The following is a 144179-nucleotide window of genomic DNA, read 5'->3' as shown; positions in this document are numbered from 1 at the left end:
CCATTGTAAGTGCATTTGGCAGTGGATGGAGTCAGCATGGGCACTCTTAACTGGTCTGCGGCCACACAGCTCCATACACAGCAAGCTGTGATACGCTGTGTTCTGACATCTTTCTATCATAGCCAGCATTAATGTTTTCAGCAATTTGTGCTACAGTAGCTCTTCTACTGTATGGGCTTGGACCAAACAGGTTAGCCTTTGCTCCCCATGTGCATCAGTGAGCCTTGGGTGTCCATGCCCCTGTTGTTGGTTCACCGGTTATCTTTCCTTGGATCACTTTTGATAGGCACTAACCACTGCATCCCAGGAACAACCAGAAAGCCCTGCTGTTTTAGAGATGCTTTGACCCAGCCATCTAGCCATCACAATGTGGCTCTTGTCAAAGTCTCTCAATTCCTTACACTTGCCAGTTTTTCCTGTTTCCAACACATCAACTTCAAGAACTGACTGTTCACTTGTTAGTGTTGCAGTCAAGGCCTCTTAAACCGAGACCAAGTCATAACTAAGACCAAAGTGTATTGAGACCAAGACAAGATGAGGGGTTAAACCAAGACCGAGTCAAGACCAGGACCAGTGTGTGTGAAGGGGGGCTGGGAGGGGTGACGGCCATTAACAGGAAGAAAAATTTCAAATTAGCAGTGAATCATGTTATTGGTCACATTTTTACATCCAATCACAGTAACAGTGTTAACAAATAAATTAGACAGTACACAGGCAATTTAGTGAAATCCCCGTAGTTGTGGTCTGGATTGGTCTTGAAATAAAATCGCAAGTCCTGTAAGTCTGAGACCGGGACAAGACCAAGTAAAAATCAGTCAATTCCAAGACAAGACCTTCAAAAAGTGGTCTTGAGACTGGTTTCAATTACCACACTAACTTGCTGCCTAATATATCTCAGCCATTTGCAGGTGCCATTGTAACAAGATAATCAATGTTTTTCTCTTCACCTGGTTTTAATGTTATGGCTGATTGGTGTATAGTGTATCTTGACACTGTGATAGAGATATGACACAATAATGACATCTGTACTAGTTAGTAGGACTGAGTGATGGGAGGATGTAATCAGATATCAGTGATAACTAACTTTTACTAATCCTTGATAGATGGTGGTGATATCTATCATTTGGTGAAAGAAAATATAACACAATCTTTTGATCATTTGTGAAATAAGATAATAAGAAGATATCATCCAAAATAATGTTTACATTTTACTCTACAAATTAGAAGATTAACAGCAGTTCACCAAACATTTAGAATTAAGAATATAGAGATTGGGGTAGTCTACAAATGCAATTAACAAAGGCATTCATGAAGTGATGACATAAAAGAAAAAAGTGCATATTATAAAAGCATGATAATATAAATATAATTAAACAAAAATTAGTTAGCTATATACTCCTGTGTCTCCTTTCTTCGTTTCTACTCTGTATTCAGCCCAGGGATTTCCATGAACCTTGAGCATTCCCATGTGGTTAGGGCGATGATGTGAACTTCTGAGGGCGTATTCACACCTACGTTGTTTGGTCCGGACCAAATGAACCAAATTTCCCTTGGTCCGGACCTTTTGGGTTGGTCTGAATACAAACCACCGAACTCTGGTCCGGACCAAACAAGCGGACCGAGACCGAGCTGCAAGGTCGGACTCGGTCCGGACCAAAGGAACCCTGGTGCGGACCTTTTGGAGGTGTGAAAGCAGACCGGACCTAATCTGACAGTTTTGCTTTTTTGTACCTCGGGAGCTTCCGTCGTTTGTCGAGCATTATGGGAAACAGAGTCTTTACACTCCACCGCAAAGCGCAAACACTGTTTCGGTTGTCAAGGGAACCTTACAACAGTTGTTCAGTCATTCAGGCTAGACTACAGAGTACAAAAAATGAGTAGGGGGCAAACGTGGGCCGAGGAAGAAACGCGTACCCTTGTGGATATATGGGCAGATGTCCACATATCTGAGCTTTTGGAGAGAACACACAAAAATGCCGACGTGTTTGCTGTATTCAGTGAGAAAATGAAGGAGAAGGGGTTCACGCGCTCCCCAGAACAATGTCGGCTAAAAGTGAAGAAACTCCGTCAGACCTACATTAAAATCAGGGACATTCTTTCAAAAAGTGGCGGTACTAGCGACTTGCGTGAAGAGCCAGAACTGTCACAACATGATGTGCGCTCATCAGCGCTATCCTCCGTGACTACTTTTGAACTTAACGCTTTGTGCGCGTGTCGTCTCTGACCAATAGCTGAACGACCTCAGGGCGCGTGGCTTTGTTGACAGATTTTGGTCCGCTTACTAAAATGTACAGTGTGAAAGCGAACCGCACCAAAATGAAAAAATAAAAAAACATTTGGTTCGGACCAAAGCAAGTGAACTATCGAACTATCCTGGTCTGAATACACCCTGAGTTTACAAAGGTCAAAGAAGCATATAAATACTGTTTTATATTTGGGAACAACTTTAACATTTTTAGGGGATGAGGAAAGAAGGGCAGGAAAAAATAAGAAACCACCATAATCGGTGAGAAACAAGCTGCCATGATAACTGTGATGTAAACAGTCTTATTCATGGTTTTCCAAATAGATTAGGATATCGTTAGAATTATTTTTAGATAATGCTTAGAAGGAAATATGGCTGTAGCAGTCTAAGGCTCTTGGGAGATGGGAGACAGGCTTGTCAACTCAAGGTGCATTTTATTTTTCTTTACTTTCACTTTGCAGTGATTTCAATGAATGCACAATGCATGCACGCACGCGCGCACACACACACACACACACACACACACACTGAGTTCGATCCTCAGTTTGGGTGGAGCGATGTTCTATCTCTGTCTATCTGGGTTTCCTCCGGGTTTTCCCATTCCTTTCCATCTCTCAAAAACATGTTGCTTTGCAACACTTATAATTACGCCTAGGTCTGAATGAGTGTGTGAATGTGTGTGCATGATGCCCTGCAATGGACTGGAATTCCATCCAGGGTATATTTCCTTCTTATGCCCAGGTTGGAGTCTGGATCCAGGATAAAGCGAACTGAAGATGGAATGAATGAATAAACAAATAATCTTGGTCAGCCATTTTTAAGCAGTAACTTTTTTAAGCGTTAATGCCACATATCTAACTAGCTTAAAGTGCATATCATGGGTAAATTCAGGAGCAAGATCAATGTAATTCTCCTATTTTATATTAAACTTTGGTCAAATATCTGTCACATTTTGCATTTTGTGCAATTTTTTTTACCTTGCGCAGTACCAAAAAAATTCAGTTGAAACCAAGCCATTTGAGGCGAATTGGTCCGCCTCTGAAAAAACTTGGCATTTGGATTTCCTGGGAAACATTGATTTTCGTGACGTCACGTGCGGGACGCCTCCCTCTGAATCCTACGTCAGCGCTAGTTTGTTTATGAGAAAACGACCTGGTGGTTTTCTGCAAATTTGTTCAATGTTATCGTGTAATTATTAAAATGGTTAACAGATGTATCGTAGGAGGGTGTAGCAACACCAATCTTGGTGGGATTAGTACTCATCGTTTCCCACATTGTGCTCAGGTGACAATTCCATATTTCAATACAAAATCGCTAGCTGCTAAACTTGGTGTACACAGGCTGTGCACTGAAACCGTGCAAGCTCGCGCAGCCTGCTGGCGCTTCTGCAGGTGACGTCATGAATCTGGCTCCAGACTCCCTTGGGATTTTTCCAGATGTGTTTTGTTATTTTATTTTTTTTCTGATGTAGACAGATGGCCTTGTGTAAAATTACCCTTCTGGATGAGTGTGTAAAGGGACATACTATTCATATTAAAAAAAACTAATTTGGTCCAGGATATGCACTTTAATAAATCATTCATTCATGATGACTTGAGTGTTTTAGGGTTTTAGTTTGGTTAATCTAAATGAAGTGACATTTATTGTACAGTATGTGTAAGATGGCTTTAGCTAATGCCAATTTAGCTTGATATCAAACATGGACATCATTACAATTACAGATAATTTTATTAACACATTACTGGATTTCAACTTATGACATCAAAATATGCACAATAAATTTCAGTACAGTGGGGCAAAAAAGTATTGTGTCAGCCACCAATTGTGCAAGTTCTCCCACTTAAAAAGATGAGAGAGGCCTGTAATTTTCATCATAGGTACACTTCAACTATGAGAAACAGAATGGGGGGAAAGAATCCAGGAAATCACATTGTAGGATTTTTAATGAATTAATTGGTAAATTCCTCGGGAAAATAAGTATTTGGTCACCTACAAACAAGCAAGATTTCTGGCTCTCACAGACCTGTAACAACTTCTTTAAGAGGCTCCTCTGTCCTCCACTCGTTACCTGTATTAATGGCACCTGTTTGAACTTGTTATTAGTATAAAAGACACCTGTCCACAACCTCAAACAGTCACACTCCAAACTCCACTATGGCCAAGACCAAAGCACCAGAAACAAAATTGTAGACCTGCACCAGGCTGGGAAGACTGAATCTGCAATAGGTAAGCAGCTTGGTGTGAAGAAATCAACTGTGGGAGCAATTATTAGAAAATGGAAGACATACAAGACCACTGATGATCTCCCTCAATCTGGGGCTCCATGCAAGATCTCACCCCGTGGGGTCAAAATGATCACAAGAACGGTGAGCAAAAATCCCAGAACCACACGGGGGGACCTAGTGAATGACCTGCAGAGAGCTGGGACCAAGTAACAAAGGTTACCATCAGTAACGTACTACGCCGCCAGGGACTCAAATCCTGCAGTGCCAGACGTGTCCCCCTGCTTAAGCCAGTACATGTCCAGGCCCATCTGAAGTTTGCTAGAGAGCATTTGGATGATCCAGAAGAGGACTGGGAGAATGTCATATGGTCAGATGAAACCAAAATAGAACTTTTTGGTAAAATCTCAACTTATCGTGTTTGGAGGAGAAAGAATGCTGAGTTGCATCCAAAGAACACCATACCTATTGTGAAGCATGGGGGTGGAAACATCATGCTTTGGGGCTGTTTTTCTGCAAAGGGACCAGGACAACTGATCCGTGTAAAGGAAAGAATGAATGGGGCCATGTATCGTGAGATTTTGAGTGAAAACCTCCTTCTATCAGCAAGGGCACTGAAGATGAAATGTGGCTGGGTCTTTCAGCATGACAATGATCCCAAACACACCGCCCGGGCAATGTAGGACTGGCTTCGTAAGAAGCATTTCAAGGTCCTGGAGTGGCCTAGCCAGTCTCCAGATCTCAACCCCATAGAAAATCTTTGGAGGGAGTTGAAAGTCCATGTTGCCCAGCGACAACCCCAAAACATCACTGCTCTAGAGGAGCTCTGCATGGAGGAATGGGCCAAAATACCAGCAAGTGTGTGTGAAAACCTTGTGAAGACTTTTACAGAAAACGTTTGACCTCTGTCATTGCCAACAAAGGGTATATAACAAAGTATTGAGATGAACTTGTTATTGACCAAATACTTATTTTCCACCATAATTTGTAAATAAATTCTTTAAAAATCAGACAATGTGATTTTCTGGATATTTTTTCTCATTCTGTCTCTCATAGTTGAGGTATACCTATGATAAATTACAGGCCTCTCTCATCTTTTTAAGTGGGAGAACTTGCACAATTGGTGACTGACTAAATACTTTTTTGCCCCACTGTATTTAAAATTGTACAGACCTGATGTCACTAATAAAATATAAACCATCAAGCAAACACTTATGGCTTGGTAGTGAGGCTCAGACTTGTGTGGCTCTGCCTTAATTTAATCTTTGATGTCTTCTCCAATAATTTGTAGAAGTTAGTTGAGTTACACAACATACATTTTGGGGTTTTTTTTTTTCTGATCGTTCAGAAATTTGCTTAAACATTTTGATGCACACCTTTCTGATGATGATCACACATTTCATGACTAATAATTATGAACCAGACAATCAGTGTTAATTGGATCATCTTCCCCTTCCACAGATCCCTCTGCTGCAGAAGATGACCAATGCTCAAGCCTGAGATGTGATTAAGTTAGATTCCTCTTCCTCCCAATATGTTTTATGCACTCACTATGAATGCCTTTGGAACACAAAGTTAAAATAGCGAAGTTCAGATCAATGATTTGTGATACCTCTGGTGCCTTAATGTTTTATAGGACCAGAATACTTGCATGTACTGCTGCTCCTCATTTCCTGTTCATCTTTATATGTTGTTATTTATTCGTGACTGACTGGGTACATTTTGAAAAATCCTGACCTACAGATTTTTCATTGTAGCATTGTATTTTATATGCATGTGAACACATTTCATCAGTTATTTAATTTATTTATTTCATGTATAGATTTAGCTGCCTGTAGTGCAGCTGCTTATGTTATAAAGCTTACAATTATTCAGGAAATGCTGAAATTGCCACTTGCATTAAAGTCTACAGAGTACTATTTTAAGGCAGTCAAATCTCTGGTCTTACAGGTAACTGTTGTACTCTTAGATGCAATCAACCAAGTGCTACTTCTTTGTACTGCTCTCTTTCAGACTATACCATTTAGCTGGATAATTATCTCGATACGTACTCACAAGTTGATGTCGGATATTCCTGCATGGGATATTATCTCCTTGTTAATGTTTAAAGTAGTTTGACTTCAGTGAATTACATTTTAACTGTGATGTGTTTAGGGATAAATGCATGGTTTTGGAGAACAGCCACTCGTGAGTTTATTTTGTAGCTTTAGAAGGCAAACAGCCAGGGGCATGGTTTGTTTTGGATCTGGAGGTTTTCTGTATTTTGAAATGCTCTGGTCAGGGATTTTGAAGGATTGCAGAGTCTAATGTTGCTGGTCTGATTCTCACTCACAGGATGCCCATCTGTCAATCGGCGAAATATGTGACCTGTCAAATTGTTAGCACAACTATATTTACATGAAGCAGAGCAAATTGTTTATTTTTAAATCCAAAATATAGTATAGGTTCCAAATATAGCGCCTGAGCAGTTAAGGGTGAAGGACCTCTCTGGGAGCACTACTATTTGAACAAATACCCTCCCCTGTTACAACTGCAGAACCTTATTCACAGAGCTGCCACTATAATTTCTTTTTAGATTAATTTTTGTTCTACACGAACGTCCTGTGTCACATTTATATGTATGTCATAAACATTTCTACATGGTATATATGTGATCTGTCACTTTTCTTCTTTAGAATGAGATGTGTATTGTGCCACGCTCAGTTGTGCTGTGAGCGGAAGCAAGTTATAACCTTGTTTTATTTTTCTTATAAACTAATATTGACTATAGACAATGAAGCCAAGAAATCGGTCATTTGTTCTTTATGATTCATTTATTTGAGACTGAAAACCAAACACACTCGCACCCAGACAGTATACACTAATGGCAAACAATCATTGCTTTTTTTTTTTTTGACAGAACATTTGCTTAAACATAATAAGATGAGATGATATTTGCTTAAACAAGTTTTTTTAAAAAAAAAAAGTTCATGTTTAAGCCTGCTCTTGAATTAAAGTGAAAATATTCTGCAGCCAGTCTGCGTACAGTACATTTCAAAACTGGTTTAGATCAATACTGCCTTTATATTGAACTTTGATCTCGACTTTAAAGTCAGGCGCGTTAAAGCCATAGCATTATGGATCCATACAATATTTGAGATGATGTCATTTGTATGGCATTTTCTTCTGAAATGTATTGTTATGCTTTCAAAACTAGGAAGTTTCTTCAAACCTAAAACTCCAATGTCAATGTTGTATGTGTCATATATTAAACCTTATCTTAAAATGTAACATTTTTACTAACGTTTAACTGCGCATGGTTCTTTTGCATGTGTGTTTAAATAAAATAAATGTTATGTGCTCAGATTTCGGTCTTTATGAATTCAGTGGAACATGAGTAACAGGAACAGCAAAAAATCTTCATGCCTAAATTAGGAAAATAATGTAATCTGTCAACAGGAAGCTTCCGATTTTAGAAACTGGAGAGAAGCAAACGAAACAGGTCCTTCTTTTTAAGGAGTTTAAACTGGAATATAATTACCTTTTTAGAGTAAAGCTTTAAATGTAACAGCATGCACCTATCTAGGTAAAAGGTACACACACTAGGCTATACACTGGCCAAAAGTATGTGGACACCCCTCTGAATTATTGAGTTCATTTCTACCAGGTGCATAAAATCAAGTCAAGTTTATTTGTATAGTGCTTTTAACAATAAACATTGTCGCAAAGCAGCTACACAGAATTTGAACGACTTAAAACATGAGCTAATTTTATCCCTAATCTATCCCCAATGAGCAAGGTGGCAAGGAAAAACTCCCTCAGACAACATGAGGAAGAAACCTCGAGAGGAACCAGACTCAAAAGGGAACCCATCCTCATTTGGGCAACAACATGACTATAACATTAACAAAACTGACTTCATGTTAAAACTGTTAATGTTATACTCTTCACTGATGGAAACTTGAGTGCAAAACTGTTCATGACTACTGCAGTCCTAAAATTAGCAAGTCAGCTGCAGTCCTCAGCCATAAAAGCATTACTGTAAGAGTCCAGAGCGTCTTCCAAGTCAGTGACTCAAGAAAATCAAGTACATTGCATTATTTTGCAGGATGCCTTTAGATCCTTCCTTTGCTACAAGTCAGTTTGTGAAATTTCTGCCTTGCGAGATCTGCCCCAGCCAACTTTAAGTGCTATTAGTGTGGAAATGGAAATGTTTAAGACCAACAACAGCTTGGCCACAACATGGTAAACCAAGCAAACTTGCAGAGCAGGGCTGCTGAGTGCTGAAGCGTGTAGCCGTGGGAAAAAACGCCTATCGTCTGTTACATCATTCACTAAAGAGTTGCAAACTGCCTCTGGATGCAACATCAGCAGAAGAACTTTATGAAATGGGTTTCCATGGCCGAGCAGTTGCATGCAAGTCTAAGATCACTATGCACAATGCCAAGCATTGGCTGGAGTGGTGTTAAAGCACACTGCCACTGGACTCTGGAGTGATGAATCACAATTCACTATCTTGCAGTTTGATCTGGGTTTGGTGGATTCCAGGTGAACACCACCTACCAGAATGCATAGTGCCAACAGTAAATTTGGTGGAGGAGGGATGATGGTCTTGGGCTGTTTTCAGGGCTTGGGCTAGGCCCCTTAGTTCCAGTGAAGGTTAATGTTAATGCTGCAACATACAAAGACATTTTAAACAACTGTGTGCTTCCAACTTTGCGGCAAAAGTTTGTGTAAGGCTTTTTTTTCCAACATGACCATGCCTCTGTTCACAAAACAAGGTCCATAAAGATGGCTAGCATTCTTGTGGGTTAGGGAATGAGGGAGCAGGAGACAGGTTTTACAATTCAAGGTGCATTTTTACTTTTCGTTGCTTTCACTTTTCGGTGACTAATTCCCACACGTATGCATGCACACTCACAAACAAACACGGCGCTGGGTAGCTCAGCGCTCTCTCTCTCTCTCTCTCTGACTACTGGCTTTGCTCTGCAAGAAGAAGCCAAGAAACCTTTATTTGTCACAAGTACACTCAAGCACAGACTTAATCACACAGTGAAATTTCTCCTCTGCATTTAACCCATCTGAAGCAGTGAGCACACACATACCCAGAGCAGTGGGCAGCTATGCAACAGCGCCCAGGGAGCAGTTGGGGGTTAGGTGCCTTTGTTACCCTCCCCAGGAGTGGTCGACCAACAAAGATCACTCCAAGAGCAAGGTGTGTAATAGACGGCAATGTCACAAAGGACCCCAGGGTAACTTCTAGCAACTGAAGGCCTCTCTCACATTGGCTAATGTTCATGAGTCCACCATCAGGAGAACACTGAACAACAATGGTATGCATGGCAGGGTTGCAAGGAGAAAGCCACTGGTCTCCAAAAAGAACATTCCTGCTCGTCTGCAGTTTGCTAAAGATCATGTGGACAAGCCAGAAGGCTATTGGAAAAATGTTTTGTGGACGGATGAGACCCAAATAGAACGTTTTGGTTTAAATGAGAAGTGTTATGTTTGGAGAAAGGAAAACGCTGCATTCCAGCATAAGAACCTTATCCCATCTGTGAAACATGGTGGTAGTAGTATCATGGTTTGGGCCTGTTTTGCTGCATCTGGGCCAGGACGGCTTGCCATCATTGATGGAACAATGAATTCTGAATTATACCAGCGAATTCTAAAGGAAAATGTCAGGACATCTGTCCATGAACTGAATCTCAAGAGAAGGTGGGTCATGCAGCAAGACAACGACCCTAAGCACACAAGTTGTTCTACCAAAGAATGGTTAAAGAAGAATAAAGTTAATGTTCTGGAATGGCCAAGTCAAAGTCCTGACCTTAATCCAATCGAAATGTTGTGGAAGGACCTGAAGTGAGCAGTTCATATGAGGAAACCCACCAACATCCCAGAGTTGAAGCTGTTCTGTATGGAGGAATGGGCTAAAATTCCTCCAAGCCGGTGTGCAGGACTGATCAACAGTTACCGCAAACGTTTAGTTGCGGTTATTGCTGCACAAGGGGGTCACACCAGATACTGAAAGCAAAGGTTCACATTCTTTTGCCACTCACAGATATGGAATATTGGATCATTTTCCTCACTAAATAAATGACCAAGTATAATATTTTTGTCTTATTTGTTTAACTGGGTTCTCTTTATCTACTTTTAGGACTTGTGTGAAAATCTGATGTTGTTTTAGGTCATATTTAGTCAAGTCAACTATTGTCAAATATGCTATACATGCTCGACATACAGCACAGATGAAATTTCAGTCCTCTCTGACCCACGGTGCAGACAGACAATGCAATAAATAAAAATAGAATAATTGAAAAAAAACAAACAAGCAAACAATATAAACAGTATAAACACTCTAGATAAGAACTAGACAGACTAAACACTCAGACAATATAAACAGTGTAAACACTAGATAAGAACTAGACAGACTAAACACTCAAACAATATAAACAGTATAAACACTAGATAAGAACTAGACGTAGACTAAACACTCATCTATACATACATACATACATATATATATATATATATATATATATATATATATACGTAAATTGGTGCAAATAAACAAATAGTCAAGGGCACTTGAGGTATAGCAGGTAAACATGAAATAAGCAGTATAAACAAACTAGCAGCTGTTAAGGTGAGGTAGTGCGGAATAGTGCAAATGAGCGAGGTAAAGTGAGATGTGCGGTCCCTGAGTTCAGTGTGTTAATGAACGATGAGATGTATGTATGTGTGTGTGTGTGTTTGGGGGAGGGAAACTGTGAGGATGACATGTCAGATGCTGAAGGGGGGGGCAGGGGTGTGTGCGAGCAGAATCTGTGGCAGGGGGCAGAAGGGGGAGAGTGGCAGAACAGGGAGGGAGTTGAGCCTCCTGACTGCCTGGTGAAAGAAACTGTTCTTGAGCCTGCTGGTTTTGGTCCGGAGACTCCGCAGTCTCCTCCCCGATGGCAGCAGGCTGAAGAGGCTGTGAGATGGGTGGGTGGGGTCACCTGCAATCCTGATGGCTTTGCTATAAATATTCATTAGAGAAGGGAGAGAGACACCAATGATCCTCTCAGCTGCTCTCACGATGCGCTGCAGAGTCGCGCAGCAGGACATGGTGCAGGTGCCGTACCACACAGTGATGCAGATGGTCAGAATGTTCTCGATGGTGCCTCTGTAGAATGTGTGCATGATGGGGGCTGGGGGTCTTGCTCTCCTCAGTTTGCGGAGGAAGTACAGACACTGTTGGGCTTTTTTGGCCAGTGATGCGGTGTTGTTGCTCCAGGACAGGTCTTCAGAGATATGTACACCCAGAAACTTGGTGCTGCTCACCCTCTCCACTGCAGCACCGTCGATAGTTAGTGGAGCATGCTGGGTGTGCTCTCTCCTGAAGTCCACAACAATCTCCTTCGTCTTCTCCACGTTCAGACGGAGATTGTTGTCCTTGCACCACATGGCCAAGCGGCTCACCTCACTCCTGTAGATTGTCTCATCACCATTGTTGATGAGACCCACCACAGTCGTGTCATCTGCAAACTTAATGAAGAGATTAGAGTTGGATATTGGTGTGCAGTCGTGGGTCAGCAGAGTGAAGAGGAGGGGGCTTAGCGCACATCCTTGGGGGGCCCCCGTGTTCAATGTAATGGTGCTGGAGGAGTTGCTGCCAACCCATACAGTCTGTGGTCTCCCCGTCAGGAAGTCCAGCAGCCAGTTGCACAGGAAGGTGTTGAGTCCCAGCTGGTCCAGTTTATGAATGAGCTGCTGAGGAATGATTGTGTTGAATGCTGAGCTAAAGTCTATGAACAGCATTCTGATGTACAAGTCTTTTGTCTCCAGGTGGGTGAGGGCTGAGTGGAGGGCAGTGGAGATGGCGTCATTGGTTGAACGGTTGGACTGATATGCAAACGGGAAAGGGTCCAGGGCAGGGGGGAGGGCAGACTTGATATGCCGCATGACTAGCCACTCGAAGCACTTCAGGCAGATGGGAGTGAGTGTGACAGGGCGGTAGTCATTGAAGCAGGAGGGAGACCGCTTCTTTGGGACCGGGATGATGGTGGTGGTTTTGAGGCATGTGGGGACAACAGCCTGGCTCAACGAGATGTTGAAGATGTCTGTAAAGACATCTGTGAGCTCCTCGGCACAGTCTCTCAGGACACAACCAGGAATGTTATCAGGACCTGGGGCTTTTCGTGCATTTGTCGTCCTGAGAGCTCTCCTCACGCTCTCTGGGGACAGCGTCAACACCTGGTCGCCGGGAGGTGGTGGGGTCTTCTGTGCCATGGTGCTGTTGTCTGCCTCAAAGCAAGCGAAGAAGTCGTTCAACTGATTTAGCAGAGACGTGGAGTTGTCACAGGTCTGCGGCGAGGGCTTGTCTGTGATGGTCTGAATCCCCCGCCACAGGTTCCTGGTGTCTCTGCTGTCGTTGAAATGGTCAGCAATGTACCTGGAATACTGTCTCTTGGCCACCCTGATGCCTCGTGACAGATTGGCCCTAGCTGTCCTCAGGCCCACCTCATCCCCAGCTCTGAAGGCGGCGTTCCGAGCCCACAGGAGCCTGTGGACTTCCCCTGTCAGCCATGGCTTCTGATTGGCCCAAATGGAGATGGTTCTGGTGACCGTAACGTCGTCCATGCACTTCCTCATGTAGGCAGTGACGGTCTCCGTGTACTCCTGGAGATCTGTGATGTTGCTGTAAGTGGCCGCCTGTCTGAACATGCTCCAGTCAGTGGTGGAAAAACAGTCCTGGAGTGCCTCTGAGGACCCCTCTGGCCACACACGTATCTGTTTTGTAGCTGGTTTGGTGACTTTAACCAGCGGCCTGTATGCTGGCATTAGCATAACAGTGGAGTGATCTGAGGCCCCAAGGTGGGGGAGGGGGAGGGCTTTTTAGGCGTCTTTATGCATGGTGTAAACATTGTCCAGAGTATTGTTTCCACATGTGGGAAAGTTGATATGACCATAGAGTTTTGGAAACATGCTCTTGGGGTTTGCATGATTGAAATCCCCAGCCAGGATGAGGAAAGCATCTGGGTGGACTGTCTGCTGCTCACTGATGTGCTGATAGAGTTCATTCAGTGCTTCACTCCTGTTGTTATTGGAGCCGGGAGGGATGTATATTGCTACCAGCAATATGGCTGTAAATTCCCTCAGCAGGTAGAATGGCCGGCACTTAATAATTATAAACTCCACCATGGTGAGCAGTGTTTGCAGACCACAACAGCATCATGGCACCAGGCATCACTGATGTAAACACAGAGTCCTCCACCACGAGTCTTCCTCCCCTCGACTAGCGCTCTGTCTGACCGGTAGCATGTTAGCCAGGCTAGCTGAAGGGCATAGTCCAGGATGCTGTCGTTAAGCCATGTTTCCACAAACACAAGGACATAGCACTCACTCACAGACTTAAAAGATGAGTGGAGCAGGCGGACATAATCCAGCTTGTTGTCCAGCGAGCGTACGTTGGCCAGAGTGATGGTAGGGCTAGCCGGCCGGTGAGGGCTAGCCGCTAGCCTAGCTCGGATACCTCCACGCTTGCCTCTCTTCTGCTTCCGCATGTTCCGCCTGTGGCGCTTCCACTGTGGGCTGGATGCGGGAGTGGGAGTCGGTGATTGAGCAGGCCTCCGGAGCAAACTGTAGTCGCATAGCACTTCCGCATCCGCTGGATTTATATCCGTGAATATAGTTCTGCAGATGTCGAGCAGAAACTCACGGGAGTATGTGCGCCTTGAGACTGATGGACGCGACAAAGACGAACAGATACACACTGTTTTAAAACACAAAAAACACGAAAACACCATTCTGTCGGGACAGAGAGGAGCCGCTGCGTGTGTGCGCGCTGCCATATTTATGCAGAAATATAGAAAATTCTAAAGCATTCCCAAACTTTCAAGCACTACTGTGTGTTTGTGTGTGATTTTATATATATATATATATATATATATATATATATATATATATATATATATATAGTGCCTTGAAAAAGTATTCATACCCCTTGAACTTTTTCACATTTTTCCACCTTACAACCACGAACTTAAAAGTTTTTTTATTGAGATTTTATGTGATAGACCAACACAGAGTAGCACGTAATTGTGAAGTGAAATGAAAATGATAAATGGTCTTCAAAATTTTAAACAAATAAAAATCTGAAAAATGTGATGTGCATTAGTATTCAGCCCCCCTGCATCAATACTTTGTAGAGCCACCTTTTGCTGCAATTACAGCTGCAAGTCTTTTGCGGTATGTCTCTACCAGCTTTGCACATCTAGACACTGAAATTTTTGCCCATTCTTCTTTGCAAAATAGCTCAAGCTCAGCCAGACTGGATGGAGAGCGTCTGTGAACAGCAATTTTCAAGTCTTGCCACAGATGCTCAATGGGATTTAGGTCTGGACTTTGACTGGGCCATTCTAACACATGAATATTCTTTGATCTAAACCAGGGGTTATCAAACTACGGCCCGTGGGCCGACTCTGGACCGCCACCCCCCTTTGACCGGCCCCCCAGCCCCTCTGCCCCCCACCACTTGAACCGGCCCTATGAGGCAATCCCCAAAAGTGGTCATAGCCTATTTTTTTAAATTGCTTTTTGGCAAATAACAACATGCCTGCATCTTGTATTTTGTTGATTTTATCAATTAAAATTGATATTTAGTTATAAAATGAACTATTCATATTTTCTGAATTTTCGTCATATGCTCGCGATCAAGCAGTGACAGGCAGCGCACGCGCAGAGAACTGTCAGTGTTCAGGACAGCAAAATGGCTAGCGGTCAGCGAAAAGCTGACAGAGTGCAGAGTTTTTAAAGAACAGTGGACCACCGATTATTTTTTCGTTCAGTGTAAGGACCGTGCAGTTTGTCTTGTATGTAAAGAAAGTGTGTCGGTTTTCAAAGAATATAATCTGCGTCGTCACTACGAAACCCGCTACAAAGAGTATGCTAGTTTGCGAGGGCAAACAAGAGAAGACATGATTCGGAGGATGAAATGCGGACTGGCTGCACAACAGAATGTATTCCTTCGCCAAACCCAGATCAACCAGGCTGCTGTCCGAGCTAGCTATAAGTAGGGGTGTCACGATTCACTCACTCTTCGATTCGATACGATTATCGATTATTAGTACTCGATTCGATTCTTTTCGATTCGATTCACTTTAAGTTGATAAACAAGTAAGAATGATGTACTTTGACTAGTTTCACTTTAATTTGAAAACTGTTACACAAAGGTAAAATTTTCAGTCAACAGTCAACATTAACTCAAAATAAACAAAGAAGTTTACACTTTGTAAACCAGATATTCACTGTCACAGATTCACTGCAAAAGTACAAACCATCTGGAAGGATCATGTTCCTAGCCACTTACAAGGAAGACTTAAAGTCAAAATAGTGAAATACACATTGTTTAGGATAACATCATAAGGTTTTGGCTATCAGCCTAGAATGAGCCTACCTGGCTAGTGGCTACTAATGTCAAACACTAACAGTCAACATTAACTTGCATGTAATATCAGTATAACATGATTTGCAAGTAGCAGTTTCCTTTGACTCACCCCTGAATCCAAAGTATTCCCAAACTTTAGATTTTAAATTAGCCGGGGCATTTCGAAGCGGAGCTTCGTCCGCCATTTTGTTGTCAAGGGACACGAAGTTGAAACTACGTTTTCGTACTTTATTTAAAATGTGTATTGGCTTATGTTTGAAGTGAATTAATTACCAGCGTGTCAAATAGTTAATTATAATTGTTTTGGAGTGAGAGACTTATCGCCAACATTCCAAATATTACGAAATGTCTAAATACGAAACTAGAAAATGTATGTAGCTTTACACGAGTCGGCAAAGTAAAATTAACAGTGATTGGTCAATAGGGGAACGAGCAATCCAATCAGCTTGTATGTAACAGTACGTTGAAGGAAATAATGCTGCTTGTTTACTTTAGCGGCCGATGCTTATTAGAACGATGTCTTGTAATTTAAATGAAATAAATTAGAAAAGCTGTGAAGTAAGTAATTCATGAATCAAATCGAAATTGAAGTATGACGAATCGAAATCGAATCGTACTGCTACCGATTCGATTTTCGATGAACCGAACCGAATCGTGACACCCCTGGCTATAAGGTAGCTCACCTACTAGCTACCCATGGAAAGCTGTTTACTGATGGGGACTTTGTTAAAGTATGCATGCTTGCTGTGGCCGAGGAGGTGTGTCCCGACAAGAAGGATGCGCTCAACGCGGTGAATCTCTCTGCACCTGCTATGACCAGGCGAACCGAAGATTTGGGGGATAACGTGTATGACCAGCTGAATGAGAAAGTGTCAGAATTTGAGTTTTTTGCTTTGGCCATGGGTGAGAGCAATGACGTGCAGGACACAGCACAACTGCTGTGATCTATTGATCTATTGCTCATATTATTATAATTTCACTGTTTTTTTTTAAATGTATTTATTTTATAGGCCTATTTATTTGACCTTTATTAAGTGCTGCACACAATTATTATTAATATTATTAATAATATCAACAGGCCTACCTACAATTTATAATTTTCCACTCACCTTTGCCAGTGTCAATCACCTCAACTAGGCAGATGTTTCTTACCTTGACAGCTTTGATGTTATTTTTATTAGAAAATAAATAAATGGAATATCTGTGGTATTTCAAATTAAAACAAAGTGTGAAGACTCGATTACTACTTTTGCAAACCACTAGTAAAGATAAACAAATATGTGCCAAGAATCAAGTGTTGATATAGTAGTGTGGACATACAGTGGGGCAAAAAAGCATTTAGTCAGCCACCAATTGTGCAAGTTCTCCCACTTAAAAAGATGAGAGAGGCCTGTAATTTTCATCATAGGTACACTTCAACTATGAGAGACAGAATGGGGGGAAAGAATCCAGGAAATCACATTGTAGGATTTTTCATGAATTAATTGGTAAATTCCTCGGTAAAATAAGTATTTGGTCACCTACAAACAAGCAAGATTTCTGGCTCTCACAGACCTGTAACTTCTTCTTTAAGAGACTCCTCTGTCCTCCACTCGTTACCTGTATTAATGGCACCTGTTTGAACTCGTTATCAGTATAAAAGACACCTGTCCACAACCTCAAACAGTCACACTCCAAACTCCACTATGGCCAAGACCAAAGAGCTGTCAAAGGACACCAAAAACAAAATTGTAGACCTGCACCAGGCTGGGAAGACTGAATCTGCAATAGGTAAGCAGCTTGGTGTGAAGAAATCAACTGTGGGAGCAATTATTAGAAAATGGAAGACATACAAGACCACTGATAATCTCCCTCGATCTGGGGCTCCACGCAAGATCTCACCCTGTGGGGTCAAAATGATCACAAGAACGGTGAGCAAAAATCCCATAACCACATGGGGGGACTTAGTGAATGACCTGTAGAGAGCTGGGACCAAAGTAACAAAGGTTACCATCAGTAACACGCTATGCCGCCAGGGACTCAAATCCTGCAGTGCCAGACGTGTCCCCCTGCTTAAGCCAGTACATGTCCAGGCCCGTCTGAAGTTTGCTAGAGAGCATTTGGATGATCCAGAAGAGGATTGGGAGAATGTCATATGGTCAGATGAAACCAAAATAGAACTTTTTGGTAAAAACTCAACTTGTCATGTTTGGAGGAGAAAGAATGCTGAGTTGCATCCAAAGAACACCATACCTACTGTGAAGCATGGGGGTGGAAACATCATGCTTTGGGGCTGTTTTTCTGCAAAGGGACCAGGACGACTGATCAGTGTAAAGGAAAGAATGAATGGGGCCATGTATCGTGAGATTTTGAGTGAAAACCTCCTTCCATCAGCAAGAGCATTGAAGATGAAATGTGGCTGGGTCTTTCAGCATGACAATGATCCCAAACACACCGCCCGGGCAACAAAGGAGTGGCTTCGTTAGAAGCATTTCAAGGTCCTGGAGTGGCCTAGCCAGTCTCCAGATCTCAACCCCATAGAAAATCTTTGGAGGGAGTTGAAAGTCCGTGTTGCCCAGCGACAGCTCCAAAACATCACTGCTCTAGAGGAGATCTGCATGGAGGAATGGGCCAAAATACCAGCAACAGTGTGTGAAAACCTTGTGAAGACTTACAGAAAATGTTTGACCTCTGTCATTGCCAACAAAGGGCATATAACAAAGTATTGAGATGGACTTTTGTTATTGACCAAATACTTATTTTCCACCATAATTTGCAAATAAATTATTTAAAAATCAGACAATGTGATTTTCTGGATTTTTTTTCTCATTTTGTCTCTCATAGTTGAGGTATACCTATGATGAAAATTACAGGCCTCTCTCATCTTATTAAGTAGGAGAACTTGCACAATTGGTGACTGACTAAATACTTTTTTTGCCCCACTATAGTAGTGTGGATATAATAGTGGGGATGGCTGTGCCAGGCTAGTAATCTCTACTACACAATGAGGCCTGCTGGTGGTCATATTTGTCTGGGTCATACAATTCTATGTTATATAGCTGACCCGACCTCGGCCCCCCATCACAGTCAGGAACGACAATGTGGCCCCCAGAGAAAAAAAAGTTTGGTGACCCCTGATCTAAACCATTCCATTGTAGCTCTGGCTGTATGTTTAGGGTCATTGTCTTGCTGGAAGGTGAATCTCCTTCCCAGTCTCAAGTCTTTTGCAGCCTCCAACAGGTTTTCTTCCAGGATTGCCCTGTATTTAGCTCCATCCATCTTCCCATCAACTCTGACCAGCTTCCCTGTCCCTGCTGAAGAAAAGCATCCCCATAGCATGATGCTGCCACCACCATGCTTCACAGTGGGCATGGTGTGTACAGGGTGATGAGCAGTGTTAATTTTTCGCCACACATAGCGCTTTGCATTTAGGCCAAAAAGTTCAACTTTGGTCTCATCTGACCAAAGCACCTTCTTCCACATGTTTGCTGTGTCCCCTGCATGGCTTCTGGCAAACTGCAAACGGGACTTCTTATGCCTGTCTTTCAACAATGGCTTTCTTCTTGCCACTCTTCCAAAAAGGCTAGATTTGTGGAGTGTACGACTTATAGTTGTCCTGTGCACAGATTCTCCCACCTGAGCTGTGGATTTCTGCAGCTCCTCCAGAGTGATCATGGGCCTCTTGGCTGCTTCTCTGACCAGTGCTCTCCTTGCTCGCTCTGTCAGTTTAGGTGGATGGCCATGTCTTGGTAGGTTTGCAGTTGTGCCATACTTTTTCCATTTTTGAATGATGGATTGAACAGTGCTTCTTGAGATGTTCAGAGCTTGGGATTTTTTTTTTATAACCTAACCCTGCTTTAAACTTCTCCAGAACTTTATCCCTGACCTGTCTGGTGAGTTCTTTGGTCTTCATGATGCTGTTTGTTTTTCAGTGTTCTCTAACAAACCACTGAGGCCTTCACAGAACAAGTGTATTTATGCTGAGAGTAAATTACACACAGTAGGACTCTATTAACTAATTAAATGACTTCTGAAGGCAATTGATTGCACTGGATTGTATTTAGCGGTATCAGAGTACAGGGGTCTGAATACTAATGCACATCACATTTTTCAGATTTTTATTTGCTTAAAATTTTGAAGACCATTTATCATTTTCGTTTCACTTCACAATTATGTGCTACTCTGTGTTGGTCTATCATATAAAATCTCAATAAAAAAACTTAAGTTCATGGCTGTAAGGTGGAAAAATGTGAAAAAGTTCAAGGGGTATGAGTACTTTTTCAAGGCACTGTATATACACACACACACACACACACACACACACACACACAGGGGGCTGCAAAAGTAGGTATACAGTAAGGATTATTCCAGTATTACCAGTATTATAATAGTGGTATTAGGTTTCATTTAATACTAACGTTTTGTGTGAACGTTTTGTTTCATTACTGTATATGTACTTTTGCAGCCGTGTGTGTGTGTGTGTGTCACGCTTATCCAGATGTTCTAGGGCAATATGGAGAAGTGAGACTGCATCAGAGATATCTACACTCACTGGCCACTTTAAGAGGAACTTGTTGTTGATTCGAAGATCCCTGTTCTTGGCTGCAGGAGTGGAACCCATTCAGTGTAAACTCTAGAGACTGTTGTGTGTGTAAACCCCAGGAGATCAGCAGTTTCTGAAGCACTCAAACCAACACCCATGCCACAGTGGAAGTCACAGAGATTACAATTTTTCCCATTCTGATGTGTGAAGTGAATAATAACTGAGGCTCTTGATTTGTATCTGCATGATCTTATGCATTGTGCTGCTGTCAAGGGATTGACTGATTAGAGAACTGCAGAAAACTGCCCATGGATGGGTGTTCCTAATAAAGTGGCCGGTGAGTGTCTTTTGTCTCTAAGCAAATGGAGAGTCTCAAAAGATTCTGGAATTTTACTGCACAGATATAACTTTACCAACTGTTCTAGACACTTCATAACCACTGAAGGAAAAGCTGTTGGTGCCATTGAGTCATTTAAAGTAATTTAAACTAGATCAAGAAGAATTTTGAGACAAAGGGAGAATTAAATATTTGGAGATTTTAGTGGTGTTTTTTAAGTCAAAATTGTGGAACCACATAATTTCCTGAAAATCTGCTTTTATCTCCTGAACTGCAGCAAAAAAGTTTCCTGGGTGTGTCCGTCACACTGAAACTATTTTAAGACAATCTTGTTTCATGCAACCATGTGAACTTCTGATTATCCTCTTTGCTTAACCCTTTTGGGCTCCATTATGGTCATTTCCTGTTTATTTTTGCAATCAGGACTCTCTTGGATGTGGGTATGATACTGTGTCACTGCGGTATCACTGTTCTGCAGTGTTTTATCTTGGTGCTCGATGCCCTTAATTGTGTATGTCAAGAAGAAACCTTTATTTGTCACATGCACACTTCAAGCACAGTGAAATTCATCCTCTGCATTTAACCCATCTGAAGCAGTGAACACATGCGCACACACTCAGAGCAGTGGGCAGCCACACCAAAGAGCCCGGGGAGCAGTCAGGGGTCAGGTACCTTGCTCAAGGGCACCTCAGCCCAAGGCCGCCCCATGTCAACCTAACTGCATGTCTTTGGATTGCGGGGGAAACCAGAGCACCCGGAGGAAACCCACGCAGACACGGGGAGAACATGCAAACTCTACACAGAAAGGCCCTCACCGGCCGCTGGGTTTGAACCCAGAACCTTCTTGCTGTGAGGCGACCTTGCTAACCACTACACCACCATGCCGCCCTTTGTCATGTGGAACTGCATCACCGTACTGTGAGCAGTGCACACACTTGAGAACTGGAGAGTGTATTAAGAAATTCCAGGTTTAACCCATGACAATGTGTAATTACTTCAAGTTGAATAGCTTATAGGTACATCAAGCAGGGTGTCTACAGGTTTGTCCAAGTTAAATTTAAGACTTTTTAAGACTTTTTAAGACCATGTTCCAAAAAAAATTAAGACCAAATCTAAAGTCACGCAAAAACGTACTCTTTTGAAAAAAAAATAAAAACTATATAATTTAATGTAACTTATTGTTCTTGTAAACATTCACCAGAAAACACTATTCTAGTAGAAGTACTTCATTTCTTTTCCTTGACAGGCATTCACACACTCAGAACACAATATAAGGATAGGATAAACTTGTAACTATGTGACAATCAGAATGCAGTCACAATGATTGAATCCAAGGCCATTCTTAAAAAAAATCTGTTTCCTGTCCACCGGGTGAGCAAAAAAAATTTTCAGTCGGGAGGGAGGGATTTTTTTTTTTAATGGATGGATAAGAAAATCGCAATGCTGTGTTTGCTTTTTCTTTCAGTACTTTTTTATTACAAAAGCAGACACATTTAATAATATGACAGTTTAATCAACTGAAACTTGTACAAAAACTTTAAGTTAGCATTTTAAATGCTGACTGCAACATTTGCAAAACTTTTACAAAGGTACTTAAAATGTCCAACACATGGGCTTTTTGTAGTTCTAAATCGAGCGTTAGGCCTAGTTCGGATGAAATTACACTATTAAAATGATCACTGAATGATTTGTTTTTCTGAATTTTTACTATTTTGTTGTTCGCTAGAATACGATTTTGCGATTTCACACTTAAGCAAATGTTTGAAAACTCCAGATCTCCTTCCTTCATGGCGGCTGCCATTTTTTTGTGCCGCACAGCGCATGCGCAGAGCTGATTCGACAGGGCTTTCCACAAGCGCCGGCTGCCGGCCATACAGCCGACTACACAATTAAGTCCAGCCGGCTACTTTAATGACTATTATTTTTGTAGCCCACAGGCTCTAAATATTAATTTTCGATTTTAATAAAATTAAATGTTTATCTAACGGACTGAAAATAATGTCAAACTGAACCGCACTCATTTAAGTTGCGATTCGCGCTGTTTGTACCGATAATAACCACAAATTCTCCGCCGACTTCGTTGATCAAGGGAGAGTAACTCATCCGTGGCCCCGACATGCGGTGTGCGCGCGCGCACTCGGCGGAGGCAGTAGTGTGTCGGGGCCGTCGGAGGCGACATCAAAGGGAACAGAAGCAGAGATAACGCTTATTTTGTCTCTGGTAAACCAGTCTTCTCTCGTTCAATTACGTGCTGGCATCAAAAGACACCGTTGGTTGTAAATGAAACCAAACTGAGTCGTTGGAGTGTATTTGCATACACAAATGGAGAAATGTTCGCTGAGTATTTAATTGTGTAGCCACCACTGCAGACCGTTGTTGTTGTTAATTCATAGCATGCTCAGCTGCGTGAATGTGTCATGCACCGAAAATAAGAGATTTACAAGCCAAGAACGCCTCGTGATGCAATACGCAAGAAAAGAAAGAAGATTTACTGCCATTTTACTTTGTATTTGTGTAAAGTGAATAAATAAATGGTCTGTGGAAAATACATTTAATCCTGGGAACTGCGTGCACAGGAGTTTATTATTAGTGATGCAGTGCTATGCATTGCAAACTATTGACTCCCATATAGGGAGCAAAGCACAGCAAACTCTTGTTCTTCCGTTTTTCATCTTCTGTACAAATTTCGATTTCGAATAGGAATAACCCAATAACCGTACATCGCACACAGACAAACAATACATCAAAACGTGCGGCTCGATCGGACTTGCTATGCTATTACTTTGTTCAGCATGCTACGATTTTTTTCGCGACGTAGTCGCAAAAAAATCTCATCTCATTATCTCTAGCCGCTTTATCCTTCTACAGGGTCGCAGGCAAGCTGGAGCCTATCCCAGCTGACTACGGGCGAAAGGCGGGGTACACCCTGGACAAGTCGCCAGGTCATCACAGGGCTGACACATAGACACAGACAACCATTCATACTCACATTCACACCTACGGTCAATTTAGAGTCACCGGTTAACCTAACCTGCATGTCTTTGGACTGTGGGGGAAACCGGAGCACCCGGAGGAAACCCACGCGGACACGGGGAGAACATGCAAACTCCGCACAGAAAGGCCCTCGCCGGCCACGGGGCTCGAACCCAGGACCTTCTTGCTGTGAGGCGACAGCGCTAACCGCTACACCACCGTGCCGCCTCGCGAAAAAATATCACACAAAATTTCCCATTCATTTTCTATGGAATTAATTGAAAAAATCGCACATTTTCAATGTTTTTCAAACATCCGCTGCTCTGGCATGCTTTCACCTAGAGACATGATTCAAACTTTAAAATGGAGACAATATTCTCCTGTGTGGATCTGGCATTCAACTTTTTTCCTAGGTTCTATACTTTTTGATCAGTCACAGATCAAACACCATGATCAAATCTGGAGAAATTCAGACTTTATAATGGGTGTCTATTGCGTTACACACCAGTGGCACTCAGGAGTTTAGAGTGTAGGCAGCCTGAAAAAAAAAAAGCTCTAACTTTCTCATTTAAACTGTGTTTTCAGCCACAATTTTCATTCTACACACAATTTTCTCAAAAGTAGTAGCCACACTTGCCTTGATTCACACAATGTGTCTACCTGAACAATAGGATTTACAGTTTTTGAATGAGAAGCCTGAACGTAAGGAGAGGACAGCCGCGCTCTCCCATAGACTCCCATTATAAACGTGGCAGCGCTTTTACTGCAAAATCAGAAATGTCACTTGTTTTTAACTCGCTCTAGTGTCCACATTTTTTACACTAGGGACAAAAAACTTACATCAATGTGTTTATGTGAGCCTTGTAGTGCTCAATGTGCAAGAATTTTGTGAATAGCTCCTTTCGTTTCCGTGTAAATCAGCGTTGTTCGAGGAGAGGGAACTCTGAGAAAAAGCGCTCTTTGCTTGTCATATTGTGTCTCTTCCCTGCACCTGCACCGTTACCAAGGCGACGAGCTCCACTCAGGGAGCAGAGAGGGGAGGGGCTCCACTCAGGGAGCAGAGAGGGGAGGGGCTGCTCTGTCTGTCAAGCACGCGTGTGTCTAGCAACCGGTGGATTCGGAGCCTGCGCGGTATAATTGTGAGCATCAAAAACGATTAAACTTTTTCCCCATCCAAAGAGTACCACATTTTAACGATATGACTGAGTAAAATCTCCATAAATTTAAGATTGAAAATTTAAGACCACGGGGTTTGAAATTTAAGACTTTTTAAGACTTTTTAATGGCCTTATTTTAGGAAAATTAAATTTAAGACTTTTTAAGGACCCGCGGCCACCCTGATCAAGGTACAAACAAGGTACAAACAAGATGGTGCCAGTGTGTCTGTCGGCTTGCCGTCTGCTCCGTGAGCTCCTACCTGTCCGCATTGTTTGTCTCTCCCTGCTAATTTTTCTGCTGCTCTGGAAACACTCCACTGCTCTTCATGTTTATGATCGCCAGTCTCTACTGTACATCAAGGACTGCTTTGATCACTACATAAGTCGCGGACCTGCTACCGACTCCCGGCATCATCCTACGTTTCTCCACCTGCCTGCAGAATGCATTCGCTGGCTCTCCTGCTGCAATGCTCGCCGCAAGCCACGTTGGAGGCAGCGGGATAAGTGCGGAGGTTTCCGAGTGAAGGTCAGGGGATGGGCTCGCGCTATCTCAAAGCAATGGCCAGGCCCTCGCTGCTGTCGCCTACCCCATGAAGGACGAGAAGATCTCTTCCTGGTGCAGAGATCCTGGGATTTGAATTACTCCTGCCACATCCCTATAATCCCACGACTATCCTTGGAACCTGCCATTTCCAACCGGCCAAGACTTCGCATCTGCAGCGGTGGGGTAAACCCCGGGAACATTCAGCTGCTGGAATACTCACACTGCTCGCAGGCAGTGACATACACCAAGGCTAAAGCGGCACTGGTCAACAGCAGATCAGTGTTGAACAAGACCTTCATATTCAATGACTTCTTCTCCCGTCATGAATTGGATTTGTTATTTCTGACTGAGACTTGGATTTCTGCCGGAATTGGCGAGTCTTCTGCCTTCGGCGAACTGTGCCCTACGAACTGCTCGTTCATCAGCACTCCAAGGCACGTTGGACGAGGTGGTGGAGTGGCTTTTGTTTTCAATAACGCTTTAAAAATCCAGAGGCTTTCCTTGAGCACATATTCCACTTTTGAACTGCAATGTGTGACTGTGGAGTCTAAACAAAGCCCGCTGTTGTATGCACTAATTTATAGACCCCCCCAAACCAGATAATGACTTTATTTCAGAATTTCCATTTTTTCTATCTCAGACGGTCTCTACATATGACCGTTTACTGCTGGTGGGCGATTTCAATATTCACATCTGCTGTCTAGATAAACCCATGGTTAAAGAGTTCTGCAATGTATTGGATGCATTTGGTTTCACTCAACATATAGACCAAGCCACTCACATACTGGGCCATACTCTTGATTTAGTTTTATCCTACGGCTTCTCTATGGACAATGCCACTTTCTGTGATCATAAGCCTATATTTTTTAACATCAGCATTCCAAACCCTGTGCAGACAGCCAAAGCCCCTGGACAGTTTTCCCGTCGCCTGAACCCTGAGACTACTGCTCAGTTTGTAGAGCATTTTTTAAGTAAGGATGTTTTTTCAACCATGTCCACAGCAGTAGCCGCCTCATGCAGTCCTGATGACTTGGTTACTTTATTCAACTCTTCCTGCTTGGGGATTCTTGATGTAGTGGCTCCGCTCCGTTACAAACGTTCTAATTTTAAATCCAAGGTGTGACTGGATGAAGACACTCGCTCACTCAGGCAGGCCTGCCGCAGAGCTGAACGGAGATGGAAGAAAGATCGCCTCACTGTCTCCTTTGAAATTTTTAAGTCTACCCTGTCATCTTTCCAGTCAGCCGCCAAAGCAGCTAGAGCCAAACATTTTTCAGATATAATTAACCAGCATTCCAATAGACCCAAAATTCTTTTTAACACTAAACTCCATCATAAACCCACCTCTCTCACCAGCTCCTATCACAACTTCGCATACTTGTGAGGAATTCTTGAATTTCTTCACTAACAAAATTGAGAATATCAGAGCTACTTTTCCACCCCCAGCTCTAACTTCCTCACATACACCCCCACCTTTCCGCTCAACAGCTACTCTCTCTCACTTTGACCGTTTATCCTTGACTGCCCTAAATTACATTGTCAGGCATATGAAAACCACCTCCTCTCCTGGTGATGATGTCCCCACTCTCATTTTAAAGGAAGCTCTTGATGTTCTAGGCCCTTCCCTACAACTGATTATCAATGCCTGTCTGACATCAGGTGCTGTCCCAGCCTGCTTTAAGCATGTAGTCGTCCAGCCACTGCTTAAAAAACACAACCTGGACCCCAAATGTCTAAACAACTATAGGCCTATTTCTAAGCTGCCCTTTATTTCCAAGGTTCTGGAAAAAGCTGTTCTTGCCCAACTGGCCCCCTACCTGTCCCAAAACACAGTCCTAGAGCCTTTTCAATCTGGTTCTAGACCTTTCCATAGCACTGAGACTGCACTGCTGAAGGTTACAAATGACCTACTTCTCACTCTGGACTCGGGTGAGAATGCAGTTTTGGTTCTGTTGGATCTCAGTGCGGCCTTCGACACAGTGGACCACAACATCCTCCTTAACCACCTCGAGGGGCGGGTGGGCATCAGTGGCACAGCACTACTCTGGTTTAAATCATATCTACTACACAGAACTTTCTCAGTCTCTATCGACCACTCTTCCTCTCCCTCAGCCCCGGTCTCACATGGTGTCCCACAAGGTTCCATTTTGGGCCCAGTGCTCTTCTGTTTATGCATGCTCCCCCTGGGTGACATAATTCGCCAACACAATGTTTCATTTCATTTTTATGCAGATGACACTCAGTTATACATACCATTAACATCAAAGGATTCCACCCAGTGTTTGTTGGACTGCCTGGATGCCATTAAGTGTTGGATGATCAAGAACTTTCTCCAACTCAACGATTCTAAGACTGAGGTTATCATTTTTGGTTCCCCCAAATCAATCCCCTCTGTGACTTCTAGTTTATCTACCCTCTCACCTTTTGTGAAACCATATGCCAAAAGCCTCGGGGTCATCTTCAACTCCGAAATTTGTTTTAAGAGACAGATAAACTCAGTCATTAAAAACAGCTACCACCAACTCAGAGTCATTACCCGCCTTAAGCCCTCCCTATCATTCCAGGATTTAGAAACCATTATACATGCCTTTGTAACATCTCGTCTCGACTACTGTAATGCCCTATATTTTGGCCTCCCCCAGTCCCAGATAGCACGCTTACAGCTGGTGCAGAATGCTGCTGCTAGACTTTTAACTGGTACTAGGAAGCATGATCACATCACCCCTGTCCTCTCCTCTCTGCACTGGCTCCCCATATGTTTTAGAATCCAATTCAAAATACCTCTTTTAGTTTTTAAGTTTTTACATGGTCAGGCCCCTTCCTACATTTCAGACATGCTGCGACACCACTCTGCACCCAGGTCTCTCAGATCCACTAACCAAGGCCTCCTCCATGTTCCCCGGTCCCGTCTCATACATAAAGGTGACCGAGCCTTTGCAGTGGCAGCCCCACGTCTTTGGAATGGTCTGCCTCCAGACATCAGACTCGCTCCCACTATCACTACTTTTAAATTTAGACTGAAAACACACTTTTACACCTTAGCCTTTGCTTCTTAGTTCTTAGCTTTCTTCTCTCCCTTAAGCCACTGCCCTTTAACACCTTTTATGTATCTAAATTGCTTTTTAACACTTTTTATGTATCTTAATTATTTTATGCTTCATCTTCTTTTACTATGTGTTGGTCAATGCTGTCAGTGTTTTGCCACTGTACACTGTGCCCAGTTGTCTTTGTCTATTGGAATGCTGCTAAAATGTTTTCTTACCATATGTTACTAATATGCTTTATTGCTTTTATTTTCTTTTTATTGTTTTAGCCAGACACTGTACAGCACTTTGGTCAGTTTGCACTGTTTTTAAATGTGCTTTATAAATAAAATTTACTTACTTACTTACTTACTATAAAGCTCACTGGAGGGAGGTCTGACATTGTGCCACATTAAAGCATTTAATATAACCATCTAAATCTGCAGTACCTTGTTTTATTTTAACATTTATAATGAGGGTTGGCTTTATATATACTATAATTGGTAGTTGTGAGTGTAATAATCATCTCATTTCTACTAAATCAAGGCTACTGCCATGATTTAGCTCACTGATTTTCAGTCCTTCTCCAATCCCCCCCCCCCCCCCCCCCCCCCATGTTTTACATCTTTCCCTGCTCTACCTACCTGACTGAATTCACTGGCACTTTTGTTTAGCTGAGCACACCTACTGCACAAAGTGAATGGAATAATGATGAAGAACCTCAGAATTCTTCAACATAACCTCAAACCAAACTTGAAACTTGGACACAATTGGGTGTTCCAGCAGGACAGTGACCCCAAACACACATCAAAGCTGGTTGTGAAATGGATAAAACAGGCTAATATTGAACTTAAAACAGGTCCTGACCTCAACCCTATCGAAAATATGTGGACTGTGCTTAAGTCGCGGTCCGTGCTAAGAAACACACAAATATTGAACTCTACCAATTCTGCTGAGAAGCACTCAAATATCCAACCAGAAGTCTCCCAGAAGCTTGTTGATGTCTCCCAAAATCATATGGTTCAGGGGGAAACTTGCTAAGGGACATTTTACCAAATGTTAGGTGTGCTGTATATATATTTCTGACCCTGTATGCATAATTTTGACTGTGTTGATTTCAGAAAATCAAAAATAAATTAAAACTTGTGCACTGCATTGTTTTTTTTCTATTAAAGATGTATGTTGTACAATCATTCTGCCACAGAAAGAGAACAGTTCAAAGCCCAATGAACGCCCAATATTGCCATGACATTCATGTCCATGAATACAGATCATACAACTGCATCCATAGGGCCAGATCAATACTACTGCATTGCCTTCACATATGTCATTAGCTCTGATGTGAGTAACTAGCTTTGAAACTCTATACTTGTTTAAGAAGGCTGCCGTTTCTATACTTTGTGACAAAGTCCATTGTTAAATGTGCTATACAAAGCAAATTGGGCTGAATTGAAACTCTCAGATTACCAGCTATGTCTTGTGCCCTGTCTCCTGGTATACAGCTGACTAATGCTACAGGTGCTAACATTGCCCCTGGCTTGCTCATTAGAGAGTCAAATCCACTTCCAAACACGTATATTTCTAAAAGTGCCGTACAAAGACAGTTGAACTGAATTAACCTCTCAGGCCTCTAAACCAGGGCTGGGCAATTAATTTTCCCAAGGGGCCACATGAGAAACTTGGACTGTCGTGGAGGGCCGAACCAACAGTCTGAACTTAACTCTGCTCAAGTTAACTTTGTTAAAACAACAGTAAATTGTCTGGTTTTGATTTGGTTATGAAAATGTAGAGCAGGCCAAATATTATATCATTATTTCATTATATTTTTAACATTCTTTTAACATTACAACACTGAAAATGTGCATGATTTCTGCAGTATTTCAAAGAGCAGCATTTAATCAACTGTAAACAAGTTGTGTTATTTCTATTTGGTTGTTGTCCAGTTACCACATTTACTGTTTTTCAGTTATTTATTTCTTGTTCAGTGAGAGAAATCTGGTCTCTCTTGGGCTTGAACAAGTCCACTGAAGTCAGGTTGAATGTCTGAGCTGGATATGCGTAGTGTAGCTACCAGGTGATCATCAGTGAGAGAGGCTCTGTGTCTGGGTTTGTTAAATTTCATCACTGAGAATGTTTGTTCACATATGTAGGTAGATCCAAAGAGAACCAACATCTTCTGAGCATGCTTTCTCAAGTGTAAATGCTCTCCTCTTTGAGAGAAGAATAAAGATCCACGAGTGAAACTAACTTAAAATGCTCTGACAGTAGGGTGTCAGGCTGGAGGTCAACAAGTTGAACATCACTGGGTGCATTATCCACCCTGCAAATGAAGGGAGAAGAAATCATGTTCATTTCACTCTCAACTGTTCTGAAGTCTTCAAACCGCCTTGAAAACTCACAGTGCAGTGCCCTGAACATGGACAAGTGCCTGTGGAGGTGATCAGCTGATGGTGTGGCCTCTTTCAGTGGGTGAGAATGTTGCCCCCCAGTTGGCTTGTAAGCAACTGTGACTTGGTCATGAAAGCCTTCACCAGGCTGTACATTTCATGTGTAGATAGGTCTTTGCCTTGCAGTTTGGTATTTAGTTCATTCATTAATGCAGTCACATCAACAGCTAATGTAAAATCTGCCACCCAGTCTGCATCTGAGAGCTCTGGGATGTTCTTGCCTTTCTCTTCACAAAACTCATGAATCTCTATTTTCAGGTCCCAGACTCTTTTCAGTACTTTGCCCAGGCTGAGCCATCTCACAGCTGTGTGGTAGCCAATGTCACCATGTTCAGTCTCACGCTCCTCCAAAAGTGCAACAAACTGTCTTTGATTCAATGCTCTTGCTGTGATGAAGTTAACCATTTTAGTTATAACATCAGTAACATGGTTAAGTTTCAGCACTGACTTACACAGCACCTCCTGATGAATAATGCAATGCAAAAATACCAATTTCTGTTCTGGATTAATTTCAGTCACTTTATCTTGCACCCGCTTCAAAAGTCCGACATTTTTTCCCGTCAGATTTGGATAACCATCAGCTGTAACACCTACCAGTTTATCCCACTTCAGTCCCAGCTTGTCCAAGGATGTGGTTATCTCTCTAAACAGATCACTCCCCATTGTTGTCCCTTTCATTGACCGTATTGCTGCCAGCTCCCCCATAATCTCAAAGTCTCTCGTTATCCCATGTACAAAGATGAGTAACTGAGCTGTGTCGTGGACATCATAGCTCTTATCCAAAGCCATCCAAAGGAGAAAGGGTCAAAATTGTCCGCTTTATTTTGCAGCAGAAGTTCCAGATTTCCTGCAATGTCTGTTATCTTTCTCGTTACAGTTTAGAGGGCCACGTTCTCCAATGCCTCTCTTTTCTCAGGGCATATTAGTGATGCAGAGTCCAACAAACACTCTTAAACTCGCCGTCAGAGAATGGCTTACTGTTCTTGGCAATTTTGTGGGATCTCACATCTGGTCCTGACTGCTCCATCCCTGGATGTGTAAAGCTTGGTAAAAAGACCTTGTTGGTTTTGCAGTTTAGCAAGCATAGTATCAGATGTCTGTGCCTGCACCACATCACTCAAGTTCTTGTATTTCTCAGCGTATTTAATCTTGTAGTGGCGATTCAAACTAATCTTTAAACACTGTGATCTGTACTCCACAAACTAAGTGTACAGCTTTACCTTTGACTTCAGTAAATAAATACTTAGAAGTCCAAGCCTTGTTAAAAACTCTACATTCTGCATCAGTCTTTGTTTTTAATGTTAGCTGACATTTTTGAGGGCGAGCAGCTAACTAACCTCTCACATAAACAGTAACAAGGACAATGCATACACATGCACATGAATGTGCAAACGTATGTAAATAAAAAACAGTAGCCTTCAAAATAAAGGCATTGCAGCATTATATGGTGTGCATGACGTAGACTTGTGTTTAATTTGTAATTTCACGTTGACCTCAGGCGGGTCGCCTCACAGCAAGAAGGTCCTGGGTTCGAGCCCCGGGGCCGGCGAGGGCCTTTCTGTGCGGAGTTTGCATGTTCTCCCCGTGTCCGCGTGGGTTTCCTCCGGGTGCTCCGGTTTCCCCCACAGTCCAAAGACATGCAGGTTAGGTTAACTGGTGACTCTAAATTGACCGTAGGTGTGAATGTGAGTGTGAATGGTTGTCTGTGTCTATGTGTCAGCCCTGTGATGACCTGGCGACTTGTCCAGGGTGTACCCCGCCTTTCGCCCGTAGTCAGCTGGGATAGGCTCCAGCTTGCCTGCGACCCTGTAGAAGGATAAAGCGGCTAGAGATAATGTGATGTGTGTGATGTGATGTGACCTCAGGCGGGCTACTCAGGGACAGACAAAGGGCCGGATGTGGCCCTGAAGCCATACGATGCCTAGGTCTGCTCTAAACCAACTAAGTATATGCAAAATTACCATATTTAAGCTGTTATTGAATTGCAATTAGCATAAAATTAGTTTCTTAAGGTTAGATTACATTGCAAAAAAAGGTTACACTGCATCACAAAGCTGAAAGCACAACCTTGTTAATGACTGCTGTATTATTACAATTTCCCTTCACTAGAAGTAAGAGGCCCAAACCTGCTCCAGGATGATAATGCCCCTGTGCACAAAGTGAGGTCTATGAAGACTTGGTTTGCCAAGGTTAGTGTGGAAGAACTCAGTTGGCCTGCACAGAGCCATGATCTCAAACTGTTATGGGAGGTGAGATGTGGTGAGTAGGATCCAAGAGCAGAACACAGACAGATTGATGAGCTACATTACAAATGCTACACACACACACACACACACACACACACACACACACACACACACACACACACACACCCTGGACAAGTCACCAGATCATCTCAGAGCTGACACATAGAGACAAACAACCATTCAGACTCACATCTACAGTAAATTTAGAGCCACCAATTAGCCTAACCTGCAAGTCTTTGGCCTGTGGGGGAAACCGGAGCACCCAGAGGAAACCCACACAGACATGGGGAGAACATGCAAACTCCACACAGAAAGGCCCCCGTTGGCCACCGGGCTCGAATCCAGAACCTTCTTGTTGTGAGGCAACAAGGCCCTTAATGCTACCTGCCTACTTCCTAAATGAGAGACAGGAAAAACAAGAGTCATGCCAGCTCAGACGTCACCTGGTTTAACAAGGCCTGTGTCAGGTGTTGAGGAACCAGGGCAACCTGATGAGAAATGGGTTACTGGAACAAGAGCAAGACACTCATAAACAAGAGCTGAGAACACTGGACTATTGGAATGCTACTATGCAAGTAACTCCAGAGAGAGGGGTTACATACAAAGGATGTGGGACCAATGGATGCTTCTATACCCAACCTCTACATTAACACTAACTAGTAACTCATTGTTCCAATATCCACAAACAGCAACTGCTTTCACAACTAGAGATTGATAAGCTACATTACAAATGCTATGGGAAGGAGGAGCCAGGATGCCATCTCTACACTTTGAGACTGGGAACCCCCCAGCAACATACCCTTGCGAGCAAGAGCTTCATGCATGAGCAGCTGACCTGAAATTAAAGACGCTGAACACATTGAACCACCATGCCCAACAACCACAACTGTGTGAAGTACCTCCTGAAAATCTCCTAGAAGAAGTGAATGCAGCAGTATGAATGATCCCTACTACAACCATCACTGAGACCAACATCACAGCAACAGTGATGCTTGGCTATAAGATGTACACTAACCATAAGGTGCAATATCCACCATAGAAGAGAAGGTCAAGGCAACCCAGAGAGAAGTAAGCCAGCTATCAGAACTCCAGAAAGGTATGGCAAGGAAAGGGCTACCTAAAAAATACACCAAGCTGTCCATACCTGAGGCCCTAGAGATTGCCAAACAAAGACTCACAGCCCTGGCTACCTGTCTAAGGAGGTACACAAGCAAAGCTGAAGCCAGGAGAATAAATAGGTGTACACCCAGTGGCAGGGTAATAACATCATGGTTCCAGATCCACCAAGACTGTTGACTGAACAATACTGGAGAGGGATATGGGAGAAGGAAAAATCACATAATGACAGCGTTCAGTGGTTAATAGACCTGAGAGCCAAATACAACAATCTCCCTGAACAAGACCCAAGCACTGTGGCAGACATCCAAGTAAGAGTCTTGAAAAAGAAGAACTGGACAGCACCAGGCCCAGATATGGTTCACACCTACTGGCTAAAGAAGCAAACCTCACTACATGAGCGCCCGATAACCTGCTTCTGCGCAACATGGAAGCTCCTATCAGGCATCATAGTGAATAAGATCAGTAGGTACATGACTCAATACATGAGCGAGGCCCAGAAAAGAATTGGTCGAAACACCAGAGGAACAAAACATCAACTACTGGTACAGTAGCTTGAGACTGCAGAACCAGACATACCAATCTGTGCACCAACTAGAAAAATGCCTATGACTCAGTGCCCTACACATGGATCCTGAAATGCTTGAAACTGTACAACATCAACCGGACTCTCAGAAACTTCATCAAAAACTCAATGAAGCTGTGAAAAACAACCCTAGTTCTAGAGGCCAACTTCAAGCCCACAGCACAGGTCACCATCAAATGCAGCATATACCAAGGAGATGCCTGGTCCCTGCTGCTGTTCTGCATAGGACTGAACCCCCTCAGCCAGATCATCACCAAGAGTGGCTATGAATACAGACTGTGAAATGGAGCAACCATCAGCCACCATCATGCATGCCATCAAGCTGTATGCCAGGTCTGAGTGAAACATTGACTCACTGATCCACACCACCAGGATCTATGTCAGTGACATCGGAATGTTATTCGGACTAGATAAGTGTGCCTGGATGGTAACAAGGAGAGGAAAAGCAGTCAGAACTGAGAGGGTGGTGCTACCAGATAGCATAATAAGAGTTGTGGAACACAGCTACAAGTACAGTGGTGCTTGAAAGTTTGTGAACCCTTTAGAATTTTCTATATTTCTGCATAAATATGACCTAAAACATCATCAGATTTTCACACAAGTCCTAAAGGTAGATAAAGAGAACCCAGTTAAACAAATGAGACATGTCATATTATACTTGGTCATTTATTTATTGAGGAAAATGATCCAATATTACATAATCTGTGAGTGGCAAAAGTATGTGAACCTCTAGGATTAGCAGTTAATTTGAAGGTGAAATTAGAGTCAGGTGTTTTCAATCAATGGGATGACAATCAGGTGTGAGTGAGCACCCTGTTTTATTTAAAGAACAAGGATCTATCAAAGTCTGATCTTCACAACACATGTTTGTGGAAGTGTATCATGGCACGAACAAAGGAGATTTCTGAGGACCTCAGAAAAAGTGTTGCTGATGCTCATCAGGCTGGAAAAGGTTACAAAACCATCTCTAAAGAGTTTGGACTCCACCAATCCACAGACAGACAGACTGTGTACAAATGGAGGAAACTCAAGACCATTGTTACCCTCCCCAGGAGTGGGTGACCAACAAAGATCACTCCAAGAGCAAGGCGTGTAATAGTCGGTGAGGTCACAAAAGACCCCAGGGTAACTTCTAAGCAACTGAAGGCCTCTCTCAGATTGGCTAATGTTAATGTTCATGAGTACACCATCAGGAAAACACTGAACAACAATGGTGTGCATGGCAGGGCTGCAAGGAGAAAGCCACTGCTCTCCAAAAAGAACATTGCTGCTTGTCTACAGTCTGCTAAAGATCATGTGGACAAGCCAGAAGGCTATTGGACAAATGTTTTGTGGACGGATGAGACCAAAATAGAACTTTTTGGTTTAAATGAGAAGCGTTATGTTTGGAGAAAGGAAAACACTGCATTCCAGCATAAGAACCTTATCCCATCTGTGAAACATGGTGGTGGTAGTATCATGGTTTGGGCCTGTTTTGCTGCATCTGGGCCAGGATGGCTTGCCATCATTGATGGAACAATGAATTCTGAATTATACCAGCGAATTATAAAGGAAAATGCCAGGACATCTGTCCATGAACTGAATCTCAAGAGAAGGTGGGTCATGCAGCAAGACAACAGCCCTAAGCACACAAGTCATTCTACCAAAGAATGGTTAAAGAAGAATAAAGTTAATGTTTTGGAATGGCCAAGTCAAAGTCCTGACCTTAATCCAATCGAAATGTTGTGGAAGGACCTGGAGTGAGCAGTTCATGTGAGGAAACCCACCAACGTCCCAGAGTTGAAGCTGTTCTGTACAGAGGAATGGGCTAAAATTCCTCCAAGCCGGTGTGCAGGACTGATCAACAGTTACCGGAAACGTTTAGTTGCAGTTATCGCTGCACAAGGGGGTCACACCAGATACTGAAAGCAAAGGTTCACATACTTTTGCCACTCACAGATATGTAATATTGGATCATTTTCTTCAATAAATAAATGACCAAGTATAATATTTTTGTCTCATTTGTTTAACTGGGTTCTCTTTCTCTACTTTTAGGACTTGTGTGAAAATCCGATGATGTTTTAGGTCATATTTATACAGAAATATAGAAAATTCTAAAGGGTTCACAAACTTTCAAGCACCACTATACTTTGGAATCCCACAGGCTATTGGCAACCATAAAGAGGCTGCTAGGAAAGCAGCAACAGCCAAATACCTACAGAGGGTAAGGCAAGTCCTGAGAATTCAGCTGAATGGGAAGAACAAGGTCCGGGCCATCAATGCCTACACCCTGCCGGTCATTAGATACCCTGCTGGCATAATAATCTAGCTGAAGGAGGAGATAGAGTCAACTGACATCAGGACAAGAAAACTCCTGACAATGCATGGAGGGTTTTACCCCAAGTCCAACATCCTGAGGCTGTACGCTAAGAGAAATGAAGGAGGCCAAGGGCTATTGACTGGAAGATGGCACAGAGGCACTAATTGTAGCTGTGCAGAAATAGGCCCTAAGCACAAGATTGATAGAGGCCAAGGTCTACCACATGGGGCAGAACCCCAGGTGCAGACTGTGCAAAGATGCCCCTGAGACAATCCAGCACATAACAGCAGGATGTAAGATGCTAGCAGGAAGAGCGTACATGGAATGCCATAAACAAATGGCTGGCATAGTGTACAGAAACATCTGTGCTGAGTATGGACTGGAAGTCCCAAGGTCAAAGTGGGACACACCTCCAAAGGTGGTTGAGAATGATCAAACGAAGATCCTGCGGGACTTCCAGATACAGATGGACAAACTGGTAATGGCTAACCAACTGGACATGGTAGTGGTGGACAAATGGGAGAACAAGGCTGTAGTGATAGATGTGGCAATGCCAAGTGACAATAACATCAGAGAAAAGGAACTTGAGAAGCTCAAGAAGTATCAAGGGCTGAAAAAGGGCTAGAAAAGATGTGGAAGATGAAGACAACAGTGGTCCCTGTGGTGATAGGAGTCCTCGGTGCAGTGACCCCCAAACTGGGAGAGTGGCTCCAACAGATCCCAGGAACAACATCTGAGATCTCTGTCCAGAAAAGCACAGTCCTAGGAACAGCTAAGACACTGCATAGGACCCTCAAACTCCCAGGCCTCTGGTAGAGGACCCAAGCTTGAGAGAAAAAAGACTGCCCAAAGGAGGGGTGAGTGGAGATTTTTTAAATTTAAATTTTATTTTATATAGACCACTTCAAATTTTCTTAAATCAGCATCTCTATGTATTGCAGCTATTTCATTCCAGTGTCTGTGCTAGAATTCCAACACAAGCATACCTCATTTTACTTAATGAGGTACTGATTAGGTGATCACCTGAACCAAATCTTATTTAATGATGAAAAGTATAAAAAACACTGCTCTGGTCATCACTATCCTCTTGCAATAGGACCAGTTTGGATGGCAAAAACAGTGCTAGTAGTACCTTAAAATTAATTAGAATACAAAAATATCTATTCATCATGCCAAAAGCGTTAAATAGCATAGTTTTGAGTGAGAAAAAGAAGGGTTCAATTCTGGCTTTACTGGCAGAGGAATACAGTAAGCATCAGTGCTTCCATCCTCAAAATTTCAAAGATGGCAGTTCATAAGAACAAGGTCAAGCAGCAGACATTGGGGACAACAAACTTCTAGACTGGTAGAGGGTGACAACAACTCTCCACTGACCAGGATGATCGTCAACTCTGTTGAATGTCACTCAACAACTGTAGGATGACATCAAGAATAGCAAATGGCAGCTGGGGTTAAGTGCACGCCAAGGACGGTTTGAAACAGGCTCCTCCAGGTGGGGTTGAAGTTATGCAAAGTTAGAAAAAAGCCCTTCATCAATGAGAAGCAAAGACGAGCCAGGTTGAGGTTTGCTAAAGACCATAAGGATTGGATGGTAGAGGACTGGAGTAAGGTCAATGTAGAAACTGCCCGAATGTGGGTGGAGCACAGAATTACTGCAGGCTGTTATTTGCTTCAAGTTGACTTTATTTGGCTTTTCAGCGCAACTCTTTTCGTTTGGGGACATACACAGACACTCATACACACACAGACACCGTGTTCTGGTCCACGATCTCCCCTCCTCTATTCCTCTCACTCCTTTTATAGGGCACCATCACTGTAAGAGACACACAAACACATGTTAACTGACAACAGGTGTAGCGATACAACCACTCACCTTCCCCGACTCTGCCCTCCATTCACAGACTGATACTCAGCCACGCCCCCGCTGCCACAGTCATCTTGTCTAATGAGTCCAATTTTCAGCTTTTCCCATCACCTGGACATCTAATGGTTAGACGGAAACCTGGGGAGGCCTACAAGCCACAGTGTCCTGGACCTATTGTGAAATTTGGTGTAATATCAGTGATGATCTGGGGGTGCTTTAGCAAGGCTGGAATGGTGCAGATTTTTGTTTGTGAAGGACACATGGATCAAGCCACGTACAAGGATATCCTAGAAGAAAACTCGCTTCCTTCTGCTTTGCCAATGTTCCCTAACTCTGATGATTGTGTTTTCCAGTAGGACAATACTCCATGCCACACAGCCAGGTCAATCAAGGTGTGGATGGAGGATCAAGACCCACTGTACCCACAGAATCAAGACCCTGTCATGGCCAGCCCAATCACCACATCTGAACCCCATTGAAAGCCTCTGGAACATGGTCAAGAGGAAGATGGGTGGTCATAAGACATCAAACAAAGCTGAGATTATTGGAATTTTGTGCCAGGAGTGGCATAAAGTCATCCAAGAGCAATGTTAAAGACTGGTAGAGAGCATGCCAAGAAGCATGAAAGCTGTGATTAAATGTTAGGGTTATTCCACCAGATATTGATTTCTGAACTTGTCCTAAGTTCAAACATTAGGATTGTGTTGTTTAAAATTGAATATGATCTTGCTTTCTATGCATTATTCAAGGTCTGAAAACACCTCATCTTTTTTGTTATTTTGACCAGTTGTCACTTTCTTCAATTAAATGCTCTCAGTGACAATATTTTTATGTGGAATTTGGGGGAAGTGTCAGTGGTTTACGGAATAAAACAAAAATGCCCATGTTCTTTAAACACATCCCTGTAAATAGTAAGACCAGAGAAACTGATAATTTTGCAGTGTTCTCTTAACTTTTTCCAGAGCTGTATATATTCAGGACGGTATGGAAAATGCAAATAAAAAAAGAGAGCAGTGATTTCTACATTTACTTTGACTTGTATTTCATTGCAGACAGTATGAACACAAAATAATTCATGTTTTGTCTGGTCAATTTCATTAGACATTTAGATAGATTTGCTAACTTTGATGTCAAAATGTTGTCACAGGTAGCTAATTTACACTGCACAAATACGGGGGGAGTTTTTCAGTCCTGTTGCTCAGCTTGCAAGCTGGAAATTTAACTTGTAGTTCTCATCTCATTCTCATTATCTCTAGCCGCTTTATCCTGTTCTACAGGGTCGCAGGCAAGCTGGAGCCTATCTCAGCTGACTACGAGCGAAAGGCGGGGTACACCCTGGACAAGTCGCCAGGTCATCACAGGGCTTTAACTTGTAGTTGTGTGCCTTTTTTGTATTTAGTTTATACTTGGTATTATTAAAGAGCTTGGCTAGAACTATAAGTTTTCCTAATTATTCACCATCATGAGGTGGGAATGTTTATTTTCTTCTTGCGAACTTTGCTGTATAGCTAACTAAGATGTATCTCTTTTAGATATGGGTAGCTTAATCCAGTTATTTCCCATGATGGCCATGCTTTGTGTAAAAGTATGGTTAAAAAAAGTGGCTGTTGCATTATCTGTCTCAATGTTAAAATTTTATTAATGTATTATGCAGCAAATGGACCAGTCTGAAGATGATCCTTGCCCAGTGATTCCTGAGTCTTTGGATGATCAGATCTACATTGATCCAAAATACAAAGTTTTGGAATAAGTGAAATGTAGACGGTGTGGTTATGTGTCATGTTGTTGAATGAAATTGGAAAAAGAACTGTTTTGTCCTACGTTTGACATTTCTTTTATTACTGCTGAAATTCTATGAAATTCTATTCTATGGATTTCTATTGTTATACTCTGCAGTTTGATTTATGTGAATCTTATTGTTAATACTTCATGATAATAAATGTCTTAAGGTCATAAGTACTCTGTTATTGTCATTAACTAATTTTGTGTCAAATAACACTTTTGTGTAGGGTTTTAGGTATGTTTTTAACACAATGTGTATAGCCAAGGACAGCACATAATGTTATATTATGTTATCCAGCATGTATTACACTTGTTTACATATCTTTATGTTAATCTTCCTGACACAGTGTGTTAAGATGAATGTGTCAGAATTACCACAAGTGTTGTCCCAAAACTCACCCACTGATGTGTCAGAATTTAATACAGTTTGTCTCAGTTTTAACACATACTTTCAAGAGTGTGATCAGATGAGACCAAAATTCTTTGTCTGTGAAAGTCATCAGCATAACCGGTGGCACGGTGGTGTAGTGGTTATCACTGTCGCCTCACAGCAAGAAGGTTCTTGGTTTGAACCTCGTGGCCAACAGGGGCCTTTCTGTGTGGAGTTTGCATGTTCTCCCTGTGTCTGTGGGTTTCCTCTGGGTGCTCTGATTTCCCCCACAGTTCAAAGACATGCAGATTTAGTACAATGGGGCCACTGTAATTGGCACAAGCTGTAGTGGTTTCCCAGCCATAATATGTGTGTGTGTGTGTGTGTGTGTATATATATATATATAAAATCTTGCTATGGCAAAGCTAGTCCAATAAATAAATCAGAAATAAAGATTTCACACAAGAAAAAGCCAATCTCCTGGAAAGTCCAGTGGTGAATTTCTGATGTTTTGGGCTTTGCTCTTAGGGGTTAATTCTTACAGATTAACAAAACACAAAAATAAACTCCTTTATACTGACAGATAATATCCATACAAGACACATTTGAGTGGTCACTTGTTCATATTTGTAGCTGTATACTGTGTACAGGGCGGCACGGTGGTGTAGTGGTTAGCGCTGTCACCTCACAGCAAGAAGGTCCGGGTTTGAGCCCTGTGGCCGGCGAGGGCCTTTCTGTGTGGAGTTTGCATGTTCTCCCCGTGTCCGCGTGGGTTTCCTCCGGGTGCTCCGGTTTCCCCCACAGTCCAAAGACATGCAGGTTAGGTTAACTGGTGACTCTAAATTGACCGTAGGTGTGAATGTGAGTGTGAATGGTTGTCTGTGTCTATGTGTCAGCCCTGTGATGACCTGGCGACTTGTCCAGGGTGTACCCCGCCTTTCGCCCGTAGTCAGCTGGGATAGGCTCCAGCTTGCCTGCGACCCTGTAGAAGGATAAAGCGGCTAGAGATAATGAGATGAGATGAGATACTGTGTACAGATTTTATTTTAAAAGCAAAACAATGTCTTTGGGCGCTGACATCTTACTGTCTCCAAGATTCAAATATTGCGCTCTAAGTACAAATTACGTGGGAGAATCTAAGATTGTGACATCACTTACACGCTACATGACTTACCGAGGCTGAGATCTAGTGGATACATTGCTTTTAAATTGTTGTAAACGACTCTGAAGATGCCCGGGTGTCAAGCGTTTGGGTGTAAAACTAAGTCTGCTCATTGCAGCAGTGAACACACACACACACACACACACACACACACACACACACACACACACACACACACACACACACACAAGTAAACAGTGAGCACACTCAGCCTTTAGGAACATTTGCTGCCTATAAACTCCATCGCCAGCTACTCAGTGTTTTTGTTATTTTTTTTCTTTATATCTTTAGGTGACATGCTTTTGTTTGTTTTTATTCATTGAGAAAAGTGATCTTTTCAGATAGCAAGAATCATGTTGCTATGACAATAGGATTGTTTACAAGTATGTGTGTCAATACTGCGTATGTGTTATCTAGCCAAGTGAGATTCAGACTTCATAACAGTGAAGTCTGCATTTTGTTGCCAGTAAAAATCAGATGGTTACAGAACATTTCTGATTAGATTTTTAGAATTAGAAACCTTTGTCACATATACATTACAGCAAAGTGAAGTTCATCCTCTGCATTCAGGCTAGTGTTGTCGGATATTGAGAATATCCGACAAAAATTTCAAACTACTAATTTAAGGTCAGACAATGTAGGTGACCCTGTAGTTAACAATATAACTGCATCAGATCATCAATAAGAATGTTTTACTCCCCTAAAAGAAACTGAATTACTTTCATTAATCTCGGCATCAAAAGCCTCAACTTGTGTACTAGATCCCTTACCTACACGTTTATTCAAACAGATAACACCTGAAGTAATTGAACCGCTTCTAAAAATAATACACTGTAAAAAAAATCCCATTGTTTTTACGGAAAAAAACTGGCAGCTGGAGTCACCAGAAAAAATCCGTAAAATATACAGCAAAACGGTAATTGCTTTTACAGCACAGCATGTACATTTTACAGTTTAAAGTAGCAAATATAACAGAAGTCCAGTGTTTTATATGCTGGATTTAACTGTAAAATGTACAAGCTGTACCGTAAAAGCAATTACCGTTTTGCTGTATATTTTACGGATTTTTTCTGGTGACTCCAGCTGCCAGTTTTTTTCCGTAAGAACAACGGGATTTTTGTATGCTGGTTTCAATGATCTACTATACAGATATTTTTTGGGGGGGGCTTTTTTCACCTTTATTGAATAGGACAGTGTAGAGACAGGAAATGAGCTAGAGAGAGACTGGGAAATGACCTTGGGTCAGAATCGAACCCGGGTCCCCAGATTCACGGTATGGCGCCTTAGTCGACTGAGCCACGACAGTGGCCGTTTTTGTATTTTTTTTAACATGGCAATTATGTAATTTTAACCATCACATTCTGTTTTAGTATTACAGTTTGTCTGTGTTTAAACTACAACAATTTGTAAATTCTACAAAAAAATATGATCAATTCAACATATTCTTACTGTTAAATTAACAGTGGTATTTGGTGAGGAGTTTTACAGTATATTGATGTAAATTACACACTGCTTCATTGTTTTTGTATTTACAGTTTTTTTATGTCATGATTTTACATAAATTCCCTGTTAATTCTACGGACATTTTTTACAGTGTACATTCTTCTCTTAGGATTGGCTATGTACCCAAATCCTTTAAACTAGCAGTTATCAAACCCCTGATTAAAAAACCTGACCTTGATCCCTGTCAGCTGTCCAATTATCGGCCAATATCAAATCTCCCCTTTATCTCCAAGATCCTTGAAAAAACTGTGGCACAGCAGTTATGCTCATATTTACATAGGAATAACATCCATGAAATGTATCAGTCAGGATTTAGACCTCATCATAGCACAGAGACCGCTCTGGTTAAAGTAGTAAACGACCTACTGTTGGCGTCTGATCAGGGCTGTGTCTCACTGCTTGTGTTGCTTGACCTTAGTGCAGCATTTGATACCATTGATCATTCCATTCTTCTGGATAGACTAGAAAATGTTGTGGGAGTTGAGGGAACGGCCCTCTCCCGGCTCAGCTCTTATTTAACTGATTGCTATCAGTATGTTGATGTAAATGATGATATTTCTAGACGTAGTGAGGTTAAGTTTGGTGTTCCACAAGGTTCTGTCTTGGGTCCACTGCTTTTTTCTTTATATATGTTACCTCTGGGTGATATTATTCGTAAACATTGTATTAGTTTCCACTGTCATGCTGATGACACACAGTTGTATGTTTCTGCAAAACCTGATGAGAGACACCAACTTAATAGAATTGAGGAATGTATGAAGGACATTAGACACTGGATGCTTATTAACTTCCTTCTGCTTAACTCTGACAAGACTGAAGTACTTGTACTCGGACCACATGCAGGTAGAAGTAAGTTTTCTGATTACACAGTGACTCTGGATGACCTTTCGGTTTCTTCACGTGCAGCAATAAAAGACCTCGGAGTGATTATTGACCCCAGTATTTAATTTGAAACTCACATTGATAACATTACCCGGATAGCTTTCTTTCATCTCAGAAATATTGCTAAGATAAGAAATTTAATGTCACTACATGACATGGAAAAACTAGTTCATGCTTTCGTTACCTCCAGGTTGGAGTATTGTAATGCCTTACTGTCTGGATGTTCCAATAAGTGCATAAACAAGCTCCAGTTAGTTCAAAATGCAGCAGCAAGAGTCCTTACTAGAACTAGAAAATATGACCACATCACCCCTGTCTTATCCACACTGCATTGGCTCCAAATCAAATTTCGTATTGATTATAAAATACTACTATTGACCTTTAAAGCACTGAATGGTCTCGCATCACAGCACCTGAGTGAATTTCTGCTCCTCTACGACCCGCCACGCCTACTTGTAGGTCAAAAGGTGCAGGCTATCTGCTGGTACCTTGTATAGTGAAGGCTACATTGGGGGCAGAGCCTTTTCTTACAAAGCCCCAAAGTTATGGAACAGCCTTCCAAGTAGTGTTCGGGAATCAGACACAGTCTCAGCGTTTAAGTCTAGGCTGAAAACATATCTGTTTCGTCAAGACTTTTGTTGATCTACCAGATCGCAGCAGCAAAATTTACTGGTAAAACCTGTTGTTAAAACAAAGTGTGGTGAAGCAGCTTTTAGCCACTATGCAGTACAGCTATGGAACCAACTGCCAGAGGACATTAAAAATGGTCCTGCTGTTGGCAGCTTCAAATCTAGATTAAAGACCAAGCTGTTTTCAGATGCTTTCTGCTAACTGATAAATATCATCATCTTTACATGTTTTAAACTTTACTTAACTTTTATTCTATTTTATTCTGCTGTTTTTTACTGAACTTTTACTTCATTTTATTATTTTATTTCTACTATTGTTTAATTCTTATTTTTTCTCTCTTCTTCCCCCTTTATTTTATGTAATTTTATTTTCTATTGTTTACTCTTATGCCTTTACCTCTGTAAAGCACATTGAACTGCCACTGTGTATGAAATGCGCTATATAAATAAACTTGCCTTGCCTTGCATTTTGTTAATGGTGTTTATGAGGTAAAGGTGTAGATCTCGAGGGTCCTCAGACATAGAGTGTTTTATTAAACTGGGATGTATGGATGCTGTCAGTTCCCACTTGCTTGCTCACTCGAGTTTGTTGACGGTGTAGTGGCTGCTGCTTTATGTCCCGGGGGTCCCTCATGCCTGTGTTACCTTCTGGCTCTCCCCTTTTAGTTATGCTGTCATAGTTAGTTGCCAGAGTCCCTGCTTGTACTCAGTGCAATATGTATACTGTTCCTACTTATTCAGGTGACATTGGGCATATCTAACAACCTGTGTTCCCCCCCCCCCCCCCCCCCCCAAATCTGTCCCTTTGAGTTACATGTCGGTCCTGGGATCGAGATGCTGGTCTCTTCTGCTCCTCGGACCTGCCTGATCCATCCTGGTGCCCTGTGTCTGGTTGGAGTCTCATTGCATTGCTCCTGTGGAGGGCGGCCCCATGTGGACAGTTGGGGGTCGTGCCTGGAGGACGCTCTGGACTCTTGCAGTGGTGCTTTTGTGGCTGGGGACTGCAGTTGACTTGCTGACTTTAGGACTGCAGTTGACTTGCTGACTTTGGGATCGCGGTTGTCGTGAACGGTTTTGTGCTCAGGTTTCCATCGATGGGGGGTTTATAGCATCAACAAAGCTGACTTTATGTTAGGACTGTTAATGTTATAGTCATGTTGTCTGTTGTTGCCCAAATGAGGATGGGTTCACTTTTGAGTCTGGTTCCTCTCGAGGTTTCTTCCTCATGTCGTCTGAGGGAGTTTTTCCTTGCCACCGTTGCCACAGGCATGCTCATTCCCCAATGATTAGGGATAAAATTAGCTCATATTTTAAGTCATTCAAATTCTGTAAAGCTGCTTTGCGACAATGTTTATTGTTAAAAGCGCTATACAAATAAACTTGACTTGACTTGTAGTTAAGACCACCTAAACCGAGACCAAGTCATGACTGAGACCAGAGTGTATCAAGACTGAGACAAGACCAAGACTTTGAGGGGTTGAGACCAAGTCAAGACCAAGACCAAGGCAGAGCGAGACTGAGTCAAGACTAGGACCAGGTCAGTGGGTGTGAACTGGGGCAGAGAGGGGTCATGGCTGTTAACAGTAATGAAAATTTCAAATTAGCAATGAGTCACATTATTGGTTGCATTTGAAGTAGGAAATTTTACATCCAATCACAGTAACGATGTTAACAAGTAAATCAGACAATGCACAGACAATTCAGTGAAATCCCCACAGTTGTGGTCTTGACCGGTTTTGAAATAGAATCCCGAGTCCTCTATGTCTGAGTCCGAGACAAGACCGAGTAAAAATGCGGTCGATTCCAAGACGAGACCGAGACCTTCAAAAAGTTGTCTTGAGACTGGTCTCAAGTATGACAACACAAATTCAAGCCATCTGAAGTAGTGAAAACACACACAGAGAGAAAGAGAGACAGACAGAGTGAGAGCAGTGGTGCCTGGGGATGTTTAAAGAATTAGCAGCCTTTATTCGATGGCTCTGTGCGGCTACAATTATCAACAATCCATAATTATCGACACCTTTTCAGATTTACCAATAAAAAACAATTTTACAAAGGTGAGTTTCAGTTACAACAGTTATTACTGGTTAATTAATCAACCGGAAGACCCCCCCTCACCCTCTGATCTTGTTGTCTGATGACGCAGCTCATTACCTGAGATGGAATTTTTTTTAGCATGATCAGCAATTTGAGGAAAACCCTGATGTTATCATCACAGGTAAACATGGTGGAAAGATCATGGACATGTTTTTACTGATCAAATTCACTGATATTTCATGATCTCCTCGTCAAAACCTACTTTATTTCTCACACTTTCATTTGACAGTCGCCATTTTGTATCTAAACGTGCGTTTGAGAAGTCACATGCGGTGTTGATAATAGTGATCACTTTCACCGGTGTCCACCATTATCGACACCCTGTGGAATTAAGTGACATTTACAACTATTATGGATTGATCTTTGTGTAACATTGTTGAAGTAGATGAAGTACTTTAAAAAAATAAGTATTTATAATTTTTTTTCTAATTCATAACTTATAGAGTATTTGGAATCCTATTGCAATAAATTAGACCAGAATTAAATTCCTAGCATATAAAATATTACATGCTTGAAATATTCAGATTTTTTATGTTTTTTTTTTTGCAGTTTGTTGTAAATATCTTATCTCATTATCTGTAGCCGCTTTATCCTGTTCTACAGGGTCGCAGGCAAGCTGGAGCCTATCCCAGCTGGCTACGGGCGAAAGGCGGGGTACACCCTGGACAAGTCACCAGGTCATCACAGGGCTGACACATAGACACAGACAACCATTCACACTCACACCTACAGTCAATTTAGAGTCACCAGTTAACCTAACCTGCATGTCTTTGGATTGTGGGGGAAACCGGAGCACCCGGAGGAAACCCACGGGGACACGGGGAGAACATGCAAACTCCACACAGAAAGGCCCTCGCCGGCCACGGGGCTCGAACCCGGACCTTCTTGCTGTGAGGCGACAGCGCTAACCACTACACCACCGTAAAACAAATTTTCAATAAAAACTATGTTTGTTAACTTAATACCACATACTCATCTCATCTCATTATCTCTAGCCGCTTTATCCTGTTCTACAGGATCACAGGCAAGCTGGAGCCTATCCCAGCTGACTACGGGCGAAAGGCGGGGTACACCCTGGACAAGTCGTCAGGTCATCACAGGGCTGGCACATAGACACAGACAACCACTCACACTCACGGTCAATTTAGAGTCACCAGTTAACCTAACCTGCATGTCTTTGGACTGTGGGGGAAACCGGAGCACCCAGAGGAAACCCACGCGGACACGGGGAGAACATGCAAACTCCAGACAGAAAGGCCCTCGCTGGCCACGGGGCTCGAACCCAGACCTTCTTGCTGTGAGGCGACAGTGCTAACCACTACACCACCGTAAAACAAATTTTCAATAAAAACTATGTTTGTTAACTTAATACCACATACTGATTTAAAAAAATAATAATAATCATCTGGGCTGACACATAGACAACCATTCACACTCAATTTAGAGTCACCAGTTAACCTAACCTGTATGTCTTTGGACTGTGGGGGAAACCGGAGCACCCGGAGGAAACCCACATGGACACGGGGAGAACATGCAAACTCCGCACAGAAAGGCCCTCGCTGGCCACGGGGCTCGAACCCGGACCTTCTTGCTGTGAGGCGACAGCGCTAACCACTACACCACCGTAAAACAAATTTTCAATAAAAACTATGTTTGTTAACTTAATACCACATACTGATTTAAAAAAATAATAATAATCATCTGGGCTGACACATAGACACAGACAACCATTCACACTCAATTTAGAGTCACCAGTTAACCTAACCTGCATGTCTTTGGACTGTGGGGGAAACCGGAGCACCCGGAGGAAACCCACGCGGACACGGGGAGAACATGCAAACTCCGCACAGAAAAGCCCTCGCCGGCCACAGGGCTTGAACCCGGACCTTCTTGCTGTGAGGCGACAGCGCTAACCACTACACCACCGTAAAACAAATTTTCAATAAAAACTATGTTTGTTAACTTAATACCACATACTCATCTCATCTCATTATCTCTAGCCGCTTTATCCTGTTCTACAGGATCGCAGGCAAGCTGGAGCCTATCCCAGCTGACTACGGGCGAAAGGCGGGGTACACCCTGGACAAGTCGCCAGGTCATCACAGGGCTGACACATAGACAACCACTCACACTCACATTCACACCTACGGTCAATTTAGAGTCACCGGTTAACCTAACCTGCATGTCTTTGGACTGTGGGGGAAACCGGAGCACCCGGAGGAAACCCATGCGGACACGGGGAGAACATGCAAACTCCAGACAGAAAGGCCCTCGCTGGCCACGGGGCTCGAACCCGGACCTTCTTGCTGTGAGGTGACAGCGCTAACCATTACACCACCGTAAAACAAATTTTCAATAAAAACTATGTTTGTTAACTTAATACCACATACTGATTAAAAAAAAATCATCTGGGTGTCGATAACTGTGGACAAAGGTGTTGACAATTGTGGAACAGTGTCACGTGACCTGATACACTAAAGTAATCAGGAATCAACTCATTTTTTTCCAGTGGAAGTTTGAGTAATTATTCATGCACAGTTTACGTACTGAAAGTCTTTTCTGTTTTTGCAACGGCCAAAAGATGGTTAAGGTGTCGATAACTGTAGCCGCCGCTCTAGCCTATAAAACGTTGTGTGTATTCATGTTCGTTTATTTTCATTCATAAATCTTGAATGCAAACAGTTAAAAGGATTAATAGTTACTTTCACTCCTGAGGTCTTGAGAAAAAGTGTTTAAAAGCGAGTAAACACCCCCTGATACACTGTGTCAAAGTAGAAGCCGCCATGGGTTACCATGGTTACCAGTGGAGTCGCACAATTTTGACACACTATTTAGGAGGGCAGATGCGGTTTGGGACGGAGCCATCGCGAATAAGGGAAGGTCCTGGTTCACTCGCCGGACCAAAACCAGTTCCCAGCATCAAGAGGATACTGGTTAATGTCTCCGCGTGATGAGATAATGAAGAGCAAACAGACGTCAGCGTTTCGGAGGGGATGATTTATCTAGTGCCTGGGTGTTTTGTCTCATAGCGCGTCTGCAGAGGATTTTCGGTGTGATGCTCTTTTTAAACCCGGAGGCGAGCTGCACGTTTCTCACGCTGTTCCTTGGCCGGTCGGTCGGAGGCTTTTCTTCTTCATCATCATCATCATCATCATCATCATCACCACCTTCACCTCTGCTTTCATGTGCGTGTGACCCCTGCAACACCCCACTCAGCACAGTGGGCACAGGTCCTCTTTAAGGTCTTTACACACACACACACACACACACACACACACACACACACACACACACACTCTTTACTGCTTTAATTCACACATCTTCAGTCTCCATGTCATTCTCTCACTAACCTAAACCCAAAGAAGAAGCTCGTCTAGTTCGAAGATGCGTCTCATCAGGACAAAATGGTAAGAAATTCTGAACAATTCATCACCTAGATTAAAACCATTAACTATGGCAATAACACCACAATAATAACAACTGCTTAACTGCAGACACAAAGTTCAGATTGCGTCTTCTTTTAAAGCATCTTTAGTGTGCAATTCGTCTGTTCCACTTCGTTCAAGATCCAGTTCAGGTTGCTGTTGCCTTTTATGATGAGAAGATGGAAGGTGTTGCTGGTGCTGAACATGCTCATAGTAGCAGGCTTCTACACTTTTTGGAGCAAGTGTGACATACAGCCGAAGAAATCCCTTCATGGTTACACTCGTCTCAATGGATCTTTGTCAGAACCAAGCGTCAGTCAGGAAGTTCTGCTGAAGAGGCTTGGCTCGTTGGAAGATGTGGTCTACAGACAGTTAAATGGTAATTGTGTGTGTCTGTCTCTGTCTCTCGTTGTTAGAAAATTGAGCTCTTTCAATCTTTTCAATGTTCGACAGGTTTGTCCAGATCTCTTGGGCTCATTGAGGGCTTCAGAGGACACAGCAAAGGTGGGCTTCCGGTCACACTGACTCTTCAGGAGGAAAAGCAAGCCAGCTACCTGCAGGAGAAGTACGGCTACAATGCATTCCTGAGTGACAGGATTTCTCTGGATAGGTCCATCCCAGACTATCGGCCCAGCAAGTAAGCAAGCTCGAGCTGTGTGTACTGGTGTAAGATTTATTCAGAGAGCTGACTAGACACAATTAAAATTGGTTTGTCATTCATGCCGCTTGTGATTTACAGTGACGTCCGTGGTGCAAATTACAATGCCTATTTCCATAAATGCTACTCATATACTGTACTGTAAACATTATTGCCATAATTTCAGCAAATCTGAGTATATTGTGCCTTAACTGGACTTAATTAGCCATTGTAAGTGACATAATCATGATTTCTTTAGTATGACTGAATTGTAACTTAAAGTGTATTGTACACATATACATCAATTTTTTTTAATTAAGTGTCATTTTATTAACTACAGGACAAACAGTGGATAGGCGTATAAACATGTTTCTGTTCTGAAAGGCACAATGCCTTCGCACTCCTCAGATACTTTTGGGCATTTTCTGATATATTTTGCAGATATCTTGTGCAGCATCGCTGACTTATCTTTCTGAGCCTCATAGCCAGGCTGAGAGAGGAAGTGCAAATCTCAAAACATAGTCAGCCATGCCCACTGACACCACGGTCCAAAACAAGCGCCTTCTGCGCTGACACTATAAATAGATTTCACATCACTCCCACAAGTTCTGAGACTGAAAGTGTGCGAACCAAAACTGTTGGAGAAAAACTGCAGGAGTATGCTTTTATAATCTATCTATCTATCTATCTATCTATAATATGAGACACGAGTATTTTACTGGGACATCATACACCACTTGTATCTTTCATCCGAGCTCCATCTGGGACGTGGAGACCCAAAACTCATCTCATCTCATTATCTCTAGCCGCTTTATCCTTCTACAGGGTCGCAGGCAAGCTGGAGCCTATCCCAGCTGACTACGGGCGAAAGGCGGGGTACACCCTGGACAAGTCGCCAGGTCATCACAGGGCTGACACATAGACACAGACAACCATTCACACTCACATTCACACCTACGGTCAATTTAGAGTCACCAGTTAACCTAACCTGCATGTCTTTGGACTGTGGGGGAAACCGGAGCACCCGGAGGAAACCCACGCGGACACGGGGAGAACATGCAAACTCCGCACAGAAAGGCCCTCGCCGGCCACGGGGCTCGAACCCAGGACCTTCTTGCTGTGAGGCGACAGCACTAACCACTACACCACCGTGCCGCCCGAGACCCAAAACTGTGACATAAATCTCTATATGTCACTCGTGAGGATACAAATTAATTGTTTTGATAAATTTGGGGACTTTTTGTTTGTGAATGTATCTATATGATAGAAAGAGAATCAAACGTTTCCTTGAAGATATTTAGGTTATCGTCTCGTGTTGAAAAAGATATCGCTCATCTGTGATGCATGGTGAATGGATATACTGTATCACAAGTGAGTGAAGCAGACAAGTGATAGCTTTTTCAACACGAGAAGATAAACTTCATATCTTCATGTCAGCGTGTAATGTTCTTTATATTATATGGACATATATTCACAAAAAAATACACAAAACAATTTTAATTTTGAACCGGTTTGCCAGGTTGACAGTGTGCATCTAGTGAGCAGGAAAACATTGGGAGTGATGTAATCGGAGTGAAATATTGGGAATTATTATACATACGGGCCACTTTTTCAATGGAATAAAAACGTGTTCTATTCCCTTCTAGCAGGTTTCATTAATTTGGTTTGATAGCATGCAATATTGTTAGCATATCGCTTATCCTACGTGTATTACCTCACTCTACCCAATGGAGAATGAGTGTTGAATATGGTTTATGATATTGTGTGGTTGTCAAGACAACATGACGTCACACGTCGGTGACATAAAACTTCTGTGCTAGCAAGCGATTGTGACAATCTGTAAACAAACATGGCCACCAGGTTTGCTTTGTTAAATACGGAAGAATTTGAGAGAATTTTGAAAGAGAAAGACGTGTTGAACACCTGAAAGGAATGTGTATGTATAATAATAATAATAATAATATCGTCTTGCTTTTTTCATGGTCTAGCAGATATATTCCGTTCAGCTACTCGTCTATGACACGTTCAGTATCCTGCTAGCTGAATGGAATATATCTGATAGACCACTCAACACCAGTCAATATTATATAATATATATGAGAGAGTGAGTTACAATACAAATTAATGGCAATCGGAATACAGTTACATTCATGGATTACTTGAAAGAACTGATTTCTTAGTGTTAGGTTTTGATCTGTCTGTAGTGAAGGAGGTTGAATTGATAAAGTGTGATGTAGGACTGTAGACTTCTGCCGCCTGAGAGATTCTGCCTCGATCCGGGCGCAAACAGTCACTGACACAAACGCAGCTGCTCAGAGATGTTTCTCAGTTTATTGTAGGACAAACGTGAGCATATATCCACATTCAGGAGTGTTTTGTAGCTGTGTGACTGGATGATGATGATGATGATTTAATTGATGAAGCTAAGTTATCTATGTATAATGTAAATGGGTGATGAAGCATTACATCACTGGTTTAGACTACACTACTGTATGAAAGAAGAGCGACATTATGCACCATTGCATTACCCGTCAGGATCATAGTCTTAGGAAAAGAAGAAAGACATTACTGATCAACATGACCTTCATTAAGCAGAGAGCAGAATGTGTGAGTGAAGATAAAGCTTACGGATGTAACTAACCAAAACAAGCAGCAGTCAGAACAGCCTGTTCCAGTTTCAAGAACAAGTCAAACAAATACCTTTATCACTCAGTTCACATATTCATTCACTCTCAGATTAAATTACGGAAATTCAATGCATTTCCCAGAAGCCTTTGACTGAAAAAAAAATTGCAACATGCCTTCATATTACACCATTACACCTGCCCACCCACCACGAAACGAGCTAATGGAGCTGACCCACAGTCAGGACAGAAATGTGTTTCTGTCAGGGAAATTCAAACACTATTTCACTTTTAAAGGAGGAAAAGGAGAAAGCAGCATCACTGTGCAGTGCAACCAAGTTGCTTTCAATGTCAGAATACTCCACTTCTAACCTAAAGAAGCTTCTCAAAGTAAGGTGTGGGATTTATTTAACTATTTATTTACTTACTTATTTGTCTGGTTAAAGCTGTTTGCTAACTTACTGGGTAGCTTGACTATCCTAACTAGCTATCGATTAGATAGCCACCCAATTCGCCAAATTAACAACTAACTATCTGGAAATTTGCATTTGCAAACCACTTGACATGTTCTCCATCCTAGCTAGTGGTAGCTATGTCACTCGGTACAGCATTGCAGCTTTGAGACTAAAGTTATACCAGGCCTCCGAAGTGAGCCATCCATCCATTATCTGTAGCCGCTTATCCTGTGCAGGGTCGCAGGCAAGCTGGAGCCTATCCCAGCTATGGGTGAGAGAGGGTGTCCTGGACAAGTCACCAGACCATCACAGGGCTGATACACAGAGACAAACAACCATTCACATTCACACCTATTCACATTCATGGTCAATTTAGAGCCACCAATTAGCCTAACCTGCATGTCTTTGGACTGTGGGGGAAACCAGAGCACCCAGAGGAAACCCACACAGACACAGGGAGAACATGCAAACTCCACACAGAAAGGCCCCTGTTGGCCACTGGGCTCCAACCTAGAACCTTCTTGCTGTGAGGTGACAGTGCTAACCACTACACCTCTGTACTGCCCTCCTGAGCGAGCTGCAAAATGATATCCAAACCAGCTGACCCGCCAAGACATGAAAAACTTGAAAAATCTAAAGAGTAATGTCTCTGATCTGTCAGGATTTATCAAAGCTTAAACTTGCCGATAAGTCAGCCCTGTCAAGAACTGCCTTCAACCGGCGATTCTGCCACCTGTAAACACTCCATCTGAAGTAATTAACACTGGACAGGTCTTTCAATGACTGCTGTTAGCATATAACAAATTATACATGAAAAATGAACCATGTCTTTATGATTTTCTCCAGATCCAGGACTAATTTCAGAGTGATAAGGGGCAAAAAAGCAATGATTTGCTATATAAATATATGAGCCCGCAACTATAATCGGGGAAACATGGGATAGGGGAGACTTGGGACAGTTTGTATTCCCCTAAATTAATTTCAACCAATCAGGCTTTAGATTACATCAGAAGTTAGATGTTGTCCCTGAGAGTAACCAACTTCCTTTGAAGCGGTAAGGTCTGTGCAGTTCATTTTAATTAACTAAAACTTGCATTTTCTACATTGCAGTCCACCTCCATTCTATGTTTGAAAGTATGCTGGTGAATTGGGGATTTGTTAGGAATTTTATGCTGCGTTCATGTGCTATGGGAAGATGATATTTTCCAGTTGGGAAGTGGTATTTACCAGTGTGTTGTGTTCACATGCTTTTGTTGTTGTTGACAAAGGATGCGGACTGCTAGTTAGCAATAGTTAGCTATCATTAGCAATAGCGTCTGCTCTGGATAGGTAAAAACAAACCATAACAACACATTTTTAAAGGAAACGGATTTCTAACGTATTATATTACACTTGTTAATGACGCAACATTGCATAGACACCAAAAACTACCCACTAGTACTCGTAAAAAAAAAAAACTTTAGTAGCGTACACTGCTTACCATTCAAGTGTCTTGTACCGCTCGCCGCCATGTTGAAAAGGTTAAAGTTCATCTCATCTTGGCAACTCGCGTATCAAAAATTTCTACAAGTTGCCCAGTGGAAAATACCACAAGAGGGGGCGTTCATGTGTGCTTTCCATGTCGGCGTTTGGTATTTACCATAATTCCCATAGCACATGAACGCACCAAAAGTCTGTAGCCTAGAGTTACCATATATAGTATTGTTTATTAAACTTAAATTCTGAGTAAAACCATTTAAGAAAATTTTTTTTTTCCCAAAGTGGCCAGATGGGGAGGGTTGGGACAGTTCATCAGGTTACAGGTTTTTTTTTTCCTTATGGTTTACAAATATAAAATTGTTAAAAATGTGGGAGTGTACCTGCATGAGGATTCATCTTTTTTTCTGATAGACTCTAGTGTCGGCCTATAACAGCCTTATGTCTGTTATGATCTACGACTAATGTGTGCTTTATCAAGTGTCAAGGTCGTTGCCCCGTCAAAATAAACACTGCTTGGTACTCTCAGGCACTAAACATGTGCAGTTGTGAAATGTCAGTGGATACGTGATTCACTTGCAAGTTTTGATGGCAATAAAAATAAGCTGAAATGCTTGGAAGTTGCATATTTCAATGCCATTTTTAAAAATGGAAAAAAAATTACCATGTGGCCTCAGCCTCCAGCATCACTTTAGAAATGGACTAGCATTTGGAAGTTGGAAACTTGAGACCGATGTATCTATCGCGAGCTTATTCATGTGCAGTGCTGCTCCAAAAACTGTTTACATTGGCGAGCAAAACAGTTTCAGAATATGGTTGACGAGGCAGAGCTTCCACTGTGCGCTGAACAGGACACATCTGTGTGATAGGCCGACTTATTATATTTTACATTTTCATCATTTTAAATCAAGAAAACGGACTGGTTTTCTTTCTCTTGTGCCGCTTTCAAGATTCGCTGAAACACAAAATGTACTTCAGAAAACTCAGTGATAATTAAAGGTTTACACTGAGTACAAAACCAGTATATTTTCATGTCGTTGCAGTTCTGGCAATAAAGAAAGGGCCAAGGAAAAATTGGGCCTTCTTTCTCATGCTGGTGTTTTTTTTTTTTTTAATCAGACAAAACATCAAATGGCTTTTGTGAACCTATTCGAGTAGTATCTGCTCTTCTACAGCAAGTGTTTATAGATTCAGGGCTACAACAGAATAGTCGAGCAAGCAGGACCTTGGGAATGCCACTTATTGTTATTTGAAAGTAATCCAAAGTATTTAGAATACGTTACTCACATTTGAGTAATCTTAAATTAAAATTAAAATTTAAATCTAAATGTATTATAAATTATATTTTATGACATATATTCTGTGGTGGGATACATTTTAAAAGTAACCCTCCCAACACACACGTGCGTGTGCGTGTGTGTGTGCGCTTGTGCTTATACATGCATGCATATCGCGGCTGCGTAAAGATATGAAGTTTCTCTTTGAGTGGTGAATGGATATATCACAAGTAAGTGAAGCAGATGAGTGAGATCTTTTTAAATATGAGAAGATAAACTTCATGTTTTCATGTCACCGTGTAATGTTCTTTTATATTATATGGAGACATCTCATCTCATCTCATTATCTCTAGCCGCTTTATCCTTCTACAGGGTCGCAGGCAAGCTGGAGCCTATCCCAGCTGACTACGGGCGAAAGGCGGGGTACACCCTGGACAAGTCGCCAGGTCATCACAGGGCTGACACACAGACAACCATTCACACTCACATTCACACCTACGGTCAATTTAGAGTCACCAGTTAACCTAACCTGCATGTCTTTGGACTGTGGGGGAAACCGGAGCACCCGGAGGAAACCCACGCGGACACGGGGAGAACATGCAAACTCCACACATATTCTTCATGCATAGTTACAAGAGAAAAACAGACCAATGGACATAAAAAAACTGGAAAAGAAACATGTTGGAGATGTGAAACTAATGCACTAGCGAGTGACTGTGACAATTTGTAAACAAACATGGCTGTGAGGTTTGCTTCATTAAAAATGGAAGATTTGGAGAGAATTTTGGCTGCCAGGTTGCTTCATTGTGTATAGTTGTCAATGTCAATTTTAAAAGTAACTCAGTAAATTAGACTGGGAAATGAATTCTAAAGTCTGAGTGAAAAATACCGTAGCGAGTATGCGTGGAAGAAGAGTCTGGAGACAGAAATCTTAGTTTCTCGGTCGTTAGCCTGTGCTACTTGCTCTTGATAACACTGGCTTGACTGATTTTATTAGCAGTCGCTAACACTACCGATGAATGCTACACCGGCTGGAAGGTGACCTCACTGCTGCGCTGACAGTGCTAACTTGCGGGTAAGCTTGCGTTGGTCTTCGAGAAGGCTGATATGAAGAGTGTGTATGCATGTACAACCCCGATTCCAAAAAAGTTGGGACAAAGTACAAATTGTAAATAAAAAAGGAATGCAATGATGTGGAAGTTTCAAAATTCCATATTTTATTCAGAATAGAACATAGATGACATATCAAATGTTTAAACTGAGAAAATGTATCATTTAAAGAGAAAAATTAGGTGATTTTAAATTTCATGACAACAACACATCTCAAAAAAGTTGGGACAAGGCCATGTTTACCACTGTGAGACATCCCCCTTTTCTTTTTACAACAGTCTGTAAACGTCTGGGGACTGAGGAGACAAGTTGCTCAAGTTTAGGGATAGGAATGTTAACCCATTCTTGTCTAATGTAGGATTCTAGTTGCTCAACTGTCTTAGGTCTTTTTTGTCGTATCTTCCGTTTTATGATGCGCCAAATGTTTTCTATGGGTGAAAGATCTAGACTGCAGGCTGGCCAGTTCAGTACCCGGACCCTTCTTCTACGCAGCCATGATGCTGTAATTGATGCAGTATGTGGTTTGGCATTATCATGTTGGAAAATGCAAGGTCTTCCCTGAAAGAGACGTCGTCTGGATGGGAGCATATGTTGCTCTAGAACCTGGATATACCTTTCAGCATTGATGGTGTCTTTCCAGATGTGTAAGCTGCCCATGCCACATGCACTAATGCAACCCCATACCATCAGAGATGCAGGCTTCTGAACTGAGCACTGATAACAACTTGGGTCGTCCTTCTCCTCTTTAGTCCGAATGACACGGCGTCCCTGATTTCCATAAAGAACTTCAAATTTTGATTCGTCTGACCACAGAACAGTTTTCCACTTTGCCACAGTCCATTTTAAATGAGCCTTGACCCAGAGAAGACGTCTGCGCTTCTGGATCATGTTTAGATACGGCTTCTTCTTTGAACTATAGAGTTTTAGCTGGCAACGGCGGATGGCACGGTGAATTGTGTTCACAGATAATGTTCTCTGGAAATATTCCTGAGCCCATTTTGTGATTTCCAATACAGAAGCATGCCTGTATGTGATGCAGTGCCGTCTAAGGGCCCGAAGATCATGGGCATCCAGTATGGTTTTCCGGCCTTGACCCTTACGCACAGAGATTCTTCCAGATTCTCTGAATCTTTTGATGATATTATGCACTGTAGATGATATGTTCAAACTCTTTGCAATCTTACACTGTCGAACTCCTTTCTGATATTGCTCTACTATTTGTCGGCACAGAATTAGGGGGATTGGTGATCCTCTTCCCATCTTTACTTCTGAGAGCCGCTGGCACTCCAAAATGCTCTTTTTATACCCAGTCATGTTAATGACCTATTGCCAGTTGACCTAATGAGTTGCAATTTGGTCCTCCAGCTGTTCCTTTTTGGTACCTTTAACTGTTCCAGCCTCTTATTGCCCCGTCCCAACTTTTTTGAGATGTGTTGCTGTCATGAAATTTCAAATGAGCCAATATTTGGCATGAAATTTCAAAATGTCTCACTTTCGACATTTGATATGTTGTCTATGTTCTATTGTGAATACAATATCAGTTTTTGAGATTTGTAAATTATTGCATTCCGTTTTTATTTACAATTTGTACTTTGTCCCAACTTTTTTGGAATCGGGGTTGTATGTATTATAATAATAATACTGGCTGGCTCTTTTTCAGGGTATATCAGATATATTCCATTCAGCTAGCGTGATAAGCCAATGTGTGACTTTCTTTCACAAGCAAAAAGTATCCAAATTTATCAAAACAATTCACTGAGTGAGGATATTGAAAAATGTTACTCAATGTCCTGCATGTAATTTGTATGAAAAATACAAGTGGTTTATTTTCTCAGTAAAACACTCGTTTCCATATAATATATTAAAAAAAAAAAAAAAATATATATATATATATATATATATATATATATATATATATAAGTGGAAAGAGTCGTGGCCCCCCGAGTGCAGCGAGGTGCAAACATGCCACCATAGGAGGCATGTAAGCTAGGGAGGTCGGGGCATGCTCCCCCGGAAAATGTAGAAATATAAGGGTTCATTTCGTGGCTTCTGAGCTGATTTTTACCAGTTCGACATGTGGGGGAAAAGGCTATATTTTTCTTATAATTTTACTGAATTACCACCTTAAAAACAGAAAAAAACCTCCATACAATACTTTCTTGCATCTCGCAAGCAGTGTACTGTTCCAAAGGAGACCTACTGTTATTTCACATCAAAGTGAATAGTGATGCAACATGGCACGAGTTGTTCAAAATACTGATCATTAAACTTTGCCAATAGTGCGGGTGACTAAATACCTCCATACTCATGACTGAAATGAACAATGAACATTGATAAAACATTGATTTTTCACTGACAATCCACTTTGCGAATGATTAACCTGGAATAGAATATGGAGGAGTGTCAGTGACATCACAGATTTTTGTTTATCATGCAGCGTCCACCATACTGCCGGGTAAACAAAGAAATAGCCGCGGCAGTTAATAATGAAAATCGAGAAGACCGCAGTCAGTACAATCTCTCTGAAACGATTAAAATTTTATTTTATACTAGCAGATCACATTACATCCATAAGCTGAAACATGCAGCATCACAGATCCATTTACCCACAAATGTATTTTCCCATCTCATTATCTCTAGCCGCTTTATCCTTCTACAGGGTTGCAGGCAAGCTGGAGCCTATCCCAGCTGACTACGGGCGAAAGGCGGGGTACACCCTGGACAAGTCGCCAGGTCATCACAGGGCTGACACATAGACACAGACAACCATTCACACTCACATTCACACCTACGGTCAATTTAGAGTCACCAGTTAACCTAACCTGCATGTCTTTGGACTGTGGGGGAAACCGGAGCACCCGGAGGAAACCCACGCGGACACGGGGAGAACATGCAAACTCCACACAGAAAGGCCCTCGCCGGCCACGGGGCTCGAACCCGGACCTTCTTGCTGTGAGGCGACAGCGCTAACCACTACACCACCGTGCCGCCCTCAAATGCATTTTAATTAATTAATTAATTAATTAATTAATTAATTCTGCACACTGCTCTCTCTCCCTCTGTGTGTGTGTGCACGTTCACTGGTACAGAGGGGTAAAATGCAGAAGAGGAATTTTGCTGTGCTTGAGTTTACATTAGCCAAAAATAAAAATAAACAAAGGCTTATTCTTCTTAATTTACCCACAAATGTATTTATTCCACTTGAAAAGTGTTCAGGAAATCAGCTACCGGATTTGGGACACTACGACATCCTGAACTATTTAGTATTTGGGACTTCTAAATACACCAGAGATGTTGAAGGCAAACAAAAGTACAAATGCCTACCGATATTTCGATCCAGGCTTTGTGCCGGAATGTTATGGGGAACTCCTGATAAAGAAAAATACCTTATGATGACAGAGGTAAGCTCAAATGTGGATTTATAACTGCAATAAACAAGCCAGATCCTCAAGCTTGCATATTTTATGGTGTTTAGCCTCGTTTACATTATCAGTACATAACAAACATGCTGCTAGTCTCACCAAGCATCAGGTCTAATAAAATATCGTGTCCAAAGCCCATATCCAGATATCTGCAGTTACGATAGCATCACCTAAAAGCGACCACAATGCTGTGACCTTTTCGTTCTGTTCACTTTTGCTTTGTTTGTTAAGCAACATAATCTAACAGATTTGCCAAGGCAATTGGGGGGAAAAATCAAGTAGGAGCCCTGCGTCCTGGGACACATTAAAATTCTGAGCATGTGTTATTTGGCATTTTTGTGTGTAAAAATGCATGATTTCTGTGTTAACGCAATCCCTGGTAGATGATGATATGTTCAAACTCTTTGCAATTTTACACTGTCGAACTCCTTTCTGATATTGCTCCACTATTTGTTGGCACAGAATAAGGGGGATTGGTGATCCTCTTCCCATCTTTACTTCTGAGAGCCGCTGCCACTCCAAGATGCTCTTTTTATACCCAGTCATGTTAATGACCTATTGCCAATTGACCTAATGAGTTGCAATTTGGTCCTCCAGCTGTTCCTTTTTTGTACCTTTAACTTTTCCAGCCTCTTATTGCCCCTGTCCCAACTTTTTTGAGATGTGTTGCTGTCATGAAATTTCAAATGAGCCAATATTTGGCATGAAATTTCAAAATGTCTCACTTTCGACATTTGATATGTTGTCTATGTTCTATTGTGAATACAATATCAGTTTTTGAGATTTGTAAATTATTGCATTCCGTTTTTATTTACAATTTGTACTTTGTCCCAACTTTTTTGGAATCGGGGTTGTATAAAAACCCATAGCACTGTATCAAGGGAGATGTGATATTTATTCATGTGTGTGATAATGACTTTTGTTTGTTTGTTTGTGTTTTAATTTCTCAAGGTGCAAAAGCATATTTTATCCCAAAGACCTGCCCCAGATATCCCTGATCTTCATCTTTGTGAATGAGGCGCTGTCAGTGATCCTGCGATCTGTGCACTCGGCTATCAATCACACTCCACCTCATCTACTGAAGGAGATCATCCTAGTAGATGATAACAGCGATGATGGTGAGAAACAAAAATATATATCATTAGTATCTCCAGGTACCTACTATGTTGATGATGAAGAGCTACCAGCAAGGCTTAGGGGTAATTCTGCCCCAAATCACCAGATTTAGAAAAATGTTCGACACTGACCATTTCAGATTTGCTTCATACTTTCTGGAAATATTGTCAGTGTGCCCAATAAATAGTGTACAAAATTTTAGGCTTGTACCTTCATTAGTTTCTGAGATATAGGGGCTTTAAAAAAGGGGCGTGGCCCCAATTTCACTGTTGAAACGTGTGCTACAGAAAACGGACCTAACTTTCATAAGTCATTACTTTTAAACTATTCATGCAAGATACTTGAAATTTTCAAGGATTGTTCTTCACTGCCAGACACCTTTTAAATACTAAAATAGAAAGTTCACAGTTCAATATTTGCCAAGTTATGGCTTACTGAAAATCTTAAAAAAAATGTGCTTTGGAGCAACTTTGATGCCCCATATCTCCACATTAAAGCACACCAGATCTTTCAAATTTTCTTATTTATTACTCATGTTATAGTACTCTTTAGGCAACTAGGTATGTGTTCAAAAGAAATCAAACTTTCTGATTTATTAGGCTTTAAAAAACAACAACATTTTGCACCTATAATTCAAATGCAGATTACAAATGTATGTGTCTACCATAAAAACAATTATACCACTGGAAAGAGCTTGTTTTGATTAGCAAATGCACAAAATATGAAGTTGGTACCCTAAACCAAACTATAAATATTAAGGTATCAAGTATGGCATGTTTTATGATAGACGGAAATGCTGTTTTAAGGCATATTACAATACAATTACAAACCTACAGTGTAGGAAAAATAACAACCTTAAAAATACTTTATTTGAAGAGCTTAAACAGTGTATTGATTTGTTTTTACACATCAGATGGAAGTTTATACTGCCTGCCAGTTGATATAAGTGGGGCATCAATGATTTTCATGACATGCACCAGAGGGACCTAACAGTTATCCTCTCTCCTGGGCCAGCTGTAAGTCTGAGAGGGACCATGAGGATGCATAAATGTTACTTGTACATCTTGTTCCTCCTCTGATAATGCACGAATGTTGCCTATCCACCACTGTCTGTCATACAAACATACAACATATTTACCAGGAATTGTATCTGCCAGAGAGACTGCTGATTTAACAGGGGTTTTATGCATTACTTGTGGCCAATTCCCACTCATATCCACAATGAAGCTAGGACCACCTGACACCCTGCTGACCTGCAGCTGGTTGGACATGATTGGAATGAATGAGTGGTTGTCTCCTGTTCCAGGAATAGTAGCTGACCTTGAAAATCTTGTCTCCAATGCTTTTCCACTCTCCATAAGTTCCCCTGTACCAACCCAGATGAAATGGATGTTCTTGATATGTTTTTCTGCCCACAAAAACAGATCAGATGGGGTTAGTATGTGATCACTCATGACTGCCTGTAAGCTAGCTCGAGCTGCTGACCGCTTTACAGTGCCTCCAATACCATCACAGGGTGATTTACCATGAGAAGTGGCAAAGAAATGCCATTCTGCCAAAAGTCCAAAATCGTCTGCATGCTTTATTAGATTTGTGAAATTTTTATAGTTTTTGTATTGGGCTGCTGATCCATCACTGAAGTAAATGACCTTTTTCAGCTGGGGATGCAAATGGCATACATATGGTAAAACCTTTTTTAAGAATGCATGCACGGCCACTATATCATGCTTAAGGCAGTTACTTGTTATGCAGATAGAGATGCATTTCGTTAACTTTGTACCATCTTCATTCTTTGCTCTAATGTACACTGCAAATGGATGAAGAGTGCATTGGCTGTTGTCCCAGTGGGATCCCTGGGCAGAGTCCTGTACACAGAATGAATGTTTTTTGGCAAAATCCAAAAGCATAATATATTCATCCGCTGACAGATTTTCCTTCAAATTCTTCAAATATCCACTCTGGTGTTTGGCAATAAAATTATGTTTTGCTAGTTTGTCTGTTAGTAGATTATATGCCTTAAAACAGCATTTCCGTCAAACCTGCCGTATTTGATACCTTAATATTTATAGTTTGATTTTCAGCAAGCCATAACTTGGCAAATATTGAACTGTAAACTTTCTATTTTAGTATTTAAAGGCATCTGGCATTGAAGAACAATCCTTGAAAATTTCATGTACAGTGGTGCTTGAAAGTTTGTGAACCCTTTAGAATTTTCTATATTTCTGCATAAATATGACCTAAAACATCATCAGATTTTCACACAAGTCCTAAAAGTAGATAAAGAGAACCCAGTTAAACAAATGAGACAAAAATATTATACTTGGTCATTTATTTATTGAGGAAAATGATCCAATATTACATATCTGTGGGTGGCAAAAGTATGTGAACCTCTAGGATTAGCAGTTAATTTGAAGGTGAAATTAGAGTCAGGTGTTTTCAATCAATAGGATGACAATCAGGTGTGAGTGGGCACCCTGTTTTATTTAAAGAACAGGGATCTATCAAAATCTGATCTTCACAACACATGTTTGTGGAAGTGTATCATGGCACGAACAAAGGAGATTTCTGAGGATCTCAGAAAAAGCGTTGTTGATGCTCATCAGACTGGAAAAGGTTACAAAACCATCTCTAAAGAGTTTGGACTCCACCAGTCCACAGTCAGACAGATTGTGTACAAATGGAGGAAATTCAAGACCCCTGTTACCCTCCCCAGGAGTGGTCGACCAACAAAGATCACTCCAAGAGCAAGGCGTGTAATAGTCGGCGAGGTCACAAAGGACCCCAGGGCAACTTCTAAGCAACTGAAGGCCTCTCTCATATTGGCTAATGTTAATGTTCATGAGTCCACCATCAGGAGAACACTGAACAACAATGGTGTGGATGGCAGGGTTGCAAGGAGAAAGCCGCTGCTCTCCAAAAAGAACATTGCTGCTCGTCTGCAGTTTGCTAAAGATCACATGGACAAGCCAGAAGGCTACTGGAAAAATGTTTTGTGGACGGATGAGACCAAAATAGAACTTTTTGGTTTAAATGAGAAGTGTTATGTTTGGAGAAAGGAAAACACTGCATTCCAGCATATGAACCTTATCCCATCTGTGAAACATGGTGGTGGTAGTATCACAGTGTGGGCCTGTTTTGTTGCATCTGGGCCAGGATGGCTTGCTGTCACTGATGGAACAATGAATTCTGAATTATACCAGCGAATTCTAAAGGAAAATGTCAGGACATCTGTCCATGAACTGAATCTCAAGAGAAGGTGGGTCATGCAGCAAGACAACGACCCGAAGCACACAAGTCGTTCTACCAAAGAATGGTTAAAGAAGAATAAAGTGAATGTTTTTGAATGGCCAAGTCAAAGTCCTGACCTTAATCCAATCGAAATTTTGTTGAAGGACCTGAAGCGAGCAGTTCATGTGAAGAAACCCACCAACATCCCAGAGTTGAAGCTGTTCTGTACGGAGGAATGTGCTAAAATTCCTCCAAGCCGGTGTGCAGGACTGATCAACAGTTACCGGAAACGTTTAGTTGCAGTTATTGCTGCACAAGGGGGTCACACCAGATACTGAAAGCAAAGGTTCACATACTTTTGCCACTCACAGATATGTAATATTGGATCATTTTCCTCAATAAATAAATGACCAAGTATAATATTTTTGTCTCATTTGTTTAACTGGGTTCTCTTTATCTACTTTTAGGACTTGTGTGAAAATCTGATGATGTTTTAGGTCATATTTATGCAGAAATATAGAAAATTCTAAAGGGTTCACAAACTTTCAAGCACCACTGTATCTTGCATGAATAGTTTAAAAGTAATGACTTATGGAAGTTAGGTCCGTTTTCTGTAGCACACGTTTCAACAGTGAAATTGGGGCCAGGCCCCTTTTTTAAAGCCCCTATATCTCAGAAACTAATGAAGGTACAAGCCTAAAATTTTGTACACTATTTATTGGGCACACTGACAATATTTCCAGAAAGTATGAAGCAAATCTGAGATGGTCAGTGGCAAGGCCTCTGGTGATTTCACATGGATTGACCCTTAGTAGTAAATATGGGTGTGTGGTTATACTGGGATAACCATATACAGTAGTGTGCAAAAGTCTTCAGCACATGCAAAGGAATGATGTAAAGCCAAGATGCGTTGAAAATAATGTAATTAAAATTTCTATGTAAAAATACTATAAAGAGCAATGAATAGTAATAAACTGAAAAACAAACTCAATATTTTTACCTACAGCAACTTTTTTGGAGGCGGTTATGTTTTTGCTTCCGTTTGTTTGTTTGTGTTCCAAACGTAACACAAAAAGTAATGAATGGATTTTGATGGAATTTTGAGGAAAGGTGGGCCATGTTAAAGCAATACTTTTTGCTTAAAAAACATCAGTAGTGAAGTTTTATAAAGGTAATTTTTTTTGATTGATTTGCTTTATTCTGAAAAGTAAAGAAGATATAAAAATAAAAAAACAAAAATAAAAATAAAAAAATGCAATCATCAAAACATCGTCATAAACAAACAGAATAGCGTACCCACAAGGCAATAACATAATAATGTTTGGAAAGGATTAGGAAGAAGGAAATAACTTATCAAATCCTAACCCTCTATACCACTGCTAATCAAACGTCACTTTCCACCATAATAAACTATATATACAAAAGAAAACAAAATCAGCAAAAAAGAAAACATACCAAGACATACCAACATGGTATAATATCGACCAAATCAAATCATATATACAGATACTTATGTTATGCATATATATACACATACAATACATATATACAGTACATACATATACACATACCTATAACTATACACATCCATATGTACACAGACACCCATATCATAATTATGTATATTATGCTTATATATTATATACAATTATGCGCATATATACACACAAAAATACTCACATTTTATATAATATATGTATCCATATGTACCCATACCCACATATATACACTTTTATATTATCAATAGAATGTTATTGTAGGGCGGCACGGTGGTGTAGTGGTTAGCGCTGTCGCCTCACAGCAAGAAGGTCCGGGTTCAAGCCCCGTGGCCGGCGAGGGCCTTTCTGTGCGGAGTTTGCATGTTCTCCCCGTGTCCGCGTGGGTTTCCTCCGGGTGCTCCGGTTTCCCCCACAGTCCAAAGGCATGCAGGTTAGGTTAACTGGTGACTCTAAATTGACCGTAGGTGTGAATGTGAGTGTGAATGGTTGTCTGTGTCTATGTGTCAGCCCTGCGATGACCTGGCGACTTGTCCAGGGTGTACCCCGCCTTTCGCCTGTAGTCAGCTGGGATAGGCTCCAGCTTGCTTGCGACCCTGTAGAAGGATAAAGCAGCTAGAGATAATGAGATGAATGAATGAATGAATGAATGAAATGTTATTGTAATTCCTCCTCCCTATACCTCATAAAGATCTGTTCCTTATACCTTTTTTGAACTGGTTTATAGTTGTGCATTTCATGAGCTCCACATTCAAACTGTTCCATAGCTTTACTCCACAAATAGAAATACTGAACATTTTTAACGTTGTCCTAGCACTGCGAATTTTAAATTTCAATTTCCCCCTAAAATTATATCCCTGCTCTCTGTCCGAGAACATTGTTTGGATATTCCTTGGTACTTTATAATTCCTTACTTTGTACATTATTAAGGCAGTTTTATATTCTATAATATCCCTGAATTTTAAACATTTTGAATTTAAGAATAGTGAATTAGTATGATCTCAGTAACCAGCACTATGAATTATTCTTATAGCTCTTTTTTGAAGTATAGTTATTGCATGAAGTGAACATTTATACGTATTTCCCCACACCACTGAGCAGTAATTTAAGTACGGTAAAACCAGGGAACAGTAAAGAATGCGGAGTGAATTATAGTCCAGGACGTGCTTAGCTTTACTCAACACAGATATGCTTCTTGATAGTTTAATTAATATGTATTTTATATGTGATTTCCAATTAATTCTATCATCTATTATTACCCCAAGAAATTTATTATTAGAAACTTTCAATATCAACACCATCTACCTGTACATTTATTGCCCTATTTATTTTATAATTATTAAATAACATGAATTTTTTTAGACAGATTTAATGATAATTTATTTCGATCAAACCAACTTTTTAACCTGTACAATTCTGAAGAGATTATGTTTTCTAACTCATGTAAATTTGTTCCAGAACAAAACATATTTATGTCATCTGCAAATAATACCATCTTAAATATCTTTGATACATTGCACATATCATTTATATAAAGAATAAACAGTTTAGGACCCAATACTGACCCCTGAGGGACCCCACAATCAATATTCAAACGAGTTGAGACAGAGTCACTCAACTTCACAAATTGTGTCCTGTGGCTCAAATAACTTCTTATCCAATTTAATACAACTCTCTTTATCCCATATTGTTCCATCTTATTAATTAATATATCATGATTAATAGTATCAAAAGCTTTTTGAAGATCAATAAATATCCCAGCGACATATTTCTTATCATCTATAGAGTTACTGATTTCTTCAATTGATTCCATTAGTGCCATCTCTTTTGATCTATTTGCTCTAAATCCATATTGACTATCACTGAGTAGTTTGTATTTTTCAATGAATTTATCTAATCTGTTATTGAATAGTTTTTCAAGAATTTTGGAGAATTGAGGAAGTAAAGAAACAGGTCTGTAATTTGTGAAGTTGTGTTTGTCCCCAGCTTTATACAATGGAATTACTTTTGCTATTTTCATATTGCTTGGAAATGTACCGGTTTGAAATGACAAGTTACAGATGTACAGTATGTTAATGGTTTAGAAATCCCCCCAATAATAGTTTCATATCAATATCATTACAATCTGTGGATATTTTATTACTACATTTATTAACTATATCAATAATTTCCTTCTCATCTACTGGTGTAAGAAACATAGAACAAGAATTCCTCTTGTATATTGTATATTATCTATACAATCATCATTTGTTACCGGATCAGAGATATTTTGAGCTAATCTTGGTCCAACATTTAACAAAAAATTATTAAAACTATTAGCAACTACATCCATGTTATAATTTTCGATACCTTTGTCACCCAACTTCACAAATTGTATTTAGGGTATTGTGTTTGTCCAGAGCCATCTTTAATAATACTATTTAATATATTCCATATTCCTTTAATATTATTTTTGCTATTATATATTAATTTACCATAATAATCCTTCCTACATCTCCTTATGATACTCGTTAACTTATTTTTATATTTTTTATATTTATTTTCTGCCTCTTTGGTTCTTAATTTAATAAATTCTCTATATAGAGTGTTTTTCTTCTTACAGGCATTTTGTAATCCCTTAGTAATCCAAGGTTGGTCATTATAGTTATGTTTTGTACTATATTGCTTCAGTGGGCAATTTTTATCATATAATAATTTGAATATACGGTACTTAAAAAGTTATCAAATGCTCTTTCAATGCTATTCTCTATATAAACTGATTCCCAGTCTTGTATTCATAAATCATTATTTAATGCAAACATGGTTTCCTCAGTCCTAACTCTTCCATACTTAAGTTTATGGTCTATCACATTTCTCTTATGATTACAGTCATAAATTGTAAAAACTGGTAGATGATCACTAATATCATTGATTAATATTCCACTTATAATATTATTTCTGGTAAGCTTTACTGAGAATCTTGCAGGATCTGCCACAGAACTTCTGGAGAAAAAGCACTTGCTTTTTTGCATGAAAAACCCTTCGTTGTGTGTGTGTGTGTGTGTGTGTGTGTGTGTGTGTGTGTGTGTGTGCGCGCGCGTGTGTGTGTGTGAGGTTTTTTTTTTTTTGTCTAAAAAAAAATTGGTCTGTTCTGCGATATGTTCCTTTCTTTTCTGGCACAATTTTTTCTGCAATGTTTTTAATTTTTTGTTGGAAAAGTAATGCTTGAAAATTTTATTTTTTTCAAACTCAATAAAATATAGGGTGCCTAAGACTTTTTTGCAGCAAGGCTACTGTCTATGATATGAAACAAATCTGAAAGTTATCTGTTAATGTTCTGCTAAATTGGTGAAGATTGTGACATCATAAAATATTGTTTTCTGAAGATTTCTTCTCCTACATTTGTCATATCCTCCAACAACTTATAATTAATTCTATAAATCCTGTTCAGTGTAGTGTGGTTAAGGAGGAATGTAGGAAACGTCCTAAAAATAAAAGCTTAACCTTGTCTGGGGTGTTCTGTACAGTAAGTGGAATCAATACCACCAAGCACCAAGGAATTTTCATATTGGTGCCATGTATTTAAATAATATTGGCTGACATTTTTCGTGGTATATCAGATGTATTCCATTCAGCTAGTATGATATTGGACGAATCGAAGACAAGTAGCTGAATGGTACATATACCACGAAATACCACAAAAAAAAGTCAGGCATTTGTTGTTGTTATTATTATTATTATTATTATTATTATACATTCCTTTAGGGTGTTCACCATGTCTTTCTCTTTCAAAATTCTCTCAACAGCTTTCGTATTTAGTGTAGCAAACCTGGCGGCCATATTTTTAACAAATTGTCAGTCTCTCGCTAGCATGGAAGTTTTACATCTCCAATGTGTGACATGTTGTCTTGACAACCATACAATATCGTAAACCATATTCAACGCTCATTCTCCATTGGTTAGAGTGACACATAGGATAAGCGATATGCTAACAATATTGCATGTTATCAAACCAAATGAATGAAACCCTCTAGAAGGGAATAGAACGCATGTTTTTATTCCATGGAAAAAGTGTCCTATATGGATAATAATTTTATATATTACTTGCTACAGTTATGTAAATGACTTCTCAAATTGGTTGACTAGGTCTGGAACTTTGAACCAGGCACAGTGAAAAATTAACTGTGCAGTAGGGTTGCCTTTCAGGACCTTGTTTTTAACATTTGTGCTATAATTCAGATTTAACCACTTTTACAAGACCAGATCTAAGTGTAATCAGTTTCAGTGACCGAGTCCACCAGCCCATTTTTGACTTGGAATATCATCCCTGATAAACTAGGGCAAGTGTTCAGTGTTCCTTGCTCATGCTGTGAATAACGATGCTGGTGTCTGATCCATCATACTATGAATGCTAGTCCTTCTTCAAGAGACAGTTCTATTTCCAGAACACTGTAGGCATAAACCCGTGGCAGAGGGCCAGCAATCCATTAAAGTGAGGTGTAGAGATTCTTTTTGTTGAAATGATGAGGTAGGCAATAACCCAAACCTCACTGCCCTTATTATTCTTGTGATACATGATATCTAGCACTCTGTTTGTAGATGACAATGCAAAGTGTTTATTTATTTATTTATTTTTAATTCAGTGAGAGAGGTGCACATACTTCAGGCACCCACCAAAGGAAGAGACAAGCATAGCGCAAGAAAGATGGGGTGGGTTTCCTGAAAGTCTCCTAAGACTAAGAGTATCTTTAATTACCTTTTAAGATCCACTGTTAAACTAACATGGTTTTCCCGAACAACATCATAGCCAAAGTAGTACTTTAGTTCAGTCTTAACTTACAGTGGACCTGGATCACTCTTTCATAACAAAGAGTGACTCACTCACAGCTGAATACACAGAATGTTCATGCACCTCCGAGGGACTCTCACAGTCCATGGGCAGAGACTGGTGCTGAATCTGCTGCTGGTGTTCAATTATTTTACTCGTACATTGCACGTACATGGAGTTAATTATTAAATAAATGTATGCAAAACATTGTATGCCATCCTCCACAGGAGCGATGTGATGAGACTCCAGCCAGACGTAGGGCATCAGGATGGATCAGGCAGGTCCGAGGAGCAGAAAAGGTCAGCATCTTACTGGTGTCTCAGGATTGACATGTAATTTAGAGGGACAGATATAGTGAAGGGGGAGGTGAGGGGGGGAAAAGAGAGAGAGAGAGAGAGAGAGAGAGAGAGAATGCAGGCTGTTAGGTATGACCAATGTCACCTAAAGAGTAAGAACAGGATACATTTTGCGCTGAGCAAGCAGGGACTCTTGGCAAGACTGCATAACTAAAAGGGGAGTGCCAGAAGGTAACACCAGCATGAGGGTGCCCTGGGACATAAAGCAGCCAGCCACAACACCGTCAACAAACCTGAGTGGGGGGGTGACACCATCCATACATCCCAGTTTGCCAAAACATTATGCCTGAGGACCCTCCAGATCTACTCCTTCACCTCATAAAAACTATTAACAAAAGGCTCGACTAAGCAGATATGTTTTCAGCCTAGACTTAAATGCTGAGACTGTGTCTGAGTCCCGAGCACTACTCGGAAGTCTGTTCCATAACTGTGGGGCTTTGTAAGAAAAGGCTCTGCCCCCTGATGTAGCCTTCATATTTTATATGAGGTACCAGCAGATAGCCTACACCTTTTGATCTAAGTAGGTGTGGTGAGTCATAAAGGACCAGAAGTTCACTCAGGTACTGTGGCGTGAGACCATTCCGTGCTTTAAAGGTTAATAGTAGTATTTTATAAACAATATGAAATTTGATTGGGAGCCAATGCAGTGTGGATAAGATAGGGTCATACCTTCTAGTTCTAGTAAGGACTCTTGCTGCTGCATTTTGGACTAACTGGAGCTTGTTTATGCACTTATTGGAACATCCAGACAGTAAGGCATTACAATAATCCAACCTAGAGGTAACAAAAGCACAAACTAGTTTTTCTGCATCATGTCATGACATTATACTTCTGACCTTAGCAATATTTCTTAGATGAAAGAACGTTATTTGGGTAATGTTATCGATATGAGTTTCAAATGAAAGACTGGAGTCAATGATCACACTGAGGTCTTTTACTGCTGCTTGTGAAGAAACACAAAGGCCATCCAGAGTTACTTTGTAATCAGAAAACTTACTTCTAGCTGCATGTGGTCCGAGTACAAGTACTTTTGTCTTGTCAGAGTTAAGCAGAAGGAAGTTAATAAGCATCCAGTGTCTAATGTTCTTTACATATTCCTCAGTTTTATTAAGCTGGTGTCTCTCATCTGGCTTTGCAGAAATATACAACTGTGTGTCATCAGCATAACAGTGGAAACTAATACCATGCTTACGAATAATATCACCCGGAGGTAACATATATAAAGAAAAAAGAAGTGGGCCGAAGACAGAACCTTGTGGAACATCAAACTTTACCTCAGTACGTCTAGAAAAATCACCATTTACATCAACAAACTGATAGCGATCAGTTAAATAAGACCTGAGCCAGGAGAGGGCCGTTCCCTTAACTCCCACAACATTTTCTAGTCTATCCAGGAGAATGGAATGATCAGTGGTGTCAAAGGCTGCACTAAGGTCAAGCAATACAAGCAGGGAGACACAGCCCTGATCGTTACTACTTAATATTGCCAACAGTAGGTCACTGTAACACGTCCTTGATGTGGGTTGAGTACAGAAGCACGGCAGGTGGGAGATGATATTCATACATGTTTATTGAGACTTTTCAGCTTCACTTGCTCACTCTAGGACACATGCGTGCGCACACACACAGTCACATTCTGGTCTGGGGAGCTCTCTTTTTTTCTCCCTCCTTTTCTATGTTCCACCTTCACTGCAACAAACACACCCACACACATTAATTGACAACAGGTGTAATGACTTGGCCACTCACCCCGCCCTCCATTCACAAACTGACACTTGGCCATGCCCCCACTGCCACATACCCCCACCACCCGGCTCAGGCTGGGGAGCCGTCTGGCCTGCAGCGGACTCCCCACCCCAATGGGACAGGAAGTCCGTCCCATCTGCCACCACCATCTGTGCCCCCGGCCTGTGGACTACCTCAAATTTAAATGGCTGGAGGGCGCGATACCAACGGGTGATCTGCGCTTTGGCATCCTTCATGCGGTGGAGCCACTGGAGGGGCGAGTGGTCCGAACAGAGGGTGAAAGGGCACTCCAGCAGGGTATCGGCAGGTGAGGGCTGCCCACTTGATGGCCAGGCACTCCTTTTTGATGGTGCTGTACTTGCTTTCATGCATCGAGAGCTTGCGACTGATGTACAGCACGGAATGCTCCTCGCCCTCCACCTTCTGGGAGAAAATGGCCCCCAGCCCTCTGTCTGATGCATTCATCTGTAAAAGAAAGGGGAGAGAGAAGTCAGGTGAGTGTAGAAGTGTCCCCCCTCACAGTGCAGCTTTTATCCTACTGAAAGCCTGTTGGCACTGCTCTGTCCACTGGACCGGATCTGGTGCTCGCATTTTAGTGAGATCAGTCAGCGGGCTAGTGACATCCGAATAATTAGGTATGAACCTATGGTAGTAGCCAGCCAGCCCCAGGAACTCTCTCACCCCCTTTTTGGCCTTGGGCAGGCTGCAATCGCTGCAGTCTTGTCAACTTTGGGGACACACCTGCCCATGACCCAAGTGGAAACCCAGATACCGTACTTCCACCTGCCCAGTTGCACACTCTCTTGGGTTAGTTGTGAGACCCGCACACCTCAGCGACTCTAGAACGGCCCAAAGATGTTCCAGGTGCCGTGGCCAATCGTTGCTATAAATAATGATGCCCTTGAGGTAAGCTGCCATGTAGGCACCATGAGGGTGGAGGATCTTGTCCATGTGCCGCTGGAATGTAGTGGGAGCCCCAAATAACCCAAAAGGAAGCATGATTAATTGCAAAATCCAAGTGGTGTGGCAAAGGCCGTTTTCTCTTGGGATAGAGGACTTAAGGGGATCTGCCAATATCCCTTCATCAGTTCCAGTGTCCAGTGTTGAATAAAAGCGAGCAGCACCTAACCGATCAAGCAAGTCCTCAATGCAAGGCATTGGGTATGCATCAAATTTAGACACCGCGTTGACTTTTCTGTAGTCCACAAAGAACCGGACTGACCCATCGGTCTTGGGGACCAGGACCACCAGGCTGGTCCAGTCACTGTGGGACCCCTTAATTATGCCCATTTTGAGCATGGCCTTGAGTTCATCCCGAACCACCCTTATTTTTATTTTTTTGTATTCGGGCAAGCGGTAAGGGCGGCTATGCACTACCAGTCCTGGGGGCATTTCGCTGTGGTGTTCTATGAGGCGGGTGTGGCTGGGAAGGGGTGAGAACACGTTGGAAAATTCCTTTTGCAACTTGGCAACCTCTGTAAGTTGGGCTGGTGAGAGGTGGTCTCCACAAGGGACCGGAGTGGTTTGAGAAATTTTTTACCTCTGGCCCCAACTCTGCCTTCTCCGGAACTCCCAACACCATGGGGACTCCCTCATTCCAACATTTTAAGAGGTTGAGGTGGTAGATTTACTGTGCCCCGCCCCTATCTGTTCACCTCACCTTATAGTCGAGGTCCCCGACTTGCCGTGTGACCTTGAAGGGCCCTTGCCACTTGGCAATTAATTTGGAGCTTGACATGGGCAATAATGAGTACCTTGTCTCCTGGTGTGAACGCTCTAAGGCGTGTGCCCCTGTCGTACAGCCGGACATGACGTCTTGTGCCTGCTGTAAATTCGCCTGAGTTAAGTGCATGAGGGTGTGGAGTTTTGCGCACAGGTCGAGAACGTATTGAATTTCATTTTTACTAGGTGAAGGTCCCTCCTCCCAATATTCTCATAGCATGTCCAAAATGCCACACGGCTTATGCCCATATAATATCTCAAATGGTGAAAATCCTGTGGAGGCTTGTGGGACCTCTCATACTGCAAATAACAGGGGCTCGAGCCATTTATCCCAATTACATGCATCTTCACTTACAAATTTCCGAAATAAGTTTTTGAGTGTCTGATTGAATTGTTCCACTAAGCCATCTGTTTGTGGGTGATAGACACTGGTGTGGATAGGTTTAACTCCCAGTAACCCATACAGTTTGCACAGTGTGCATGACATAAATGTAGTGCCTTGGTCTGTCAGGATTTCTTTCAGAATCCCGACTCAGGAGATAACACGAAAGAGCACTTCCGCAATACTGCGTGCCGAGATATTGCGGAGAGGCATCACTTCCGGATATTGCATTGCATAGTCCACCAGAACTAAAATAGTGATTATCCCTGTGCTGACTGATCTAATGTCCTGACGAGAGTCATACCAATTCTCTCAAAGAGTGTCTCGATTAGAGGGAGAGGGCGCAAAGGCGCTTTTGGAATGGCTGCGGGATTTACTAATTGGCTTTCGTGGCATGCCGCACACCACCGACAAACGTCTCCATGAATCCCTGGCCAATAGAACCGGGCCATTATTTGGGCTAGTGTTTTTATCCTGCCCTAAGTGTCCGGCCATGGGATTAAAATGAGCTACATGGAATATGAGTTCCCTACAGCTCTTTGGGACTAACAACTGGGTTATTTGTTCACCGTTTTGAGTGTCCTGCATCACTCGATACAGCCTATCCTTAATAATAGCAAAATATTAAAACCATCTCGGGGCTTAGGCAGCTTGGAGGTGAGTTGTAATGGGCAAACGACCTGAACAACTTCTTTAACAGATTTGATCAGGTACCGGCCCTCCCCCCAGATTAGCCCACTGTTACTGCTACTGTCTCTTCCTGGTCATAGTCACCCAGCTCACAGACCTCCTTCTCACCCTTTCAGCAGCCCTCAACCATCATACCTCCAGCTCAGTACTTCACACCTCCATGCGTTACACCTAGAACTCAGCTGTGCTCTTCTTTGTCCTTTGACAGAGAACAAGTCAAGAGGAAACTGAGTAAGATGAAGGTGAGAAAGTCTGCAGGTCCTGAAAGCATCAACCCTGGGCTCCTGAGGCATTGTGCTGACCAGCTGTGTGGAATAGTGCAGGACATTTTCAACTTGAGCCTGGAACAGGAAAGAGTGCCTGTCCTTTGGAAGACATCGTGTGTAGTTCCAATACCGAAAACTGCACACCCCACTGATTTAAATGGATATAGACAAGTGGCGCTGACCTCTCACCTGATGAAGGCTCTGGAAAGACTTGTTCTGGCATATCTCCGCACACTGGTGGGGCCAGCTACGGATCCCCTGCAGTTTGCCTACCAGCCAGGCATCAGGGTGGAAGATGCCTTCATTGTCTTCAATCCAGGGCTTTGAACCGGAATTTTTTTCCTATTGGTTCGTTCCGAACAGAAACGGAATTTTAACGTTTCCGGTTTTGGGTTCCACCATTAAATAGACGTTCCCGAACCGGTTAGAACAAAAAAATTTCGTTCCCGGAACGGTTAATTACGTTCCCTGTCAGCTGTTTAACAAATGGCTATAAAATTATGTCTCTGTCTCATCCAGCTTAAGCCAAATGTAGGCTAATTCTATTACAACCTTCATTAAATAAGACAAGAAATAATTCAAAACTATTATTATTTCAAATGTTGGTGATTTGGATTCTCAGTATGTCTTCCCATCTACACAAACAGAAAAAGTGCCAAAAATGAAAGAGAATTCGTTTAGTGTGTTACCAAAGGCTAGTCAGGCCCTATAGAGGGCTACTGCATGACGTCACCGCGCCGCGAGATTTTGTTAGGCGCCATATTGGAAGTACACATCTATGCAAGTACATACATTCATAACAAACTACAGCTGAAATGTAGCCAGGGCCGGTTCTGCCCTAATCTGGACCCGGGTGCAACATCGCGCAACCCCCCCCCCCCCCCCCCAAAAAAAAAAAAACCAGTCTAAATCAGGACAACCATCACATAACTATAAACATTTTATATCAACTATTTTAACTAAATGGGCTATAATAAATCAGCCTGCAGGCAGCCACGGCGGGCTGCCTCAGAAAAGTAACCATTCAATGACGCAACTGAAAGCCTGCAGCCACGGCGGGCTGCCTCAGAAAACTAACCATTTGTCCTACCTTAAAACTCGTTTTGTATTTTCGACCCTCCATTTATTTTCTTTCCTTTTCTGAAAACCCGATTTGTGTCCAGACATTTTGTTCTGCTACCAACGAACTAACTCGTCAGGTCTTGGCTCTCGAGCCCGCGATGATTCCCGTGGGAGGGGCAACAACTGATACATTTTTACAAACAGCCAATAAACAGCCAATAGGGAGGTTGCATCGTTCAGGCTCTTCTTTGCTCAGACACTCAGTAATGGAGACGTGATAGTAGTCCACCTTCCCGCTCTCTCCATTCAGTCAGCGAACGTCACACAGGAAGTGAACCCAGCGGGTCATAGAAACTTGCGCAGGAGAAGAATGGCTATTTGTATAGGCTACAGAAACTTTGAGGAACGAAATAAAAACCGGTATTAACCGGTTACCATTATTTTTAATAAGCGTTTCTGTTCCGGAACATAAAAAATAATAAAGTTTCTGGTTTCGTTTCTGTTCCATGTGAAATAGAAAAAGTTCCCGGTTTTCGTTTTCGTTCCTTGAACCGGTTCAAAGCCCTGCTTCAATCATGGGTGTTGTGTGAGACAGCTGTCTCTCCAGTAGCTCTGTAGTTTTTAGCTCTTTTAAACCTCTTTTTTCCACCTTTTTTTACTTTTTTGCTCTTCCTAAGAAGACAGTGTGTTTTACTTATATCACATGAATATTTTTAACTTTAACACACAACCAGGAGCCAGTTTTTTCACTTATTTGAGAGAGGAGCTGCTGGCCCTGAAAACAATGGGACGAGCCGGGATATGACACCCCATCCCGGCCAAATTGAGGAGGAAACCCAGGGGCTGCAAAGCCGGAGCTAAGCTAAAGGCTAGGCTAGCAGACAACCAGTGGCGCTACAAACCATCCATTCCCTCTGTTATCATGGGGAATGTGAACTTGCTGCCGAATAAAGTCGACAAGCTATCTGCACTGAACAACCAGTGGGAGAGCAGCTTATTTACAGTGTCTTGAAAAAGCATTCATACCCCTTGAACTTTTTCACATTTTCCACCTTACAACCACGAACTTAAAAGTTTTTTTTATTGAGATTTTATGTGATAGACCAACACAGAGTAGCACATAATTGTGAAGTGAAACGAAAATGATAAATGGTCTTCAAAATTTTAAACAAATAAAAATCTGAAAAATGTGATGTGCATTAGTATTCAGCCCCCCTGGGTCAATACTTTGTAGAGCCACCTTTTGCTGCAATTACAGCTGCAAGTCTTTTGTGGTATGTCTCTACCAGCTTTGCACATCTAGACACTGAAATTTTTGCCCATTCTTCTTTGCAAAATAGCTCAAGCTCAGCCAGATTGGATGGAGAGCGTCTGTGAACAGCAATTTTCAAGTCTTGCCACAGATGCTCAATGGGATTTAGGTCTGTACTTTGACTGGGCCATTCTAACACATGAATATTCTTTGATCTAAACCATTCAATTGTAGCTCTGGCTGTATGTTTAGGGTCATTGTCTTGCTGGAAGGTGAATCTCCTTCCCAGTCTCAAGTCTTTTGCAGCCTCCAACAGGTTTTCTTCCAGGATTGCCCTGTATTTAGCTCCATCCATCTTCCCATCAACTCTGACCAGCTTCCCTGTCCCTGCTGAAGAAAAGCATCCCCATAGCATGATGCTGCCACCACCATGTTTCACAGTGGGGATGGTGTGTGCAGGGTGATGAGCAGTGTTAGTTTTCCACCACACATAGCGCTTTGCATTTACAGTAGGCCAAAAAGATCAACTTTGGTCTCATCTGACCAAAGCACCTTCTTCCACATGTTTGCTGTGTCCCCTACATGGCTTCTGGCAAACTGCAAACAGGACTTCTTATGCCTGTCTTTCAACAATGGCTTTCTTCTTGTCATTTTTCCAAAAAGGCCAGATTTGTGGAGTGTACGACTTATAGTTGTCCTGTGCACAGATTCTCCCACCTGAGCTGTGGATTTCTGCAGCTCCTCCAGAGTGATCATGGGCCTCTTGGCTGCTTCTCTGACCAGTGCTCTCCTTGCTTGCTCTGTCAGTTTAGGTGGACGGCCATGTCTTGGTAGGTTTGCAGTTGTGCCATACTTTTTCCATTTTTGAATGATGGATTGAACAGTGCTTCTTGAGATTTTCAGAACTTGGGATATTTTTTTATAACCTAACCCTGCTTTAAACTTCTCCAGAACTTTATCCCTGACCTGTCTGGTGAGTTCTTTGGTCTTCATGATGCTGTTTGTTCTTCAGTGTTCTCTAACAAACCACTGAGGCCTTCACAGAACAAGTGTATTTATGCTGAGAGTAAATTACACACAGTAGGACTCTATTAAGGGCGGCACGGTGGTGTAGTGGTTAGCGCTGTCACCTCACAGCAAGAAGGTCCTGGGTTCGAGCCCCGGGGCCGGCGAGGGCCTTTCTGTGTGGAGTTTGCATGTTCTCCCCGTGTCCGCGTGGGTTTCCTCCGGGTGCTCCGGTTTCCCCCACAGTCCAAAGACATGCAGGTTAGGTCAACTGGTGACTCTAAATTGACCGTAGGTGTGAATGTGAGTGTGAATGGTTGTCTGTGTCTATGTGTCAGCCCTGTGATGACCTGGCGACTTGTCCAGGGTGTACCCCGCCTTTCGCCCATAGTCAGCTGGGATAGGCTCCAGCTTGCCTGCGACCCTGTAGAAGGATAAAGCGGCTAGAGATAATGAGATGAGATGAGAGGACTCTATTAACTAATTAGATGACTTCTGAAGGCAATTGATTGCACTGGATTGTATTTGGAGGTATCAGAGTACAGGGGGCTGAAAATGCACACCACATTTTTCAGATTTTTATTTGTTTAAAATTTTGAAGACCATTTATCTTTTCATTTCACTTCACAATTATGTGCTACTCTGTGTTGGTCTATCACACAATATCTCAGTAAAAAACTTTTAAGTTCGTAGTTGTAAGTGGAAAAATGTGAAAAAGTTTAAGGGGTATGAATACTTTTTCAAGGCACTGTATCTTTACGGAGACATGGCTAACACACCTTGTACTGGATGCTAATGTGGACCTGCAGGGATTCACTGCTGTGAGAGCCAACAGAGACACTAACACGTGCAGGAAAAGCAAAGGTGGGGGACTCATTATTTATGTTAACAACTGCTGGTGTAACCTGGGACATATCTCCGTAAAGACAGTTTTATGTTGCCCAGACTTGGAGCTGCTAGCCGTTAGCCTGCGGCCATATTATCTGCTGAGGGAGTTTAGTCACATGATCACCATCTGTGTTTACATCCCTCCGAGGGCAGACACAGCCACTGCATGTGAGAGGATTCACTCTGTCACAGCAAGGCTGCAGACACAGCACCCTGAGGCATTTATCATCATTTCTGGGGACTTTAATCATGCTACTTTGGACTCTACTTTGGCTGCTTTTTACCAGGCTTTGGATTGTCCAACAAGGAACAACAGGACAATTGACTTGCTGTATGCTAATTTGAGGGATGCATATAGAGTCACACCCCTCCCCCCACTAGGGAAGTCTGACCACAACCTGGTTCTTCTACAGCCGAAGTACACCCCCCTGGTTCATAGGCAGCCTGCAACAACTAGCTCCATCAGGAGGTGGTCCCCTGAAATGGAAGATGCCCTCAGAGACTGCTATGACATCACAGACTGGGATGTGCTGCTTAGCCCACACTGTGAGGACATAGAGGGGCTGACACACTGTCTGATGGATTACCTCAACTTCTGTGCAGACGTGGTCTTCCCCGCTAAGACTGTACGGTGTTACCCTAATAACAAGCCATGGGTAACACAGGAAGTCAAAGCTGTCCTCAACAGGAAGAAGGCCTTCTTCAGGAGCAGGGATAGGGAGGCGATGAAAGCAGCACAGCAGGAGGTGAAATGCTGTGTGAGAGAAGCTAAGGACAGCTACAGGAGAAAGGTGGAGCAGAAGCTAAAGAACAGCATGAGGGAGGTCTGGGAAGGTGTGAAAACCATCACAGGCCACAATACAAAGACCAGAATCATTGAGGGGACAATGGAGAGGGCAAAAGAGTTGAATGACTTCTTCAGCCGGTTCAACCAGCCCACATTCCCCCCCACCCTCCCCCTCACTGCAGCCATCTCTCCTTCCCTCAACACACCTCCCCCCAGTCATCACAGCGCACTCCTCCTCCCCCTCCTCCCCCACCAGATCAGAGGTCAACTGAAGAAGCTTCACCCCAGGAAAGCAGCAGGCTCGGTCAAGGTGTGTCCCTGACTACTGAAGGCCTGTGCTGCTGAACTGGGTGAACCACTCCAATGCATCTTCAACCTCAGCCTGCAGCTGGGGAGAGCGCCCATCCTCTGGAAGACATCATGTATCGTTCCAGTTCCCAAAAAGAATTGGCCCAGCGAGTGTAATGGAAACTTCTAAAAAACACTTCAGAATGCTTAGCAGTTGTCTTTTGGTTATTTATTATAGATCATATAAACCAGATATATATAAAATCGGAAAGGGAAGAAGAAGAAGGAGACGAAGAAGAAGACACCACCTCCGGTGATGTCGAGAGTGCACTCTGAATTGTGTCTTAGAAATGTTATCTATTATACTCTGAAGATATTCGCTTACTGCTTGCGTCTGTACGTGATTGGCTCAAGATTTTCTATGAAGCTTTGTTAAAGCGTGCACCTGGAATGCTCTGATATGTGCAGGCGGCTGTGTAGTTATGGACAACTCAGGCACCCTGCTTATCACCACCAAGGCCACAGAAAGGTGGTTACAGCATTGGAAAAACAACTTTTCTCAGTACACTAGGCCACTTAAGCTCAACACACAGAAACACAGAGAATAGGAATGTTCATTCACTAAATTTCCCTCACATTTCCCCCCTTTTTATCCTACAGGATAATAATTGCTTAAAGAAAGAAATGTACGCAATTTCAGTGGTAAGAGTTCCCAGAGAGATTCGACTTAACACGTCATTGAGTGTACAGGGATAATGCTAAGGCTGTTTTGTAAGACATAGACGTCTTAAGTTAATGCTAGCAAGCTATATACATAGATCAGGAAACAATAGAACAGGAAACAATGACAAATGAGAGTGTATTAAGCTAGAGCTAATTTCATGTCAGCTGTGCTGATGTCATCAAACGGTGGGTTATACAATAGTCTTCGCGTGGGTTTGGAGGCCAGTCAGGCAAGTCGTCTGGGTCTATTTTCACCATCTGGTAACCAATATTTGTCAGCTGCCTCTGAAACACAGACATACAACATTGACAGAAAACAGGGAGCAAACATGGCATCACAATCACTAAGCCCAGGACCAGTATGGTGGATAGAATCAAAGTCTTCCATCCACTAAACCAACGCCACCAGCTGTCTTCAACTCCTCCATGTTCATCTGCTTGTAATTGTTCAGCAACCTTGCGCATCTTGTTCAATGCCTCAGTGATGTTACCACAATTTCCGTTGTTTTCAGGAATGTACGTACAACAATGTTCTCCTATCATGACACACACTCTACCTTCCTTTGCCAAAAGAATGTCAAGGGCCACGCGATTCTGTGTTGTCATTAATCTGAGTGCGGTCAATTCAGTTCTCACGCCCTCCATGGCCTCTATGGTTGAATTCACGAACTGTGCCAGTCTATAATGCACCACCTCAAGTTCATTCCAGAGTTGTGTTATCCCATACTGTGGAAACAGTGCCTGGAAGAATTTCTTCACCTTGGGTTGCAGTTGATGTTCTGGAGGAGGAAAATCATCGTCGGCGCTTCTGCACCGTCTGCCACTCGCCTCAGGGGTTGCTATTATTAGGTGGGCATCTAATTGGATCAGGATACATGTGCCTTTCCAATCTACCAGGAGGAAGTTGTACACATGGTGACTACACTTCCACTGCCAGCCTGGGTAATAAAAGGTTGGACCCGCTAACTGAGTTAGATTCCCTCCTGGCCCTAAGTTACCTCCTATTGTCGCTTTTCTGCCTTGTTTGTACAGAGTGCCATTTCATCCCATGCAGGCCACGTTTGGATTTGGGACTGAACCCTGCACTGTGCAAACGGTTGAACACCTAGCTTCCTTGACCTTCCCCACGGGGGTAGAATTTGGATTACCCTTTCGGCCTGCGCATAAGGTATAATTTATCCCCTTTCCTGGTTCATTTATGTTAATTTCTACTCTTGGATTGTCTCCCCCACCTTGATACGTGAATTACAGTCTTTTTTTACATCACCACAGACAGCTTCCATCACGGCTTGCCATGCTTGTGCAGTATCCTCATCAGTTGTGTTGGCGGTCTCAAACATGAATGGTTGTTTAACGGTGTGTGGCAGGGTGGAGCAAACCTGTTAGCCTGTTTAGCTGTAAAATTAGCATACTGCCAATGCAAATTGAGTTGGATGTCTCCCTTGTCTCGACTCTGTGTCAGTCTGGGTTCCCTGTATCGACCACCACACGAATCCTCCCGTGAGCCCCAGCAGGATCAGGATGCTCAGGCCCATGACTGGACCTAGCTTATGATTTACCCCCTTCATTTTATGTTAACTAGGTCTCCGAGTTAACCCTTACCCTTCTTGACGTGTATTGGTGCTCAGAGGGCGGGCACACCCTATCAGCCCTCGTCCCACCTCACCGGGGCTTGGAGAAACTTGGGACTTCTGAAACCAGTTTACTGGCTAGATACTGAAATACTCTTCTCTATTGAGGGTGCAACAGCGTAACTGTGCTGCCACGCTCAGTTCCGTGTAACTTGCTTGCCACGTGGTTTGGATCAAGGTGGGAAAGCGGACATGTGGGGCACCTTCTAAATGATAACGCTTACCTCTCCTCCTGAGTCTCGGGTTACCACTTGTCTCACCTTATGGTTGGGGTTCTGTGCTGAGATGTACTCAACACTTTTTTTCTCCTCGTTGGTGTCATTCAGATTTGTCTGCTGGGATTGTCCTCCTGGAGCTGTTGCCCTGACCTCTTCATCTGTGATAAGGAGCCACAGCCCGTCTCCTAATGGGTTACACCTTCCAGTGTCCACTAATTCTCGGGTGCATGCGTGATTGATGTGATACTCGCACTGTTCCATGTAGTGATGCCTTTCTTCCTCATGAGCTTTAGTCAGTGTCTGGGTCACTTCGGCCTTCCTTTTCCTCCTGCTCAGCCTGTTCAGGAACCCTCCTGCAGTGGCTAGTGTGGATCCATGTCACTATGCCTGTGACCTTCACTGCCGTTGGGGTCGTGAGCAGGACCTGGAATGGGCCATTCCACCATGGCTTGTTCCACTTGGTTTGTCGGAAGTCCTTCACCACTATCCAATCCCCTGGTTGTAGATCGTGCAGAGGTCCCTCAGCGGGCTTGGGAAGTGCTTCTTTTACCTGTTTGTGGATAGATTTCAAAGAAGAGGACAGCATTGCACAGTAATTCAACATTGCATCATCACACAGTGTGGTGTCCGGCAGTGTTCCTTGGGCTGGCCCTATCCCCGTGTTGGGTACTCGTCCAAACAGAATTTCAAATGGGCTTAACCCATGTTTAGGCCTAGTTTGCATCCTCATTTGTGTGAGTACTACAGGGAGGACCTTTGTCCATCCTAGCCCTGTTTCTGCACAAGCTTTGCTTAGTTTATTTTTAAAGGACCCATTTTCCCTCACTGTCAGTTCAATGAAGTCCATTTGGAGATGATCAAACGGTTTGTCTGGTATTGGGTGTGCTGCTTGAGTTAGTTTGATACCTTGACCTGCATTATGTTGTGCACATATCAAGCATTGCTTGCAAAATTTCACAGCATAATTTGAAAACCCCTTTGTGAACCATCTCTTTGTTACTTCTACTACTATCCTCCCTTTTGACACATGGGTGAGCCCATGTGCCAATTTTGCATAGAAAGGGAACATGTGTTTTGGTAGACAGGGATGGCCCGAGGGACAAACCCAGACCGAGTTTGCAAAGATACAGCCGGCCCGTTTCCAGACTTGTCTCTTGTCCTGGGTGGCAGTGCTCTGAAGGTCCGCTAGCTGTAAACGGGATAGAAACCTGAGGAAAAACAAGGGTAGAGGGTGAACTGGAAGCTGAGGCTGCACACTTAGCTGCCGCGTCCGCCCTGGTATTTCCTTGAGACACAAGGTCAGTATTGTTAGTATGGGGCAGCACACTTACACACAGCAATGGCTCTAGGGAGTAGAATAGCATCCAACAACTCAGAGACCAGTTTGATGTGCAATGGGAGAGCCTGTGCTAGTGAGAAAGTTTCTGTGTTTCCAAATGGTGCCAAAATCGTGCACAACGCCAAATGCGTACCTACTGTCCATAAAAATATTGACAGACTGCCCTGCAGCCAATTTGCATGCCTCGATAAGGGCACAGAGCTCTGTGGCCTGCGCCAACAGGTTTGAAGGCAAACATGACGCCTTGAGGACCTCGTGATCTGAGACTATGGCAAAACCTACTTTGTTCTTTCCTGTCTCTGGAGGCTGAACCATCCACATAGAGGACCATGTCTGGATTTCCTAAAGGGTCGCTCTTTAAGTCTGCCCTGGGGGAACAAAAATCGTTAGTGAGAGCAACACAGTCATGTGGAGAAGAGAGGCAGGATTCAGAACAGTACAACATTTCACAATGATGTTAGGCATATCAAGTATGACAGTGTTATACTTCAGCCATCTCTGTGCTGACAAATGTGACGTATTTTTCTCCAACAGAAGCAGGGAGACAGCATGTGGGACCAAAAGGGTGAGATTAGAATACCCCACAATATTTCTGGAAGCAGTTACCGCCTTTTCAGCTGCAGCAGCTGCACGCAGGCAAACAGGAAGTCCAGCCGCCACTGGGTCCAATTTGCTGGAGAAGTAGGCTACAGGTCTTAATCTATCCCCGTGCTTCTGCAAAAGAACAGAGGTCATGAAACCCTTCTTTTCATCTACAGTTTGAACAAATGGTTTATTGGGGTCAGGCAATCCCAGAGTGGGTGTGGTCTGCAGAGCACTCTTTAGGGATGTCAGACGCGCGCGGAACAACCGCAGCATTGACTGCTTGCAGATCTTGGACAAACCTCCACTTGCCTTCTTAACTTCCACTCCTCTTGCCTTCTTAACTGGGGAAATAGGAGTGCGCACTGGAGAGTCCTGGCAAGGGACAATTACACCTGCCTTCAGCAGTGAATCAAAGACTGGTCTTATAACTGTGATTGCTTCTGGTTTGAGTGGGTACTGGGTCTGTCTAGGCCTGAAATCTGATTTGGGGGTGATCACTGGTTCAGCATTCTTTATTAGGCCTACATCATGTTTACCCTTCGCCCAAATGGAATTTGGAACTCTTGCCAATTCGGGGTGCACTTCTGCTGGAGTTATGCCTGTGGAAACAGAGACAAACAGGCCACTATGGCCGGGGTCCTCAGGACCCTGGTCATCAGTGGCTAATATTACGTTGCGCTTAACATGCACACATATATAGCATGACTTTGTTTGTAGACCCCAAGCTTTTGGCAAAACAACACACTAGGGTCCTCTGTTTGAGACCATTCACTGCCATTGACTGCGCACCTCTTGACCCATTTCCCCACATCTTTCCAATAGGCGGCTCGTAGCTTTGCTAATGAGATATGGGGTATCGAATTAACGATGTCAAAGAAATCATGCTGGCAGCAGCCGACCTCAGAGTCCTCTGACACGAGGCTGCGTATAACATGTTTGAGAACACTGCGATGAACATTGATGCAGCTGTTTGGACAACGAGTAAAATGGACCTGCACAGTGCAATAATATTTAGACCAATACGTAGTTTTGAGGGTCAATCTTTCATGTGCATGGGGGTCTGCAAACCAAGTCTTTTCAAACTCTACATCTTGCCCTTGGTGAACATGTGCTGTGCAATGCAAATCTTCTTTCATATAATCTGTGTCAACTGATGAGGTGTTCAAGTGTGCGAGCTGTATAAGGTGTTTGGGAGTTTGTGTGAGTTGATCTCAGCAGAGCCGCCAGACATACACATACAGGGGGCTCCCAAAACCATACTGCACACCACATATTTCAGTTACTTCAATAATTAGTCCATCTGGAGTGGACGTGAGATTTACTCCTAATTTGCACATTAAATCGCGTGCTAACAAATTTACTGGACATGTATGTGAGATGAGGAATGAGTGGGACGTAACTATTCCTCCCTCGCTTTTACACGGGAGGTTGACTGAGAAAGTTTCGGTTACAGGTCGTCCTGAGATGCCCATTGTCTGAATAGAATTTGAGCTGAGCGGTGGGTCTACTGGAAATACCCCATGTTGTATGACTGAGTGTCCCGCTCCAGAATCTACTAAAAAAGTCAACACATGCCCACATACAGTGAGGGGCATACAAGGGAGTTTAGAGAAGGGAGTAGTTGTGTATTTTAACAAACTTAACGCAGCTTCAGGTGTATTGGTTTGGACTGGTGTCTCGGGCGTTTCTGTGTAGTCTTGCTGTGGCATGCAGGTGCTGCTACTAATGTGTTTAACGTTATGTGAATGTTCCTGTCTATGTGTATGTATATCATCAGGTGTGTGTGTGTGTGTGTCACCTCCCCTGTTCTCTGTGCGGGGCCCGTTCCCAGAGTCTGCCAGTCAGTCTGCTTTACTGTACTCCTCACGGGGCCTCTGGCTGCTACTGTGGAGACAATTTCGAGCAATGTGTCCCTTCTGATTGCAGTTGTAGCAGGCTGCGCCTTTTATCCAGGACGGGTCACCCCAGGGGCGGCACGGTGGTGTAGTGGTTAGCGCTGTCGCCTCACAGCAAGAAGGTCCGGGTTCGAGCCCCGTGGCCGGCGAGGGCCTTTCTGTGCGGAGTTTGCATGTTCTCCCCGTGTCCGCGTGGGTTTCCTCCGGGTGCTCCGGTTTCCCCCACAGTCCAAAGACATGCAGGTTAGGTTAACTGGTGACTCTAAATTGACCGTAGGTGTGAATGTGAGTGTGAATGGTTGTCTGTGTCTATGTGTCAGCCCTGCGATGACCTGGCGACTTGTCCAGGGTGTACCCCGCCTTTCGCCCGTAGTCAGCTGGGATAGGCTCCAGCTTGCCTGCGACCCTGTAGAACAGGATAAAGCGGCTACAGATAATGAGATGAGATGAGATGGGTCACCCCAGGCCATCCTGCCTCGGCCCCTACCTCGACCTCTTCCTCTAGGTCCAGGCTGAGCAGTCTGGAGAAGAGAGTGGCAGCGTGTAGGTCTCGGTCTCTTTTTGTTGACTTTGTCTTCTCCTTCTCTTTCAGCAGCCTTTCTGCGTGCACAGCGTAGGTACTGCTCGATCTTGGTGAGGCTGGCGGTTTCCCACAGGAGACAGAGCTGCTTTACTGACTTGGCCACTGCTGGATTCATACCGTTCATGAAACTGCAGGTGTGCTTCCCAGACCTCAGGAGTGCCTTCCACCCCAGCCAGGGTCACGGGTCTGGTCAGGCCACTGTGTTTCTCGTGCGCGGCGGTGAAACGGACGAGAAACGCTGACACCACTTCACCATCTTCTTGCTTACACATACTGATCTTAGTCACGTCTATGTTCAAGGGAAAGGCACTGTCCAGACGAGCACAGAAAGCAGTGATGGTATCACCATTGCCAGCCGCGCTCCAGTCTGGTGTAGTCATTCGCTGGTCAGCTTCCGGCCACTCTCTGGAAACTTTGTTCCAATCTATGCCCATCTTGGTCATGAGCAGGCGGTGAAGTTCATCGGTGGTCAGTCGGAATTCTCTGTAAAATATCAACAGCTCGTTACCAAATCTCTTTCCTCCTACCTCTCTCACGTTGGGAAGAGAAGCCATGCTTTCCTTGATACCGGCTGTCGTCCAGGGTCTGTGGACTAGAAGCACGCCGTCAGCTCCAGCCACTTCCATCATTGGAAGATGAAGGACTTCAGACTTTAGGTTACGGCCTTATGGACCCACTGGTGAGCATGTGGTCAGGTCCAGGAGGGTGTCTCATCTGTCACCATATGCAAGACTGGATCTCATGTGTGATGGAGAAGCGAGGGGAGGCACTGACGCTGGAGGCGGCTGGTAGCAGTGTTGTTTTTGGCAGCCATTTTTTATTTAGTTTTAGTCTTAGTCTTTTGGACGAAATGCTTATTAGTTTTAGTCACATTTTAGTCAATTCCATCCTTGATAGTTTTGGTCTAGGTTTAGTTGACGAAAACTAAAAGGGTTTTAGTCCAGTTTTAGTCATTCATTTTAGTCGAAAAAATAATTACTTTAAAACATGAAATTAGGCCAATACAGAGATAGGAAATTGTAATCGAGGTTGACAGGTTGTGCATAACATACTCTCTACATAAACGCTGTCTAGTGTGCATGCTCTCTACATAAACGCTGTCTAGTGTGCATGCTCTCTACATACACGCTGTCTAGTGTGCATGCTCTCTACATAAACGCTGTCTAGTGTGTATACTCCATTGTTCACAGACTTGTGTTTCTGCCTCCATTTAACATGTCGCAATGCGCTGATGGAGCACAAACATGTCATGATGAACACACAACTAGAAGATGACCACGCTGTCCGTTAATGTAAATATGATGGCTAAACATGCTGCTAACGTTAGAGTAGCCAGGTGTGCTGCTGCTCATTTAGACATATTAAGGCACAGCAACAGGTCTGAAAAGCTACATTTCCCCCCGTATGTTTCACAGTAACTCAAATATGGGTCAATATATGACAAAGCATTCAGTTGCTGTCCCACCAAAAATCCCTGAAGGACAAGTTTTACTCATAACGTTAATTGAATTTAAGTTAGCTTAACCAAGCCAACTTTAGCATGAAGCTAGCAGTCCCATTCATTTTCACCAGGTCACGGTGTTTTGGAAAACTTCAGAGGAAATTCATCATAGACCGATTGTTGAGTGACATTAACCAAAGCTAGCAAACGTATACATGATCTGTTAAGGACTTCTTCTAACGTTAACTTACTGTCGCAGAAATAGCAGCATGGTGAGCCTTTAGATGCCTCTTGAGGTCGGTCGTATTCTTGCCACGTAGTTTATAGCCACAGCGTGTACCTCTGTCTCCCACTACAAGGCATTCCGTTTTATTTTCTGCTGGATTATGTGTAAAGTATGTCCATAAATCATCACATCTTTTCCGCCCACCAAGCCCTTGTGCTGGCGTTGCCGCCGCCATGGTCCATGAACTGTGTGTGGTGCACTGTGCCCGGACATGCCTGGTGGTGGGCGTGACCAAACAAGGACAGGATGCAGGTGCATTGCTGATATTTTCAGCATTTGGCAGACAGGTTGCACGCACCGTTGGAGGAAACACCATGCATTTTGATAGTCCTATAACCAACCCACTAACATTTTCGTCTCGTCTCATCAACAAAAACAACAGAAATGTCTCGTCATATTTTCGTGATCAAAGAGTTATGTTTAGCTCGTCACTGTCTCGTTTTAGTCATGAAAAAAAGGTGTGTTAACGAAATCATTTCGTCATCATCGTTAACGAAAACAACACTGGCTGGTAGGCTGGGAGAGATTCCAGAGGCTCAGGGTTTATTTATTTTTTATTTTTTTATTTTTTGCTTTGTCTCGACTTCTCCCCCTTTCTGTGGGTGAGGCGCTTGTGGGAGTGATGCTCCGCCTTGCTGAGGAGGCAGTGTGTGTCGGGGTGGTGGGGCAGACTCCAGGTCAGGGTCCATCTGAAATTTCAAACACTGAGAAGAGGGTGAGGGTCCTGCCTGTCATCTCTCTCTTTTGTACTCTCTCTTAAGTGTTTCTTCTTTCCATGCAGAAAACGTCCTCCAGTCCCCTAAGAACTTAACATTATCTGCAGACTCTTCTTTTTCCTTCCGTTTCAACTTTTCTTCTAACTGTTCTATCTGCCAGGGACTAAAACTGCCCTTCTCAGGGAATCCTAAGTCCTTTACCCATATGTCAAACTGTGCCAAACAATCCTCGCCATACGAGGTTTTCATAAACTGGATGTTTGGGCTGTCATAGGAACACCCAATTCTTATTATAGCACATCTAGCCTCAGGCTTACTTGCTTTTTTTCTTTTCTTTTCCCTAACTTACTGTTTCTGTTCCCCATTGTACACTGTTATATCAATAGCTTGTGACAACAATGGCTGATTTTTTTTTTTTTACTAGAATCACAAGAAGAACAAGTTGGACTATGTCCAAAAATGTGACACAATAATCCTTTAGGTATGTTCTTATTAGTAAACAATTTATCTGACATTTGCCTTAAGCTAAAGTAGGTATCATTTAGCACAACAATCTCAAAGACAACTCGCGCATGTGTACAAGATCTATTTCTCTGTTTCAGAATTTGGAGGAGGACCGTACTCTGTTAATTCATCAATATTTTGCGTGCACATCGGTGTGTCTTGGCGACTTCGTGATCGAACCTCTCTATCCTGTTCCTACAACGGGCCAGTTGTTCACACACAACAAAGGGAGCAAGATTCAATTCTTTCCCAGTTACAAATCGCTGAACGTGAATCCGTCGAACCACGCACCCGTACTTCCCTCTCACAAGTAGGTGAGCCATTACCCAGTCGTCACTTAGGCGGATTTTCTCTTACACAACCCAATAAACTACTCACGGTTTATTGTCTCAAAATTGTGTTTTATCCATTTCGGCAAACATATTGATGGTACCACAGCTTAGCAGTCCTCCTGGGCTCGGACAAACTTCTGTCCGTCTCTCATATCAGTCTTCCTTGACTAGGACAACTTCTGTCCATCTCTTATATCAGTCTTTAAATACTGTTTCCACTAATTTCTTTACACAAGAATGCAAAGTTATCACTTACTGGTTTGGTGAGCCCTGACTGTCTGGTCTCTCGTCTGAGTTCTCAGCTCCACACCGTAGTCTTGGGAGTGTCCTGTCGTCTGAGGATCAGACGTGCAGAGCCCACCCAAGGACGCCAAATTGTAATGGAAACTTCTAATAAACACTTCAGAACGCTTAGCAGTTGCCTTTTCGGTTATTTATTATAGTAGATCATATAAACCATATATATATATATATATATATATATATATATATATATATATATATATATATATATATATATATATATAAAATCTCATTATCTCTAGCCGCTTTATCCTTCTACAGGGTCGCAGGCAAGCTGGAGCCTATCCCAGCTGACTACGGGCGAAAGGCGGGGTACACCCTGGACAAGTCGCCAGGTCATCACAGGGCTATGTATATAAAATAGGAAAGGAAAAAGAAGAAGTCTTAGAAATGTTATCTATTATACTCTGAAGATATTCGCTTACTGCTCGCGTCTGTACATGATTGACTCAAGATTTTCTATGAAGTTTGTTAAAGCATGCACCTGGAATGCTCTGATATGTGCAGGCGGATGCGTAGTTAGGGAGAACTCAGGCACCACCAAGGCCACAGAAAGGCAGTTACAGCATTGGAAAAACAACTTTTCTCAGTACACTAGGCCACTTGAGCTCAACACACAAACACAGAGAATAGGAATGTTCATTCACTAAATTTCCCTCACATGAGCTGAACGACTTCTGACCCGTGGCACTCACTTCACATCTGAGGAAGACGTTGGAGCGGCTCTTCCTCAGCCTCCTCAGACCCCAGGTACAACATGCCCAGGACTGTCTGCAGTTTATATACCGGGCAGGTGTTGGTGTGGAAGATACCATCCTCTACCTGCTACATCGAGCCCACTCGCATCTGGATAAGGGAAATGGCACAGTGAGGATCCTCTTCTTGGACTTCTCGAGTGCCTTCAACACCATCCAGCCCCTATTGCTTCAGGACAAACTGAACAGATTGCGAGTGGACCCCTGCCTGGTCACCTGGATCTCCAGCTACCTCACTGACAGGCCGCAGTATGTCAGGCTGAAGGACATCACGTCTGACACTGTGATTAGCAGCACTGGAGCACCCCAGGGCACGGTGCTGGCCCCTCTTCTCTTCACCCTGTACACCGTGGACTTCTGCTACAACTCGGAGCTGTGTCACATTCAGAAGTTTGCCGATGACCCAGCCATCGTTGGGTGTATCAGTGATGACAGAGAGGAGGAGTATAGAAGCCTGGTGAGGGACTTTGCTGTGTGGTGCAACAGGAACCATCTGCAGCTCAACACCTCGAAGACCAAGGAGCTGGTCATTGACTTTGGGAGGTCCAGATCAAGGTCCCAACCAGTTCTGATCAAGGGAGTCGAGGTGGAGGCTGTGGATTCCTACAAGTACCTTGGGCTGTGGCTGGACAGCAAGCTGGACTGGACTTGCAACACCAATCACTTATACAGGAAGGGACAGAGCAGGCTATACTTCCTTAGGAGGCTGCGGTCCTTTAACATCTGCAGGAAACTCCTGTGGATGTTCTATCAGTCTGTGGTTGCCAGTGTCCTGTGTCCCATTGGGCGGCACGGTGGTGTAGTGGTTAGCATGGTCGCCTCATAGCAAGAGGTTCCGGGTTCGAACCCAGTGGCCGGCGAGGGCCTTTCTGTGTGGAGTTGGCATGTGCTGCCCGTGTCTGCATGGGTTTCCTCCGGGTGCTCCGGTTTCCCCCACAATCCAAAGACATGCAGTTAGGTTGACGTGGGGTGGCCTTGGGCTGAGGTGCCCTTGAGCAAGGTACCTAACCCCTGACTGCTCCCCGGGTGCTCTGGTGTGGCTGCCCACTGCTCTGAGTGTGCGCGCGCATGTGTTCACTGCTTCAGATGGGTTAAATGCAGAGGATACATTTCACTGTGCTTGAAGTGTGCATGTGACAAAGGTTTCTTCTTACACATCCAGGCTGGACAAACTGATCAGGTGGCCCGGCTCTGTGGTCTGCATGAAGCTGGACTCTCTGGTGATGGTGGCAAAGAAGAGGTCTATGGACAAACTATTGAACATCATGGACGATGCCAGTCACCCTCTGCACACCGTCATCAGCAACCAGAGGAGCCTATTCAGTGACAGAATGCTCCTTCCCAAATGCAGGAAGAACAGACTCAAAAACTCCTTTGTCCCTCATGCCATCAGACTGTACAACTCCTCTCTGGGGGGGGAGGGGTAACAGGAAGACAGGGGATGGGAAGGAGCTGTAGCCTAGCCTACTAGCCTAAGCAATACCGGACAATGTGCAATATAAAGTGCAATATCTCTCCTGCCCCCCCTTCCCCTTCCCCCCTCCTCTCTCTCCCCCTTCCTCTCTTCTCTGTATCTTGTTCTTTTTATATTTGTATATGTAAATAATTTATTTTAATTTATCTCAAAGTTTTTCTCTATTTCTTTTCTCTGTTTATCTGTAATGATGCTGCTGGAATTTTAATTTCCCTGAGGGAACCCTCCTAAAGGGATCAATAAAGTTTTATCTAATCTAATCTAATCTAATCTAATCTAATCTAATCTAATCTAATCTAATCTAATGCAGTCATCTACCTGCTTCACAGATCTCTCTCTCTCTCTCTCTCTCTCTCTCTCTCATCTTGAAAAGGCAGGAAGCACCGTTAGAATCAGGTTCTTTGATCTATCCAGTGCCTTCAACACCATCCAGCCAACTCTTCTAAGGAGTAAGATGGAGAGCGCAGGGGTGGATCTTACCTCATGGACTATGGACCATCTCACAAATGGACCACAGTTTGTGAGACTGAAGGACTGTGGGTCAGACACCATTCTTTGCAGCACAGGGGCTCCACAGGGGACAGTCCTGGCCCCATTTCTGTTCACACTTTACACTGCGGACTTTAGATATGATACAACTGCCTGTCATCTACAGAAGTTCTCTGATGGCTCTGCTATTGTGGGCTATATCTTAGATGGTGAGTACAGAGAACTGACAAGGAAGTTTGTGGACTGGTGCTACGGGAACTCCCTCCAGATCAATACAAATAAAACCAAAGAACTGGTGGTGGATTTTCCCCAGGACGAGGTTCTCTTCACCTACCCGAGTGAATATTCAGGGATAGGACATTGAGATCGCTAGGAGCTACAAGTACCTGGGTGTTCATCTGAACAATAAACTGGACTGGACTGATCACACATATGCCCTTTACAAGAAACTTCTGAACTCTTTTTATGACTCTGTGGTAGCATCAGCCATATTCTATGGAGTTGTCTGTTGGGGAAGCAGTATCACAATAGCAGAGAGAAAAAAAATTAAAGTGCATATCACGGGTAAATTCAGGAGCAAGATCAATGCAATTCTCCTATTTTATATTAAACTTTGGTCAAATATCTGCCACATTTTGTGCAATTTTTTTTTACCTTGCGCAATACCAGAAAAATTCAGTTGAAATCAAGCCATTTGAGGCGAATTAGTCCGCCTCTGAAAAAACTTGGCATTTGGATTTCCCGGCAAACATTGATTTTCGTGACGTCACGTGCGGGATGCCTCCTTCTGAATCCTACATCAGCGCTGGTTTGTTTATGAGAAAACAACCTGGTGGTTTTCTGCAAATTTCTTCAACATTATCACGTAATTATTAAAATGGTTAACAGATGTATCATAGGAGGGTGTAGCAACACCAATCATGATAGGATTAGTACTCATCGCTTTCCAAAAGACCGGACAATGAGAGAGAAATAGGAGCGCTTCGTGCGAGGCACCTGGAAGCCGAGGACCAGAGCAGAGCCAAGAAAAAGACCAAGAAAATCGGCGATTCACAAGTTGACTGTTGCCAGGGTAAGAAAAAAGAGAGACTATACTCTAGATTGGGTGTTCCTGTGTTTGTTTGGTACACGGATAATGTTATTTATTGACACACACAAAAGTAAACAACACGAAAGAGCTGGGCGATAATACACTTACTTCACATGTATCAAGGGCTTGAGATCTTGGGACCTGTCAAACACATTAAATGTATATACAACCCTGCTTAGCCGATTCCATGTGTGTAGCTTATGAAATCTTTCTCCTACAGTAACCAGTACTCTTCTAAATGAAGAAATATATAAATACATAATAGTAATGAGAAAAAATATGATTTATGTAACAATAGATAGATGAGCATTGATACATGAATCCATGGGTTTCGAAGCTCAGGCGACAATTCCATATTTCAATGCAAAATCACCAGCTGCTAAACTTGGTCTACACAGACTGTGCACTGAATCCATGCAAGCTCTCTCAGCCCGCTGGCGGATCCGCACATGACGTCATGAATCTGGCTCCAGACTCTCTTGGGATTTTTCCAGACGCGTTTTATTTTACTTTTTTCTGCTGTAGACAGATGGCCTTGTGCAAAATTATCCTTCTGGATGAGTGTGTAAAGGAACATAGTTTCATATAAAAAAAACACGAAATTGGTTCAGGATATGCACTTTAACAAGCTGATCTGTCCTGGACTGTGCACTGGACTCAGTGGACGTAGTGGGGGAGAGTAGGATGTTGGCCAAGTTGTCATCCTTAATGGCAAACACCTCCCATCCACTGCAGGAGACAGTAACAGCACTGGGCAGCTCCTTCAGTAACCAGCTCCTCCATGTGCGGTGTGTTAAGGAAAGATATAGCAGCTCCTTCCTCCCTACTGCTGAGAGACTGTACAATCGGCACCTCACCAAGCACAGCACCAGACACTCCTCACAATAATGAACAATACTGTCCAGATCACTTCTACATCCATAGAGACCCCTCTGAACGTATACGGTGTTCACTGACTATCAGTACTTTACAGCGAACTGCTAGCTACTGCTAGCTACACACTGTTAAAATGGCTCTTGTGCAATAGATTCGATTTAAAGTACTGATGCTGATAGTATAATATACCTGGGTAATACTGGTAATATTACCTGTGCAATACTTATACATGCAATTCCACCTTTGTAATATGCTTAGGCCACCCATTTTTTTATCTTTAGGTTCACGGATTGTTTCAACATATTTTTGATGTCAGTTGAAATAAAAATAAAAGTGTCCTTGTCTAATTTTTTTTTTTTTTTGCATGGGAAAATTTCAATGTCGGATTAAGATGATAATTTAAATTCAAGAGACACACTTTACATACATACACACACACACACATATATGGCTGATACATTCGTGCTACTTGATTCGATAGGACTCTCTGCGGCACCATCCTCTTCTAATTCCACAGTCAGATACTTGCAGCCAAGATCGCAAACTAACATTATGGCAGGCATATTCGGCATCGCGCTCGTTACATCACCACCTTCTTTCTGAAAACCAAAGATCGTTTTGATCTTTTCATTGTTTACTTTCAACACTTGAGAGACGAAATCGCCCACGTTTTGGTTAGTGAGACAGTGAAAAGACTTTTCTTTACCACTCTTTATGCTTACGTACAGTTGAGGCGATAGCTCGGAATCCATGCTGTCAGCGTCAGCCATGGTCAGCACGAGGTTGACACTGTCGTAAAGTGGTTGTAAATACCATAAAAACATTCAAGTGAATACTCAATGTCGTAAATAGTTTTGTTTTCAGACTTAGCTGAAGTGGATACATACAACACACATTGTCGTTTGTATTTGCGATTCTAATACTTTTTACTTAAAGAAATATGACCTAGTACCAGGGATACAGTGCTGTTACAAGAAAAATATGTGACTATTTTTTTTTTACATTTCTTTTTGTACGTTTCGGCGGTAAAAATAAAAATACGCACAGACTTTTTATTTTTCTAGCGGTAGTATTTAACTGCCGTCGGCGGATCCATGATCTGAAAAATCTAAAATAAGTCACTTTATGTTAACTGTATATCTGCAAACCTGCTAATTTATGCAAGTTTGCCCATTTTTATCTCTAAATTTGTAGTTTTATATATTGTATGCCCCTCCTAGAACTGCCACCTTATTGTGGTGGAGGGGTTTGTGTGCTTGAATGATTTTAGGAGCTATGTTGTCGGGGGCATTATGCCCCTGTTAGGGTCTCCCAAGGCAGACAGGTCCTAGGTGACAGGCCAGACCAAGAGCAGTTCACCAAAACCCTTATGGAGAATAATGGATCAAGGACCGTGACGTCGCCCGGTATGGCGCAGCCGGGGCCCCACCCTGGAGCCAGGCCCGGGGTTGGGGCTCATATGCGAGCGCTTGGTGGCCAGGCCTTTGCCCACGGGGCCCAGCTGGGCTCAGCCCGAAGTGGTGACGTGGGCCTGACCTCCTGTGGGTTCACCACCCACAGAGGTAGCTGTAGGGGGCCGGTGCAGTGTGGATTGGGCGGCAGTCGAAGGCAGGAGCCTTGACGACCTGATCCCCGAACACAGCAGCTAGCTGTTGGGACATGGAATGTCACTTCGCTGGGGGGGAAAGAGCCTGAGCTTGTGTGGGAGGTTGAGAGGTACCGGCTAGAGATAGTCGGGCTCACCTCCACGCATAGCTTGGGCTCTGGAACCCAGCTCCTTGAGAGGGGCTGGACTCTCCACTTCTCTGGAGTCGCCCATGGTGAGCGGCGGCAGGCTGGTGTGGGCTTGCTTATAGCTCCCCAGCTCAGCCGCCATGTGTTGGAGTTTACCCCAGTGAACGAGAGGGTCGCCTCTCTGTGCCTTCGGATTGGGGAGAGGGCTCTTGCTGTTGTTTGTGCCTACGGGCTGAATAGCAGTATAGAGTATCCGGCCTTCTTGGAGCCCCTGGGAGAGGTACTGAGAGGTGCTCAAACTGGGGACTCCATTGTTCTACTGGGGGACTTCAATACTCACGTGGGCGACGACAGTGACACCTGGAGGGGCGTGGTTGGGAGGAACGGCCTCCCCGATCTGAACCTGAGTGGTGTTTTGTTATTGGACTTCTGTGCTAGTCACGGTTTGTCCATAACGAACACCATGTTCAGCATAGGGGTGTCCATAAGTGGAAGTGGCACCAGGACACCTGAGGTCGGAGGTCGATGATTGACTTTGTTGTTGTTTCATCTGATCTCCGGCCCTATGTCTTGGACACTCGGGTGAAGAGAGGGGCTGAGCTGTCAACTGATCACCACCTGGTGGTGAGTTGGATCCGCTGGCGGAGGAGGAAGCTGGACAGACCTGGCAGGCCCAAACGTATGGTGAGGGTCAGCTGGGAATGTCTGGCCGAGCACTCTGTCGAGGAGGTCTTTAACTTCCACCTCCGGGAGATCAAATCAAATCAAGTTTATTTGTATAGCACTTTTAACAATAAACATTGTCGCAAAGCAGCTTTACAGAATTTGAATGACTTAAAACATGAGCTAATTTTATCCCTAATCTATCCCCAATGAGCAAGCCTGTGGCGACAGTGGCAAGGAAAAACTCCCTCAGACGACATGAGGAAGAAACCTCGAGAGGAACCAGACTCAAAAGGGAACCCATCCTCATTTGGGCAACAACAGACAGCCTGACTATAATATTAACAGTTTTAACAGGTATAACCCTCAACTGTCCTCATAGAGCCGTCCTTCACAGGAACGGTGTGATAAAACTCTGACCTCCGAGAGCTTCTCCCAGCTTCCGAGGGAGGCGGGGGACATTGAGTCTGAGTGGACCATGTTCTCTACCTCCATTGTAGACGCGGCTGTTTGGAGCTGTGGCTGCAAGGTCTCATGGAGGCAATCCCCGAGCCCGGTGGTGGACACCAGAAGTAAGGGATGCCGTCAAGCTGAAGAAGGAGTCCTATCAGGCCATGTTGACCTCCGGGACTCCTGAGGCAGCTGATGGGTATCGACAGGCCAGGCGTGCCACAGCTCAGGCAGTTGCGGAGGCAAAAACTCGGAACTGGGAGGAGTTCGGGGAGGCCATGGAGAAGGACTATCGGTTGGCCTTGAAGAAATTCTGGCAAACCATCCGGCGCCTCAGAAGGGGGAAGCAGTACTCTGCCAACACTGTTTACAGTGCGGGTGGGGAGCTGTTGACCTCGACTGGGGACATTGTCGGGTGGTGGAAGGAATAATTTGAGGATCTCCTCAATCCCACTGTCATGTCTTCCATTGAGGAGGCGGAGGCTGATGACTCAGAGGTGGACTCGTCCATTACCCAAGCCGAAGTCACTGAGGTGGTTTGCAAGCTCCTCGGTGGCATGAGATCCGCCCTGAGTATCTCAAGTTTCTGGATGTTGTGGGGCTGTCTTGGCTGACACACCTCTGCAACATCGCATGGCAGTCGGGGACAGTGCCTCTGGAGTGGCAGACTGGGGTGGTGGTCCCTCTTTTTAAGAAAGGGGACCGGAGAGTGTGCTCCAATTATAGGGGAATCACACTTCTCAGCCTCCCAGGGAAGGTTTACTCCAGGGTACTGGAGAGGAGAATTCAGCCAATAGTCGAACCTCGGATCCAAGAGGAACAATGCGGTTTTCGTCCTGGTCGCAGAACACTGGACCAGCTCTATACCCTTCATAGGGTGCTTGAGGGTTCATGGGAGTTTGCCCAACCAGTCCACATGTGCTTTGTGGATCTGGAGAAGGCATTTGACCGTGTCCCTCATGGTATTCTGTGGGGGGTGCTTCGGGAGTATGGGGTTCGGGGCTCTTTGCTAAGGGCTGTCCAGTCCCTGTATGAATGGAGCAGGAGTCTGGTTCGCATTGCCGGCAGTAAGTCAGACATGTTCCCAGTGCATGTTGGACTCCGGCAGGGCTGCCCTTTGTCACCGGTTCTGTTCATAATTTTTATGGACAGAATTTCTAGGCATAGCCAGGGGCCAGAAGGAATCCCGTTTGGGAACCACAGGATTTCATCTCTGCTTTTTGCGGATGATGTTGTCCTGTTGGCTTCTTCACACCAGGACCTTCAGCATGCACTGGGGCGGTTTGCAGTTGAGTGTGAAGTGGCTGGGATGAGAATCAGCACCTCCAAGTCCGAGGCCATGGTTCTCGACCGGAAAAGGGTGGCTTGCCCTCTCCAGGTTGGTGGAAAAGTCCTGCCTCAAGTGGAGGAGTTTAAGTATCTCTGGATCTTGTTCACGAGTGAGGGAAGGATAGAGCATGAGGTTAACAGGCAGATCGGTGCAGCCTCCGCAGTGATGCGGTCGCTTTACCGGTCCGTTGTGGTGAAGAAGGAGCTGAGCCAAAAGGCGAAGCTCTCAATTTACCGGTCGATCTACGTTCCGACTCTCACCTATGGTCATGAGCTTTGGGTAATGACCGAAAGAACAAGATCGCGGATACAAGCGGCCGAAATGGGTTTCCTTCGCAGGGTGGCTGGGCGCTCCCTTAGAGATAGGGTGAGAAGCACAGTCACTCGGGAGGAGCTCGGAGTAGAGCCACTGCTCCTCCACATCGAGAGGAATCAGCTGAGGTGGCTCGGGCATCTCTTTCGAATGCCTCCTGGATGCCTCCCTGGGGAGGTGTTCCAGGCATGTCCCCCCGGGAGAAGGCCCAGGACACGCTGGAGGGACTATGTCTCTTGGCTGGCCTGGGAACGCCTCAGTGTTCTTCCCAAGGAGCTGGCCGAGGTGTCTGGGGAAAGGGAAGTTTGGGCTTCCATGCTCAGACTGCTGCCTCTGCGACCCGGCCCTGGATAAGCAGATGAAGACAAGACAAGACGATATATATTGTATGTATGTATGTATGTATGTGTTTTTGTATACTTTTGCACTACTCCTTCACTGCCTTATCTTTTTCTTTCTATATTTTGCTGCTGTAACAATGTAAATTTCCCCTTGTGGGATAATAAAAGGCTATCTTATATGGGAAGGAGGGTGTCGTATTTGGCTGAAGAGTTTGACCATCAATTACTCTCATTTGGTCAAATGCATGATGCAGAGTCTCGTCTCGTGACTGCTCTAACGGGAAATCCTTGAGCGAATCCCAGAGAGAGGGAGGAGGGGCAAGCTGCTCCTCACTCCTCATATCGCCCTGACACAGTGCTGACAGAAAGAAGAAAGCAAAGCACAACTTTATTCATCACACACTTGTGAAATTCCTCTCTGCATTTAACCCATCTGAAGCAGTGAACACACACGCGAGCAATGAGCACACACACATACCCAGAGCAGTGGGCAGCCATGCTAACAGCCCCCGGGGAGCAGTTGGGAGTTAGGTGCCTCGCTCAAGGGCACCTCCATCCAAGGCCGTCCCATATTAACCTAACCGCATTGTCTTTTGAACTGTGTGGGAAACCGGAGCCCCCGGAGGAAACCCACGCAAACACGAGGAGAACACTGCTCTGTGACAGCTTCCCCAGTCAGTGCCACACCAGGATCTCCCAATGATGTACTAATGGAGGACCCACCCCTTACTATGTGTTCTATAAATCCATTGAACCCCAGCCAATCAGTCCCCAAAATCAGTGAGTGGGTGAGACGAGCATTAACCGCCACCTTTATTCTATGCTTTTTTCCCCGAAATTGAATGTGGATGGACACTAATGGGTAGTTGTGAACATCCCTGTGCAACCTTCACCACTTGTGCTCTCCCCAGTGCCTCACCTTGCACCAGGCTTTGGTGGCTTGAGGTCTGGTTACAGCCAGAATCCACCAATGCATGATACAGTGGTGCTTGAACGTGTGTGAACCCTTTAGAATTTTCTATATTTCTGCATAAATATGACCTAAAACATCATCAGATTTTCACACAAGTCCTAAAAGTAGATAAAGAGAATCCAGTTAAACAAATGAGACAAAAATATTATACTTGGTCATTTATTTATTGAGGAAAATGATCCAATATTACATATCTGTGAGTGGCAAAAGTATGTGAACCTCTAGGATTAGCAGTTAATTTGAAGGTGAAATTAGTCAGGTGTTTTCAGTCAATGGGATGACAATCAGGTGTGAGTGGGCACCCTGTTTTATTTAAAGAACAGGGATCTATCAAAGTCTGATCTTCACAACATGTGTTTGCGGAAGTGAATCATGGCACGAAAAAAGGGGATTTTTGAGGACCTCAGAAAAAGCATTGTTGATGCTCATCAGGCTGGAAAAGGTTACAAAACCATCTCTAAAGAGTTTGGACTCCACCAATCCACAGTCAGACAGATTATGTACAAATGGAGGAAATTCAAGACCACTGTTACCCTCCCCAGGAGTGGTCGACCAACAAAGATCACTCCAAGACCAAGGCGTGTAATAGTCGGCGGGGTCACAAAGGACCCCAGAGTAACTTCTAAGTAACTGAAGGCCTCTCTCACATTGGCTAATGTTGTTGTTCATGAGTCCACCATCAGGAGAACACTGAACAGTGGTGAGCATGGCAGGGTTGCAAGGAGAAAGCCACTGCTCTCCAAAAAGAACATTGCTGCTCATCTGCAGTTTGCTAAAGATCACGTGGACAAGCCAGAAGGCTATTGGAAAAATGTTTTGTGGACGGATGAGACCAAAATAGAACTTTTTGGTTAAAATGAGAAGCGTTATGTTCCAGCATAAGAACCTTATCCCATCTGTGAAACATGGTGGTGGTGGTAGTATCATGGTTTGGGCCTGTTTTGCTGTATCTGGGCAAGGACGGCTTGCCATCATTGACGGAACAATGAATTCTGAGTTATACCAGTGAATTCAAAAGGAAAATGTCAGGACATCTGTCCATGAACTGAATCTCAAGAGAAGGTGGGTCATGCAGCCAGACAATGACCCTAAGCACACAAATCGTTCTACCAAAGAATGGTTAAAGAAGAATAAAGTTAATGTTTTGGAATGGCCAAGTCAAAGTCCTGACCTTAATCCAATCAAAATGTTGTGGAAGGACCTGAAGTGAGCAGTTCATGTGAGGAAACCCACCAACATCCCAGAGTTGAAGCTGTTCTGTACGGAGGAATGGGCTAAAATTCTTCCAAGCCGGTGTGCAGGACTGATCAACAGTTACCGGAAGCGTTTAGTTGCAGTTATTGCTGCATAAGGGGGTCACACCAGATACTGAAAGCAAAGGTTCACATACTTTTGCCTCTTACAGGTATGTAATATTGGTTCATTTTCCTCAATAAATAAATCTCATCTCATTATCTCTAGCCGCTTTATCCTTCTACAGGGTCGCAGGCAAGCTGGAGCCTATCCCAGCTGACTATGGGCGAAAGGCGGGGTACACCCTGGACAAGTCGCCAGGTCATCACAGGGCTGACACATAGACACAGACAACCATTCATACTCACATTCACACCTATGGTCAATTTAGAGTCACCAGTTAACCTAACCTGCATGTCTTTGGACTGTGGGGGAAACCGGAGCACCCGGAGGAAACCCATGCGGTCACGGGGAGAACATGCAAACTCCAGACAGAAAGGCCCTCGCCGGCCCCGGGGCTCGAACCCAGGACCTTCTTGCTGTGAGGTGACAGCACTAACCACTACACCACCGTGCCGCCCTCAATAAATAAATGACCAAGTATAATATTTTGTCTCATTTGTTTAACTGGGTTCTCTTTATCTACTTTTAGGACTTTGTGTGAAAATCTGATGTTTTAGGTAATTTATGCAGAAATATAGAAAATTCTAAAGGGTTCACAAACTTTAAAGCACCACTGTACGTATCCCCTTGCACACTTGCTGGTATACGATACACTCCGGCCTGATCCGGGGCGGTCTCTGGTGTGTTAGGGATCTGGACCACCGCTCCCACATCCATTGTGGAGCATTGACTCTAGAGATGTCCTGGCTCCCTGCAGCACTAGCACACTGGCCCAGGCTTCCCCTTTGCACCGGTGTTATGGGTGTCACTCAGCTGAGGGGGAGAAGACAGACATGGAAGGGGAAGACAGGAGGACCCCATGGGTGTGACAGGCCGGCTGGGGGGGAGCCGGCCCACACCTCTGCAGAGGGGGAACAGGGTGTGGAGGGGAAGGGGGGAGGAGAGAGAAAAAGAGAAGAGGTGACATGTCCGCCTGCCATCGGAACTGCTGCCAGATGGTCCTCTGCCAATTCGATGGCTTGTTCCAGTGATGCCAGGTGATGACACTGGACCCGTTCCACCAGTCTTTCTGGAAGTCGTGCGATGAACTGTTCCAGTATCACCAGATCAATGATTCCCTCTTTGTCGCGGTTGTCCACCCTCAGCCACTGCCGGCAGGTGTCCCGGAGCTGTTGGCTGAATGCGAACAGCTGGCTGACCTCCAATTTCCACATCTGGAAGTGCTGACAATGTTCTGGGGAGCGGCCAACATGCTGCAGGATGGCTCACTTCAAGTCGGCGTATATGAGCCGGCTGTTGGCGGGGAGCTGCATCTCGCCAGTCAATAGCGGAAGTAGGTGCGCTGTGTGCTGCTCGACCAGCCACCCCCGTGCTTCAGCTGCTTGCTCAAAGAGTGCTAGGAAGGCTTCCCGATCGTCCTGTGGGCCCATCTTTGTGAGGGTGACGTGGGGAGGGTCCACTGCGGTGGTGGTCAAGGACCCTGCCGACATGAGCAGGTGCCGGAATGCCTGGCAATCTTCCTACTGGGCCAGCATCAAAGCTTTTGAAGTGTTTTTGTTCTTGCGCCTTCCAGAGGGTGATCAGCGCTTGATGCTGGTTCTGCTGCGCAGTAGTGAGGGCATGGATGAGATCTTTGAATGGCAAGTACTCCATGGGGTGGTTCCCTTCTGTACTCCTGGGTTTCGGCACCACTGTAACACTTCCGTAATGTGGGTGGAGTACAGAAGCATGGCAGCTGGGAGATGATATTGACACACACGTTTATTGAGGCTTTTCAGCTTCACTTGCTTATGCTAGGACTAGGGGACACACACACACACACACACACACACACACAGTCGTGTTCTGGTCCAGGGAGCTCTCTGCTCTCTCCCTCCTTTTCTATGTTCCACCATTACTGCAACAAACACACCTACACACATTAATTGACAACAGGTGTAATGACTTGGCCACTCACCTCCTCTGACCCTGCCCTCCATTCACAAACTGATGCTTGGCCACACCCCCGCTGCCAGAGTCATTTGCTACTTTAACCAGTGCAGTCTCTGTGCTATGATGAGGTCTAAATCTTGATTGATATATTTCATGGATGTTGTTCCTGTGCAGATATGAACATAACTGCTGTGCTACAGCTTTTTGTAGGATCTTGGAGATAAAGGGGAGGTTTGATATTGGCCTATAATTGGACAGCTGACAGGAGTCAAGGTCAGGTTTTTTTAATCAGGGGTTTGATAACTGCAAGTTTAAAGGATTTGGGCACATGGGCAATTCTAAGGGAAGAATGTATTATTTTTAGAAGAGGTTCAGTTGCTTCTGGTATTATCGGTTTGAAGAGTTGTGTAGATAAGGGATCTAGTACACAAGTTGAAGATTTTGATGTGGAGATTAATGAAATTAGTTTGATTTCTCTAAGGGGAGTAAAACATTCTAATTGCTGATCTTATAGTTATATTGTTAACTACAGGGTTACTTACATTGTCTGGCCTTAGATTAGTAGTTTGAATTTTTTGTCGGATATTTTCAATTTTGTCATTGAAAAAAAATTCATGAAGTCATTGCTACTACATATTGTAGGTGTGCATGTGTCTATAGTGGTCTTTTTCCTAGTTAATTTTGCTACAGTATTAAATAGGAGTCTGTGATTATTTTTGTTATCCTCTATTAGGGTAGAGAGATACATTGATCTAGCAGCACTAAGAGCTTTTCAGTACTTCAGGAAGCTCTCCTTCCATGCTGATGTGAATACTGCCAATTTTGTTTGATGTCATTTACATTCTAATTTTTGAGTAGACTGTTTTAAAGTATGAGTGTGATCATTATACCAGGGTGCTAATTTTTTCTTTCTAATCAGTTTTCTTTTAAGTGGAGCTACATTATCTAAAATATAGTGGAACGTTGACTCTAAGTATTCAATTGCCTGATCAAGTTCTGCGGGGTCTGACGATGATCCAATCAAAGTTGGTAACTCTGGGAAATTATTTATAAAACTCTGTGAAGTAGTTCATGTGAATGCACGTTTAATGCAGTAGCGTGGTGAGGTGCATATATTATTACTCAAACATATTTTAAATAAGATGAGGAGATAATAATCTGAGGTAGCTTCAGACTGTGGAAGTGTGACTATATTTTCTATATTTAACCCGAATGTTAGTATTAGATTGAGAGTGTGACCACCATTATGGGTCAGTCCTATGACATTCTGATTAATCCCTACTGAATCTAGAATGGGCACAAATGCTGTTTTCAGAGGATCTTCAGAGTTATCGAAGTGAATATTAAAATCTCTGACAACTAAAGCTTTGTCTAAGGAAATAACAAGGTCTGAGATGAAATCCGCAAATTCAGAAAGAAACTCAGAATATGGCCCCAGGGGCTTGTAAATAATAAGTAACAGAATTGACTGGGTAGACTTTTTTTTCGAGGCTACATACATTATATTAGTATGAAGAACTGGTGTATATAACTGTATCCAGGAAGACGAGCTTCATTTAATGCTATAGTTTAATTTGGCTTAATCTATGTTTCTGTTAAACACAGTATATTAAACTTCTGATCAGTAATAAGTTCATTAACAATTGGCTCTTTAGATTTAAGAGTCCTACCTTTTAGATCAAAGGTGCTGGCAGTAGCTGTACAGTCATCCATCCATTATCTGTAGCTGCTTATCCTGTACAGGGTCGCAGGCAAGCTGGAGCCTATCCCAGCTGACTATGAGCGAGAGGCGGGGTACACCCTGGACAAGTCACCAGGTCATTGCAGGGCTTGTACAGTTAGTATGATCTAATTTTATATTAATTAGATTACTAGACAAACTCTGAGTATTTCTACTTGTGTTTAGCTCGGGGAACAGACACAGTCTCGATATGGTGGACCCTGAGTGACAACTCTGTGCAGCTAGCAGACAGTCGGTTTAGCCTGTTCGTCTGCTCCCTGGCCTTGGCTCTGGATTGTCAGAATTTAACTAGGCCTGTTCTGAGACTATGAGCTATGCTGCAAGAAATGAGCGCAGCACCTTCCTGAGTGGGAAGGTTTCTGTCCCACCCTGATAGGTCAGCAGTGCCCTCAAAATTACTCCAATCATCTATAAAGCCCACATTGTTTTCAGAGCACCACCTGGACAACCAGCAGTTCAGCGGCCATAACCTGCTGTAAGCTACATCGCCATGCTGCATTGGGATGGGGCCAGAGCATACTACAGCATCGGACATCACTTTTGCTAATTTAAACACTTCTACAAAGTTACTCTTAGTAACCTCAGACTGACAAAGGCGTAGATCATTAGCTCCTACATGGATAACTATCTTTGAGAACCTGTGCTTGCTTAGGACCCTAAGGTTACCTGCTATGTCCGGCGTCCTGGCTCCTGGTATACACCTGACTAAAGCTGCTGGTGCCCCTAAAGGCCCAGTTAATTTCATGTGGCGCATGATCAAGTCCCCTATAACCAGAGCTCTTTCAGGTTTCTCAGCGGGATGCATCACTGAGGAGAGCAAACCTGTTTGACACGTGAAACAGTGGTGCTCCTGTGGGCAAGTCTCAGTGGTAGCTTTGGCTCTGTGATTATACTGCTGAGTTGTCACCCGTTCGCCCTGCTGTGAGGGTGTTAATGCTGGAGTTGAGGGATTGCTAATTCCACCTAGGGCATCCAGACTTCCCCTACAGAAACTACGCTGTTCTCACTCTCCCTAACCCTCTCTAGAGTCTGGATGTGCACCTCTAAAGCTGCAATCCTCTCTGTCAGAGAACTAACTAATCTGCACTTGTCACAAATAAAGCTATCACTAATGACGGAGGAAGAATGACTAAACATCCTGCACTCAGCACACTGAACAAGCTGAAGGTGTGCCATGATGAATGGATTTACATAACTTAAAGATATGTGGATATTAAAGCAGATCTGATGTGGATGGCCTCTGCTTGCAGTCTTTGCACGTGAGAAAAAACTTCCGGTCTTGGCGTTCTTCTGAGAAAAAATTTAAAATGGGGGCGGAGAAAAAATGAAATTACAATCAAAAATGCAAAAGATACTGGAAAACTAATTGTAGAGAAGATAAAAATATTAGTGATTAACGCCAATACTCACGGAAAAATGACTTGTCGCTAATAACTCGAGAAACAGGAAGTACGTCACAGAATATATGGGTGAAATATATGGGTTTATGGGATTTGCAAGTCCTTGCATTCTGGTTTTATTTACATTTTACACAGCGTACCAACTTTTTTGGAATTGGGGTTGTAAAAGGGAGAACATTGTCAACTTGACATTGTGGATAACAGTTGAAATAATCATGACTGTTTGGGTAACAAAGAAATGAGTGGTCACAGGGAAACCATTTACTGAATTATTTAGCTTATTATTTGCTCATTCTTTTGCGTGAACATTTGTTCATTTAATTAAAAAAAAAAGCTTGAAATAAGTTATTGTCCAAAAATATAAAATAATTTCAATTATGTTTGTTTGTGTGTGTGTGTGTGATGTGTGTGTGTGCGTGTGTGTGTGTAATACTTAATGGCGATACAATATATTAACATATTTGAAGCACATTATATTTCATTAGTTTTGCTATATGACCTCATTGACTGGATTTAGCAACTACTAATGCCTACATCAAGGATGCGCACTGCAAAGATGCTCTTAGCAAAGTTGCTCTTTAGACTCCTTCTTACGAGTGAGTTCGGGAAAACCACGTACAGAGACAGCGTTTGTTGCTTAAAGGTAGACTGCCTTTCAGATTTTCCAAGTTTCGCTCATCAAAAGAATTTTCCCTGACACCCAATTATTTTTCTTTAGTGGACCGAAAGCTACTGAATTTGAATTGCAAACTTCAATTTTACTATTTTTTTAAAAATAGAACAGTGAATGAATTTTCCGCTATTTTTTCCTGCTTCAACATGACCCAATTCAAGATATTACGTCATGCATCATGTGGTGGGCTTTCCCCGTTTGCGCAAGGCATTGTGGGATACAAATTTGAAACAGGAGAGAAAAATGGAGGACGTGAATGTGTGAATGAAACATAAAAACGGAAAGCGAGAAGAAAAAACGTTATGTTGTGAAGGAAAGGAAACGCAGGACCAAACTAATAAATATCGGCAGTCAGCGAGCACCTCGGTGTGATCAGCTGCTCGTTTAACGACAGAATGATGGAACTGTCAGTGCACAGTCAAGGTAAACCTGTGCATGCACACACAGACTTCCTCTGTCTGCTTGACTGCATGAAGTGAGTGATTTCATGCACATTATTTGCTCGGGAATCCCTTCAAATGAAATAACTTCCCAACCACAGAATGGCCTGATATTTTGTGAGATATTACAGACATAAACCTATATGGGTCTGTCTCAGAAACTGGGTACTGTGGGGGTACCCCACTAAATATACTCAGTCAATAAACTATACGGTTTTGAATGGTGATGTTGGTTTTAATTTGAAATAAAATTAATTAATACAGATAAAACTAAATCTTTGATGTGAATATTCAGAATTTGGCAAAAATTCTGCAAATTTGTGGAAAAATGGCGGCTTGATCTGGGACATGATAAATGGTTGACTACATTGCATTCTCTTAAAAAGGTTGTAGTCCACTGAAAAGTCTACAGTTATCACGAATTGTATTTTAAGTTGTAACTTCATACACCTAAGGATTGGTGCGCTCACAGAATAATCATAACCGTAATAAAACATCATGCAAAATATTTGATCACCGTTGTAACTCCATTTTCCACATACCCAAAACCAATACGATCGTGTGTTTTTGATCTAAATGGAAAGCCTCAGGGTCAAGGTCACTACCTCACCAAAAGTAGTAACTTAAAATCACTAAGCCATATAAAAATTTAGTTATAAATCTGCGATTTTGTTTTTTAAAATGAAAGCTGAAAGTTGGGGTGGCATGGTGGTGTAGTGGTTAGCGCTGTCACCTCACAGTAAGATGGTCTGGGTTTGAGCCCCGTGGCCGACGAGGGCCTTTCTGTGTGGAGTTTGCATGTTCTCCCCGTGTCCGTGTGGGTTTCCTCCGGGTGCTCCAGTTTCCTCCACAGTCCAAAGACATGCAGGTTAGGTTAACTGGTGTCTCTAAATTGACCGTAGGTGTGAATGTGAGTGTGAATGGTTGTCTGTGTCTATGTGTCAGCCCTGTGATGACCTGGCGACTTGTCCAGGGTGTACCCCGCCTTTTGCCCGTAGTCAGCTGGGATAGGCTCCAGCTTGCCTGCGACCCTGTAGAACAGGATAAAGCGGCTAGAGATAACAAGATGAGATGAAGCTGAAAGTTAGGTATAGAATGTTTCTTACAGAATATGTTACAATGGTAGCTGGTCTTGTATGAATTTCTGAGCTATAAAATGAGTTGTGGTCTATTTTTTACCGTAGCATGTTATTTGTGTGCGGGGAAGGACACACATTAACAATTTGCATGTGTAGAATGGAATTTTCCACTCCAACAGTTGGAAGTTGATCGTGCTTCCATTTGCGGTCTTTCTGTTACGCGGGTGATCTGTTCAGACGTTATCACTGAAAAGGTGAGTTTTGACAGTTTTATTTTGTTTTAGTCTTGCAGTATAAGGCAATAGAATGTTTCTTTTTCATCTTGCTTTCATATTTCATAGTGTTTGCGTATTTTTGGCCAGTATTTTGCAACCATGGTCAGTTTAGATTGAACTTTTGATAGAATCTACGGCCAGCCATTTTGCCCTGCCCCCGCTCTGTCTGGTGCGGTAGTGATGTACCATTGCTCGTGCGCCTCAGCAGAGACCCGCGCGACCTTCAGCCGGTACAGTCGCTGTTCTTTTACCACCGCCGTTATTCTCATCTTTCCGGTGTGTTCTTGATTTTTCCATTGTGTCCTATTTCGCCATATCAAATACCCAAACTGTAGCATATTATTCATATTTAAGTGAATAATCAATTCAGTCATCATAACTTGCCATTTTTAACCCAAGCAATCAAAAAGAGGAAATTTATTCAATATTTTCACTCATCTGTGAAGGAGGGGCTTTAATTCTTCATGATGTAGTTATTTTATATGAAAATCAATTTTACAAAAGCATTTGAATTGTAATAAAAAAGAATTTCCACAGTGGAGGCCAGATAAAGCAAGATACTATCATTATTCTTATTAAACATGACAAAAGAAACATTGAGTGTTAGGTAAATGCAAAAAAAATAAGATTAGAAAATTTTATTTTTTGACCATAATGTCCCAAATGAGAGACCAGTTTCTGAGATGGACCCATATCACAATGACTAAATTTCAGAGGGAACTAAACTTCACTGATTTTATAAAATTGAAAGGCTGTCTCACTTTAAGAACGCCTTTAAACTTGCTCTTTCTTGCAACGTTATCAGGGAAACCCAACTCTGTCCTCTTAAGCTTATTTAGACAGCTTGTATGTACGTTAATGGTGTGGTCAGATATTCATCATACAGTTCTTCTTGTGTTTCCATGTGTGTGACAGAGCAACTGAAAGGTCCACTTGAAGAATATGTCAACAGACGGTACCCAGGCCTTGTCAAAATTGTGCGCAATCAGAAGCGAGAAGGCCTCATCCGTGCTCGAATTGAGGGCTGGAAAATGGCCACAGGGGAGGTGACAGGCTTTTTCGATGCCCACGTAGAATTCACTCCTGTTTGGTAAGAAGGTTTTATAGAGGAAGCTTTCTGGGTTTTCCTACTTAATCAGCAGTGTCTTCCAACAATTCTCACACTGGTCACAAAAACAAGAATCATCTAGAGCAGTGGTTCTCAAACTGAGAGACAGCCAGCAAAAGTGGTATCTCTACTTAGTCATTTTGAATTTTAACAATTTGTTAAATCTGCTTTGGCCAAATCTAAAAGAGTATGGTGTTTAAAAAGTGTAGGCATTATTAAACATTTTACCACAGAACTGTTGAATCAGAACAGTCTCTTGTACATACAGGCCAGTGATAGCTGTGGAGTAAAGCAAAAAAAAAAAGATTGAGAACCATTAGTCTAGAGGTTGAGAAGCAAGGGTATCTAGGTAGGTGTTAATGATGGCATCATTTTGTCCCTCACATTAGGGCTGAACCAGTTTTGTCCAGAATTCAGCAGGATCCCAAGAGGATCATCCTACCCTCAATAGACAACATTAAACATAATTCATTTGACCTGGAGCGCTACGAGAACTCGGGCCATGGTTTCAACTGGGAGCTGTGGTGCATGTACATCAGTCCTCCGAAACAATGGTGGGATGAGGGAGACATCTCGGCACCCATCAGGTGTGTTATCAGAAAATAGATGTTTTCCACACTTATGTTTCCACCAACTCAACACCAAGTGTGCCAAAAATTTTGAAACTAATATTTTGTAGGGCGACAATAATTCTGCCGGGTGCTGTAGGTCACTTGCATGATAACTGATTTGAGGCCACATTTTTTCTACAAACACTTTCTCAGCCATATCCCACTTATTCAGTCGATTAAAAAGGGACCACCACTAAACAGATGTTATTTGGGTGATGTATATAGCAGGTGTTAAAAATATACCACAACAACCCCACTACCATACTATGACAGTGTCACTCGCTGGTGGAATCTGCTCACAATAGGCCCCTGTGCAAGCAATACATTTGTATTTCCAAGTCTTAGTACAAGTCTCCAATATAGGCCAAAAAGCATGGAACTTTGCACACATACACCTGTAAACTTCAGTGTATCTGCTATTCTTTTTCTTCTCATAGCCAGCAAGGGATGACATTTTAAGTCCATCAGTATCATTTAAACTTGGCAGAGCCCATCCCTCTCCAGGCTTGATCAATGGGCAATTTAGAGTAGCCAGTTAACCTAATTGCATGTCTTTGAACTGTGGGGGAAACCTGAGCACCTGGAGGAAACTCATGCAGACACAGGGAGAACATGAAAACTCCACGCAGAAAGGCATCTCATCGGCCATGAGGTTCAAACCTGGAACCCTCTTGCTGTGAGGCAACAGTGCTAACCACTACACCACCATGCCGTCCAAGCTGCTGTTTACTCAATGTTAATTAACTTGATATTTGCTGCATGAGCAGGCTTGCCAGGTTTTGCATATACACACAGAAAAGTACATATCTGCTGGGGTCTAAAAAAGTTTAATTTTATGAATATTAATTTGTGTATTCATTGCATATGTTCCTCATAATTTTTCATCATTATTAAAACAAAATCTTTCTGATCTTTCTGGAATGTAGCATACCTAAACATTAAAGTAAATCATAAAATATTATTAGTGTCAGTAAAGGGCAGTTTGGAGATGGATGTAAGTGCAGGAAGGTTTATTTATAACACAGGCAAACAGTACAAACAAATAGGGCAAAGGCAGGGTTGTGAAATGAGTTGGGGTAATATGAGGCGCAAACAGAACATAAGAGGAAATCTGAAATGCAGAGTCTAAATAAACAGAACAAAGTCAAAACCAGAGAGTAGCACAGAGATTCAAGGCTTGGACTCGACAGATGCTAGGGACAGAGTGTATACTTCATCAAGTCTTGGTGCATAGTGGAGTCCTTATATGCATGCCGTAATTGTACTCTGATCAAGAAGAGATGTATTTAATAATTAGTCCTTGTGGTGCACGCAACACACTCTGAGCAAAAATGTACATGGATGTGAGTTCAAGGCATGCCAAGTACAAGCACGCACTGATGTGACAGAACCCCCCCAGAGAGCTCCCTCTGGGAACTAAAAACCTCTTTGGTTGACCCTAGGGATGAGGACCTAGCACTGGACGAAGTCCCCTTGGAGCTCCGCTCTGCCTCGGGAAGGACGGGACACTGGAACCTGAGCTTATGTGGTGGCTTGGGTTCCAGTTAGGCCTTGAATGGGAGCATATGGCCCTTTTCCACTACCCTTTTTCAGCTCGCTTCAGCTCACTTCAGCCCGACACGGCTCGCGTTTCGACTATCTCAAAACAGCACGACTCAGCTCGCTTCAGCCCTGCTTAGCCCCCAAAACTCGCACGGTTTTGGAGTGGGGCTGAAGCGAGCCAAACCGAGCTGAGTGAGGCTGGGGGCGTGAGCAGACACTCCCCTGTGCACTGATTGGTGGGGAGGAGTGTCCTCACATGCCCACACACGCCCCGCGAGCACGCTGGGATCTGTCAACACCGTAAACCCGGAAGAAGAAGAATTACGAATTACGAGAATTTCTGGAGCCTTATGCGCCTCTTCTCATCTATACACTCTTGCCAGTATCTGTTGGCATTGTCGGTGACAACAAGCCACAGCACCAAGACCAGCAACACTAACGACTCCATGTCCTCCATGTTTATTGTTTACTATCTGGGTCGTGAGACTACCGCTTAAAAGATCACTGATGTCACTGTTTGCGCCGCTTAACGACATCACGTGATGTCCACCCACTTTCGCTAACTCCACCCAATGTGTCCACCCACTTCCAGCCAGCACGGTTCAGCGCGGTGGTAGTCGAAATGCAACTCCAACAGCCCCGCTCAGCTCGACTCAGCACGGCACGGCTCAGCCCGACTCAGCCGCGTTTGTAGTGGAAAAGCGGCAAGAGACACAGGTGGAGGCTTGGACTCAGACATGGGCATGAGGAGGATCAGGGGCTCAGGTATAGACACGAGCGTGGACTTTGGCATAGACATGGGCTTGAGCATGGGCATAGTCAAGTCAGTTTATTTGTATAGCACTTTTAACAACAGACATTGTTGCAAAGCAGCTTTACAGAAAAATAAAGACTTTAAACATATGAACTAATTTTATCCCTAATTAATTTATCAGGGGCGGCATGGTGGTGTAGTGGTTAGCGCTGTCACCTCACAGCAAGAAGGTCTGGGTTCGAGCCCCGTGGCCAGTGAGGGCCTTTCTGTGCGGAGTTTGCATGTTCTCCCCGTGTCCACGTGGCTTTCCCCCACAGTCCAAAGACATGCAGGTTAGGTTAACTGGTGACTCTAAATTGACCGTGAGTATGAATGGTTGTCTATGTCTATGTGTCAGCCCTGTGGTGACCTGGCGACTTGTCCAGGGTGTACCCTGCCTTTCGCCCGTAGTCAGCTGGGATAGGCTCCAGCTTGCCTGTGACCCTGTAGAACAGGATAAAGCAGCTAGAGGTAATGAGATGAGAAATTAATTTATCCCTAATGAGCAAGCCTGAGGCGATGGTGGCAAGGAAAAACTCCTTCAGACAATACAAGGAAGAAACCTTGAGAGGAACCAGACTCAAAAGGGAACCCATCCTCATCTGGGTGATAACAGATAGCATGATTATCAATAGCACGCTTCTATAACTGTGTCCTATAGAGTCACAAAGTATAATTGTGTAACCAGGAAATTCATTATAGTTTAGCATGAAGTCTATTTTGTTGAAGTTATTAACTGTTAATTGATGGAGCCTTGAGTGCAAAACTGTTCATGACAACTGCAGTCCTAAAGTTATCATGGCAATTGTAGTCCACAGTCATTGTAGCATAGACATGGGCATGGACTCAGGCATAGACATGGGCTTGAGCATGGGCATAAACATGGGCTCTGGCATAGATTCAGACATGGGCATGGGTTCAGGCATAGGCCTAGACATGGGCTTGAGCATTGGCATAGACCCAGGCATTGGCATGGAGTTGAACATGGCCATAAACTCAGGCATCGGCATGGGCATGGACTCCAGTGTGGACCTGGGCTTGGGCATGGGCTCAGGTGTCAGCATGGGCACAGACTCAGGCATGGACCCTAGTGTTGGCATGGGCATGGACTTCAACATGGACCTGGGCTTGAGCATGGTCATGGACCCTGGCATGGACCTGGGCTTGAGCATGGGCATGGATCCTGGTGTCAGCATGGGCATGGACTGAGGTGTCGGCATGGGCATGGACTCAGGCGTGGACCTTGGCTTGGGCATGGACCCTGGCATCAGCATGGACATGGACTTGAACATGGGCATGGACTCAGGTGTCGGCATGAGCATGGACTCTGGCATGGACATGGGCTTGGACTCTAACCTTGGCATGGGCTCTGGTGTAAGCATGGGCATGAACTTGGACATGGGCTTGGACTCAGGCACAGCCATGAATACAGATATGGATATAGGTTTGGACTTTGACCCTGTCCTGTTGGCCTCACAGGTATCAGCCCCCCCCTCCCCCCCCAAAAAAAAATTAATTAATTCTAAGGGGTCCTTCTTCCCTAGATCCTGGAACCAGGACTTGAGCATCACACTGAATGACTTGGAGCTTTGGAGGCATGGGTGTTCCACTCTGAGTAGGCTCTTGGCCCACTGGTGTGATGGTCCAGTTAGCCAATATATCATGCAGCCTACCCACAAGTTCTCAGTAGGTTTGGGTCCAAGTCCTCAAAGAAGAGGCTGCACTGGAGCAAAAATCTGTTAGGTGGTTCCTCCACTCCATCATAGTGTGCCATTATGTCCAACCCTAGCTGCTGGAGAAACCATATCAATCCCAGTTTTGGTACCATGGCACTGGTGTGGAATTGTGCAGCGTGCCAGCTCACTTCCGCTACATCCATAGTGTAGGCGAAGTATTCTGTCAGTAAAGCGCAGGCTGCAGATGGATGTAAATGCAGGAAAGTTTATTTACAGCACTGGCAAACTGTAGAAACAAATAGGGCAAAGGCAGGGTCATGAAACAAGTTAGGGTAATAAGTGCAAACAGAACATTAGAGGTAATCTGAAAGGCAGAATTGAAATAAACAGCACAAAGTCAAAACCAGAGAACAGCACAGTGATTCAAGGCTTGGTATCAACAGATGCTAGGTATTGAGCATATACTTTGCCAAGTCTTGGTGCACAGTGGAGTTCTTGTATCCGTGCCATGATCAGGAACAGGTGAATGATGTAATTAACCCTTGTGGTGCATGCAATGTGCTGAGCACAAATGGACGTGAGTAACAGTTCGAAGTGGACCAAGTGCAAGTGTGTGCTGACATGACCATTAGATGGCTGCTGTTGTAAATCCAAACAATATTTCCCTGATTCCGGAACGCTGTTATTTTAAAATGGTGTGTTTACTCAATGACAATATAGAAGATAGAAAGCTAGCGAGCAAGGTCTACATGGCATCTGGTTCAGGAGTTGAATAAAGATATGTTCTGAAAATTGCTTTTTGTTATAATTTGTGAATAATGGCTTCTTTTTCTCAGCAACTATGTTTTGTCACTGTGAAAATAAAGTGATTTGCTTTCAGTGTTAATGGGGCATAGTGGAAGAATCTACATAAGGAAATAAATTAAATTATTTTTAGTCTAAATTACGCCCACTTCTGCCATGGTCCCATCATGAAAACAAATACAAATATTTGGACCACATATATATATATATATATATATATATATATATATATATATATATATATATATATATAGGATATTATACAGTGGTGCAAAGATATGAAGTTCATGTTTGAGTGGTGAATGTATTTCACGAGTGAGTGGAGCAAACGAGTGAAATATTTTTCAACATAAGAAGATAAACTTCATATCTTTGCACCACTGTGTAATGTTCTTTATATTATATGGACACATCCACAAATAATATGCAAATTAATCAAAGGAATTTTAATTTTGAATTGGTTCACCATTTTGACAAAGCATGTCTAGTCAGTGGGAAAACACTGGGAGTGACGTCATTGGAGTGAAATATCAGGAAATATGTCACTTAGATCCGCAATGTATTTCGTATGAAAAATGCGAGTTTTTCAACACAAGAAGATAAACTTCACATCTTCAAGCTAACGTGTGATTTTTTTTTTCTTTTTATTATATCGACACATTCACAAACAAAATGTACGCAAATTTATCAAAACAATTCATCAATATTGGAAAATGTTACTCAGTGTCCCAGATGTAGTTCGTATGAAAAATACGAGTGGCATATTTTCCAGTAAAGCACTTGTGTCCATATAATAAATAAATAAATAAATAAATAAATGTGTTTTTTTATTTTATAAAATATGAACAGTGGTGGGTGGCACGGTGGTGTAGTGGTTAGCGCTGTCGCCTCACAGCAAGAAGGTCCTGGGTTCGAGCCCCGTGGCCGGCGAGGGCTTTTCTGTGTGGAGTTTGCATGTTCTCCCTGTGTCTGCGTGGGTTTCCTCCGGGTGCTCCGGTTTCCCCCACAGTCCAAAGACATGCAGGTTAGGTTAACTGGTGACTCTAAATTGATCGTAGGTGTGAGTGTGAATGGTTGTCTGTGTTTATGTGTCAGCCCTGTGATGACCTGGTGACTTGTCCAGGGTGTACCCTGCCTTTCGCCCGTAGTCAGCTGGGATAAGCTCCAGCTTGCCTGCGACCCTGTAGAACAGGATAAAGCGGCTAGAGATAATGAGATGAGATGAACAGTGGTGCTGAAGTGTCACTGTTGCTTCAGCACCATGGGAGTGGTAGTGTGAGGAGTGATGTGCTGCTCACTCTACATTGACGTGTTACACTCCGTGAGTATACAGTTGAAGCCAACAGTTTACATACTCATCCAACTCTACACATTCGTGTTACTGCACATTTCCTATGTTAACTCAATTACATTATCTACTTCATTTCCATAAGAAGCAAGTTCAAAATAAAAGCTAAGAGACAGATTTATTTCAGCTTTTATTTACTGTATCACATTTTCAGAGGGTAAAAAAAGTGCATATACTTTGTTGGCATTGGCTTTCAATTACTTGAACTTAAATCAAACTATTGGGATAGGCTTCTTTCACTTTGTTGTCTTTAAGCCATTTTGTTACAACTTTAGAGGTATGCTTAGGATCATTGTCGTGATGGAAGGAAGCTCTTGTTTGAATCAGAATCACTTTTATTGCCAGGTATGTTGACACACACGAGGAATTTGACTCCGGTTTCACTTAGCTCTCATAGTACAAAACAGATAAAAAGTGTATACACAAAACAAACAAACAAAAAAAAATGGTGCAGTAGGTGCATAGTGCAAAGTAATCCAAGTAAGTCAAGTATGAAATAGATAAATATAAAGTATAAAGTGTGCACAGAATGACGGTATGAGTGTGCAGATATTTTACAAGTGATATTACTGATATGAATCTGGATTTTAGCTGTTCATCACAGAAAGGATTTTCCCTTTTGGTGCTTAGTGCAAAGGTGAAATAGTAAATATAAATAAGTATAAATATAAGTAACAGTGAGCACAGAATGACAGTATGAGTGTGCAGATATTTTGCAAGTGATATTACTGATATATGAATCTGGATTTTAGCTGTTCATCACAAAGGCAGCCTGAGGGGAAAAAAACTATTCTTGTGTCTGGTTGTTTTTGCATACAGTGATCTATATTGCCTCCCTGAGGGGAGAAGATTAAACAGATTGTGACCAGGGTGTGATGGGTCCGCAGAGATGTTACCTGCCCGTTTCCTGACTCTGGACAAGTATAGGTCTTGGATGGAGGGCAGGTTGACACCAATAATTTTCTCTGCAGACCTTATTGTCCGTTGCAGTCTGTTCTTCTCCTGTTTGGTGACCGATCCAAACCAAACAGTGATGGAAGAGCAAAGAGTAGACTGAATGATGGCAGAGTAGAATTGTGTTAGCAGCTCCTTAGGCAGGTTGAGCTTCCTGAGCTGGCGCAGAAAGCAGAACCTCTGCTGAACCTTTTTGATGATAGTGACTGTGTTAGTCTCCCACTTCAAGTCCCGAGAGATTGTGGAACCCAGAAACCTGAAGCTTTCAACAGCAGTCACAGTGTTGTTGGTGATGGCGATGGGCAGCAGAGTGGGGAGGCACCTCCTAAAGTCCACTGTCATCTCCACAGTTTTGAGCATGTTCAGTTCCAGATTGTTTTGACTGCATCACCAGACCAGCCATTCAACCTCCCGTCTGTATGCAGACTCGTGACCATCTCGGATGAGGCCAATGACTGTTGTATCGTCCACAAATTTCAGGAGTTTAACAGACGGGTCTCTTGAGGTGCAGTCATCGGTATAAAGGGAGAAGAGCAGTGGGGAGAGTGCACACCCTTGGGGGGCGCCAGTGCTGATAGTCCGAGTGCTGGATATGATGCTCCCCATCCTCACCTGCTGCTTCCTGTCAGTCAGGAAGTTTGTAATCCACTGACAGGTGGAGGAGGGCACAGTGAGCTGGGTGAGCTTGGTGTGGAGGATGTCTGGAACAATGGTGTTGAATGCCAAACTGAAGTCCACGAACAGAATCCTGGCGTACGTCCCTGCAGAGTCAAGGTGTTGCAGGATGTAGTGCAGTCCCATATTGATTGCATCATCCGCTGACCTGTTTGCCCGGTAGGCAAACTGCAGGGGTCCAGCATGGGGTCTGTGATGTCCTTCAAGTATGACAACACCAGTCTCTCGAAGGACTTCATGACTACAGATGTGAGGGCAACAGGCCTGTAGTCATTCAGTCCTGTGATATTGGTTTTCTTAGGAACCGGGATTATTGTGGAGCGTTTGAAGCATGAGGGGACTTCACACAGCTCCAGGGATCTATTAAAGATCTGGGTGAAGATGGGAGCCAGCTGGTCAGCACAGACCTTCAGACAAGAGGGTGACACACCATCTGGGCCAGGTGCCTTCTTGATCATCTGTCTGTGGAAAAGCTGACAGACATCCTCTTCACAGATCTTGAGTGCTGGTGGGGGGTCAGAGGCGGGGGGTGGCAGAATGGCAGGGGGCGTAAATGGGTCTTTAATGACTGAAGGGGGGAGAGGTGTGAATATGTTGAATCTGCAGTAAAACACATTCAGCTCGTCAGCCAGTTGATGGTTCACTGCAGTGTTGGTGGATGGTCTCCTATTGAGGTATTTCACCTGACGTCACAGGGTCACGTGACGCCCCGGTGTCCGCCATTTTGGACAGCAAGCTAGCTAATGTCAACAGCAGTAGCTGGTATGTTACTGTAGCAATGTTTACGTTCAGTCATTTGGATGACTGTTAAAACCTTTCAGTCTCAAGTTTTTCCTTTACTGGATTTACTAGTTTACTGAGCTAGCGCGCGCGCTAGCCAGGCTCCCGGCTGGCGAGCGCACTAGCCAGGCTCCCGGCCGGCGCGCGCGCTAGCCAGGCTCAGTAAACTAGTAAATCCAGTAAAGGAAAAACTTGAGACTGGAAGGTTTTAACAGTCATCCAAATGACTGAACGTAAACATTACTACAGTAACATACCAGCTATGATGTTGTTGACATTAGCTACTGCTAACAGCTAGCTGCTAGTACACTGCTACAACTACACCGACCCTAATAATACAGTTCTTAGTCATTGCCTGGTAACAGCAAACTTATAACGGGCCATGTCTCAACAGACTAAGAAGTTATTTCAATGACATTTAATAACATTTTGTTTATCCTGAGGACCGAAAGTAAATGAAAATGTGAACAAACCTTAGCTGTAATCAGATGGCGACCACCGGCTCCAGGGACGACCCGCTGATGTAGGCATGTTACCCAGCCTGACACAAAATATTTGTAGGTATCCAAACTCGTATACGCTTTCAGATCAATACCTGTGTATGGCGATGGGTTTTTAACGACATAGGTATACAGATCATGTGGGTCGAAGTCAGGTAAAGACGAGGGCTTGGTGTACTTCCGTACATCAGTGAACAATCCTGGTGGAAGCAGGTAAATGTCATTCTCTAAGCCTGCTAACCTCAATTTTTGCAAATACCTCTCCCTCTGCTCGCCCTGTAAATGCCCTACGTCGCTGGATAGTGAAGGTGTTTTCTGCATCTCGCTCCTTTTTCTTTTATGTTTTTCGTTTGTCGCCTTCCTCGCATTCAAACTGATTCGAGCCGTGCCGTCCAAAATGGCAGCATCACATGACTTGGTGACGTGAGTGAAATACCTCAATAGTTAGTAATGTTCTGCAGGCCTCTCCACACTGACATCGGATCGTTTGCTGAAAGGCTGTTTTTAATCTTATCAGCATAGCTCTTAGCTGCTTTCACCTCCATTGTCAGTGACTACGTTTACATGCACATCCAAATCGAGCTGCTGTCAGTAATCGAGCTGAAGGTCCCAGCAGGGTGCCAGAGAAATCCAATCCTACATGCACACAATGAAATCGGGCTATTGTGTGAGGTGCATTGTGCACCCGAGCCACAGGTCAATTGGTACATCGTGTTGGTACACTTCCGGTTGTCGTCATGAAGAAGAGCTATTCAAGAGTGTAAACAAAGTTATCAGTTCCGTGTTCTCCATTGCGCGTTTTTCTCCCGTCCATGAATTTTAATATATTCAACTCCTTAAGCTGAATGAGCATGAACTCTGTCTCCTCATTGCTCCAGAAGTGCACGTTTCTGCTTGCCTGTGGCAGTGGGGGCGTGGTCAAGCGCCGGTCTGTGACAGGAGGGCGGAGCCAGGGAAGGTGAGTGGCAGAATGACGGTACACCTGACGGTAATTAACCTGTGTTTGTGTGGCTTCCCAGTAACCGCACCCTATTTAAGGAGGCAGAGGGAGAGCAGAGGGGACAGCTCATCCCGGGACTAGAACACAGCGCGCGCGCGTGTGTGCGCGCACCTCTCAAGAATAAAAGTAGGCTGTTAAACTGAAAAGTCTGACAATAAAAAGCCTATTAGTACCAGAAGCTTTGTTCTGCCGTCCTTTGTGCTCCACCCACACTTCAGAGAGCTCTACATCCACATTTTCTCTTCTTCGTTTGTTCCTCCTGACCTCTTCTGCTGCTCGCTACTACTGTTGTCATGCGGACCGAGGCTGTTGTGTTTCCCGCTTGTGGTCTCGTCACTCGTCACTTCCGGAAGTAGCTCGACAACTAGCTCGATAGGGTATACATGCACAAAGTAGCTCGGCAGAAATCGCATAAACTAGGTCGTGTAGCTCGATTCCGAGAAATCAAGTTCGGTTCAATTTCAGCCGAATTAAGGTGTATACATGGCATTTTGAACTTCGATTTCAGTCGAGCAACGGCAGAAATTCGATTCTCTCTATGTGCATGTAAACGTAGTGACTGTGTTTCTGGTCTGATTATACAGAACTCTGTCTCCACTTTTGTAGGCCTCTTCTTTGTTCTGATGAAGTTGCCTGAGTTTTGCAGTGAACCAGGGTTTATTGTTATTGTATATAGGAAGGTTTTGGTAGGCACACACACATCCTCACAAAAACTGATGTAAAATGCCACAGTATCAGTCAGTTCATGCAGGTCTGAGGCTGCAGCCTCAAAAGCACTCCAATCAGTGCAGTCAAAGCAGGCTTGTAGTTCCACTTTGGCCTCATCGGACCATCTCCTCACCATCTTAACTACAGGCTTAGCAGATTTCAGCTTCTGCCTGTAGGACGGGATAAGATGAACCATACAGTGATAGTCCCAAGGCTTCACGGGGGACAGAGTGGTATGAGTCCAATGGTCCAGAGTGTTAGTGTCCCTGGTGGGACATTTAATGTGCTGTTTATATTTTGGCAGTTCGTGGCTGAGGTTTGCTCTGTTAAAGTCCCCCAAAACAATGAGCAAAGAGTCTGGGTGTTTTTTCTCCACATTGTTTATCTGGTCAGCCAGGTGTTGTAACGCCTCATTAATACACGCCTGAGGGGGGATGTAAACTCCAACCAGAATAAACAAGGAAAACTCTCTCGGAGCATAAAACGGTTTGCAGTTTATGAATAATGACTCCAGATGAGTACTGCACGATTTGTTTAGAACTGTGACATCAATACACCAACCTTCGTTAATATAAAATCAGATTCCGCCTCCCCTTGTTTTCCCCGTGAGCTCCGTTTTGCGGTCCACTCGGTGCAGGTGAAATCCAGGCAGATGGAGAGAAGAGTCTGGGATGTGCTCACCGAGCCAGGTTTCGGTGAAGCACAAGGCAGCAGATCTGTTAAAATCCATGTTAATTGAGGCCAAGTTTACATTAGACCGTATCTGTCTCGTTTTCTTCGCAGATGCACTGTCCGTTTACATGGAAACGCCGGGAAACGGGAATCCGCCAGGGTCCACGTATTCAATCCAGATCATGTCTGGTCCGGTGCTGTGTAAACATTGAGGATACGCGGATACGCTGTGCTGAGCTCTAGCTGGCGTCGTCATTGGACAACGTCACTGTGACATCCACCTTCCTGATTCGCTGGCGTTGGTCATGTGACGCGACTGCTGAAAAACGGCGCGGACTTCCGCCTTGTATCACCTTTCATTAAAGAGTATAAAAGTATGAAAATACTGCAAATACTGCCCATTGTGTAGTTATGATTGTCTTTAGGCTTGCCACCCTTCCACTTGCAAGTGGTAAGTGATATGCACTGGGATCACACACACAGCGGCTCAGTCCCGAATCACTGCTCGTGCGCTACACTCGCGCGCTCTGTGAGCTGCGCAGGGCCGGAGTGCGCACCCTCCAGAGGGCACTCGCTGTTCAGGGCGGAGTGATTTGGAGCGCAGGATGCCTGCGGAGCCGAGCGTATCCGTGTATTGGTGTTGCTGTGTGCACATGAATCGTGTATTGGTGTTGGTGTGCACGCTAATCGTTTTAAAAACGTTAATCTGATGATCCACTGATGTGGTCTAATGTAAACCCCACCTGAGTTGAGGAGCAGCAGTTTGTCCATCTTATTGGCCAGAGAACGGACGTTAACCAGGTGAATAGATGGGAGCGCAGTGCAAAACCCCCGCTGTCTCAGTCTGACGAGCATGCCGGCTTGCTTCCCCTGGTGTCTCTGGCGTCCTCAGCGTAATCCATAGAGAGCTCCTGCTCCGGAAAGTAGCTCTGGAAAACTTTCCGGATCAATAAAAACCGATGAAAAAACTTTACTGGTGGTTATTCCAATGTTTATAAGTTCTTCTCTGGAGTATATGGCCAGAGGAGGAGTGCAAAAAACACAACAAATACACAAAAACATGGAAAGTACGAGAGAGCGAAGTACCGAGGCAACCATCTGTGGCGCCATCTTATGACCAAGTTTTAACTTTTCTGACTGATGTCTTGAGGTTTTGCTTCAGTATTTTTCAACAATCCTTTACCTCATGATGCCATCCATATTTTTAAGCACACCAGTCCCTTTTCCAGCAAAACATCCCCACAATATGATGCTGCCACCCTCATGCTTCACAGTTGGTATTGTGTTCCTTTCCCCCTTTCTCCTCCATGCATAGCACTGATCCTTATGACCAGACTGTTCAGTTTTGGTTTTCTCTGCTCAGAGAAGACTCCTCCGAAGAGACTGGCGATCATCTACAAACTTTAGTCTGACTTTTTAAGCCTGGTCTTGGAGTAGGGATTTATTCTTTGCATTACAGCCTTCCAGGCCATGGTGATCCTGTACTCTCTTAAAGGTTGCTGTACATACATTGGTACCTCTGCAGTCCCTTTGTTGTCTTGGGGTTCAGTTGAACCCTTTCGACCAAAATTTGTTCATCTCTGGAAATTAATTTGTGCCTCTTTCCTGAATGAGGCAGCCTTTGTGGTCCTATTATATTTATTTGCATGCAACTGTTTGTACAGATGCTTGTGGTACCTTAGGTTGTTTGGAAATAGATTCTCAGGACAAACTGGACATGTGGATATCCACAGTTTTTCTGAGATTTTGGCTGAATTGCTTGGATTTTCCCAAGGTATCAAGGGCAAAAAGGCACTGGGTCTAAAGGTAGGCTCTTAAATACAGCCATAGGTGCACTCCCAATGAACCAGTTCTAACAACTGGTCAATCAGAAGCATTTAAAAGTAATTATGTAATTTCTGGAATTTTCCAGACTGTTTAAAGCCAATCCACTTTTGACACACCGGAATTCTGTTATAATGAATTAAAGCTGAAATAAATGTCTCTAAGTGATTTGTTTTAAAGTTACCTCTAATGTGAACACAGTAGATGCCATAACTGTCTTGGCAAAAGAAATGTACGGTAACATGAGTGGAGTTATGAAAAACTGAGATTAATTATCATTTGGCAAAAATATAATATTTAAAAATTGCCTTTCAGGACACCTGCAATGATAGGCTGTTCTTTTGTGGCAAACCGGCTTTACTTTGGAGAGCTGGGTCTGCTGGACTCAGGCATGGATGTCTATGGTGGAGAAAATATAGAGCTTGGAATTAGGGTTAGTGTGCCAAAATGTCTCCATGTTTTATGTACAGCACTGATTTCTACTACTACTGACTGTTAAAATGTTTTATCAAATGGGTTGCGCATAAACAATGTAAAAAAAAGTTCTGTCTGTGGGTGGATGCAAGGTTTGGCTGTGTGGGGGCAGTATGGAGGTCTTGCCATGCTCTCGGGTGGCTCACGTTGCCAGGACAAAGAAGCCGTATCACAGCAACATTGGTTTTCACACCAGGCGCAATGCACTGCGGGTGGCCGAAGTGTGGCTGGACGAGTACAAGTCTAACGTCTACCTGGCCTGGAACATTCCAATGGAGGTGAGGAGCTGGTTCAGAACTCGGCTCTTTTAAAATAATCTCAGAATCCATAAATCAACACTGGAATATGCTGCATGTTTTCTATGAAACTTTGTAATACACTTTCTGCTGCCTCTGTGTATGTAGAACCATGCCATTGATTATGGGGATGTATCAGAACGTGTGGCACTGAGGAAACGATTGCAGTGTAAAAACTTTGAGTGGTACCTTGATAATATCTATCCAGAGATGAGGCGATACAACAACACACTGTTTTACGGAGAAGTGAGTAAAACCAGAGTGTGAGTATAAGCAATTCCATAATTGTGAAGCTGTAAATTCAGGATAGAGGTATTAAAGTAACAGTAATAATAGATGAGACATGGCTTTGAGTGGACATCACATTTTTATTTTTTAGCTCTGCCCACTTGTTTATAGAGAGTTAGGAGTGTCATGATGAAATGATACACTTCCTAGTGGAAAAAAGGCCAGAGTTGAGCATATTTGTGTGTGTCTGTTTGGATGGCAGATTCGCAACTCCAACGTGACCCATCTATGTGTGGATCAGGGTGAGAAGGAGAATCATACAGCAACTCTTTACCCTTGCCATGGCTGGAACCCACAGGTAGCGTTTTGGCTCTAGTGCTCAAGAAGTCTGACCTCAAACACACCTCTTCTGACTGCAGTCTGAAAATGGGTTACGCCTGTGGGGAGTTTTTTTTCATGACACAGTTTTTAACCTATTCTCTTTCATCAGCGGTAGTTAAGTAACAATATACATTACTTGTTGAAAAAGGCATAAAAAAAGACAAGGCTTCATAGTCTGGATTTTCACTCCTGACAATTAGTGAGATTCTTATGTAAATTATCATATTCCTTCAGATTGCTGCACAATGTTAAATTTTGTATAATGAAGCATCTTAGAGGCAGGAAGATGCCAAACTTTTCAGTGTAGAAGTCACTCAGAACTAGCATCAAGGCATGTTCCTGTTTCTAAATCTAAGGTGACATCTTTATCAGAGAAATAAACCACTATGTTTGTATCTGGTAGCTTGGCCGCTATACCAAGGAGGGATACCTGTTTGTGGGACCTTTGGGAAGCACTGGAGATGACACCTGCTGTGTTATTGATGACATGGTCAGCAGCTTCCCTCAGCTTGTCAACTGCGACAACGTCTTCAACATGGGCCAAAAGACATGGAACTTTGTACAGGTAAAACTATAATCTTGGACAAATCTTCAAGCTATACATTATAATTAGCTCCCAAATTAATGGCATGCTTCAAGTGGATGGGCAAATTTATATTGGAAAAAAATTAAACCGGAACCACAATGATTCAAACATTACAGTCAAACAATTATACAAAATGTCAGGTTACATTCAGAAACCCACATGTGGTAGTCTTCCACCTTAGTTGTTGAACCACAATTATATGCATAACCTTTTGGTCCAGACTGCGAGAATGGTTTTCTTCTGAACTAGTGGAAGCTGCATACCAAAGTCAATCCAAGTCATCCAATGATGATCCTGAGCTCTAATAAGGATAAGTATAATATACCCAAACCTTTGCTTGTAAACTCCTTTATAATCATGCGCTGTACACTACCGTTCAAAAGTTTGGGGTCACCCAGACAATTTTGTGTTTTCCATGAAAAGTCACACTTTTATTTACCACCATAAGTTGCAAAATGAATAGAAAATATAGTCAAGACATTTTTCTGGCCATTTTGAGCATTTAATCGACCCCACAAATGTGATGCTCCAGAAACTCAATCTGCCCAAAGGAAGGTCAGTTTTATAGCTTCTCTGAAGAGCTAAACTGTTTTCAGCTGTGCTAACATGATTGTACAAGGGTTTTCTAATCATCCATTAGCCTTCTGAGGCAATGAGCAAACACATTGTACCATTAGAACACTGGAGTGATAGTTGCTGGAAATGGGCCTCTATACACTTATCTAGATATTGCACCAAAAACCAGACATTTGCAGCTAGAATAGTCATTTACCACATTAGCAATGTATAGAGTGGATTTCTGATTAGTTTAAAGTGATCTTCATTGAAAAGAACAGTGCTTTTCTTTCAAAAATAAGGACATTTCAAAGTGACCCCAAACTTTTGAACGGTAGTGTATATCAGGAAATCATCCCATAGTCCAAAATCCTTGTATGGTTGTCTTAAGCCTTCTTAGATATACTATATGGCCAAAAGTTTGTTGACCCCTGACCATCACACCCATATGTTCCTGTTAGTCCCTCTTTGCTGTTTATACAAATCTCCACTCTTCTGGGAAGACTTTCCACTAGATTTTGGAGTGTGGCTGTAGGGATTTGTGTTATTCAGGCACTGATGTCAGGTGAGGAGGTCTGGGATGCAGTCAGTGTTCCAATTCATCCCAAAGGGGTTCACTGGGGTTGATGTCAGGGCTCTGTGCAGGACACTTGAGTTCTGCACGCCAACCTTGAACACCATGCCTTCCTGGAACTCACTTTGTGCTCTATCATGCTAGAACAGATTTGGGTCCCTTAATTTCAGTGAAAGGAAACTATAATGCTACTGCATACAAAGACATTCTATACAATATATACTTTGTGGCCAAAGTTTTTAGGAAAGAACCACATATAGGTATGGTGGTCTCATGTACATAAACCTTGGGTCATATAGTGTACAACCCCGATTCCAAAAAAGTTGGGACAAAGTACAAATTGTAAATAAAAACGGAATGCAATGATGTGGAAGTTTCAAAATTTCATATTTTATTCAGAATAGAACATAGATGACATATCAAATGTTTAAACTGAGAAAATGTATCATTTAAAGAGAAAAATTAGGTGATTTTAAATTTCATAACAACAACACATCTCAAAAAAGTTGGGACAAGGCCATGTTTACCACTGTGAGACATCCCCTTTTCTCTTTACAACAGTCTGTAAACGTCTGGGGACTGAGGAGACAAGTTGCTCAAGTTTAGGGATAGGAATGTTAACCCATTCTTGTCTAATGTAGGATTCTAGTTGCTCAACTATCTTAGGTCTTTTTTGTCGTATCTTCCGTTTTATGATGCGCCAAATGTTTTCCATGGGTGAAAGATCTGGACTGCAGGCTGGCCAGTTCAGTACCCGGACCCTTCTTCTACGCAGCCATGATGCAGTATGTGGTTTGGCATTGTCATGTTGGAAAATGCAAGGTCTTCCCTGAAAGAGACGTTGTCTGGATGGGAGCATATGTTGCTCTAGAACCTGGATCTACCTTTCAGCATTGATGGTGTCTTTCCAGATGTGTAAGCTGCCCATGCCACACGCACTAATGCAACCCCATACCATCAGAGATGCAGGCTTCTGAACTGAGCGCTGATAACAACTTGGGTCGTCCTTCTCCTCTTTAGTCCGAATGACACGGCGTCCCTGATTTCCATAAAGAACTTCAAATTTTGATTCGTCTGACCACAGAACAGTTTTCCACTTTGCCACAGTCCATTTTAAATGAGCCTTGGCCCAGAGAAGACGTCTGCGCTTCTGGATCATGTTTAGATACAGCTTCTTCTTTGAACTATAGAGTTTTAGCTGGTGACGGCAGATGGCACGGTGAATTGTGTTCACAGATAATGTTCTCTGGAAATATTTCTGAGCCCATTTTGTGATTTCCAATACAGAAGCATGCCTGTATGTGATGCAGTGCCGTCTAAGGGCCCGAAGATCACGGGCACCCAGTATGGTTTTCCAGCCTTGACCCTTACGCACAGAGATTCTTCCAGATTCTCTGAATCTTTTGATGATATTATGCACTGTAGATGATGATATGTTCAAACTTTTTGCAATTTTACACTGTCAAACTCCTTTCTGATATTGCTCCACTATTTGTCGGCACAGAATTAGGGGGATTGGTGATCCTCTTCCCATCTTTACTTCTGAGAGCCGCTGCCACTCCAAGATGCTCTTTTTATACCAGTCATGTTAATGACCTATTGCCAATTGACCTAATGAGTTGCAATTTGGTCCTCCAGCTGTTCCTTTTTTGTACCTTTAACTTTTCCAGCCTCTTATTGCCCCGTCCCAACTTTTTTGAGATGTGTTGCTGTCATGAAATTTCAAATGAGCCAATATTTGGCATGAAATTTCAAAATGTCTCACTTTCGACATTTGATATGTTGTCTATGTTCTATTGTGAATACAATATCAGTTTTTGAGATTTGTAAATTATTGCATCCCATTTTTATTTACAATTTGTACTTTGTTCCAACCAAGAGAGGCATTTCTAAATAATAATTGTGAGGATAACAATCATTTGATTTTGTTTTTTTTTTTTTGCTAAAAAAATTCCACCACTTGAGAACCTTTTAATGCTTGTCTGTTAAAAGGTTATTTAAAGAAATGACATCCTCGGTCTCTCAATTTGGCATATCACTGCAGTGACATGGTCGTTCTGATGTCCATCAGAGTTTCTAGAAAACATTACAGGTCAAGTCAAATTTATTTGTATAGCGCTTTTAACAATAAACATTGTCACAAAGCAGCTTTACAGAATTTGAACAATTTAAAACATGAGCTAATTTTGTCCCTAACATATCCCCAATGAGCAAGCCTGTGGCGACGGTAGCAAGGAAAAACTCCCTCAGACGACATGAGGAAGAAACCTCAAGAGGAACCAGACTCAAAAGGGAACCCATCCTCATTTGGGCAACAACAGACAACATGACTATAACATTAACAGTTTTAACATGAAGTCAGTTTCCTTGATGTTGTAAACTCTTCACTGATGGAAACTTGAGTGCAAAACTGTTCATAACAACTGCAGTCCTAAAGTTAGCAAGTCAACTATAGTCCTCAGCCATAAAAACATTACTGTAAGTGTCCAGAATGTCCTCCAGGTGTGACTTTCAACTTGCAGTTGTGGTTTCCTGTTGCCTTCTACTGGATTATTATAGAGGTTTTCTCCTCTCAACCATTCACACCTCTGGGCAATTTAGAGTAGCCAGTTAACCTAACCGTATGTCTTTGAACTGTGGGGAAACTAGAGCACCTGGAGGAAACCCACACTGACACGGGGAGAGCATGCAAACTCCACACAGAAAGGCCCCCCATCAGCCACTGGACTTGAACCCAGAACTTCTTGCTGTGGGGCGACAGTGCTAACCACTACATCACCGTGCCATCCCATAATGACCTCCTACTTTGGTATATAAGATCAGGTGGCGCATGGGTAGGAGGAAAAGTCATTAATATACTGCATAATACTAATTACTATTGATAATTTAACAGCTGTAAATACAGCGCCCTCCATGATTATTATTTATAACCATTCCTTGACTTATGAAGGTTAACACACTTCTCCCTCATTTGGTTTGTGTGTTCTTTTATCTTTCTCATGTTGATGGATGACTAAGGGAATTTGTCCTCTGTGTCACCTCATATTTGTCCCCCAGTTAATCAGGAAGTCATGGATTAGAACTTGAAAGTTCCTACATGCTCCAATCAACTAAAAAATACTGTACAATTTAAAGGGGAGACATGCTTCAGTTACATTTGGATTCACTATAATTTCCAGGGGTGCCAATAATAGTGGCAGATGTGTTTTTGTTGAAAATAATTTCTTGAAGAGGGATTTGTTTTCCTCTGAATAAATTTATTTCACTTTGAGGTTGGATTTTTCTCTTTTTTTTTTCCAGTGTGAGATGAAGCAACTTCACCAAAAGGTGGATTTTTTTCTAACCCTTTTTTTTTTTAAAACTAATCTTTACAAGGGGTGCCAATAATTGTGGAGGGCATTGTATATTCAGTATCACTCCACGGCCCATAAATTAACTTAAATTTGACTTGCAGAATGATTCGATTGTGAACCGGGCTACAGGTCGCTGTCTAGAGGTGGTAAAGGCCAACGTGTCCTTCGGCTATGCGCTGGTTCTGCAAGCCTGCACTGGCCAGAGGTGGACCATCAAAAACATGATGAGGCAGCAACCGGGACTCTGAGTGATCAGACACGAGAGACCAGAAGTCCTGAAAGGAAATGCAAGGGTTTGTGGTCTGACTTCAGTCTTAGTCCTATGAGGACAGTTCTCTACAGCACAAGAGGTTTTGATAGAAATGTGTGTGTTCCTCAAAAAGACTGGCCATCTTCTACAAACTTTAATGACTTAAATAAAGATTTGTAACAGTCATGCTATGACACAATACAGGTTCAGGATGTTATAATAGCAGCGTTCCATATCAAGTAAAACCTTTTTCTTCAGGGTGCTACAAACTACATTGAGCTCTTGTTGCATTTTAATTAAGTGCTCTCTTTCTTCTATTTGTATTGAGATATTTTGGCTATTATGGAACCCATGGGCTTTATTATTTCTGTTGATTTGTCTTGAACACATTCACTACTCCAGTGGAAAATATTCATTTACAAGCTTTTGTAATGGTGGATGTGCAAGTTAATTTGCTTAAGTTTTCTCATTTCTTACGGGTATTGATTGTTGTTGTTGTTGTTGTTGTTTTCAATCTTTTACAGCTTCAACCCCATTAATAAGACATTTAACATAAGTTAACAGCATCTGTTAGTGACGTCAACACTCAGTAGCCTGACCTCTTAATATGCAAACAGGAAATACTTCTACAGTACAATGGGTGTAGGTATAATAAGATCTATTAGGTAAGATATTTTTGAAATTTAGAGTGAGTGTAATAATAAGAGGTGTAAATGAATGTGACTACTGCTGGTACTCATGGTCAAATGGTTTGATGATGGAAATTCCCCCACACTGTCTTCCATTCAATTAAAGTAAGATTTTAAATAAAATCGTGAACTACTTTGCTTGTGTAGGCTAATGTCTGAGGTGACTACATTAATGTTTCATCAACTTTTACAAACATTAGAGGTAAAGCACAAATGAGGTAAATTCCTGGAAAATCCTGAAAAAGTATCATCAAAGCACAACCAGATTATAAGTTAAAGCTACACGGCCTTTCGATTTCATAAAATCGGTGAAATTTAGTTCCCTCTGAAATGTGGTCATTATGATGTATGTTTATTTTTGTAATATTGCCCAAAAATCATCAGGCCATTCTGTGGCTGGGAAGTTGTTTAATTTGAGGGGATTTAAGCAAATAATGTGCATGAAATCGCTCACTTCGCGTAGTCAAGCAGACAGAGGAAGTCTGTGTGCGCATGCGCAGGTTTACCACCTTCTTTTTCTTTTGGGTTTTACAGCAGCTGGCATCCACAGTGTTGCATTACTGCCATCTACAGGTTGACCTTTCAGTTGCTCTGTCACGAACAGCTGATCACACCGAGGTGCTCACTGACCGCCGTTATCTATCTATCTATCTATCTATCTATCTATCTATCTATCTATCTATCTATCTATCTATCTATCTATCTATTAGTTTGATCCTACGTTTTCTTTCCTTTGTATATAACATCTTTTCTTCTCACTTTGTTACTGTAGTCGCGCTTTCACGTTTCATTCGCACACTCACATCCTCCATTTTTCTCTTCTGTTTCAAATTTGTATCCCACAATGCCTTGCATGAACGGGGAAAGCCCATCACGTGATGCATGACGTAGTATCTTGAATTGGGTCATGGTGAAGCAGGAAAAAATAGCGGAGAATTTAGGGCCACGTGGAGATAAATTCATTAATTGTTCTATTTTTTAAAAAATGAATAAAATTGGAAGTCTGTGATTCAAATTCAGTAGCTTTCGGTCACTAAACAAAAATAACTGGGTGTCGGGAAAATTCTTTTTATGACCTACACTTGAAAAATCTGAAAGGAAGTCTAGCTTTAATTGCAGTGAATATATAAATAAACATTAAAAATATGTTTTAACAAGAACAGAACAGATCTCTTTTACCACATAACCTCCGGACAAAAATATTATAAATTTTCCAAGTTCACATCTTTAAAAGGCTGTACGGTATGAAGCTGTTAGATCGATGCCAATCAAATACGTGTCATAAGGGTTTTTTTTTAAGTCACAGCGTGAAGGGAACACACTGCAATCGTGCAATACTGAGATTCACAGATTCAAAGTGTACATTTTCCACTAGTAAGTCTTCCTTCAGTGACGCTAAAGAAGACTTAACTGCAAAGGCCATGCACTGTGCATTCTAATAAGGATGGCATTGAGACAAGGCCAAACAGTTTCTGACACCTGTTATTTAAAATTCAGTCAAACAAATTCAGTCACGTTTACCCGAAACAGCAAACTCTTCAGTGCCGAGTTACAATGTTCATGTAAGTCCAGCTGGATACTACTGAAAATTAAGTTAAAGAAATTCACTGAGAATTTCTCACACATTACACCCATTTTTGCATTTCTAGGACATTCAGTTTTCCTTCGTGGTCTTATTGTCCAGTTCTTAACACTGCTGATTGGTGTGGGCATAGACCTCATTTCCTCTGTTTATCCATCACTCATGTAATCTTTTGTACTGCATTTTTAAGCCATATTTCTAGGTTTCTTAGTTCCTGTGTTCTTAGTTATTCTCCAGTTTGTGAAGTCAGTTTATTTGCATCATGCTTTTAACAACAAAACAGCTTTACAGAAAATTAAAGATGAAACATATATGAGCTAACTTTATCCCTAATAAATTTATTTATCCCTAACAAGCAAGCCTGTGGCGACGGTGGCAAGGAAAAACTCCCTCAGATGACACAAGGAAGAAACCTTGAGAGGAACCAGACTCAAAAGGGAACCCATTCTCATTTGGGTGATAAGATAGCGTGATTATAAATAACTCACTTCTATAACTGTGTCCTACAGAGTCATAAAGTATAACTGACAGGGTTCTGACACAGTACGGAAAATTATAGAATTTGATTTGAGTAATTTCCAGGTCTGGATAAGTATGGAAAAAGGAAAATAGAGTATGGAAAAATATTTTTGTTTCCAGACTATTGCTCCTACTTTCTTTTCTAAAATATAAAATGAAGCCAAAATGTTCAACTCGGTGTGAGTTTGATGTCGTTGAATTTAAGGGAGGTAAGACGTGTGTGAAATGTCTGAGGTGATTTCTGTGGCACCTGCCATCAGTGAACTATCTGACGTCGGCACGTTGGACTCCCTCGTACCTAAGCAGAGCTTAAAAAAAAAAAAAAAAAATCAGCATGAATGCACATTGCAACACTACAAATGTAAGAATGGGAAACTGCAAGTTTTGCTGGTGTTGTGGGGCTGCTCCAGGCGTGAACGATGGCAAACATCGTGTGTGTGTGTGTGTGTGTGTTGGAACAGCTGTGTGTGAGAACATAATTGCCTTTACTTATTTGTGTGTAGCTCTCATACAGGACCTCTTCACCTGCTCTCTGTCTTACTCCCCTGTTTCTCAGTTCTATGTGAAGTTTTCAAAATGCATTTACTCTATGATTGTTGATTATTATTTGACTTCATTTATAGTTCTTTGTTGAACAGTGTGTTAAACAGTGTTTACAGTAAACAGTTTTACTCCGTCTAATATTCAGTGAATCAGAGTCGGTGCCCTTCTCTTCCCTTTTCTCTTGATGAGTTGTAAATCAACATCCCTCCGGTTACTGTTACGGGTCGAAGGGATCAGTGTAGTTTTTCAGATGTCCATGACAGACACAGAATAACACTGCATTGTTTTAGTATTGCAGCCTGAATAAAATGCTGGGCATTGAACTTGTTTGGGTTTAATTGATGTGTATGAGCTAACATACACATAACCTTGCCACAGGGAGCTAATAGAAATTTTGGGCTGATGAAAGAATATAATCTCCGCAGTTCCTCACTGCTTCTGGCAATTATTTGACAACATATGAGCTTCCATCCTTACAGTGTAACATACATATTAACAGCTGGATTTTAAACTAATTTATTTAAATAATAAACATCTAGTTATTTGTACTGTGGTGGCAAATATGGTCTGAAGAATGTACCATGAATTCTGGGAATTTAAGTCTGGAAAAGTCTGGAATTTCAAAATGGAAAATGTGTAGGAACTCTGAAGTGTGAAACCAGGAAATTCGCAGGAAATTCAGCCATCATAGAAAAACTGTAAGTGTCCAGAGCCAACTTCCAAGTGCATCCTTCAACCGTCCACATGCCAGCGTCCTCCACAGGAGCAATGTGATGAGACTCCAGCCAACTCCAGACCTCTGGCTGCCTGTCTGGTTTTTGGGTAACACTAAAAACATCAGGTTCTTGGTTCAGTATATTTTCATAATTATATCAATGGTTTTTTTGGTGTGTAGATACAGTGTCTGTCTGTCATCCTCATAGCTGAGGGTCAGTGATCCAGGACACCATCAACTACCTTCCATGAATTCTCTTGGGTGATTATAGTACACCAGAGGGACTCAAACCCTCATCTGGCGGCAGGTACATATACACACCTGTGGGCAATTTAGAGTAGCCAATCGTACTAATCTGCATGTCTTTGGATTGTGGGAGGAAACCCACACAGACACGGGTTGAACATGCAAACTCCACATGGAAAGGCCCCCGTTGGCCACTGGGCTCGAACCCAGAACCTTCTTGCACAACAATGGCGTCTTGCTGTGAGGTGACAGTGCTAACGACTCCACCACTGTACTGCTGAATGCTGATAAAATAACACACAACTTCCAAATCTTTGTAGTTATCGCTAGCATACAAAATGAATAGCAATAAAGATGACAATTAAAATTCTATAAAACATTTTTATTGCGTCATTGCTATGCATTTATTCTATACAGATTTCCATATTTACAATATTATCTAGGGAACCTTATAACAACCCCTATGGTATTGAATGTGGATATATATTCTACATGCATATTTGGCGTGTGTGTGTGAGAGAGAGAAAAATATAGGGCTCTTCTCATTTCTAATTGTGCTTCGTCCTTTCCTTTCCTTGCTTCCCTTCCTCACATCTTGGCTCCTCTTCCTGAGGATGTGAGTAAAGGATGCAGGGATGGAATGTGTAGACAGAGGAATCAATGTTCTTAATGAGATGCCCTTGTTAATGAAGCATTTCCTTAAAGTGATGACATTTATTAATGATGTGCTGTACACAACAATGGCGTGATTACAAAGTGAATTAACTATGAAATAATGAAATCATTATTTCATACACACAGGATATGCTTAAATGCTGATGTTTATGCCACTACAAGTGTATTTATTATAAACTGACCTCAAATAGGTATGTATTTTTTAATCAAATATATATAGAATGCATGCTATTTTGCATTTACTGTAGCATTTGTTCAATTTAAATACTTTAATAATTTCAGTGTGAAATAAAGTACAGATGAAAGCCCTTACATGGAGGCTTGCAAAATGTTGCAGATGTAAGGGCCTTTACACACCAGGGGTGTTTAAAAATATATATATTTTGCTTGTTTTTTTTTTTTTTGTGCGATTAATAATCAAGATGTTTTTTCAAACTATTGTGTTTGTTATAGTTGGAGTTGGTTAATATATGCTCTAAGTTTGCACCATGCTTTTTAAAAGACTTTGTGTGTTGTTTCATTCTAGAAGCTTCCTTTCTTTACAACTGCTCTGAGCTCGACTCAAAAATTGGTCCTTAATGATGGCAGTTTTAACCGATTTCTTTCCTGAAGGATGTAGGATACATGAGGCGAGGAGGCACCAATTAGAGTAAAGAGAAGAACCCATAATAAATCTGCACATAAAATTTTACAGCTGGCAAGCCATTGAACCAATATGCTAATTCATTAATATAATAATAATAATAATACTAATACCCTTTATTATTATTACTATATTACAAGTTAATAATAATAATAATAATTCTGAATCATTGGCTCCATCCAGTTATTCATGCTCACTTATTAAAAATATCCACACCAAAGGAAGGATTAAAATTTATTTCCAGTGTAGGACCTTTTAAATTTCTCAACTGTAACAACCTCATTATAAATAATGAAAACATTCACTCCAAAATATAATGCACATGGAGCACATTCAGAATGACATTTTCTCCTGAAAACCCTTACTCCATAATGGTGGTAATAAAAATAATTTACTTGTGTAAACACATATAGTACAGTGTCCCGTTTCCTCTCCCTGCTCTTATGTAATCAAATGCTACAAGCTAATGTTATTATCCAACTGAGACAGACAACATGAGGACAAACACAATACTTAATACTGTTAAGGAATTAGTTCATACATGAACCACCAGATGGAGCCACTTGAACTCGTTGAAGTTCAACGAGTTCAACGTTGAACAACTTGAAGTTGTTTGAACTCGACAAATCCTCGCTTGAGGATCAGCATTTCCGTGCAAAAGAGTGCTGTTTCTCCACACAAACATCAGCAGTTCTTGCTGTTAAAGGACTAGAAAATGCACACACGTGTTTCCCAGTACATCTGTGCAGACTAATATGGCTTTAGTCAGAGGCTACTGGAGGAGCTGAGAGCTGGCGCATTGGTATTGGGTTCAGCCGCCCCCTCTGTGCCCATTGATACTGTCTGTGCAGAAAATACTGACCCGTCCACAGTCATGCATATACTGAACACAGGGTGACTACATGAGACGTCTATGTACACAGCATCACAAGATCACATGCATTATGATGCGAAGTCCAAAGATGGAAGGGGAGAATGAGCTGATTACACATACAGGAGACTGGTATTCTCATGAAACTATACAACAACAACAACAACAACAACAAAAACACCAATAAATTGAGCTGCATCAGGCCCAGAACAGGCCCGGTTGTCAAACCAAGCAAATCCGTGACTCATTATCGAAAAACCTTGTGATTATGGATGACATGTCAAAACATGCCATTAAAATCCACAGTACCATTCTGCAAGTAGACAATGTTCTGAGAAATAAAATGGTTATTTAAAAAAAATATTTTTTAAAACTGGATAAAATTACATCCATGAGGAATGCAAAAAAAAAAAAAAAAAGAACAAAACAGTCTGAGACAAAAGAAGTTAATCCTACTTTTGTTTCCGTTGAAATTAGGTTTCTGGAATGAAACATCACTGCAATAGTTACTGAGGGTTTATTGTGAAGAAAGGAGAAGCTCAAAGAACAGCTTTGATCTGGAGGCATTAAATCACTTCTCAGCTACCACCACAGACCAGAAACTGAGGGCATTTTCACACTTTTTTCAACACTATTTTGGTATACTTTTGGTAAGAGTTTGGAATGTTTGGTGAAGACGTTTTTTAAATTCACACTCTGGACCAGAAAGCTTGGTCTGTAGTTTGCAGAGACAGACTGCACCGTGTGTGAAAGTGATATACCCTTTAGTATACAGAAGAGACTGAAGACTTTCTTAATACATAGAACAAAGAAAGCAACTCAACCAAGTGACTCACAGAAATGATTCATTATTTTGGTATACAAGCAAGCAGCTTCAACCAGAGTTTGGAACAAAGGTAAAGAAAATCTAACATTATAAATCATACATCAAAGCTACAGTCTGTAGCTACAGGTTTGTTTGTTTGTTTGTTTGTTTTTAATTAGTCCAAGTCAAGGTAAAAATACTTTATAATATGATGCTCCTGAGCTGCTGTGAAAAGTCCTGACAATCATGTAATATTAATTTATAGTGCTTTGTCAGGATTGTGGGTTCAGAATTGACGAGAAATTTGTATGTATAGGTCATAAGCCTGCTCAGGCATGTCAAACATCATTGCACCCAAACTTTGGGTATGAAGTAAGTCTGGGTACATGGTGAGTAGCAGGAGTCAGCAGCCAATCAGGAGTCAATGACGCTAACAATGTCTTATGCATTCATAGCATAGGTGGATTGAAGTGGAAAATATATCAAATCCAAGATACCAATCCAGTGGTTCAACTGCTCTGATGCAGACACAATTATTGCACTGGTGCTTCTCTAAAATTTGTGCAATTTCTCTGCAGGTTTTGGAAATTACTGTTGGCGCAATACCTTCCACCAAACAAGCCCAGAATCAATCATGGTGGGTACAGGTGTTTGAGCAAAGTGTGAAAATGCCATAAGAGGACTTTCTGTAAGGACAATCACAGGTAAACTGGGCTTAAGGTAATCTAACATTAGATCTAACAAAACAATATAGCAAGAGACAAAAAACCGCCACCCTCTGCTCTGAGGTAAACAACCTCATTAATAATAAACAGAAGCTTAGATATATGGATTTTCAACATTGTAAAAAGTATTCAGATGAGTGGCTACTAGTGATAACTTTGGGACAAGTTCCATTTGCTGGCATGTCTGTAGCTAGAAGCAGCTCTTCAGCACATCCCTGATGAAGATGGGAGACGAAAATTGGATGTTGGATTGGAGAGGTTCTTGCAGACTCCTACAGGTTATTGCACTGAGGAACCAGAGATGACATGGGAAGAGAAGGGGAAACACAAGAGAACAAGTCAGCCCTTTAAAGTCCCTGCCAGTAAGGTGGAGAGGGGACTCAGCAAAACATGACCCCTGCTGGCTGCCGTTCTGGCAGAAAACACTCCACCATTCTTTTGACGAGGTGTCTGGTTTCCTTAGTCCGAAGGTTGCAGGTTGAAGGCTTTTTTGTGTTCAGGCAGAAGGGAATGACTTCTCTGACGGACATGCACATGCAGGTTCCGCCCACACACCCCTGCTCACAGTGGCATTGCTATTCCATTCCATTGCGCAGCATCTGATTGGCCGCAATAAGCATAACACTGATGATGAAGGCCATGGCAAAGGCGCAGATCAGACTCTTGCGCACACACGTCTGTCGATTCTTCTTTGTTGGATGGACTGCGGTGAACAAAGAAGACAAACACAACTTTCACTTATCAGTCAGCAGAACAGTTGCGATGGCCACAAACAAATGTGTGACTATACTGTATACAATTCTTCCAGTTCACAGTATAAATAGGATGATGGTAGGGTTGGGGAAATGATAGTCCACTTTCTCCCATGGCTGCATGAGTGCTTCGTGTTGATTTAAAAAAAAAAAAAAATGTACCTTTGGAATACACAATGAGACAGACTGTATGGCGGCTCACCCTGTAATCATCCCCTTCCTCCTCTGTGTCTCTTGTGGCCCTGTTACTGTGATGGCACACTAGCTCTGTGTGTGTGTGTGTGTGTGTGTGTGTGTGTGTGTGTGTGTGTGTTGTAGCCCAATTTATACAAAACCTTTTGATTTTCCATACAATAATTACTATTCCACAGGTTAATAACACTATTTTACAGGCAATAAATTCTAGGTTTAGTAATAGAATAAAACACGATGGCTGTACTGTTATAAGAAAATAATAAATGAATTAGAGTCACTATGTTCCCAATTTTGGTCATTTTCCAATAACAGCACATTCCAAAGTGTTTATTCCTCTTACACCACAACAATTTGCCAACAATTACAATGTTTCATTTATTAACAAATGACATGGACTATCCATTCAGAGTTACTTTTGGATGTTAGTTCCTGTTATCACTTACTTTACAGCAGCTATAAATATACCTTCACGGTCTCTTTAAATTCATACGAATAAGAACATAAATATATGCTCCATAAATATGAAATAAATGTCTCCTTACATTAAGTACAATATGAGCAATTACATCAACAATTTCTTTGTGAAATAACATTTTAATTCAGTTTATTATTAGGCTTTGATTATGTGGCGCATCCACCAGACAGGTCACTATGAATTATG

At 42.7% G+C, this 144179-nt stretch overlaps 3 protein-coding genes across 6 annotated transcripts in view; 2 read left to right on the top strand and 1 right to left on the bottom strand.

The window, feature by feature from the left end:
• The window catches only part of flot2b (flotillin 2b), a 23730-nt gene extending 16489 nt beyond the window's left edge, over positions 1-7241 (top strand). For all 3 annotated transcript variants that reach the window (XM_060943679.1, XM_060943680.1, XM_060943681.1), the window contains exon 11: positions 5929-7241. In XM_060943679.1, coding sequence (XP_060799662.1) covers positions 5929-5967 — 39 coding nt within the window. In that variant the 3' untranslated portion in view covers positions 5968-7241. The remainder of the gene's footprint in view (positions 1-5928) is intronic.
• A 43043-nt stretch (positions 7242-50284) lies between these two features.
• galnt17 (polypeptide N-acetylgalactosaminyltransferase 17) lies at positions 50285-135379 on the top strand. Of its 2 annotated transcripts, none has more exons than XM_060943678.1 (12): positions 50285-50817; positions 50977-51214; positions 51289-51472; positions 62788-62954; positions 113782-113956; positions 114364-114561; positions 128177-128294; positions 128428-128613; positions 128740-128877; positions 129122-129217; positions 129644-129805; positions 134410-135379. In XM_060943678.1, the coding sequence occupies exons 1-12, from the start codon at positions 50815-50817 to the stop codon at positions 134554-134556; spliced, it is 1812 nt and encodes a 603-aa protein (XP_060799661.1). In that variant the 5' UTR covers positions 50285-50814; the 3' UTR covers positions 134557-135379. The 2 variants fall into 2 exon arrangements, with proteins under 2 accessions (XP_060799661.1, XP_060799660.1); XM_060943677.1 differs by having other exon boundaries at positions 50937-51214.
• Positions 135380-143146: 7767 nt separating this feature from the next.
• Positions 143147-144179, bottom strand: part of caln1 (calneuron 1) — a 188127-nt gene continuing 187094 nt past the window's right edge. Inside the window, exon 5 of the mRNA XM_060898012.1 lies at positions 143147-143274. Within this exon, the coding sequence (XP_060753995.1) occupies positions 143147-143274 (128 nt within the window). The remainder of the gene's footprint in view (positions 143275-144179) is intronic.

The sequence above is a fragment of the Neoarius graeffei genome, chromosome 17 (genome assembly GCF_027579695.1).
Source record: "Neoarius graeffei isolate fNeoGra1 chromosome 17, fNeoGra1.pri, whole genome shotgun sequence".
Lineage (NCBI taxonomy): Eukaryota > Metazoa > Chordata > Actinopteri > Siluriformes > Ariidae > Neoarius > Neoarius graeffei.
The sequence above is the reverse complement of the archived record's forward strand: the minus strand, read 5'-3'. Positions and strand labels throughout refer to the sequence as shown.

Excerpts from the sequence above, each read along its gene's own strand:
- galnt17 (XM_060943677.1), top strand. The coding sequence starts at position 50,795 with ATGCGTCTCATCAGGACAAAATG. Across the intron at positions 51,473-62,787 it reads CCAGACTATCGGCCCAGCAA|GTGCAAAAGCATATTTTATC; the intron begins GTAAGCAAGCTC and ends TAATTTCTCAAG. Across the intron at positions 128,295-128,427 it reads ATATAGAGCTTGGAATTAGG|GTTTGGCTGTGTGGGGGCAG; the intron begins GTTAGTGTGCCA and ends GGTGGATGCAAG.